The following is a 121896-nucleotide window of genomic DNA, read 5'->3' as shown; positions in this document are numbered from 1 at the left end:
GTTACAATCTCACTACATGAACTTTCCTTAAGGTCCAATCCTGGACAGCCTCGCTCTCCCTCTACTAGCTCTTCCAGCACCTAGTGCTCTGTAACGGGATGGAGAGCATCCATCCCTACTCGGGAATTTAAGAGGCAACCTGCCATAAGAACTACAACTCCCAGCATGCCTCGACAAGTCCTAGGATGGCCAGCTTCCGTTCCGGCCTCCCCCTAGCTTTCTGGGGCTTGTAGTCTCTGCGCGCGATTCACAGAGCCGCTTTCGCTCCCGGCGCGCCGTAGTTGCCGGACCCCTTATGGGGGGCTACGCTACGGAGGCGGCGTAAGGCCGGGTTTCTGGACTCCCGAGCGCGCTCTGCTAGGCTCCTCAGGCTGAGGCAGAGGAAACAGTTTCCAAAACGGCCGGACGAGCGGCATCTAGCCGTCTTGCGGCGCGGGGAGGGAGGCAGGCGGGCGGGCGGCCGGCAGGGGCGGCGCTGCTCTCTCCGGAGGCAGAAGTTGTGGCGCGGCGCCCAACCGCTGGTGGAGGGAGGCCCTGGACCGGGGCCGGGCCCGGCTGGGCTGGGGGGCCCGGGGCCGCGGGGCGTCCACAGGCGCCTCCGGACTGCGCGGGTGAGTGCGTTCCGGAGTCGGAGCTCTGAGGGCTTCAGCCGGGGCCTTCGCTGGCCGCCTCGGCTCCCCCGGGGGTCCCAACGCCGGGCCGCCGAGCCCAGCCTTGTCCGCCGCCGCCGCCGCGCGCCGGGGCCGGGCCGGGGAGGAGGGAGGGAGGAAAGGAGGGAGGGGATCCGCACCGCAGCCAGGCCCCTCCCCTCCGCACCCCCTCCCCGCCCCCGGCCCTCCCTCCGGCCGCCGGAGCTCCGGACCTGGGACCTGGAGGAAACGCGGGCTAAGTGAAACTGTTGCAGTCCCTGCCCCGGGCAACCCCGCCCGGCGCGAGCTCCGTCCAGCCCTCTGTCCATCCGTCTGTCCGTCTCGCCGCTCCCGGCGCTCCTGGGCATCCCGAAAAGTCGGCAGGAGGTAGTGCTAATTTATTTATGACCCGAGCCTGTTGTTACTGTTGCTGTCGTCTCGCTGAACTTGCCCGTCTCCTCGGGAGGGAGGGAGGGAGAGGAGAGGAAGGGAAGGAGAAGGATGCCCCGGAGCTGGCGGCGGGCAGCAGCTGGTCCCCGCAGCCCAGGGCGGGCAGGTGTGGGCTCCTGACTCAGCTTCGGGGATTTGGGTCCCTGAGGATGGAGCAGATGCTTCGGCGCCCATGCGGTGGGCAGAGCAGCCTTGGGGGAGAGCGGGGCAGGGGGCCAGCCCGGGGCTTCCAGGGCAGGGAGCCGGGGGCAGACATTTTTGATCTTGGGCCAGAACAAATGGCCTGAGGGAGGATTGCTGTGGCCTCGGACTGGATGTCACCTGGAAAGCTACAGGGGCTAGCCAGAAGGTGTTTCTCCTACTGGGTGCTCTCACCTCTTGCCTGTCCTTGGTTGTCCTTATTCTTCAAATACTGTTTTTATTTATTAATTTATTTCTTGAAGAAAGGGGGAGGGGAACCAGTCAGTCTAGATTTATAGTTCCCTAAGTCAACATAAAAGGAAGTATCAGCCTTCTTTCCACGTCCATAGCCTGTGACTCCAGGAACTGTTGGAGGCCCCACGGGCTGGGGGGCCCATCCTGTGTGGTGACTTCCAGTTCTTCCTCTTTTCTTATTTCCCAGTTTGTCTTTGCGGACGAAGGGCACCTTGCAGTGTTTCTGAAGAACTTAGTATTGATTAAAACAACATTTACCAGGGTCATGGGGGTAATGCCATAGCCCTTGGGCTTCACAGTTCTTCCGGGATAGCTGCATAAAGAGGCCATTCTAGTGGAGAAAGGCAGAGAATGAACTATCTTTGTTTTAGGAAGGGTAAATCGGGCCTGAGCCTAACTAGATCTGGAAATTCAGCTAGAGAAGTGAAGTCCATTGGTTTTTACTGTAAATGATGGGACTAAGTAAGTGATTTTAGGGACCCTAAAAATGAACTTTTGGTCTAGAATGGATTTCCCTAGAAATGTTTGGAGTTTGTGACTTGGATTAGTGAGGTTTTATGTAGGGATCTGTGCTAGGGCAGGGTGAGGAAAAGTATACTCTGATCTGGGTCACTGATCTCTATGAAATTGGGTCTCTACTCCGAATATTTCGTCTGTGGAACCTCAGAAGTAATTTATCTAGCTGCTTCCTCTGAGTGGTGGGGTAGAAAGAACCCTGGATTGGGAGTGTGAAGATTTGTGTTGCAAGTGCAGCTTCTGCTACTGACCCTCAGGGTGACTTTAAACGAGTCATTTGACCTCTTTAAGATTTAATTTTCTTATCTCTGAAAGGGGCCCTCCCAGGACCATAGAATTTTGGGTCTTTTGTTTTATTTTGTGTGTTTGTGTTTTGTTTTGTTTTTTTAAAGGAAAGTTTTATAAATCATGAAGTCCTGTGTAAATTTGAACTGCTATTATGATTGCTATTATCTTTACTTTGGCAAATATGGAGATTGCCCCTCTAATACCAACCAGTACCAGGGTATTAAGTCAGTTTAGCATGTGTGAAGGGAGTGGACGGGAGAGAAGGGAGTAGTCATATCTTTTTTCAGTTGTAAGTGACTCTTGGGGAGAGGATTGAGAACAATATTATTTTCTAGTGCCTTACAGAAAGAGTGAACCTACCATCCAGTAGAGGAGGTTAAGATGACTCCATAATGAACAGATGTCTGGTGGAAGCTGATCTTGCAGGGAATCAACTTAAATCAGGGCTTAGGGTCATGTGTGCCTTTGTGCTTCACTTGTCTAAAATTTATCCTCTTCTTTTCCTTCCAAGTCTGAGAATCCCCCAAGCTGCTTATCTTTCCAACCTTCTTATTGTTGAACAGACTGAATTGTATTATACTTGGTGTGTGACCTAGTGGAAAATGAGTTGTTTGAATCAGGACTTCTTCCATTCCTAGACTCAAGATTCAGTGGCTAGATGTTTTTATGCAAGGAGGCATGACCTCTATGTTCTTCAGCCTCTCTGTTAAGTAGAGATTTTAATACTTGCTTTTGCTCTTCAAAGACTGAGTTTTATAGATCAAAAGCCACCCATTTTACAGAAGAGCAGACAGAGGACTAGAGAGATAACATCTCTCTACAGTCGTTGCAGAATCATGTCTCAAGTCTCAGCCTAAAGATCTGTTCTACTATATCTTGCTGCTTTCTTATTAGGAATGGAGAGATGTTAGAAAGACAAATGAAAGTAATTTTAATTCACAGGGGAAAAAAGGTTCTTATATTAATGCAAGGTAGTAGTAATATTACTGACAGGTGCCTGTTAAACATCACACCCGTGATTTAATTCTCTTCTGACTTTGGTATGGCTTGGTATGCTCAGTGATATAATAGCAAGAATTGTATTTTATGCTCCTAAATTCCCAACCATAGCTACTACAGGCAGTTAGTGATTCTCAGCTGAGATCTGTTGAAGGAACAATCCACTTCTTGGTCCCTGTTTGGTCTAGTTATCTATTAAATCAGAGAGAATTATAATTTAGCAAATATGAATTATCCCTGAAAAATTTGTTTCTCTTCACTGTGGATACTTGGAATCTCAGGTGCTACTTTTTATACACATGATTACTTTGTATATATTTTATAATTATTTAATTAGATACATTGTGATGAAGTGAAAAGAGTAAAAGTTAGGAAATTAGGGAGAATTGAGATGGAATCTTTCCTCTGATGCTTTATAGTTTTGTGATCCTGGACAGTGTCAAAGTCGAACTAGATGATTCCCTTTCAGCTTTCAATCTGTGAACTCATGTTTTTTGGACATGTATGTTCCATTAGAATGGAAACTATGAGGGAAGTTGAGTTTTATCTTCATATTTACCACTGTCCAGTGCTACATGTGGAATGTTAAGTGCTTACTAAACCTTTGTAGAATTAACTTCACATTTGTGAAAGATGTGGGACTGGGAAAAGAGATTAGGTTAGGAATCATAAGACCCAGTTTCTAGTGCTACTCTTGTCATTAATTGTATAATGTTGAGCCAGTTGGGTCACCATTCAGGACTTGTATTTATTTCTTCACCTATCAAACAGGTCACTTCTAGCTTTAGTAATCTGTTAACTTCTCTGAATATATTATTCTGGATTATAGTAAATTATGGATAATTGATTTTGAAATGTTTTGGAATGCTAGCATTTTTATTCTTTAAGAGTGATTATCTCTCTTTTGGAACTCAGGGCAGATCTGGGCCAAGCAATAGTTCATTCTTTTTAGGATCATTTGTTGGCATGAGAGAAGTAAATAAGTAAAAGGTCCTGAGGGAAATAATGGAAAATGAATGCCTTTGTATCTCTTGGGTCAGGATAGATGTGTCTGAATTGACTTAGCTCTGTCCACCTTCTGTCCCTCCTACTTTATTGTGCAGCTTTTTCCAGGTTCCTTGTCTTAACCTGCTCTATTAATTGTAGTCTCAAAGTGAGTCAAGTAGGTAATGGGGAAGAACACAGATACATTGTGTTGCCCATTGGATATGTAGATATCAGCTTGTCCCTTTTTATTCCTTTTTAGGGAATTGCTGGGTGTTCCTTTTTATTCTTTGAATCAATCCATCAACCAAGTCCTAGACCTGGAGTTGGAAGGGCTTGGTTATGCATTCTACATACTGACTGTGACCCTTACACAAAACACTTGACCTTTCCAAAGCTCAATTAGCTTTTCTGTAAAATAAAGATATCTATTTCACAAGCTTGTTGTATGGATCATATGAAAAAGTACTTTTACAATATAAAAGTCAGGTGCTGCTGTTTTAGTGCTGGACATGGCACTCTAGGTGATTCACCTTTTTAGTCTATAATTGTTTTTTTGGGTTCTTCTGCTTGGTTTTGAGATGCCCCATGTATTAAATAGCATGCTGAATATGGAGAAGCAAGGTCAGACAGAGGAGCCCACTCCAGTGCAGGGTTTTTGCTTGTAGTATTTTGTTGTTCTTTGGCTTAAAAAATTTACAAGATAGTTTTTAGAATTCCCTGTGTTGTTTTCAAAGATGTAGACCTTTCCCAGGTATTAGGGTGTTGCTATTCCTCTGTTGCAATAATGGTGTGTTTGATAGAAGAGGAATCCTAATTTGAAATTGCTGAAGTAGCATATCCAGGAACCATATAGTCCTAATAACAAAGACATGCCCAAGAGAAGGGCTAAAGTTTGGGCCTATTAAAGGATAAATTTTAAATGTTAAGACTTCTTGCTGTCTTCTCAGCATGCTGACTGCTCTAGGGCTGTTATCTTCATCCCCTCTCTCAAGAACTTTGGACTCCACACCTGTGAGTCCTCCATACCCACAATCCTGTTAAGTGTATTTTCACCCTGGTAGGTGTATTTTTGTCAAAGCCTAGGCTTTCATGTTACTTTTGCCTGTGTCTTCATTATGGCTTCTCTCCAAGGTCATTTCCCCATTCTTCCCAACACTCCTCTTTGTTTTTGTCTATATCTAATTTTTATAGGATTGAATGAAGATTTGCAAACTCTCCTACTCTCTCTGTCACTATTAATTGTCTGATAATTTTATTCAGTTTGGTTTGGACTTCTTTAACTCCCCCCAGTAGTTGAGAGAACGCCATGACAGCTGCTTTCTACTGTCTTTCCCCAGGATCTAGGACTTTGATGTTGGTTGTTAGTAAGAAAGCCTGAAAGACATGTTTGAATGGGGACTGGAAGACATCACAAGGAAAACAGGTCGATAATGGTTGTTTTAAAGAGACACTGGTGTGTCCGCACCCAATTGAAGACAATCCTTGTAGGCTTCCTGATTTCTCTGACTTTATGACTCCCATAAAGTGGCTGAATGGTCAGTTGCTATAGGAACTTTTCCTTCTGTTTCTCTTGTTCTGCATTTCTCAAAAAAAATTTTAAGTTCCCCTCTTTATCTCACAATCCTCACCCCCATGTTTCTTGAGCTTTGAGTTAATTTTAAGATATTTATTTTTCTCTCGTGGTTTGAATGAAAAAGGTAATCAGGTTTTAAAACTTGATCTGGAGGAAGGGTGTGGGGAGGAGGTTTTAACTTTGGAACCAGTGGATCCAATCCAAGTTTGAGGCCTGGCTATTAAAAGTTCACTACATTATCATATCAAAGTAATGAAAAAGCACTGGACTTGAAACCTGGAGACATAGAACTTCATTTATCTTCTTTCTTTAAATTATGTGGCCCTTCCTGTATTAGACCTGGGCTGAGTCAGAAATCTCAAGTTCCATCTCCTATATCTTCCTCTAACTACTTGCTGTGGGTTCTAAGATTATAAGAGAATAAATTGTAGATGGGTCCTGTTTACCTTACAGATTTTTTTAGTCATTAACAATTCTAGAATAGAAAAGCAAAACTTCTGTCAGCTCCTCTGAGTTTTCATAACTTAGGACTAGGTTTCAAGTTTCATTTTTGAGTTTCTGAGAATGCTTTCCCTGCCATTGTACCTATTATATCAAAGAGACCTATTTCCTCTTTCTTCCCCCCACATAAATCCAGATGACTCAGTGAATGAATTGAGAAATCCTTGCCAACAGACATTGCCTGTGGGCTAACCATAACTAAGAGAAATCTCAGTCTCAAAGAAATACTTGGAGTAGAATTATTTTAGCACTGCAAAGAATAATAATTTTATTGGTATAGGTTCTCACTCCACCAACATAGGTCACAATCCCTCCTCACCTTCATACAAAATCTTAGTAAGTTGCTGTGGCCATAAAAATCATGATCACTCTTTTGCCAGCCTCTCCAAAAAAATCTGACTTGTTTTTAGAAAACAGATATACTCTTTCCATCTTGGTAGAATCTGCTGGCATAGCCTTTAGAGCTCAGGGTCACCTCTTACCTCTATGCCACAAAGCACCAGAGTGGACTTGAGTGGAGATTGAAGATGATTACAAGGTTGAAAATTGATTCTGAGAAGGTAAGTCTGGTTTCATTCACTCAAAAATTTGGGAGAAGTTTTGGTTTGAAGCATTACTTTAAAAGATATTGTGACAAATGGCACTTAAGTCTCATAATTTTTTGGGGTTTCAGTTTCCCCATCTGAAAAATGGGATTAAAGAGCACTGATCTGCCTCATGTTGTATTTGCAAGGAGACATTAATGATTGTAAAGTGCTAGGACAATAAAGAGAGATATAGAAGTGCCGCATAAGAATGGTGATTGTCTTGTAACTTGTGTTAGTCCAGCCACCAGCTCTGAACTTCAAGGTTTTGGATGTTTCTGTTCAGGTTTGTTAACATAAAATGCTAATTAGCAGTTTTTCAAAACCACAGCCAACAGATTTGATTCTTTCATTTTGATCTTAGGTAGCCAGTTTTCAGCAAAACTTCTAGACTTCATTCTTCCTAGGTCAGAAGTTGTCAGATGCTGTGATTTTCCTGACATTATAAATAATCCACTTTTTAAAAGCTTTTTATTTTCAAAACATATGCATGGATACTTTTTCAACATTTACTTGCAAAACCTTGTGTTCCACATGTCCTCCCCTTCCCGCATCCTCTCCCCTAGATGGCAAGTAATCCAATATATGTTAAAGATGTTTAAAATAAATGTTAAATCCAATATATGCATACATATTTATACAATTATCTTGCTGCACAAGAAAAATCAGATCAAAAAGAAAAAAATGAAAGAAAATGAAATTCAAGCAAACAACAAAAAGAATGAAAATATTATGTTGTGATCCAGAGTCAGTTTCTATAGTTCTCTCCCTGGGTTTAGATGGCTCTCTTCATCACAAGATCATTGGAATTGCCCTCAGTCATCTCATTGTTGAAAAGAGCCACATCTATCAGAATTGATCATCATATCAGTTTTGTATCTCTAATTATTCCTGTATGGATTTGTACCATCCTGCCTTAGAATTTGACCTCATTTGCTTAGAGTGAAAGGTGAGTGACATAAAATGAAATAGATTTGGGGTCTTTTTTTTCTTGTTAAAGAAGGAAATGGATCAGGAACATTGTAAGGAGCAATACATCCTCTTCCAAACTGAGAATGAAACCATTTATGCTTTTGTTTAATGTGATTTATCTCCTAAATAAAAGAAAAACCACGCTTATCCATGAAGTATCACTTATCATACTCAGCATTGTGACATGGGGAAAATCTTTGACTCCAACCAAGATAAAGTTATGTTTTATGACAATACCAACATCAGCAAACAGTTTTTCTTCCTTTATCTACAGCATGCAGTTAAGTTTTATTGATGCCCTTTGTCTTTTATATCAATTTCTAGATATTCTAAAACCACCACTAAGCACTCTTATAATAAAGAAAAAATTAAGCAAAAGCAACATTCTTGCTGCAAATGCCACCTTCACCCATAATCCCAGACTTTTCCAACAAAAGGGGAGAAGTATGTTTAGTCATTTACTAGGCAAGTTCAAGAATTCAGATACTTTTTATTGTTCTTTTTGTTTGCATAATTGTATCTGTTACTTTTCTGGTTCTGCCTACTCTGTATTAATTTATTTAGGATTTCCTTGGTTTTCAAAATTACTTGTATTTGTTATTTCTTATGGTTCTGTTGCATTTTTTAAAATGTTATAATTATTTGTCATTTGTTCTAGAAGAGATCCATGACATCAGGGAGGTGATGCCTTGAATTGGATTTAAGTGAGGGGAGGGTTGTGCAAAGTCACCAGCCTCGATTTCTCTTCTGAAGCCATGTAAGTCCAGTTTGGGGGGAGTTTTCACTTTAAAAAATGTAATCTTTATGGAAGTCCCTATCTTTGTTCCTTGTTGTCTTTCACCTGGAATTTATAGTGCAATCACAGCTGGCACAGTTCTCTTTCTCCTCATGGATTTTGTCCATCGATGCCTTACTTGATTCTTGGTGTTGGTATGTAGATGTTGTTAGAGGCAAATCAGGCCTGTTAGTATTTGTAGACTTTAGATATAGAGGTCATCTAGTCTAATCGACATCCAAATCATAAATCCTATTTACAAGGACTCTGACAAGTATTCACCTAGCCTCTGCTTGAAGATCTCAAAATTGATTTGGACCTGACTTCTAATGTTAGATAGAATTGAGTCGATTTGTTATCCACGGCCCATACCTCTTTTTTTTTTTTAATTATCAAGCTTTTTAAAAAATCTCCCTTCTGTCTTCCCTTCTTCAAATTCTCTCTTCCTCTCTAACCAAAAAGGAGGAAAAAAGGAACAAATGTGCATATTCAAGCAAAACATTCCCATATTAGCTATGTTATGACTCTACTTCCCTGTGGAAAGAGTGAAGGTAACTGCCTATTCCCTTGTCATTTATGTTAGATCTTAGAAACTCTTGCCAAGCCCGTTGTATTAATTCAGGATCTTGCCCTTGATCTTTTTGGTTTGGGACACTGAAAGAGTGCAAGTATAAAACTAAGGTAGTTTATTTGGTTCTTAAACAGGGGCAGCTGTGTTTTCTTGGAATGGTTAAGCCAAAGCTGCTGCTGTTCCGAACTACTTTTGTGTTCCCCTTGGCCTTCTAGTCCTCTCTGGTTGGCTGAGGACAGATTGAACTTCAAAAGACAAAGTCCCCAGGAGGGCATGTTCAGCTTTAGTTTTGCATATCTGACTGCTGCTCCTTCCTTTTCATTAGGCTCATTTACAATGCTACCCTCCCTAAAATGGGTATGAGTGAATTAAGTTTTTTTTTTTTTTTTTTTTTTTTTTTTTAAGCACATTTTGTATCAAATCTTTAGTTCTTTCTGAAAAAAGATCTTTTTATTCATTGTATTGGCTTGTTCCACTAGTTGAACACTCCCTCTTCTAGTGTCTCTGTACAGGCTATCCCTAGAGCCTAGAATACATATCCTTCTACAGCTTTTTCCCAGAGTCTCTCTCTTCCTCTAAAATACAGCATAGACTTCTCTATGAAGCCTTTTCTCATCCCACAATTTTACCAATTGTAAAATTGGTTAGGCCCACTCCAGCCTAACTTATATCTACTTTGAAAATATTTGTATTTGTTTACTTTATATTTATGTCTTTTATATACTTCCTATATGTATTTGTTAAATATCTCATTAGAATAGAAGCTTATTGTGAATAGATATTGTTTCATTCTTTATACTTATATACTCAGAACCTAGCACTGTGAGTGGTAGATAGTCCATGATTAATAAATTGCTGTTGATTAATACTTTAAAAAAATTATAGAAGGCTGATGAAAAAAGCTGAAGTTTATGCTTTGCAATTTTGTTCATTTAAATAGAATTGGAAGAATGTTCCCACAGGACTCTTTCTCCCTGATTTGAATCCTGTATTCCCTGCAGCATGGTTTTGCTGTCAGTGAAATTTACTTTAAAACATTCACTGACTTTTTAAGAATATACTTTTTAAGAATGATTAACCTGGGAGTTTAATGTGTTTCTGTCCAGAGTCATCCCTGTTTCTGGAATAGGTAGTTGCTTGCTAAGATGTTCCATGCCCTTTCCCTTAAATAGATATGGTATGCATTAGATAGGAAAAAATATTCCGTATGCCTTACTTACAGTATGTGTAATACACAAAAAATCAAAACCTTTGACACATAAAATTCAACATGATTGCTCACATTGCAAAATAATCTGTTTTGGTGGGTTTTTTAGTCAGCTCCTTAGTGCATTTAAAATGTTTTGGTTTCTAAAAATAGGAATTTCAGAGTGGTCCAGGTAGTATAAAAGCTGCTATTGCAACAATCTCTCAACCATTTTCCTTGCTTCTCACCTCTTTCTCCTATACTCTGTTTTGTTGATAGCAAATTAATCTTCTGATCTCCCTGTAGCCTTCTATATTAAGACCATAGCAATATCTGATATCCCAGGACCACTATGTTTGACTTTAACCTAGTTTTCTAATTTTATCTCATACCATTCACCTTCATTTACTTCATACTTCATCCAAACTGAATTGCTTATTGTTCTGAGGACACATACTATACTTTATTGTCTCTTGAATTTTTGTTTCTGCTACTGGACTCTTCATCTACTTCTATTGTAAATCCACCAATCCTTAAAGCATAGATAAAGTGATACTTCTTCAATGGAATCTCTCCTCATCCTCTCTACTAAAAAATTTTTTTTTTCTTTTTCCTCAGAACTATCATAGCACTTAGTACAAATATTATTTTCTGGTTTGTTTTTGTTTTTTTTTTCCCTAAAGTTATTTCTGTATGTCTCTTCATTTCCCTATTGGCAGCTCTTGAAAGCAGGCACTATGTTTTCTTTATCTGTCTCTCCTAATAACTGACAATGCTTTGTACTGGAAGTGTCATATTTGCCTACCATGTGACCCACAGTACTCCTCAGTGCTGGAAGAACCAATTATAATGTGATTGGGAAGTATTGAACAAAGTATTGAACAAAATTAATAGAAATACAATAAAATGGAGATAATGTTATATTTTTAAATTAAATCAAAATTAATATTTTAAAATTAATTTCAAAATTAAGATGGCCTGCAGGGATTCTTATGTACAGATTCGTGACCCTATTTCTATTGGAGTTTGGTTCCATTGCACTGCAGTTAATATGTTTATTGTTGAGTTGATAGAAATTACACCCTGATAATGGACATTAGAATTTTTTTTTTTTTTTGACATTAGAATTTAATAAAAACTTAAACATCAGCATCAAGCATCTTCTTAGACTGTTCTGCTATTGAGAGATTTTATTAGTTTATTCATAGACTCAGTACAGGCAGATAAATCAAAGGACTGGGATTCTCTTCCTTAATCTGCCATTGACTTTCTGGGTGGCTTTGGACTAAGACTTTATAACCTTTTGGTGCCTTGCTTTTTCCACTTGTAGCATGCAGCTCCTGGGGATGCAAGCCTTAGGCCTGACAAGGAAAGTAATGGGGTGGTAAAGAAGGGATTGTACTCGCACAGTCAACCAGCAGGAGAAAATAGAAGTAGGACCACAGGGGGTTACTTAAAACTTTGTTTCAAAGCACTTCTCAGTTAATGATTTCTTCCAGCACCCCTATGAAATAGGATACAAATAGGAGCTGGGGCTAGACTCTCTTGCATCAGCCCGCCCCTCTCTAACAACAGGCTCTCCCCTTTCCAACTCTTCCAACATCTCTCCTCTTCCCAGGAAGATGTGTGTTTTGAAGATGTGATTTGGATCCGAGGAACTAGGGCCAAATTGTCCCCAGGCTTCTTCCTTTTCAGAACTGCCTGTTGGCTGGGATTGGGTGGAGTAGGAATGCTTAAATAAGTAGGATTTCTGACCCTGGTTATATGTGATGTCTGTTGATAATAGGTAGAAAAATACTAAGGAGGCCTTCTAGGAGAGTATAAGATTATGAACTGGGTAAAATGTGACGAAATTGAACAAGACTCTGTGATTTGATCTCAGACAGAATCATGCATGTGTTAATTTGGCCAACATGGGAGAACATTTGCAGGATCCTTGGAGAAGGCCCGAATAAATCCTAAAATTCTGTCTGTTATGCAAGAGATGGCCTTCCTTCGGAGGCCAATTGAATTTAGGGCAGAGCTTGAGGGTCAGTCCATATGGTGATTAAAAGAAAAAAGTCTTATTTTAGAATTCTCTTGGCTTTCACACCGATAGTACATAATTCCTACTTCTAAAGCTCTTTCCTCAAAGCAACCCAAGAGAACTAGTATAAGTAATATTGTTCCTATTTTGCCTGTGAGGAAACTGAGGCTTAGAAAGGTCAAGTGATTTTTCCCAATACATACTTCATAAGTATTATAGTTGAAACTTTAACTCTTCCAGTTAACATACTAATTAATGCTTAACATCGTGCTGCCTTCCTACATAATCATAATAACTTATCGAATATATAATGTTGGGAAGTTTATAAACTATTATTAGGGCATTGGCTTACATCTTTTCCCATCACAGTCTGGGGGAAAAAAATCTGTTAAAGCATGCTGAGGGCACTGTGAAGTTGGCAGAGAGGGCTGGCATTTTTGGCCCTGGGGCATTTCAGTCTGGGGCTGAAAGGAGCAACTTTTTGAGGTTGAAGTGATTTGAGTGAGACACATTTTATCCTTCTGTAGCTTCTCTCTTTCTCCAGAGTGGGACTTTGTGTGGGATGGTGAAAGCCTCATTAGTATTCCTGAAGCCATTTGAAAACATAAATGTGATTACTAATTATTGTTGTTGTGACTTTGGCAGTGGGCTTGTTATTTTAATGATAAGATTTGCTTTTTTTGAGATCCTTGGAGAGAAGCAGTGTATAAATACAGTGTCATTGTTGTGGTTGTCATCCTCATTAACTCTTCCCTTTGAATTCTAGGTGGGCTAACAAAATAACAATAATAACTAGCATTTATATAGCATTTGAAGGTGTGCCAAATTCATTACATATATTAACTCTTTACCTCCCTGGGAGGTAGGTGCTGTTACTATTCCCATTTTACGGATGAGGAAAGTAAAGCTGACCGAGGTTAGTAAATATATGCAGCTGGATTTTAACTTAGGTCTTCCTGACTCCAGATTCAGTATTTTTTCTACCACTTCACTGACCTGCATCAATGAACTTGCTTAAAGCAGTAATTAAATATGGCTAGGTACTCACTAGTGCCTGATGTGCTTGGTAGATTCACTCTGCTCTCTCTGTATTTGTGAATTAGCTTAAAATCAAGAGCGCATTTATGCCTGTATATCTGAAGATGACCTGCTGATCACCTTTGGAAGAGCTTGTGCTTTAGATTGAATTTTTAGTACTATGGCTTTGTTATGTCACATCTCTAAGGAGCTAGAGCCCAGGATAATAAGAACAGAACTTGAGAATCATTGAATAGAATCATTTCTTTCAAAGCCACCTATATATAGTCAGCAACTTGGGCTCAGTTAGAGAAGAGTACTATGGTGCTAATGTTCTGTAGGGTAACAGGTTCAATTTCCATATTAGCCAGATAAGTTTATACTAAAAATTCTGTTCTGTGACTTCAGATTCTATAAATGTTACTGCCAAGAAATTCAAGAATGGATAGTAGCAGTTCTTAATAGCAATGTTAATAGTAATAACTAAATGGCAATAACAGTAATACCTGACATTTATATTGCTCTTTAAGGTTTGAAAAGTGCTATATGTATTCAATCTCATTTGATTAGGGAAGTTACTGTTTTGAGATTACATGGCTGTGCTGCCAAAGATTTTTGGAAAAGTTAATTGCCTTGATGTCACTGACAACCCTCTTGTGGTAAGAATAGTTGTGATGTATAGATATTTTAATAAAAGCAGCTTTTTACTGCCATCCTGCATCTTTTCGAAATAGTAGGTGGGTCTCAGTTTCAGTTCACCTAGAAGCTGTATACTTGATAATATCTCTTTTTTTTTCCATGAACAACTCCTCAGGTGGGTTACATTTCTACTTTCACGACAGATCATTTGATTATCTACAGGTACTGAGCTATCAATGAGTTCTCATGTTCATTCTAGATCCATTTTAATTAACATTTTGAACATTTGCCACAATGATGGTCCTACCTCTGTATTTACTTGAATCCAAATCTGGGCCACTAGTCCTATGAAAAACTAGGACAGTGGCTCTAGAATAAGGACATATAGAATAGCACTTCAGTGAAGCACCAGATTCTGTGGCAATAAAGAGACATTTCTATAACTTGAAAACTCATGATGCTATGTAAGTCATAGTTTGTGGTCAATAGTTGAATCTCTCCAAAGCAGCTAAAGCTGTTGATTTTGGCAGCACAGAAGGCTTGGCATTACAGTTTGAATGATGAAGCACAAACCTGAGTATTGATAGCCCTATAGGGAAGAGAAGAGCGTATGCTTTGGGTAAGATGTGTTGCGCAGTGGTCCTCAAGCCCAGGTTAGGTTAATGTCACTATTCTTGAAAATTCATTTCTGCCAAAGGAAACTTTCTCATGTGGGAATTGTGGTAATTGAATGAACCACACTGACTTCATCTTGTGACTCAATTCTGGATCTAGCACAGTTCCTTTTCTATTCAATTGTGGGTCCAGTCCAATTTCTTCCTTATGAGAAAATTGTATTCAATTATGGGAATTGCAAAAAAAAAAAAATAAATAAAAATTGCATTGTTTCAACTAGTCCTGTGTGGCTGGGAAATTGGACCACCTCAGCCTGTTGCTTAAAGATGTTTAACAAGGGACCTGGATTATGCTGACCAGAAAACCAATCAGATTTGAAGATTGCTGAAAAGTTTTCTCACAATTATATATATTAAACAACATATATATATATGTCTTATCTGAATACTGGCCCCATTTTGGTTAACTATGATTTTATTGTACTTTGGGTGGGATATAGACACTTGGAGAGAAATGGGACCTCTTTTTCTGATTTTAGGGAATTGTTCTTAATTGCCATCCTACTCTCAATTTGGAATGTTCCTAATTTTTCCTCCAATTAGAAATCATATGACCTAATCTTGTATCCTGATTTATATTCTGTTAATTGTTTTCTTTTAATGAATAAAAATCTGGCTTCCTCTTTTATTTGGGCTCCAGTGTCAAGCTGTGAGGACCAATACTCCTCACCCCTTTGTGAGGAGTACTGGTCTCAATTTTTTATGTAATTAACATACATTGCTTAATAATTGATATGTTCAGAAGCTCAAAACTTTGAGTCCTCAGTCATTTTAATCATCATCACATTTAGCTCTGCATTTGAGTGGTTGTTGGTCATCACTCTTTTATTTCTCTAAACTGGTGTGAAAGTCTGAAGATAGAAGTGGCTATATGCACATCAAAGCATTTCTTAACTCTATCTTTCAGGTAAGATTTTGTTCTTAATTGGGTTTCTTAGTTAAATAAAATTTCTTATGAAATAGCATTGAATAGTATTAAGGATCTTTTTGAGAGACATTGTGTGATATAAAGATAAGGCATAGTCCATTTCTCAAAAAGTAAGACATATACTCAGATAAATATCTCTAATTGTAATATAATTTGGCTTCTGGGGGAAATCCTCTGTATATTGGTCTTCAAAGACTATTAGTAACTATCTGACTGCTGAGAGTTGATGCTGCTGGATGATTAGAGCTGTGCCTTTGGAAGAGAATTCATATTGATGGACTTGGAGATAAAACTCTTGTTTGATGAAGTTACAATATAAATGTTTTGTTTTTCCATGTGTACTTCGTTTCATTTAATATTTGTATTCAGGCATGTGTACTCTCTGTGTGTGTATGTGTATGTGTTTAATGTCCCTTGTGTATTGATTCCCTTTCTAAAGTTCATTGAATATAGAAGTGACTCTGATTTCTCAAGATATACCAGCTGGGAGAAACCTTTGGGAAATCTTCCCAAAAGGCTTTGAATATGGGTCCAGCAGTGTACTGTGTTTATCAAGAGATTAGTCCAAAGAAGTTCAGAAAGACATATCAGCAGAACGTTGGCCAACCAATGATGCTTTTTTTTTTCTTCTCCCCAACAGTATTTCATGAAGATGCCAGACTAATAAAGTATAGAGAAGCACTATTCTGTATCAGTAGGGTGAAATGCTTGAAATAATGATTCCATTAAGTATCAAATTCTGTGTTAGGTTAGGGAACCCTCAGTACAATTGTATGTGTGATTCAAAACAGATTAGATTCTGGGATACCAATCTTTTTTAGGTTGAATCTCTTCTCAATTGTAATATTAAACTCTGAGTAAATAATGCTTATTTTGATTTTGAAGTAAGACATTTTCATGAATTAGTTGAGAGAGAGAGCAGAGGAGAGATTGTAAAAGAAGTTTAGCAGAATTAAGTATGAATTTCTGTACTAATTTGCACCAACACTTAGAAGGCATTAACAAACGCTTGTTGATTGGTTAATTGTAGAGTGGGCCGAAAAAGGTAGATTATTCTTTCAAGAGTTTGTACGACAAAACTTCTCACACATCACATCTCTTATGTTCCATAGGTAGGGACCATGAGATTTCATGGTAGAAGGTTACCAAATTTCTCTGATGTATATCATTGAGGCTACTTTGCATTTGCAATCAGCAAGCATTTGTCTTATTTAAAGCTCAGAATTGATATCCACTCAACTTATGACTTTTCTGCTCCCTTAGCTTAAAGTCCAGATTTCAGGCAGGTGTTTAGTTAAAGAGCTTTGAGCAGCTATCCTTTCTTAGGCAGCCATAAGTTCAAGTTCTCTTTTGGAACCCTTCAATACACAATATACACTGCGGTCCTCCTAATTTTGTTCCTCGTAGCTACTTTTCTGTCTAAAATATAGTTTTGAATCTGATCCTTAAACCCACTTGAGCTAGCTATCTGCCAAATACTGTGCTACCTGCACTTCAGCCATTATCCTTCCCATTAGACACTTGGATGCTGCTCCAGGAATCTGGAGCTAGATCAGAGTACCATGTTCCAGACATTTCTAAGTCATGCCATTACATGTGTACCTTCTTCACATACCCCCCATTAGAATGTAAGTTCCTTGAGGAGAGGGCCTGCCTTACTTGATTGTATTTATCTCCCCAATATTTAGCACATAGTAAACACTTACTTTGTTGTAATCACCACCACCACCATAAAGGAAGGTACAAGAAGCCTGAGTGGGGAGATTCCTTAGTAAAATTGCTGTCTTGTTTTTCTGGAGCTTTAGGAGAATTTCCTTGAGCTTCCATTTTGAAGAGACACTTCAAAACCTAATTCTGATTCGAGTCTTTTCTGAAATATGAGCAGGTTTGAAAGGGCTCTTGCCTCTGTACTCTGCAGTTGAATGATTGGGGTGGGGATAAGGTGGGGGAGTTTTATTGTTTTAAAATAGCAAATTTGTTTTTTGAGGGATTCTCAGGTTTATTGCTTGAGAATTGATCTAAACCCCTCAAAATCAATACCATGTCTTTTATTTCCACCTTAACAACTAATGTAGTATAGGGTGTATTGTACTAAGGTTTTTGCTTGATTAGCATGAAATTAGATGTGAAATGACAATTGACTTATCTCCTATAGTTTTCAGAAGATCAGAGTTTTATAAATTTTTGTTTCCAGTATTGGAAAAAGAAAAAAATATATATCTTTTTCTCTCTTCCTCTTCTCTTAGGAAGACTTTGAAGTTCTCTTCTTGATAATCTTTTTTTTTTTTTTTTTTTTTTTTTTTCCAAACTACTTACAAGTAGCTGTTCCATGGAAGAATAACGCAGGTGTCAACTATCCAACTGCAACCAGTTTAGAAAGAATGGGAGGATAGAGCTCATCTTTCACATGTGCTGGATATAAAAAACATATATGCTCCAGGAAGAAGATGAATAAAGCAAATTGAAAAAATTCATTGTGGAACTCAAATACCTGTATTTTTAACCTTCTTTGTCTCATGGACCTCTTTAGCAGTCTGATGAAATCTATGCATCCTATTTCAAAATGTTTTTAAATAAATTGTGAAGGAAATGCTAACTTTCAGCTCGAAGTTAATGAAAGTAGAGATGTATTTTTTCCATCCAAGTTAATGAACACCCTGAAATCTATTCATGGGTTTCCCCTCTTCTCATCCCAAATTAAGATTACCTACTTTAGATCATGTTTATTAGCTTGCCTATTGAATCTGGTTTTAGTCCTGCCACTAACTGCTTCCAAACCTGACAGCGCTTTTTGTCTTTGATGGTTCAACTCAGCTCTCTGTATCCTAGTTATTGATTCTAACTTATTGAATATGTATCTGAAACTTCTTGACTATGGCCTTTCCATAGTATCAAAACAGAAGTTTCAACTTATGAAATTGAAAATTCTTAACTTTAATTTATGGTAGGTCATAGGCACCTAGGAGTGAATTGGGAGTACTATCACTCTATACTCCCTTCTTTATCCGTTTTATTCATTCCTATGACTTCTATGTAGATAAGTTCCAAGTTTGAATTTCTATCCCTAGCCATTTTTCCTGAGGCAGTTGGAGTTAAGTGACTTGCCTAAGTAATCCAGTGCTCCCTGAATTCTCATACTTCTCATACCTCTCAGATGCACTTTAATTTGTATATATTTAACTTGTGTGTATTTTATCTCCTCTGTCTTATTGTAAGCTCTGTAAGAGTCTTTTCATCTTTGTAACCCCAGTACTTCTCATGGTATCTTAAACATAGTTGAATTGAATATATTGGTTATAATTAGGGTGTTACTTTATTTTAACTAGGGCAGAAGACTTTTTTTCCAATATGGTACTATAACATGAGAGGAGAAATTTGATAACAATTCATCAGAGGTGATTGGAATCTTGGATATGAAGATACTCATGCTATGACCCAACCGTGATAACATCTGAATCACACTGGTGGAAGGTATTCACTACCTGACCTGGCCTAAAGCAGGAAATGCTATAATGAATTACACCTTACTGGAACCTATCACCAAGAGGAATAAATTCTTTAACAGCAGAAAAGAAGAACCAAGGCTCTTATGTCATTCAAAACTTATGAAAATTACTTTTTTCATATAATAGATTAATCATTATTAAGTTATACTTATTTTGTCTAATACATAAGAATGATTATAATTAAATTATAATTTTTATTAATTTTCTGGATTGGACCGACTTGAAGTTGGAAGATTAGAGTTTCAGTCCTTATTCTGACATTTACTTACCTTATGTTGACTGTGGATGAGTCATTTAACTCTTCTGGTCTTCAGTTTATTAATATGTAATATGTACCTCAAAGTTTGTGAGGAAAGCATTTTGTAGAAATGTAAGGTGGATTATTATTATTATTAATGGAGCATTAGATGGAATGAAATGTTTGGTATCAGATTAGTTCCCCAAGTTTATCAATTTTCTGTGGCCCTTCCCACATAGAAGTGCTTTAATAATTAGTTGCTTAAATTTCTTTAGGGTACACTATATTTTTTATCCTGCTCAGTGCTTTTATACATCTATCTATCTATCTATCTATCTATCTATCTATAGATACATCAAATAGTAGATGCCCCATAACTATTTATTAAATGGTTGTAATGATACATTGGTGATCAGTGAACACATTCCAGTTCTGGTTTTCCTAGGATGTGGCCTCTGTGCTAATGAGGACTTTCTATTGTTTCTGACCTTTTTTTTTTTTTTTTCTATGGCTCCATGTTTAGTTTAAATATTGGTCAAGTTTTGGGTTGTGGTTTGTAGTTTACTTGCAGCAGTCCCTGAGTCATGCCTTCTCAGCTGGTCCAACTAGTTCATCAGTTGTTTCAGCTTTGATTTAGGAAATAGGATCATTCATAATTCAGATCATAGTATCTATAACTTCTAAGATGGACTTAGCACATTTTAACTTGTATTATTAGTATGTATTTTATCTCCCCTATCAGACTGTAAGATCTTTGAGGTCTTTTTTTTTTTTTTTTTTTTTTTTTTTTTTTTGTAATCCTGAAACTTATTATAATATCTCTCACATAGTTGAATTGAATATGCTGGTCATATTTAGGTGTTACCATATTTTAACTAGCTCAGAGGAGTTCCTTTCCAATGGAATACTGTAGAATGAGAAAAGAAATTGTATAACAATTCATCAAAGATGCTTGGCAACATAGATATAAAGATACTACTGTTATAACAGTGATAACATCTAAATCACACTAGTGGAAGGTCAAGGCTACAGATCCTGGTTCCATTTACCTTTGCAAAGAGAAAAATAAAACAAAACAAAACTTATCTGTGACTACAGAATACACTCTTCGATCCAGGCCAGCTGTCTGGGAAGAGGATGAAACTGTAGTACGCAATGCATCATCATTACTGAAAAAGGCCAGCTAAGAAGGAGCACTGAGCTGGGGGCCAAAAGACTATAGCTTCACTCTAGTGCTGAAACTAACTAGTAGAATGATCTTGAATAAGTCATTTCCCCTAATCTTGGCTTTGCTTTTCTCCTTTGCAAAATGAGAGAGTTGAATGCAGTGTTGGGAGAGTTGTGAAATGATCCAACCATTATGGAGAGCAATCTGGAATTATGCCCAAAGGGCTGTAAAACTGCATACTGTGCCACTACTGGGTCTGTATCCCAAGGAAATAATAAAGGAGGGAAAAGGACCCACATGTGCAAAAATGTTTGTAGCAGCTGTTCTTATGGTAGCAAAGAATTGGAAAATGAATAGATGACCATCAGTTGGGTAATGACTGAACAAATTGTGGTACATGAAGGTAATGGAATGTTATTGTTCTATGAAAAATGATGAACAAGCTGATTGTAGAAAGGCTTGGAAAGATTTACATGAACTGATGCTGAGTAAAACAGGCAGAACCAGGAATACATTGCACAATAACAGCAAGAATATGAGATGATCAACTATGAAAGACTTGGTTCTTTTGAGTGGTTCTGTGATCTAAAGCAATCCCAATAGATTTTTGGACAGAAAATTCCATCTGCATCCAGAAAAAAACAAACAAACAAAACAAACAAACAAACAAACAAAAAACCCCAAAACAACTGTGGAGATTGAATATAAATCAGCACATGCTGTATTCACTTCTTTTTTCTGTTTTTTTTTTTTTTCTCTCCTATGGTTTTTCCCTTTTGCTCTGATTTTTCTCTCCCAACATGATTCATAAAGCAAGATAAATAAACTTAAAAAAAAAACAATCAAACAAATAAGAAAGTTGAACTATTTCATCTCCTAGATTCCTCTCTCCTTTAATAGCCTGGGAGCTTAATCTAAATTTCAGTCCATTTTTGAGGCATAGAATTTTGAAATCCAGCTAGCCCATTTTTTGATCATGAGTTAGTAGTATCATCTTATAGAAAGTACAACACTTTCCTTTTTTACTTGCTTGTATGGAAAGGATTATATCTGTAGCCATATCTGTATAATTATCTTTTTCCTGACAGTTAATGACACGTCACAGGACAGAAAAAGATAGACATATTCTGAAAATGATAACGTTAATAAGTTAATATTTCTCACCTTCATCCTCTCAGCACTATCTGGGTCCAACATCTTCATAATCCTTTTCTAGAGTAACTCATCCTTATGTGCTTCAGAGACCTTTTTTCTCTGTCCCCTCTTCTACATACTGTATTGAACAACGGTATGTTTAACATACATTAAGTTAACTTTGTGATCCAAGAAAGCCAGGCTCACAACAGCTGAAGAGATGTTGTTCAACATGGACTCACTCCTAATGTAGCTTAGTCAGCTCTACTAGGAAACCTAGTGTGATGCCAACCTTGAAGCAAGTTGAGCAGAATCCACAACTGGACAACAGGTAGCCAGCATGTATTTACTGTGGTCATATTTCACCATTTAGTAAGCTGGCTCAGAAAAAGCATTGCTGGTCTTTGCTTAAGTCAGCTGCTCAGGGTCACTTTCTCAGCAGAAAAAAATTGGGGCTTCTGTCACCAGAAGAAAGAGAATCTGGGGATATGATCTGGGATTGGTCTGGAATTCTGTCAAATTAAAATTCAGGACACAAAATTTTGAGGCAAGCAGTCATGGAAGACAAAATTTGATTAAAGTGGCTCAGGTTAGTGTAGATTAGGTGTTTAATATCTAGGTAGCCTGATTGTCTACCATGAAGGCACAATCAGTGCTTCAAGTTAGTGTGCATGATCAGAATGAGTGGTTGTAGGGCTCAACTCTTGCTGTGGAAACCTAAGTAAATGAAAAATGTTAGCTTTCACTTCTCCCCATGATCAAGGAACACATAGCAGATAGCTGAAACAGAACCAGTCCTACTTTGAAAACTCTGGAAAACAGAAGCCTTGAAGACTTATGCACAAATTAATTAGCATCTGAATCCTCTCCAGAACCAGGCCAATAGGGGAGAGACTTCAGGTATAGTCATGAACAGAATTTTTCCTTGTTGGTGATCAGCTGCTGTAGGTTCCAGTATGAATTTCATCAATGATATTTTATTCTATTTCTGCAAATATTTCTCTGGGGCCCTGTTGACTAGAATCTGTTTCACTGACGATGGTGAAGGAATCATCTCTTTCAATGGTCTTGTAACCTGGATATCTCACTATTAGACTGGATGTCATTTTTCTAGTAATACAGCTTTTATCAGCTCTCACCAATTTGGGCAGAGGCCAGCCTATGTATAGAGATAATCTCATGCTTGGTCTTTGTCAGGTGAGCAGCAGGGCTGCTGGAATAAGAAAAAATGGAAGGGAAGACACAGGTTTCTCACTGACCAACTCTTTTTTTTTTTTTTTTTTTTTAATTTATTTTTTTTATAACATTATCCCTTGTATTCATTTTTCCAGATTTTCCCCTCCCTCCCTCTACTCCCTCCCCTAGATGACAAGTAATCCCATACATACATTTTACATGTGTTACAATATAACCTAGATACAATATATGTGTGTAAATACCATTTTCTTGTTGCACATTAAGTATTAGATTCCGAAGGTATAAGTAACCTGGGTAGATAGACAGTAGTGCTAACAATTTACATTCACTTCCCAGTGTTCCTTCTCTGGGTGTAGTTATTTCTGTCCATCATTGATCAACTGGAAGTGAGTTGGATCTTCTTTATGTTGAAGATATACACTTCCATCAGAATACCTCTTCATACAGCATTGAAGTGTACAGCGATCTTCTGGTTCTGTTCATTTCACTCAGCATCAGTTGATGTAAGTCTCTCCAAGCCTCTCTGTATTCCTCCTGCTGGTCATTTCTTACAGAGCAATAATATTCCATAACCTTCATATACCATAATTTACCCAACCATTCTCCAATTGATGGGTATCCATTCAGCTTCCAGTTTCTAGCTACAACAAAAAGAGCTGCCACAAACATTTTGGCACATACAGGTCCCTTTCCCCTCCTCAGTATTTCTTTGGGATATAAGCCCAATAGCAGCACTGCTGGATCAAAGGGTATGCACAGTTTGATAACTTTTTGGGCATAGTTCCAAATTGCTCTCAGAATGGCCAGATTCTTTCACAACTCCACCAACAATGTATCAGTGTCCCAGTTTTCCCACAGCCCCTCCAACATTTCACTGACCAACTCTTGTGTGGGGTCTCAAGAAGAAAAGTTAGTGAGAGCCATATTTTTCTCTCTCTTCCTCTCTAACCCTCTCCTCTTTATTTCTTTCTCCATATTTATACACATACAATATTAGAAAAACTATTAGCATAATCGACTATATCAATAACCAAATTAGCAAAAACCATATGATCATCTCAGTAGATGCAGAAAAAGCATTTGATGAAATCCAACATCCATTCCTACTAAAAACACTTGAGAGTATAGGAATAAATGGACTATTCCTTAAAATAAATCAGGAACATATATTTAAAACCGTCAATATATACAATCACACACCATTTAGAAACCTTTAAATGTTGCTTATGTTACATTTGTGTGTGGGGTGAGGGGTGTATGAGGGAAGGGGGTGGTATTGGCCTAGACTTGGGTTTTATTAATACAGGAAATTCCTATAAAAAGAGACTCCCTTTACTTGATGCTGATTAGTAAGTATGTTGCAGTGGGCATAGAGAAGCTAAATGATTTGCCCAGAATCACACAGCCATCATATGTCAGAGGTGGTACCTGAATCCATCTTTACTATGGTTGATCACTCTACCAGTTACTATAACTGACTTATATGTTTCCATATTTTACTCAAGTATATATATTCTAAATGCAAATGAGCAGTAATAGTTTTTCATATGGTACTGTATAATAGGGTTTTGTGAAGGTCCCATGCAATTGATATGAGTTTCAGTTACTGGAGAATAACATAAAGGCATACTATTCAGCTGTCTCTACAATGTTGAATTTGAACATTAGAAACATAGGTGAAAGTTTATGGTGATTAGACATTGTTGGTTGGCATATTGGTTTTTTTTTTTCTCCTTTTCTGTGACAGCTAATATGATACTTACATCTTCCTAATGAGGCACATAACACCAACCCACACTTGTTTTTGTTAGCACTTTATACAATATTCATATGATGTAAGGCAACATTAGAAATACCCACACCCTTATGTATTAATATTCTCTCCTAATAACCCAAGTGATTGCTGGATTATGGAAGTGTTAGTCTTTTAGTTCAGATGTAGTTGGCACTAGTAAACTCATCTGGCCAAATCATGAAGCCTTTTTATTCACCACAAAGAAGCAGCTTCAATATTGTTATTCTTATATTCTTTCATGGTTCTGTGTAACGTTCCGTTGCATTTGAGCAACAGAAACTGCCGATCGCTCTCTGGGAGGAGATCTGCTGTCTCAACTTAATCTCCCGGCCAGACTCTCCTGCCTCCAGAGAGCAGCCCCAACTCTGGACCAGAGTAGACTCCTCCAAAAGATGGGATTGCTGGACTTGTGAATCCACAGGACGTCTTCTCCTTGATCCAATCCAGAACTCACTTTCCAGACTCTTAACTTCTTCTTTTATCCTCCCAGAGAACGGGCGTGGAATAACTCAGGAGCTTGTAGGAGAAATACTTCAACCAATGAACTTGTTCCTCTTAAGCATGTAAGCTCCTCCCCAGAAGTTCAAAGGAGTAAAACTCCCAGTAAAGACCGGAACTAGAGAATTGTTAAGTACTGACTTAGCACTTAGTAAGAACCTAACAGTTCTGGGAACATTGATTTGTGTGAATTTGCAAAATACATCATTTTCTCTTTAGCTTTCTTGAGGAATAATCTATTAGTTTCATTCCAAACGTGACATTTTGTATGATTGTTGGAATCATCCTTACATTGGGTTGTAAAGATTATAGAATTGGTGGAGAACTGTAATAGCAAGCCAAGGTTTCACTTTCAAGCTCTTTGTTGGTCTTTTGGGAAGAGATCACCTTAATTGGCCTTTATGCTTACTGGACATCCTTCTTGTTCATGAATTGATTTGAATGGTGACTGCAGAGAAGTGCTCAGTTTTTTCTGCTTTGAGCTTCTGTTGAGGATTTCAGACTGTCAACCAGACATATGAACTTGGTCGTAACATCGAGAAAGAAATTGTTCATACAGGAAATCAATAGTTCATAATTAAAAGGTTAATGATTTAACATCAATTTGGTATTTTTTTAAGAGGTAGGGAAATCATTTTGTACATACTTTGATCCTTAACTTCATTGCTTTTTTTCCTGACATGTATTGGAATGCTAATTTTTCCCTTTGATCCTGGTTTTTGAACACCTAATCCAAGGATTAAAAACAACTACAACAACAACACAACAAAACAAACAAACAAAAAAAACCCCACAAATGCAAAAACTTTTTTCTTCCTCCCTTCTCTAGTGACAGGTAGTGTCATTTTATTTCTGTTTGTTATATCCCCAAGATTTGCAAACAAGGTGTTTACTACTATGGATAGTATGTTGGTGGGGAATATGTTAGACTTTGTGGACACTTTCAGAGAGGATGTTCATGCAGTGATTTCTCTAGCCCTAAGGTTAGAGTTTTGTTGTTAAAGGCATCTAGGAGAGTGAGTGTTTGGAATGAAGAGTGCCTCATTTTCCTTCAGACAATGATTTCCTTAGCAGTCTCCTCTAAGAAACTAGAAAGAAAATAGGAAGTGAGTATGGTTCAGTTCTAAATAGGCAGTGTGTGGCTCATGAAGTTTCCAGTCTTCCACTATTTCTAGAACTCTTAAGTCTTAAATGTCTTTTTGATGGAATATGTGTGACCATAAAATCTTCTCATATGCATTTATCAGTATTTTTTTTCTTCCTCAGAGCCCTTCTTTGCTTAGCCTAGCAACCTTTACCTCTGATCTGTTTGCTGAGAAGGGAACTGGTAGAGCAAATCTATGTGTTTCTTATGGTTCTAGCTGTAGAATTATGCAAACTAAGTTCCTCTTTTGGAGGTGATAGTTCGAACGAATTATGAAAAGGGTTGATGAGAAAGATCAAGACCTCTCTTTGGAGGCAGAATCTTCTTACAACATGAAAACCCTTCCATGAAAGGACTGTGGGGCATCACAGTGGAGCTTCCTTAATTTTGTTATATCTCGTTTGTTGGCCTAGACTCTCCTTATCTCTTAGAGATAGTGAATATCTATCTGAATATAGGTCTCTTTTCCAGGTGAAATAATGAAGTGTCCATAGTAGGGAGCTTTACTGCTTGATTTCTGCTGTCACCACAAACCGGATTTTTGAGATGACAGTTGTGTTGGTGTGTATTTTTTTTTTAACTTTTCAAGGAAAGACCTTTAGAAGCATCTCTAATTGAATTTTTTTTCCCTCCAGTGTTTTTCTGAGTAGAACATCTCCCTCCTCTGCTTTCTTAGCTAGAAATTTCTTTCCCATATCTCTCCTCTGAGTTCTGGTATAAGGTATTTGGTTTAAAAGCCTGTAGCCTCAGAGAAAGCTTAGCTGGTATGGGGCCACTTAAACCATTTCTCCTCTGGGAAGTGGATTTAGGAAGATTAAATATCAGTGTTATTCACAATAATAATAATAGCCCAGATGTCTAAAAAGCTTTACAAAGCACTTTTCTCACAGAAGCCCTGTGAGGAAGATAGTTCAAGTCCTAGCATTTCTACTTTATATATGAAGCAACTGAATCTCAGAGAGATTAAATGACTTATGCATAGTCCTAAAGCCCATGAGAGAGAAAAGGTTGCTGCTCTTTTTCCTCCACCAGGTTCAGGGGAAAAGCTTTTTGTTGCCCTGGTTTCCTGGAGACGTGGGCTGTGGAGGTGGAAGGGACTTAAGGACCTGGTGAAAAGACTACAAGTATCTATTGAAGTCTGCCAGAGGGGAGAGAACATTCCCCTACCTAAGACACCCTTTTTGCTTCCCACTCCCCTCCTCCCACTGAAAAAAAAAAAAAAAACTGGTCTAAGGTTCAATTTTTTTTTTTCTCTAAGGAGGAAGAGAGAGAGAAAGAAGTGGCAAATCACTAGGTGCTTGAAAGTGGGGGAGGGAATAAAATTAATTTCTTATTTGGAAAATAACATTTCAGAAGCAATTAATGAGAACCCGTGAAAACCAGTCATTATTGTGTTCAGAAATAAAAAGAGAAAGGAGCTCTCCATGTTGGTTTGTTGGGTTTTTTTCCCCCCATTCATCTCTTCTTCTTTCAAGCTCTCCTAGAGCCTTCTTCCTGCTGCCTCCAGCCAGAGATCCTGCCAAGCTGGGGCATTTTACTGTTCACCATTTATGTGGTGATTTGTTGGAGGAGGTAGAATGGAAACTGGGAACATGCCCACCCCAAACCCTGAATCTTGCCTCTCACTCTTTCTTTCCCACTCCATTGCTGCTCTAAGAAAGCTTTTCTGCTCAGAGATTTCTGCATCCTCTCTTGTTAAACATAGCAGTGCTGTTTGTCTCTGTTGAGAGCAACCCTCAGGTTCATATAGGGAGGGATATGGGTGAGGGAAGAAAAGCTTCCTGATCTGGGAGTTGTATAAACTAGTGAATGTGAGGTGCTTCGGCACAAACACTACCTTGGTTTTGCTTTGTGAGAGGCAGATTCAGATGATGAGATGTTCTCTCTGATTCAGAAAGAGTATTTTAACGCTTTATTCTCCAGTAGCCTTGGGCTTAGGGAATAATTATAAATTCTGTGTGATCACCAGTTTGTGGAACAATTTTAACTCATTTATTTGTAAATTTGAATAGCTTCCTTCTCGAAATAGATCGATCTCATTCATTCAGTAAACATTTATTAAGCATCTATCATGTCCAGTGTTTGATGCTGGGAAAAGGAAGGTTACCAAGAAAAATAAAGCTATTTTGACATTAGGAACATACAATTTGTCAGTTTGATAGAAGAGTCTTGTTGCAAGATTTAGACTGATCAGAGATAAGTTATACTGACCAGAGAGCTGTTTCTGTTTTACAGAACAATTGCTAGTGTGAAACTAAATCTCTCCCAATAGTAACTCCGGCTTAGCTTGGGTTATCCTGTATCTATTTATAGCTTTCTTTCCACACCCAGCACTACCACAAGCAGAATTTTGTTCCTAAGCAGTCTTAAAGCAGGCCTCCTGGCCAAAGTCTTTTTTTTTTGGCTGGAGTGATTGACTTTTTTTGTTTTCTTTCCCTTAGGCTGACTTTGTAAAGCCTAATGATGTAGAAAGTGAAGGAATAGGTGAATAGCAGGTATAGGAAAGAGCAAAGGAAGAGGAGGGTCCAAGAGGAGATCACAGCAATGTGTTTGCCAGCAGTGTCCTAAATGAATCAACTTGACTTTCACATTTATTCAGGAGATTTTTATCCCAGGGGAGCCCTTCTCTTGTTCTTCAGCTCTGCAATGTGATTCTTGTAATATAATACTACTAAATAGAGTGCCTGGAGCTCAAAGTATAGCAATAATCTTATATTACTAATTTTCAGTCCAATTTGACAAACATTTATTAAATTCTGATAAAGCGTATATGCTCAAAAATAAAACAAGGCAGCCATTCTCAAGGAGTTGACAGTCTATTACAAGAGAAATAAGACATATCTGTGTATAGCTGCAATACAAATTAGAATGTGGTAAGGAAAAAAGGGAAAATTCAGGCAAAATATTAGGAGAGATCACTCCTAACTACAGGGGTGAAGAAAGGAAGTTACTTGGGTTAGTCCTTGGAGAAAAGAAAGGATTTCTGGGGGATTGGGGGAGGGGAGATGTGAAATGGAGGAGATCCATTTTTAGGTCTAGGTTATGGTATTAACAAAGGCACAGAGATGGGCAGAGGGCAGGAAAAGGAATGACTGCTAGTTCAGTTTAGAATACAGAATACATCCAAAGGTAAAGCTAAGACTGTTAGAGTGTGGCAGTAAGATCAAGGCTCATTTTTTTTGCTTGCTTTTTCCCTCCCATTTTGATCAACAAAACCAGGAGGGATTTTTGAAATCATCTACCTCAAACTTTTTTCTTTTCTTTTCTTTCTTTTTTTTTCTACCCCCCCCCCCCTTTTTTGCTGAGGCATTTGGGATTGAGTGTCTTGCCCAGGGGCCACACAGCCCGGATGTATTAAGTGACTGAGGCCAGATATGAACTCAGGTCCTCCTGACTTCAGGGCTGGTGCACCACTACACCAACTAGCAACCCCAAACTTTTTATTTTTCAGGCAGAAAACTGAGGCACAGGGAGGCTAAGAAAAAGTCACAAGGTAGTCACAAGTAGAAGAGTTTGTATTCAAATTCAGGTCATCAGCTTCCAAATCTAATGTGTCCTAGCTTTTTTTTTTTTTTTTCTCCCTGCCCTGAGGCAGTTGGGGTTAAGTGACTTACTTGCCCAGGGGTCACATAGCCTGGAAATGTTAAGTATCTGAGGCTAGATTTGAACTCCAGTCCTTCTGACTTTGGGGCTGGTACTCTATCCATTGTGCCATCTAGCTGCCCCTCCTCCAAGCTTTCTTTCCCTCCCATCTCAATTATTTTCATTTTCAAGAGAGAAACATCAAAGTACCAGATAGGATGTTACTTTCCAAAAATTATGTAGTTATGAGAACTACTGGTTTTTCTCACTTGGGGACAGCTGTGTTGCCAGAAATTCAACTTCTTTCTACTGTTGGAAATGGCAGCTGATGTGGTGCTCTTTTAGAAGAGAAGGATATGGTCTTTTTAAAATTAAAAAAAAAATTTTTAACACACATTGCTTTATGAATCATGTTGGGAGAAAAAAAATCAGAGCAACAGGGAAAAACTATGGGAGAGATAAAAAAAACAAAAGAAGTGAACATAGCATGTATTGATTTACATTCAGTCTCATTAGTTCTTTTTTTCTGGATGCAGGTGGCATTTTCTGTCCAAGTTCTGTTGGGATTGCTTTTTGATTACTAAAACATTGATCACTGAGAAGAACCAAGTCTTTCTAAATTAATCATTGCACATTCTTACTATTAATGTGTACAATGTATTCTTGGTTCTGCTTGTTTCACTGAGTATTAGTTCATGTAAATTTTTCCAGGCCTTTCTAAAATCAGCTTGTTCATCATTTTTCATAGAACAATAATATTTCATTACCTTCATGTACCACACAACTTGTTCAATCATTCCCCAATTGATGGGCATCTGCTCATTTTCCAGTTCTTTGCTACCATAAGAAAAACTGTTACAAACATTTTGGCACATGTGGGTCCTTTCCCTCCTTATGATTTCCTTGAGAAACAGACACAGTACTGGCATTGCTGTGTCAAAGGGCATGTACAGTTTGATAGCCCTTTGGGCATAGTTCCAGATTGCTCTCCAGAATAGTTGGATCATTTCACAACTCCACCAACAGTGCACTAACAAAGAAAATAAGCAATTTTCCCACATCCTCTCCACCATTTATCATTATCTTTTTCTGTCATTTTAGCCAACCTGAGAGGTGTGAGATGGTACTTCAGAGTTGTCTTAATTTGCATATCTCTAATCAATAGTGATTTTTTTTCCCACTGAGCTGGGGTTAAGTGACTTGCCCAGGGTCACACACTTAGGAAGTGTTAAGTGTCTGAGACCACATTTGAACTCAGGTCCTCCTGAATTCAGGGCTGGTGCTCTATCCACTGTGCCACCTAGCTGCCCCTTATTCAGTAGTGATTTAAAGCATTTTTTCAAATAACTAAAATGACTTTAATTTCATCATCTGAAAAATGTCTGTTCATATTCTTTGATCATTAGGGCACTTTTCTTACTCATCTGTCCTTTCTTCATTTAGAATTTTTACCCCACAGGTATGTATGTGCTGTTTGTTAGTGTATGTTTTCAAAGAGGAAAGGACCATCTGTTTTCGATCTAGAGCAAATCAGAGTAGTGTCCTTTGTCACTTTTCAGAATTGAGCAGTTTCAGCTGAGAAATTTAAAGCATTTGCAAATTTGTATCCTCTGCTTAAGTCTGATATCTTTAAATTTATCTGGTTTTGATTTTGTTTCTATCCCTTACTTCCATGTAAGTAAATTTGCCCCACTCATTAGTCCTACATGAGCTGGAAATCACCAAACTTGATGTCTCCAGGACCTTGAGGCACCAAGACTACTAAAAGTTAGGTTAATTTGGGCTACATGAATGTTGTTAAAATTGTAAGAAGAAATTTGTTTACTGAAATAAATGATAGCTCCTAAAGGATTTTCAGCTCCAAGTTTTATTTTTAAGTTATTGGCCATTATAAGATGAATATACTGTCTATCTGATAGCATGATGCTCTAAAAAGAGATGATAAGAGAAGAAAGTCAATGGCCCATTATACTTGGGTGTAAGACTTTCTATTGAGTCAATTAATTTTGAAGGAATAATAAATCTCCTTATTCAATATCTAGTTCTAGCATATGCACTTTAGAGTTACTAATTAGGGAGGAGAACTCTAGGCACAAGAATTTGTTTCCCAGTTGTTTGAGAAGTTGAGGTCACTATTGTCTGTGAACCAACCTTACCTGCATACCTTGGCTATAAGCACTTTATTGGGAAGTAGGTTGGGAAGAAAAAGGCACAAGTCCTGGGTCTGATTCTTTGTTCTGATAATTTATTAACTTTGTGGGTCACCTACTTCTTTAGACCTCAGTTTCTTTAGCTCTAAAGTGGTGATAGTAAGTCATTGTCAGGAAAGTGCTTTGTAAATTGTAATGCACTCTATAAATGGGAATTGTCACATTAATAATAATATCAGTAATGACTGCCTCTCATGCCATAGACAAAAAAAAAAAAAAATGGACTCTGATGCCCTTCACAGTTTTACTTGTTCCCTTAGAACTCAAGCACTACATTTTTCAGGGTCTTTGGCTCTTTGATTGCATTAAATAGCATCTATATAAAGGTCTTCCTGAAGCATGATGGGCAGTTTGATAAGTTCAGCTGTGCTAGTTCCCCCCTCTTCTTTCTCCTTTTTAGATCAATTTTATGTTCTCTTGATCCTTTATTCTGTCATAAATCTAAATATGATCCTTTTTTTTCCAATCAGAAAAAAAAGTTGATTCATTTATTCAGACTCTTTGTATTTACCTATTTAGGAAGTCTGATGTGTGGCAGTATTAGAAAGATAGTAAGAAAGGACACTATTGTAGTTCTTTTAAGGTTTTCAAAATGCTTTACCTAGAACATTCATGTTCTAGAAATAGACAAGAACCTTTGAGTTCAATTTTCTAATTTTATAGATGAGAAAAGTGAGTCCTAGAAAGGGAAAGTGACTTAAAATAATCTGAATTAAAATCTTCTAAAACTAATACACTTGCCACTGTACCATACTGTCTTTATTACATATACTGTATTATCTGACTTGGTTCTCAAAACTACTCTTTGGAAAGGCAACATAAAACTAGCATCAATCAGTCAGGAAAGCCTAGATTCAAACCTTGCCTCTGATCCATGCTGGCTGTGTGACCTGGACAGGTCACCACCTCTCAGTGCTCTAGACAACACTTTTAAGATTGAGTTGCAAACCCATTGATTATCTACATTGGTATAGTGAATTTATTCACTCATTCTACAAAGATGAAATCATAAACATGTCATAGGTCTCTCTTTCTCTCACACATACACACACACACACACACACACACACACACACACCCCAAAACTTCCTTGTGAGGTAGGTACTATAAATATTTTTCCCCTTATTTTACAGATGCACAAATTCAAGCTTAGTGAGCTTAAGTTAACACTTGCTTGTCTGTTGTCTGTCATGTAACTGGTAAGTATCAGAGGATTAAAACCCCAGTCTTCACATTCCAAATCCTGGAATTGTACTATCTCACCATAAAACAGAGGATTGGGTCATATGTTTTTATGGGAGAGAATAGAGTGAGAGAATGGAGAAATTAGTGTTCTTGTCATTTTGACTCTCCCTGGAGATGAAGGATGTATCTTCAGTGAGTTGGAAGCATTGTGTCAAATGACAGGTTGAGTTTGTTTGGAAAAATTTACATATTTCATGAATTACTCAGTTTGTCTTGGGCTGATCTTGTAGTCGAACTTTCTTTGGATCCTGCTACTTGCCTAGTTTCAGTATTTAATATCCCACTCTTGCTGTAGAGCCAGCTGCTATTGGGTTTGAAATGGTTCTGGTTTTGAACTGAGTTATAAGAGATAAGAGTTAATTTAGTAAAGAGGGGAAAAAATGTGTGTATGTACACATATATGTATACCCTGATACCCATATGCATTCATGTATAAACATGTATATACATATTCATACACATATGAATATGTATATATGATACATATATATGATGTACCAAGTAAATATTGAAATGATAATCTCCTTACACTGGACCTTCTGCCTATATTATTGCTAGTGTTAGTCATAAGAACTAGTAGCATGGGGGCTTATTACCCTGGGATATAACTTATTGGCTGTTCAGGACTCCTATGTCCACCCTTCTAGTCACATGCTTTTTTATCTTCACTATTTCAAATCTTAAAACTTTGACTTATCTAGTCACTTTTAGATCCTTAGTATGCAAGCAAGGTCCCTTCAAAGAATTCTTCATGAAGCTTCAGAAAACTTCATTCGTTTAAATCATACTTTGTTTCTTTTCTCTTTTTTCTTCTTTATTTTTCTTTTTTTCTTTTCTTTTCTTTTTTTTTTTTTTTTTTTAACTTTAATCAGAATCGACCTCCCTTTCTCCAGTGTTGGGAACTTTCTGCCTGCCCATGCCTCCAATCCTCACCCTTTCCACCCGACTACACACGCCTGGACCTAATCTGGGATAATTCTTGGCTGGGCCCAGGTTGGGGGTAACATGGGGAGCTCAGCTTCCTCGCTGGCTGCAGAGACGGAATCAGACCATGGCTTCACTAGCCCATCCTATCCGGGGCACCCGGCTACAAGCTGGTATAGAAGTAGCCACAGTGGTCCTGTGTGGGAAAGTGCCCTAATAACACGGCAGCATCAGCACTTACATCCCAGGGCACGAAGGTAAGAAAGTAGGGGAAGGAAGTTTATGGCATACCTCTCAACTAGCCCTGGCCCCAAGACATTGGGACAGCAGGAATGGAACCAGCTTCAACCCTGGGGGGAGGAGGATCTGTTCCAAAAAAGAAGACCACAAAAAAAGATAGACCAAGAGAAATCTCTCAGAACAAACTGCTCACAAAGGAAGTTTTTGAATTTTCCTTTGTGCCTCTTTTTCTTCCTTGTCATCAAAGTATCTATAGATAAATAGTATTTCTGTTTCTTGAGAGCTATATGTATTGACTTATTTTCAGGCACCAAGATAATTGATGCATAGTTTTCCATTGTTATCACCATCTTGCCCAAAGGAAGTTGGGGAACTCCCTAAGAAACATTCATGCTATTTTTTTCCCTGGCTATTTTCTTAGGATTTTCCCACCAGAGATGCCTTTCAAGTCTTACCTTCCATTAACTTACTGACTATTTTAAGCCTTTCCTGCTTCCCTCTTTCCCCAATCATGTCATTTGGGAAAGCTGGTTCCTAGAGATTGTTTAGTCCTCCATGTCATCCCTAGCTAGTTGAGAGGTATGTTGAAGACATCTGAATATGCTGGCCCTTGCTGATGAGGCTGCCATGGTTGTGCTCACCATCTGTGGGGCATCGAATAAATGCCTGCCTTTTTATAGCTGTGTAGTTCGAGAGAGAAGACTGGTTCTACTTAGATCTTTGAATAGTGGGAATGCTTTTTAGAAATAGCAGCTTGCTTTCTCCAGTGTTTGGGCACTGCTGTGGCCTTATGTTGAGACTGCTTACTGTTACTGTGTGAGCATTCTGGCTGAACGTGTCTTGTTGATGTAGTTGTTTTGCTTTTTCTCTCAGCTGCCGACATCATTGCATGCTAGATTTCTTCAAGAGTTAACTGTTTAGACATGCTCAAATCTATCTCTGCCTTGTTTCCATGAAGAAATATTTTATTTAAAGATTTTAACCAGTGATGGTTCTACATCTCAACATTCTCTTTCAATTGGTAACTTATGCCATTCATTCTCATCTTTTTACTTCTTTGTAAGGATAACTGGATTTATGCTCTTCTAGATTCTTAGGTTTTATTTAAACCTTGGGAAGGAGCACAAACTATTTGCCCTCATTCCATTGGAAATGTCCTGTAACTGAGGGCTGTGCCCCACAAACCAGTCCTGGGATCAAGTAAGAATTGCCTGAGTGAATATCCCCTGGAATCAATCAGTAAACATTTATTAAGAATCTGCTTTGTGATAGGCACTGTTCTAGGTGCTAGGGAAGCAAAGATGAATAAAGCGGACCTTATCCTCAAGGATCTATTTAATAGTTTATAGGGAGAGAAAATACAAACAAATATTTAAAAAATATATAAATACACATAATTGGGAAATGGGCTGCTAGCAACTGAAGGGATCTCAAAAGACTTAAGTTAGTATTTGAGCTGAGCTTGAATAACTATTCAAGAGAAGCAGAGGAGAAGAAGAAATGCATCAGGACCTTAGAGCAATGCTTCTACTTAGAGACCACCTAAGCTAGACTGTGCTAAAAAAGAAGAGTGATGTTGATTGGGGCTTCTTAGAATTTCTGAAAAGGGCTCACTTTTACTTCTTTGAAATCAGAGTTCTGGGTAGAGCTAAACCAAGAGTTTTTCTAGAAGTTCCCTCCTGTAATCAGGAGAAGATAAGATACTACTGGATTGTACGCTGTTTTAGAACTCCAGAGAAATATAAGGCTTTTTGTTGAAGAGTACATTATTTTTGGCTATTATCTTATCAGCATTGAACCCCAGTGCATCAGAATTGGTCCTGTGGTCCCACTGCAGACATTGAAAATCTTAGACAAGTGAAGGGAAGAAACAGAACAAATAGCCCTTGAGTTTCTTATCCTCTGTTTAGCCTTCTGAGCTTCATTGCTAATATCTGACTTCCCTTTGAAGCAAAGGATAGAGAGTGACTTTTAGAAGCATCTGCAGTGCATGTCATCTTTTTAGCTTATCTAACAAAGAACTTGCTGTTCCCAGATGAAACAATGAAGAATGAAGTTTCAGCTAAACCTATGCTCTGTATTTGGAAATAAGTGGTTGTGTGTATCTTTCTTTCTTTCTTTTTTTTTTTTTTTTTTTAGTTAATAGAAAGAAAAATGTTCAGTCCTGTTGATTCTTGTTAGCTTGGCCCTGCATCCTGCTGGTCCCTGGGGCCCATTGAACAGGAAGGAAGTAGTCTAAGGTACAGTCAATTTGAGACTGCTGCAGTGTTCAGGGATTGATTTGGCTTTTCCTGCTGTTTTCCTGTCTGTGTACCCAGCCCCCAAGATAACATTCCTGCTGATCTTTCAAATGATTCTCTAACAAATTAAACTTTTTAGCCTGCTTTTCAAGACCCTTGACATTCTGAACCTAATCTAATTTTCTTCATCTACTATTCTTTTTCACTTACTATATGATGTAACCAAGCAAAACTATATAGGATTTTATTTTTATCTGCTTTTTGATCTCTTTGCTCTTACCTGTATCATTTCCTCTCTCTCCTGTATTGTAATTTTGTCTTATTCTGCAAAGTCCTTATCAGATACTAAGTCCTCCATGAGACTTTCTCTGATGCTTTCCTAATTGGAAGTAATCTCTCTTGCCTTTAAACTATTTTCTTGTGTACCTGCTACAATTTTTACTCACTTGTCTTACAGTCTGCTCAAAGAATCCGAGTTTAAAACCTGGGTCTGCTGTTTAGGTATGATTCTGGTGAACTCCTTAACTTTTTTGGACTTTGGTGTCAAACAAAGGCTGGCTGAGCACTTGTTGGGTCTGATGTAGAGGACTAGAATGGTTTCTTAGGTGCCCTCCATTGCTAAAATTCTATGATTCTCCTTCATCCCTGTCTCCTTCAAAACATCTTACTTGCAAAATAGAAGCTAGGTAAATGTTAAATGTTGAATGAATGAATGAGTCCTCAATTAGCAGCACTGTATCTTATTGGAATACACGGGAGCCACCTGACAGTGGCTGCTGGAGATCCAACCCAGAATGGATCTCCTCTTGTGAGAGGATGATACAAGGAGACTGAGAGGCAATTGCTGTCCTCTGACCTCTCTGACTGAGAGGCCGTTGCATTGTCTGACCTCTCTCCTCTTCCCTCTGCCTCCAAGTTATCTCATTCCCAATCTGCAACACCTGTGTCAGCAAAGGCTGCCCTGCAACTCCATCAGATGCTATGATCCACAGCTGTGGAGGCTCTCGGAGAATTGACCTGTTCCTTAACAGTATCCTAGGCTGAGCAAGGTCCCCCAAGCAGGATGATGACAAAGACAACACATTTGTCAGTTTCTTTACAATAATCCCATGAGGCAAAGTAGTATAAGTATTATTAACCCCATTTTTAGATTAGAAAACCTTGAAAGGTAGTGGCTTGCCTTTAATCACAAAACTGTCTGAAATATGATTCATTCAATATGTTATGTCATATTGTCCCAGGTTAAAGGCTAAATTGAGTCAGAGTGAAGGAATAGGAAATACCCTTTTAATTTAGATAAACATCTGCTCATATATTCATTGAGACATTATTGGATATTGATAAAGATAATCTTAAAAAGAACCTGCTCTTGCCACTGAAAAAAATGTAAGGTTCAGGACTTCCTCTGGACATAGGAAAGGAAAGATTAGATGGAATCTAGTCACCTTTTCTGTGTGGAACTGAAAGTCAAGATGGCATATTACATTTAGTGTAGTTGTTCTTGTAATCAAAAGACTGGAGGTCAAATCTCACTCCAGACAATTAACTCTAATGTAATCATAGGCAAGTCATTTAAACCTCTGAGAACCTCAATGACCTTACTTGTAAAAATAGGGATATAATAGTACTTATACTCACATGCAAGACAAGCTTTTTAAGGTTAGAGACTTGTGCTTTTTGTCTTTTTATCCTCATAATTTTTGAATTTTTAAATAACTGAACTTTTCCTTTGAAGTTATTGTGAGGAAAACATTTTTTTAAAAAATTCTTAAAGTGCTATATAAATATGTTATAATTAATGGATATAGGGAATTGTTTCTGCTTCAGGCATCTCACAGTAGTCCTAAAGTATTCATTCAGAGACTAGACTAGACTGTAGCATAGCTGCAGGATACAGGAGTGGGGGGGGGGGGTCTGGAAGGGAAAGCGCTCATCTCTTGCTTTAGAGCTAATCTTGGATTTGAGGAATAACCCAGATTAAGATAGAGAGCATAGAAGGGGTAATCTAGGATTTTCATTTCATTTGAAGGGTCAGGTTTAGGTCAGAAAATATATATATATATATCAGAACTGAGATGGATTTTCAGTTCGGGGCATTCAATTAACTGACTTTTCACTAGTAAACTTTTTTTATTTGTGGTTTGTTTTGTTAAATTATAATTTAAATTTCTAAACTTACAGATTCATCTTTAATTCCTGAAAGCATTTATTCAGTACCTGAAATATATATATATATATATATATGTATATACACACATACATATATATGTATGTATTTTATGTGGGTGATATATATATGTATATATATATATATACATACATACATAGATGTGATCTATATATATTTAACAGTAAACAAAACAAGCATATGTTTGTTACATGTGGTGTGGAGAAGCTATCAGTGCTAAAGTGCCACAATAAAATAGTACAACCATTGTGTCCTTTGTAAAATTTAAAAGCTTTTAATACTAAGGTGCCATAGTAAATGTGTGACCTCCTAACATTGAAAAGATCTTGTTCATGGAGTCATATTAAGGTGGGTAGTTTTATGTCTGGGCTGATAAACTCTTTCTCTCTCTGTCTCTCTCCCTTTCTCTCTTCTCTTCTCTTCTCTTCTCTTCTCTTCTCTTCTCTTCTCTTCTCTTCTCTTCTCTTCTCTTCTCTTCTCTTCTCTTCTCTTCTCTTGTCTTCTCTTGTCTTCTCTTCTCTTCTCTTCTCTTCTCTTCTCTTCTCTTCTCTTCTCTTGTCTTCTCTTCTCTTCTCTTCTCTTCTCTTCTCTTCTCTTCTCTTCTCTTCTCTTCTCTTCTCTTCTCTTCTCTTCTCTTCTCTTCTCTTCTCTTCTCTTCTCTTCTCTTCTCTTCTCTTCTCTCTCCTTTCCCATTTTTCTGTCTCTGTCTTTTTCTCTTTTTCTATAGGACAGAAGATATTGGGGAACTCTGGAAAAGTATACTTGAAGCAAAGATACAGCAGGGTGTTTACTCATTGTGATTGATGAGATAATGGTTCTCTAGTTCACATATACTTAGTACTTAGTGTGATGTAATGGTTCTACAGTTGACACATGCTCAGGGTGTTATAGCCATGTAATTGTGGCAATATACAGTATATGAGGGCTGAGAGGACTCGAAATAAGCAGACTTGAGAGTGAGAGAGAGAGTGTGTGTGTGTGTGTGTGTGTGTGTGTGTGTGTGTGTGTGTGTGCTCAAGCTCAGACTCCATATTCTATCCCTGACCAGCCTCATGGTGACTCTCCTGCTAAGACCAAGACCTGTCCAGAGATCCTCCTGAAAGCTAACCTGGACATTATATTTTTCCACCTTCCCTCCACAGGCTTCGCATCTCTGATTTACTTCTCATATCTCTGACTTAAATCTAGGTGTCACTCAGGCCAGTGACAGTTCACCAAGCAGCCCCGCCAGATTGCTGTTCTCTTAGAGGCCATGATAGTACCCATTTTGGTTTTCCAGAGATTCATTTAACCTTATTTAGCACAGCTCATATAGCCTTATAAAATATCTGAATTAGGGCATTTCTGGTCAGTCAGCTGATGGAACTCCAAGTGGTGGGCCCTGACCAATGAATCAGGGAATGAGAGAGGCAAATGCCCAGAGGGAAGTCTACCCCTGACTAAATTGAATTTGTGAACATCAAAAGCACTGAAGTAATAAAAGCATGAGACCCACTTAGTTTATCTATCCAGTATAACTTCCCTGCTTGTCAACAGGTTAAAAATGGATTTCCTAAAAGGATCTGAGCACTCCTTAGATTCTTTTATAGGGCATACCACCTAGATTCTCCTTCAGGTTACTTCTTTGATTTTGAAAAATGGCACTGAGAGAGTCACCTTGCCCCTTAAGAAGAAGCCTCTGTTTGGGGGAACTCTTCTTTTGGTTAGGACTTCATAAGAAGCTAGCCTATCCATCTCTTTTCCTTTGGTGATGAAAACTGACATGAACATTAATTTTAGCCCTAACTCTGGACCTCTCTTCTCTCATTTCCTCGCCTGCCACAATAATAAAGCTTTTCCAGGCTTCAAGCTGGAGTTCTCTGCTGCCAGGAATCAGAACATAAAATAGGAAGAAAACACATGTTTCTTGATGCTTGAGAGAGACTGAAGATTTGGATTTTAAGCCAGATAAAGAAAGATTTGTGGAAAAAGTAGAAAGGAACTTTCAGGGCCTCGTTGGCTATGAAGGAGCCTCCTTTAGAACATGGCTTGATGGCACCTTCTCTCTGCAGTGCTTTTGTTACATACTGGATTAGTAGAGTGATTCAGGCTCAATCATGTTCCAAGTCCTCATTTTATTGGAAAACGAATTGGAAGCATCATCCTACCTCTTATACATTTGTGAAGATGGAATTATCATAGGAGCGTAGGTCATTTAACCAGTGGAGCCAAGAGAGATTATAAACAAAGCAGAACTGAACAGTCCATCAGCATTTTCTCTTTCACCTGAGGTAAGCAACAGGCTTTTAGTTTGTGTTCCTTGCATCCTGACAACTTAATGTCAATGTAAATGATAGTGTAAGTGGCCTTGGGGGGAGGAGGGCAGGAAGGTTTTATCCCCTTTGGTTCAAAGTGCCCTAGGCATGTGTCATGTGAAATAGAACTAGGTTTGAGTGGAATATAGGAAAGATAAGTAGGTGGAAATGTTTGTGTATTATTAGATGGAATCCATTTGAGGAGTTACACTGCAAACAGTGGCCCATTTCCCCCCCTCATTTTCTCTTGCAAAATATTTTTTTAGCAGCATGACATATTTCTTTTTTAACCCCAGCAAAATAGACAGTAGTATAGTCCATGTCCCTCTTGCTCTTCCTTGTGAAGAAGGCTCTAGAGCCAAGATGTAGTTCTCCTACAGAGAACAGAAAGAGTCTGTTTTTTTTGGTGCCATTTGGGAGACTTTCCACCTCCTGTGATTTCAGGTCTTCTGACCTTTCCCCTTATTTTGGCTTGACTTAGTCCATTTTGCTGAGTTTTGCTGGCCACACCCCTGTAACCTGCCTGTCACTTTTGGCCCTGACCAACTCAACAGATGCCATTTTTTGCTTCTTTGTCTTCAGTTGTGGTACTATCTCCATTATTTTCTCCTTATTCAGATGTTGAGAGACACACAAATGGACTGGGAAAAATATGGAAGAGAGCCAGTTGGGAGTCACAGAACCAGAGATTGGGATCATCCTCATCCCAGAGACTCATTGCCCCAAGATTAAGTTTTCAGTTGATGTCCATTGTTGCAGGAACAATAAAAGTTCTCCATCACTGGAGATTTTCAAGCAGAAGTTGGTTGTTTGTCAACAATGTTGTAGATCAGATTCATGTTTTAGGTAAGACCTGGACTTAGGTGACTTGTGAATTCTTAGAACAAAGATGCCTCAACTCTGGCCCTACTTATAAACTGCTTCTCTTTTTGTTTCAGCTGGGCCGGTCATTTTATTCTCCCCATTTGTAAAACGGAGTTAGAAGTATGGCTCTTTCCTTTGTAGACATAATATGAAAAAAAGAAACTATAGTACATTTTGCAGAAAATAATGGAAATGCTTATTAGCAGCCTTGGTAATAGTGCAACAAAATAGCAAGTGATGTGGGTTAGAAGGAGTGGTTCTGGGTAAGGAATATTGAATGATGGGATGCGGTGACTCATAAGCAAGGGTTATCATTAACTCTCTTAAAGCCTTTTCCCATCTCCACTTAATTATGGCAATAAACCATATGTCTATGTTATTTAAATAAAATAAATAAAACTAAAGGAGCTTCCTTACAGCGCCTGGGATTTCACTCACCATAAAAAAATAAGTGATAAAAGCATGCTTGTGTAATGTAGGGGGAGGTGAAGGAGACAAGGGGTAGGTTTGCCCCTCTAGCTTGGGTCCAAAGTAAGCTTAGATGTTGCTACCCACCTCATCAAGTAGAAGTCTACTTAAAAGCTGTGGACTTGCTCAGAGAGGGGAAGGCTTTTTGGCAAATACTTTTTGAAAATATCCCATCATGGCAGGTGGCACATATCCCAAACCTGCAAGCATAGTCTGTAGGGAGATAATCTGTAATAGATTCACATAGCATAATATATAGGAGAGAATAGAGGGAGTAACAGCTTATAAGGGGCAGGTGATTGGTCAGATCCAGACTACCTGGCTGGTGTTCAGGCCCTAAGATCTTGTCAAATCTAATGAGAGTAAAACCTAATTGAGCCTAGCATTGGTTGAGGATGAGGGGAGAAAGACATTTTGAACATAAATATAATTCCGTTATGTCCAAAACCCTCTGATTTAGCACTGGCACTACCAAGTGATCTGGAAATATTGCTTTTTCCCAAACTCATGTTTGAAGAACTTAGGAATATTAAGAGTCCATGCATATTGTGTTAATATGTTCCCTCCTCTTCCAGAAAGTCATTGATTGGCTTTCTTATTTTCTAGCCTTTTTCATGAAGTTATTGAGATAGGTGTGGTACTTTTCCCTGCAATTCGTGGCATCCTGGGAAAGCTGATCAGCATAAGCAGGTAGATCCTGATGCCTCTCTAGCAGGCACTATCCCTCAATATTTATCAAGTACCCACTGCTTGCAAGAGTTGGTGGGGAATGGGACTGGGGAAGAAATCCTTCTGGGGACTTCAGATTTAAATAGATTCATGACCTTGAACAGACTACTTGGAATGAAACTAACCAGTACTGTTAAAGATGAGAAAAGAACTAGGAGAAGATGGAGGAGGATAAATAGATAAATTACAGAAAGCAAGGAATTGGAACATGTATAAGGGTAAAGAAAGGGGGATCAAGAGAATCTGTTATAAGGTGGGGGAGGGTTGGGGAGGGAATTCTGTTATTTTTCTCCAACTTCCTGATCCACCTGCTTTATTTCCATTATATTTTGGGTAGTCCTGTGGAGTATAATGATAGTGTAAGTGGCCTTTCCTTTTGGCCACTCTTTCTTTCACCAAACCTGTGGTGAGTGAGTTAGAGGTAATTAACAGGATTTTAGAAATTTATTTGCTTGAATATCTTTTTGCTAATCCTGGAGTATGGATCTGGAGGCTTTAGTTTCTTTGAGATTCCTTACACAATGTTGTTTGTAGTCTGATACACTCTCCATTAAATTTCAATATTTTTAGTCCTTCCCTATTTTTCTGCCTCCTTTGTGAGACAAATTAGAAAAGGTGAAAAAACTTCTTTGAGAATGGTCATGTGTAAATACATACTCTCTGTTCTATTCTTTCTTGATTCTTTTTTCCAGAGCTTCATTATCTGCTCTTCTGCTTCTTTTCTACAGTAATTGCAGTATGAACAGAGCTCTTTGGTTTATTGATGCTTCCATAAAGGCAGGAATTGGGGCTTGAGCCTATTACAGCCTCAGCTGCACACTCCAGCTGAGTACAGCCTAAGTGCATACTCCTGACCATTCTCTTCCCCATCAAGGGCTCACTCATTATGCTCCATCATAACCCTAATCTGACCAAGTTTCATTGCTTTTGCCACACAGAGAGTTCCATGAATTTCTTAGTCTTGAATTTGCCTTACTCCTTTTCCTGGCCTTAATGTCCATTCTGTTTGCTTATTCCTCCTGCTCTGGTCTCCTCTCCACTTGGTTGTTTTCTCCTGATCCCAATGGCCCCTGGTGGTTTTGGTTGTTAGTTACTGGTCAAGGGGAAGTGTGTGGTTCTGAACAGGTCATCTACTCTCTGAAGGTCTCAGTTTTTTCCTCTGTACAATTAGAGGGTTGATGTAGATAATAATGTCAGATTTCTATAGTTTTAAAATTTAAAATCCACTTTTTTAGTCCAGTATGTCTGGCATGTATTAATGAACTATGTGCCAAATAATGTGGGTCAACACTGGGGATAAAGAGACGAAGTTAAAAACAATTCTCACAATAACCTGTGATGTTTGTTATAGCAGGAAACTGAGTCTCAGAGATTAATGTGGTCACACAACAAGGAATGTTTGGGGACAGGACTAAATCGAATTCTCTATGACTCAAAGGCCTCTACTACACTGTCCTACTTTTCTAATTCATAGAGTCTCTTCTCTCTTCCTACTTTCATATCCATAGGTCTGATATAACTACTTGTTTCCTTTCCCTCTACCATGTCCCGAGCTCCCTTTCCTTTTAGCTCTGAGTACTGTTATAGAAATTCAGGGGTAGTGGAAAGATTTAAATGAACTGATGCAAAGTGAAGTGAACAGAATCAGGTAAATACTATCTGCAGTAAGAGCAATATTGTATGACAGTCAACTGTGAATATCTTAGTTATTCCTAATTATACAGTAATCCAAAACAATTCCAAAGAACTTATGAAAAAAAAAATACTATCCATCTCTAGAGAAATAACTGAGGTAGTCTGAAAGCAGATTGAAGAATGTTCTGTTTTGTTTTTTAACTATTGTTCTTTTTGTGGGGTGGTTTGTATTTTCTTTCATAACATGATTAATATATAAATAAGTTTTGCATGATTGCACATATATAATCTATATCAAATTACTGTCTCAGGGTGGGGTAAAAGGAAAGGAGGAAGGACAGAATTTGGAACTTAAATTTTTTTAAAAAGTGAATGTTAATATTTAACCTGCCATCTGGGGGGGAGGGAGGAGGGGAAAAATTAGAACAAAAGGTTTAGCAATTGTCAATGTTGTAAAATTACCCATGCACATATCTGGTAAATAAAAACTATTTCAAAGTATTTCCCAAAAAAAGTGAATGTTAAAATTGTTTTCCACACATGATTGGAAAAAAATAAAATATTTTTAAAATTCATAATTTAGTGGTATGAACATAAAACATGGAGTGAGTTGGCATGCATTCAGATCTTGTGCCATTACTTTTTTTTTTTTTTTTTGCCGAGGCAATTGGGGTTAAGTGATTTCTTGCCCAGGGTCACACAGTCAGGAAGTGTTAAGTGTCTGAGGTCAGATTTGAACTCGGGTCCTCTTGATTTCAGGGCTGGTGCTCTATCCACTGCGCCACCTAGCTGCCCCAGCTAAATCATGGGGTAGCTAAGTTGTATAGTGTAGAGATTTGGACTTGGAGCCAGGAAGACATGGTTTGAATCCTGCTTGTGTCTATGAATCAGGACAAGTCACAAGAACCCTGCAAATCCAGTTTCTTCATGTGTAAAACAGCTACTTGATAGTGTTGTAAGGATCAAATGAGATAAAGAATGCTTTGCACACCTTAAGACATTGTATAAATTTAGTAGTAGTTTTTTATTATCATCGTCATCATCATCATAGCATACAAGCCATTTCACTGCTCCAAGCTTTAGTTTCCTCATCTGTAAAATGGAAATGATTCTTGTACAACTTACTGATATCACCAGGACTATTGTGAGGGCAGTGATATGAAGCATTATGGCAAACTGGAGAGAGCTGTGGTCTTGAAGCAAGATTGGCAATTCAGTCCTATCTCCAGTCCTCTTTCTTGTACCATCTGACAGAATGATTCAGATGAAAGCATTTTTTCTTCAATAGTATTTTGTTATTTCAAGTTATTAAAGATAGTTTTCATTTTTGTAAGATTTTGTGTTCCAAATATTTTTTTCTTGCTATCATTACATTCCTCTCCACTTAAGGACAGCAGGAAACTTTTGATATAGGTTATATATGAACAATTATTTTAAACATATTTCCATAGGAGTCATGTTGTGAAAGAAAAATCAGAACAATAGGGAGAAAACTACGAGAAAGAAAAAACAAACAAATGCAAAGTGAAAATAGTTTGCTTCAATCCTCATTTACTTTCCATAGTTCTCTCTTTAGTTGCAGATGGCATTTTCCATCCCAAGTCTCTTGGCATTGTGTTGGATCACTGCATTAAAAAGAAGAGCTAAGTCATAATCTTGCTGTTACTGTGTACCATGTTCTTCCGATTCTGTCACTTCACTATGCATCTAAGTCTTTCTAGGCTTTTCTGTAATTAGCCCGATTAATGAAAGCATTTTGGAAATTGTGAACATGTTCCAGGCACCCATAAAGAGAGGTCGAATTGGTCCTTGAAGAAGGTATTTGTTGGAGAGATGAACCAGCATGTTCTTTAATCATAAGACTTTGGGGAACTGAATTACTATTCTTTCTTGGATTAATTCAAATTAATATGTATGAAAGTATTTTGGAAACTAAAGGACTTTTAAAAGTACAGGATATTAAAGGGATTAAGGAATAAGGAAAGGGAACAGAGTAGCCAAAGACACAGTTATGAAATATCTCAGGGAAGTGAAGAGATGGGACCAACTTACATAAAGCCAGATTTTACCAATTTGGGTGCTTGCCTTCTGCAGCTGCTGATTATGGAAATCCATGGGCTTAGGGTTGACCTACTCACTAGGAAGAAAATTGTCACAGATTGTTGAGGCCAGAAAACAGCATAATAAAACTCAGTGGGCAGAATGTGTTTCTCAGGTGATGAGCAGAGGCTCAGAGACACCTGTGTCTACTAATACTGTGCTATGCTACCTACTTCTGGATCCAGGTCAAGTTATAGAAGTCTTTGGCACTTCATTTTTTTGGCAGAAAATTTCAGAAGCTTGAGATTTCTTTCACCCACATCTAATGCCTATGGTTCAAAACAACAGTTTAATGACTTTGTTTCTCCTTGGGGCAAGGAGATGGCATGCGATTTGTTTTTGTTTGTTTTTTAAACTAGGGTGGAACGAGCAATATACACGGTGAAGATGGGAATTGTAAGGCCAAGAGAAATGAGAAGAGACGGCTTATTAGATCTGTCATCATTATTAGATCCTGTCCACAGCACTTACAAAAGCCTCAGACTCCTCACTCTTAGGACTTGGAACTGAATGTTACCAACTCCCAAGCAACTGAGGGAAAAGCAAATGTTTTCTTCCTAGATTTTCTGATTTAAGCTTTCTCTGTCCTTTTCCACTTCTGCACCTCTGCACATGCTATATCCTCCATGCTTGGAATGGTCTTCCCCAACATCTTTCTGCCTATTAAAATCCATTCCTTCCTTTCACCACCACTTCAAGTGCTATCTCTCCCACAATATCTTCCCTGATACAAGCTTTCACCTACCCCTACTTCCTCTATTGCATGTAATAAGTTATTCTGATTCACCTTGTATTTATTTCTGTTCATGTCCCATCCACTTATTAGGTTGTAAGCTCCTTGAGGGTGTCTTATTACTCTTTATTATCCTCATTACCTATTGCACAGTGCATTGAACACAGGCACTTAATAAAATGTTTATCAAATTGAGGTATTAGCTAACTTTGCCATTTAGCTAGTCTTTGTTTTGCAAGGAGTTACAGACCAGTTTTCTTTTGAAGTGTATTTCTGTGTCCTGAAAAACCTCATGACTCACAACTGATTTTTTTTTTGTAGTGTCAGTATATATGAATGTACCATTTCAGAGCATTTGCATCAAAAATTCTGTAAACGTATTCGCTGACTCCTCTGTAATGTTGATATGTATGTTGTCCAGGTTCCTGACACAGCATTTTCATTGCCAGACTTCTGTAGCTTCGTTTTCTAGTCTGACCTCAAAAGTAGACCTGCGAATACTTCAAGGAATTTCATTTCTCAATGCTCTAGCCAATTGTCTCCAAAGTCCCTCCAGCACCCACATTTTATCAGAGAGATAAAATGAGAATTTATAGGATTTGAAGCAAATTCATTATGTAAAATAGCAGGAGATGTAAGTTGGCAAACAATAATGTGATGTTTTTGAAAATTTAGAAGAGTTGATTTGATAGTAACTTAGTTCTATAGAACTTCCTTGTACTACTTTGTTTGGGATAACTAACTCTCTCAGACTTACAATTGTTGTGGTCTGGTCTTTTTCTTTTCCTTATGTGTCATTCATAATCACCTGGGACCTCTGATTGAAAAATTTAGCTATAAAGCTTCTAGAATACTTTATTTCATCTATTCCATTGATGTGAAATGGTGTGATTAAACCAGAGAGCTTTCTAAGGTAAAAACAAACAACTTATTTATTGATAATCTTAGTAATTGCTGCAAAAAGTTTTATATTGGCTATCTCATCTGCACACATGTGCCATCTATGCCTATCTTTATTTGGATAGATGACTTCTTAAGTCTTTGTGATTTGGTGAGAAGGAAGTTTCCTTTTGTTCAAAACCAGCTTCATTGACCGTATTTTCCTATTCTCCTATTGTCAAACTTGATTTCTTAGACTTTTTTTTTCATTCTTAATTTTCCTGTCTTGTACCATTTTAATTTATTTTTAAATGTTTTTGTTGATAAATTATTTCTTACATCTTCATAATTATGCTAGTTTCTCTTTTCCTTTCATCCCTAGCAAACCATCTCATATAACAAATAATATTTTTTAAAAAGGAAAAAAAGTTCAACACAACTGACCAATATAGTGAAAAGTCCTGAAAATATGTGCACTGTATAAGACCTGTCCTCCCCATCTCATATTTCTTCTTTTAAATATTGTTTCATCTTTATGATTTTGTTCATATTGTTTTTTCAAATGAATCTCATTATTTTATGAAGTTCTGTAAAGTATCCCCTTGATAATTTAATTGATATAACATTAAAAGAAAAAATTATCGTAGTAGTCTTGTCATGGCCTAGTCATAAGCATTTAATATTTCTCCTGCTATTTAAGTTGTACTTTATTTTTTTTAACAGCACTTTGTAATTGAACATATACAAGTCTTTTGTGTGCTTTGGTAGATTGATCCCTAGATATTTTATGCATTTTGTAGTTCATAGGAATGAAATTTACCTTTCTACTATTTCTTCTTATGTTTTTGTTTTTATTATATAGAAATGCAATTCATTGTTGAGTTATGAAATAATTTGCAACTTTATTGAAGCTATTTAGTTTTCTCAATTGAGGGTAGCAAATAAACATTTATATAACACTATGTGCCTCTAACTGCTAAGCATTTTTTATGTATGTGATCTCATTTGATATTCATGACAACACTGAGAGATAGGTATTGTTATTATGCCCATATTATAATTGAGGAAAACAGAGAATTAAGTGACTTGCTTGGGGTCAAATAACAAACAAGTATCTAAGGCCAGATTTGAACTCTGGTCTTCCTCACTCCACATCCAGCATTCTATCCATTGCTCTACCTCACTGCATCAGTGACATTATTTTGCTCATTCCTTTGGGATTTACCAACTATGTCATCATACCATCAGCAAACAGGGATAGTCCTATCTCATCTTTACTTATCTTTCTATTTTTAATCTTTCTTGTTTTATTGCTGCTGTTTGCATTTCTAAAACTATATTAAATATAGCAAGCAGAGTAGACATTCTTGTTTGATTCCTGTATTTATTATTAAAGGTTCTAATATGTCTTCATTGCATATGATGCTTGTTTTGGGTTTTAAATAGATGCTTTTTATGTTATGCCTATATTTTTAAAGATTTTTTTGCATAAAAGAGTGCTATGTTTTGTCAGAGGTTTTTTTTTATAATCTATTATTATAATGTGGATTGGAATTTTTTTTGTTTTTAATATGATTATGTTAATGGGTTTCTTAATGTTGAACTTCATTTCTTATATAAATCCCACTTGATCATAATGAATAATTTCTTGGATAAATTGACTTGGATAAGTCAAATATGAAAATGTTTTTGCATGACAACACATGTATAACCTATATCAAATTGCTTGCCTTTTCAGTGAGAGGGGAGGAAGCAGAGAGAGTTCAGAACTCAGAATTTTAAAAAATCAAATGTTAAAAATTAATTTCATGTGTAGTTTGGGGAAAATAAAATGTTAAGCAAAAAGAAAAAAAATAAATTTTTGAGTCAATATTCATTAATTATATTGATCTATTCTTTTTCTTCTGTTTTTTCTTATCTTGATTTAAGTATTAAGACTGTATTTATCTCAAGTTTGATAGAATTCTCCTTTGGACCAGAAGCTTTTCATTTAGTAGTTCCTTTACAGCTAGATTTCTTTTTCTAAGATTTGGTTAAGATCTCTATTTGGGTCTCTTCATATTTTGAGTATTTTATAATTTTTAAGGTAGTCCTTTATTTCTTTTGTGTTCTCAATTTTGGTAGCATATAATTGTATACGGTTTTACATGTTTATTTTTATTCTAGCTTTGTTGAGATTTTACCTTATTCATTTACTGTTTCATTGATTTAATTTTTTGCCCTTTTAAAAAATCTGAGATTAGCTAATGGTAATTTTTTAATATGACCCTATTCCCTTATTTTCCCCTCATCCCCATACCCCTTCTCTTGTTTGTAACTCTTTTCTCTCTCTCTCTTTTTTTGTTTCTTAAGTCCTTTTTAGTTTGTACTTAATTCTTCCCTTTGTTTCCCTCAAGTAGATTTCCTTTTTTTCTCTTTCCCTTCAATTTTTGTTCAGTAGGGTGTGTGTGTGTGTGTGTAAAATTTTTTGCATCCCTTTCCAAAAAAGACTTCTCTCATTTCATTATCCATCCTCTCTGTCTATTCCCAACCCTCATTCTCTGGTTCATGATCCCTATAATCATCTGATCCCTCTCTCTTCTCCATATTCTTGATGAAATCAAAATTTGCAGAGCTCTCTATTCTGGGTTTTCCCCTTTGAAGTTTCTGTCATTGCCTTGTAGAGCATGTCCCTTGGATTGTCCTGTTCATTGTTCTTCATTCTCAAAACTAAACCAAACTCACATGCCCCACTTCCATCCCTGATTATACAGCACATCATTGATTTATACCTATAAACTTGACTCTATTTTTTTCCCATTTGCCTCAAAATCTCCCTGGGTCTGGTGCCCTTCCACTGCCCCAGGTATCACTTGTTCCCAGGAATTCCAACTCCTCCTCTTCCAAGAAAGGACCAGTTGTCTTTTCAAGCACCAAATTTCCCAGACAACACCTAGCACATGATCTTTCTTCTATGTTTGTAGGAACATTGTTCAGTACAGTCCCCTCCTACCACTGAGTCGAATCCTTCTTCCTTTTCCTTCCCCCCTCCCCCCACTCCTTTCTAATCTTTCTATTTTCCTCTTGTACAGGCTCTTCTTTTCTTCAGAGACAATAGGATTCACCTTCTCATTGGTAGCCTTTGATTTGACCTGGGCACATCATACACACTTCCCTCTAATTCTCTATCTCCTTCCCTTTTCATACACCTTCCCATTTTATAATGTTATCCTACAAAAAAAAAAAAAAAAAAAAATTATTTTAGTGTAGGCAGGATATCACCAGATTCTATCCATAATATATGGAATGTTTCTTCAATATTACCTGTACCTGACTTCTATTTTCTTAATATTCTTTGCTGTTACACTCTTTGTTGCTGACTTTAGGTGCTGCATTCATTTACTTCACCTACAATTCTGTTGTTTGGGATATTCAAAAAGCAAATTACCTCTTCAGTTTTAGTTTTCTTTGTTAAAAAAAATTTCAAACACATTTTTGTTATTCATTTATGGTCTGCTATTTGTGCAGTAGATGTCATTGGGCTTTATCCTGACCTCCACAAGTCTTTGGAATACATTATTCCATTTCCTTCTGTATTTCCTGGTAGGAATAAAATAATCTTATATTATTCAAATGTTTTTTCTCGTATTTGGAGGTCTTCCTACTGATCACTTGCAGAATTTATTTCTTAATTGAATTGTTAAATTTATTTTACTATGTGTCTTAGAGTTTGCAATCTTAGATTTTGGTTTCCTTTTTTTTTCCTAGAGGTGATCTTTGAATTCTTTCGATTAGTATTATTTCATTTTCCATATTTGAAAGCTCTGAGGAGTTCATGTGTGTGTGTATCTGTCTGTTTGCATTATAGTATTTGGGTTTTTTGACTTGTATTCTTCAGGGACACCTATAATTTTTATTTTAGCTCTACATACCCTCTCTTTGAGGTCAGTATGTTTTGATGGAATATAGGACATAATTTCTTTTAATGTTACTGTTTTTTGCTTCTCTTCTAATTTATTCTTCAGTTCTATACATTTGCATTTTTAATCAATTATATTCTCTCTTTGTTTCTTTGGAGAGACTTAAGATTGCAGACTCAAGTTTTTGTTTTATGCCAATTATTTTTGCTATGCAAGCCATACATTCTACTTTCATAATTCTCATTTTTCTTTTGAACTTCTCAGGAACAGTGTGTTACGGTTCTGTGTTCTCCTCAAATTTCACAAGGACTTCCATCTCATCAAGTGTTGAATCATTTTCCTTAATTTGGAAGTATTTATTCTTGACATGCTTGAACTCATATTAGATCTGGAGGCAATATTTTCTTTGACTATGGATGTTTTTCTGTATTGATTAAAACAGTTCAAGATCTTTGAGTTTATTTCTTTTTTAAGCCTTTTGGTAATTTTCAGTCTTATTTTCTCTTATTTTTTTCCTTTTGCTCACTTTCTAACTCCTTTCTCTGTGATGGTGGGTTCCCTAGAGAATGGATCCAGAAGGTCTCAGTCTCTTCCAGCACCTCAGTTTTTTTCTCATATGACGTCAGATAGGGTGGAAAGGGGCACAAAATTGGACCCATTGGTTTTGCTCATTTCATTCAGTATCAGTCCATGTAAGTCTCTGACTTCTCTGAAATCATTCTCCTGATCATTTCTTACAGAATAAAAATATTCCATAACATTCATATACTATAACTTGAGTTATTCTCCAACTAATGGGCATCTACTCAGTTTCCAGTTTATTGCCACTACAAAAAGGGCTGCCACAAACATTTTTTGCACATGTGGGTCCTTTAAAATCTCTTTAGGATACAAGCCCAGTAGAAACACAGTTTGATAGCCCTTGGGTATAGTTCCATATTGCCCTCCAGAATGGCTGAATCAGCTCACAACTCAACCAACAATGTATTAATGTCTAAATTTTCCCACATCCCCTCTTACATTCATTATTATTTTTCCTATCATCTTAGCCAATCTGAGAGGTGTGTAGTGATACCTCAGAGTTGTCTTAATTTGCATTTTTCTGTTCAGTAGTGATTTAGAGCACCTTTTCATATGACTAGAAATGGTTTTAATTTCTTCATCTAAAAATTATCTTTATATCCTTTGATCATTTATCAGTTGGACAATAGCTTGAATTCTTATAAATTTGAGTCAGTTCTCTATATATTTTAGAAATTGAAGCCTTTATCACAACCCTTAAATGTAAATTCCCCCCCCCCAATTTGTTGCTTCCCTTCTAATCTTGACTGCATTGGTTTTGTTTGTACAAAAACTTTTTAAATTAATATAATCAAAGTTATCCAGTTCTTCTTTGGCCACAAATTCCTTCCTTCTCCACAGATCTGAGAAGTAAACTATTCTTTGTTCTTCTAATTTGCTTATAATATCACTCTTTATATCTCAGTCATGAACCCATTTCAACCTCATCTTGGTATATGGTGTTATGTGTGGATCAGTGACTAGTTTCTGCCATACCAATTTCCAGTTTTCCCATCAGTTTTTGTCAATGAGTTCTTATCCCAGAAACCAGGGTCTTTGGGTTTGTCAAACACCACATTGCTATAGTTATTGCCTATTTTGTCTTGTGAAACTAAACTGTTCCACTGATCAACTACTTTGTTTCTTAGCCAGTACCAAATGATTTTGATGACCACTGTTTTATAATATAGTTTTAGATTTAGTTCAGCGAGGCCACCTTCATTTGCTTTTTTTTTTCATTAGTTCCCTTGATATTTTTGATCTTTTGTTCTTCCAGATGAACTTTGTTATTACTTTTTCTAGATCTAAAATAAATTCCTTGGGAATGAGATTGGTATGGCACTGAATAAGTAGATTGATTTGGGTAATATTGTCATTTTTATTATGTTAGCTCAGCCTACCCATGAGCACTTAATATTTTTCTAGTTGATTAGATTTGACTTTATTTGTGTGGAAAATGTTTTGCAATTGTGTTCAAATAGTTCCTGATTTTGCCTTGGCCGTTAGGCTCCCAAATATTTTATATTATCTATAGTTATTTTAAATGGAATTTCTCTTTGTATCTCTTGCTGCTGGACTTTGTTGGTAATATATAAAAATGCTGATGTGGATTTAATTTGTATCCTGCAGCTTTGCTAAAGTTGTGAATTGTTTCTAGTAGTATTTTAGTGGATTCTTTAAGCATACCATCATATCATCTGTAAAGAATGATAATTTGGTTTCCTCATTACTTGTTTTAATTCCTTTAATCTCTTTTTCTTCTCTTATTGTCAAAGCTAATATTTCTAATACAATATTGAATAGTAATGGTGATAGTGGGCAGCGATTGTTTCACCCCTGCTCTTATTGGAAATAGTTCTGGTTTGTCCCTTTACATATGGTGCTTGCTGATGTTTTTAAATAGATGCTACTGATCATTTTAAGGAAAACTCCATTTATTCTTATACTCTCTAGTGTTTTTAATAGTGTTATTATAGTTTATTAATAAAAATTAATAGTTATTTAATAGTTTAATAGTGTTGAATTTTGTCAAAATGTTTTTTCTGCATTTATTGAGATAATTACATGATTTCTATAAGTTTGGTTATTTATATATTTATATATGTGTGTGTATATATATATATATATATATATATATATATAGTTAATTATGTTAATAATTTTCCTAATATTGAACCAGGAGGGCATCTATTTTTAACCTTTTTTTGGATTCTGGGTAACCCAGACCAAGGAGACAGCTGAAATTTCTTTGTTTTTGGCATATAGTTTCTGTTTTAGAGGATTTGAGAAGTCATGGGCATCAGAAAAAAATGTGTCATCCACCATTTTGTTGGTCACATGAATCTCTTCCTCCACCTCCCACACCACTTGAGAAAACTGTGCCCATCTTCTGGTACTTGAACACAGCCACAAATTATTAGCATTCTGAAATCCCATTTCACATTCAGATTCTTACAGTAGATGAGTAAACACACTATGCCTTGAACTCAACTAACAACATCCTGGGAATGGACTTTATTATGGTGTTGATTGCCAAGAACTAATGAATAGGTTCCCAGGCTTCCCATGCTTTCAGAGGTTTTGTGGGCATCATTCTCTAATTTATCCTGCATTGACTTGCACACAGTGGGTCCTGTAGCATTAGTGAATGTAAGTTCATAACTTAATAGTGAATTTAATATTGCATGGTTTTGGAGGAAGGCTACTTTGGACACCTACTTCATATTCCCATATCCCCATAATCAGCATTCCCTGTCTTCACATTGTTTTCACATGACAGATTTGTGTGCCTTTTAAGATATTTACCAATACTGTCCAGTTCATTTTCCCAACACATTTAAGAGTCTCAGCCCAACACCCATTACTATTAAAAAATGATCAGTAGCATCTATTTAAAACTATCAGCAAACACCATATGTAAAGGGACAAACCAGATCAGGGGTGATTTAATATGATTAGGGGTATTTTAAATTAAGTTTGATTAATACTTATTGAGTGCCCTTGGGGCATATAGCATATTATAATACTAGGTGGTAGAAAAGGAAACCCAATTTTAATTCTAGGCTAAAGAAGGGAAGGTCATTATAGGAAAATCTAATTTTCCTTTAATAGAGAATCCAATGTTGTAGATGAATTTTTTTTGTCTTAAGAGGTCTTGTTAAGTGTTTAAGTCTTCCACCAGGAATCAGAATAAGACTGCCTATGCCATAGACTTAGGGATTTATCCATGTGTAAGCTGTCCTAGGTAAAGGGTCTTTGAATACTAATTGCTTTTTTATTTTATTTTTTGTCTATAATTTTATGGGCATTTATGAAATTCATCCAGGTAAAGCCTATAGAGAATTATTTACATAGACCAGATGTGTTTCTAGTTCAGCCAGATTAATAACAATGTTATTTCTTTAGACATGGTCCAAGAGTAAATTGTTGCTAATCAAAATAGAACATTATAGTAATACATCACTAGAGGCTTTTGCTACAAAATAATAAGAAGCTATAAAGATATAATCCTTCTTGTTAGGATAATTTGGTGGTGAGGAAGTAGAACACCTTGAATATAGATAACCAAAGCCAGATATTGCCTATTTCCCATGAGCCAAAGCTATCTCTTTCCTGTTGAAGAGTTCAGAAGGACTATGGATTTGTACAGTTGGGGTGAACTTATCTTGCTATGTAATTTAGTGTCAGAAAATATATGTCTTTTTGAATCTTTCTGCTGAAGATTATTTCCTAATTTTTAAGCCTTGCTGAGTGTTTCTCTTCTAAAGATTAATTCCTGATTTTTTTTTTTCCTTTTCTCTGTTTTCTCTTTTCTTTTTTACTTACTTACTGAGTCCAAAGCCATGTTTCAGAAACATATAGCAGAGAAGAGAGTGACTCAGAACCAAAGCACAGGGAATGCCAAGACCCCATCCATAACTTTACCAATCAGAAACATCCTGGAGCCACAGCCTAGAAAGAGATTTGCAAACCTGCCTTTCAGCTCTCTGAGTCCTGAAGTTTGAGCCGGGGAAAATTTATCACAGCTGTCCACTTCATTCTGGCTCCATACATAGTTCTGTTTCTCTTCATTCTAGGTTTTCCCCATCCTCCCTCTGGGGTAATGGTGGTTACACTGAGTGAGGCCCAGTAATGGTTTTGCAGAGCCTGTGTGCAGAACCTGAGGAGCCATGGGAGAGACCTAGACCCCAGAGTGATTGCTCTTCCTGTTGTATCTTGGGATTCAGCAAAAAAGGGATTATCACAGAGGTTTGGTCTGGAGCTCTGGGAAATAATAGTGTTGTTTGAAGGAAAAACAAATGACAGATTTTTTTTATTTTTTTTTTAAAAGAAACAAGTTTTCTTTCTTTGTGAACCAGAAGGATTTGTCTGGATGTATCATGTTAGACAATTCAGTCTCCATACCTTTTAAGATGAACAATTGATTTTTCCACCAGAGAGAGTGACTACAACAGATTTAAAGGATGTTTTGAGGTATGGAAGGCCTTTTTCTCCCCTTTCTCCTCTTCTCCTTATCCTCTTACCTGAATTTTACCATAGAAAATAACACAGAGAATAATTTAGCAAAATTTGCCTTTCTCTAGACAAATAACCATTTTGATATTAAAGGTAGGAAGGAATCCCTTGATTTTGGATCCCCCTTCCCCCCCTGCAGTTCTTTCATGGTTTACCCTTTTTCACTCAGATTATAAATCTAACATCCCATGAGAATCTATCATGTTCCAAGGCTGCTTTGGCAAAGAGTGTATTTGACCAACTGGTTTCCTTATAAATTGTCCTTATCTGTAAAGAAGTTATACAGTGGAAAGCTCCAATCCCAGGAGATAACTTTGTTCTTAGGTCCTTGTAGGTGAAGCTGGCATAAGTAAAGAAAAGCATATTCCTTGCTTAAAAGAGAAAAATTAATTCTACTATTTTTTGTCTCTGAAATAAAAAAAAGCAAAATTTGCAGGAGTTGGACTAAAGGACACATGCTCCTGACTTTACCTATAGCTCCTCTTTTCATCCAGGCACTTAGGACCCTCTGGAGACAACCTATAGGTCTTAATTAAATATAATGGTGTGTTTGTAATGAGTCTCTGTTATTAATACAGCAATACAGCTGGACTTAATATTGTTTTCTTTTCCCTTGGGAAGTGAAACCAGGTCTGCCCCCCTGTTGTTTTGCTCCTGGCACTACCTCATCCTGTCCCCTCCCACTGAGGCTAGTCTGTCCTGATTGAATCAAGGGGCATTTACAGGTGTTAATTTGATCTCTACTTTGTACTATTTTTTTCTCTCCTCCCCCACCTCTTACTTTTGTTAGATTTTCTTGATGTTTGACAAGGCCCTTGGGTTAGGTGGTATTTGTGTTGAAATCTTGTTATTTCCTAACATTAGTCACTTTTTTAGTCAAAATACAGTTGCTTTCTGAAACCTCTGTGGATTCTAAGCCAAAATGACCAAGACAACTGTCAGCCAGAGATCCAGGAATAGCTAAAAAAGAAGATGGGCTTAGTTAGGTTGTGTTGCTTGTTATAACATCATGATATTATTTCATTTGCTCTTGAACATGGACCTCATTGAGGCTCTGTCTTTCCTTATTTACTCAAAAACTTATCTGATTACAGAATACTTATACTAGCTTGGATCTCCCATGACCTCTAGATCACAAGGAAAAAATATAGTCTCAGGGAAATTTAATCTTAATTTCCCAGAAAATTCATTGTAGCTCCCATGTCTTATTGGATCAGTACACAGAGAAGTCCTGTTCCTTGTTTTCTCCTGCTTTCCAAGTGATTTTTGTAACCACGTACTTAGGGACTGAACAAGCAGTAGTCTCATTTAAAGAAAGGGGATCATTTAAGCTTTGGACACCTTTTGGAGTTATAGTGAAGCCATTATAAACAACTTCAGAGATTCTACCCCCAAACCTGCAGTATGTTCCTTCTGCCTTCTCATCTTTCTCACTGCTCCAAAACCAGGATATCTTCATAGTCTCTTGGACACAACTTCAAAGACCTTATGGAATCAAGAAAGTATTGGCAAATTAGACTGGTTCTCTGGGCCCTGGACACTAGTTGACTTATGAGGTCAAAATATAGCATTCACCCCAGTGCCTCCTTTCAAACTGAAGCCCTATAAGTGTGAAGGGACTGTGGCTTCATAGAGTGGCAGCCAGATAGGAAGATACAAATTCTAATACTGATTTCCTATGAGACCTTGGGAAAATGAGGCTAATAATCCTTATATTTCTTGCAGAAGGGTTGTACTCCAGTGACTCTTTGATCTCCTTCTCAGTGTGCATTTGCTTCACTGGTTCAGATTGCTGCTCATTTACACTCCTGTCATGGAATTCTTGTCCTGTATGGTTTTATAGATTCTGTGGTGAGGAACCACCTAATGTATTAGAGGCCTTTCTTTACACCTTTTTCATTTTGAGGATATCAGTGGAACCTTTGGGCTAGGTATCAGTACTCTTTCACTTATATCTCATGATTAGTTCAACTTCTTTACTAATTGCATGTTTCTTAGATGTGAAGGGACCTCAAAATCAAGAAGACCCAGATTTAAGGCCATTTATGACATGATTTCTATAACTTGAAACAAATCATTCAGCCTCTCAGTAACTGCTAGGCTATTCTATTAAGGTTATGGACTGCAAAACAATTGCCCCGGCTACATGGTATAGGAAGTTTCTTCCTTAGATGCACTGCACCAATGAAAGTATAGATCTGAGAAGGAAAATCCCTTATTTCACTTGTGGACTGTAAGTAATCACTGAAAATACTCTATAGCATAATATTTTACACATATACACATAATTATTATTAAGTACTATGTAATTTCCTAAATGCTGGCGTACTCTCTGCTGTTCACTTCATTTATTATCTATCTACTGCCCAACTATAAATTGACGTCTTGATTCAACAAGCTGACCACCCATAGGTAGCCAATAGGCATTTTACAAACATTTAGTTGGTTCTGTATGGATTATTAGGTAATCTTTTATTTCATCATGGGAACCTTTTCATGTTCTGGAACTCAGGGCCATTAGAACAATATTATTTACAAACAAAATCTAAAAGTCATCATCCTATTCCTTTTTGGATCTTTGTAAGACATCATTCATGATGGAAGTAAACACCTTTAGTAAATATTCATATCTATGCCTTCTTTGTGTTAAAGAGAGTTCCTGAACAGAGTAATCTTTCTCTCTGTCCTGTACTAGTAAAGGTGCTCCAGAAACCTTGAGAGGGAATGAGCTTTCTTGTGAGACTGAATAACTGTTTTTCAAGAATGTAGTAGAGAGCACATGTTCTACTTTTCTAAGGTCTTTTCCAGATTCATCCTGCTAAGTACTGCTAGATAATGGCCAGGCAAGTCTGGCTTCCCTCTCAGGAATTATCTTTTTACTTTTCAATAGATCTAATATCTCTTAGGATTCCTGCTTCATCATGTATCTCTGTCATCTCCCTTGCAACCATCCCTTGACTGTAGGTAGGAGAAGTGAAGAGTAGAAGAATCATTTCTAAACTTTTAATAGTAATAATTCTTTCATCTTACTAGTTCATCAGAGCTCATTCACCATTAGCTTAGAATTGTGATTTAGGTTAGAGTTTTTGCCATAGACTCTGTGTGTCTGTGTGTGTATAATTTATTAGGTAAGTGGCCAATATTTCAAGTAAAGAGGCACATAAAAAGCCAGCATCTAAAGTAATCACAATAATAACACTGGTCACTGGCCAGGGGATTTTCTTTACTTTGAATATTTGTGTCAGATGCCAAGAAATAAAGGAAATTCTTTGATTCCCCAAACCCAGAAGTACTGAAGTGAGTATGCTCCCTAAGCAGCAGGTTTGTGTTCTTGGAGAGATCAAAAGTAGTGAGTTTTGTTTTCCCTCATTCTGTCCCAAAGAAGAGGGAGACTAATCAGTTTTTCCAAATTTTCCCAGTTGAGAAGCATTCTTGAAATATATATAGGCTTAGTAAATGGGTTCATATAAGGAACTGAGTCTTAAAGCATTTTCATTTTATATTTCCATAAGAAGTAAACCCTCATTTATTTCTCTCCATCTCTCCCTAAAAGAAATGTCTCTTACTGAAGAATTAAAAATTCATTTTATCATTCCCATCCATTAAGCTCCTGTTCCATTGCTTCATCATAGTATAAAAGCAATCATGGGTTCTTGACAGCTGTGCCAGTAGAATACTCATTCTGGAAAAGCTTTGGGTGTAAATGGGAAGCAGACAGATGTGTCTGTCAGTTGAGGACTAGTCTAAGTTCATTCCCAAAAGTATCAGTGAGATGATAAGACTTTTCTGCCATAACATTATCATACAAGTTATCAAAGACCATATACAGCATTGTAGATTACTTATAATCTGTACACATTTACACAATACCCACAATAATGAAATTCTGGATCCCTAAATTACTATAATTTCTTCTCTGTGATAAGAGTCAGAATGTAACCATACAAATTCCATTGTGTCCCCTTCCCAAGTTTTAGAAAGAGAACATGATACAACTGTAGTAAACGTCTGAGTCTCTTTGTTATGATGTAACCAGTACTTATACCACATTGAACAGTTCTCTCTTTGTCCAAATAATCATACCACTGGTTCCCATCAAGTCTTCTCCCCACTTCTAACCAGTTATTTGTGGTCTAATGGGATCCAATTTATAAGTTGAACACTCCACTTAGTGGAAGGTGGTTTGAAGTCTATCTGCCCTATAATGTGCCACATTTGCAAGTGATCCTATATATATATATTTTTTTTGCTGTGTACTCCCTGTCTTCAGATTCATGTTCCCTATTTTGTAAATATGAATACTTTAGAATTTACCTTTTAAAGTTGTCCATGACCTTTGACCACAGAGTGTCAGAATTAAAGGGACTTGCTCATTTTACAGATGAGAAAACTGAGTCACAGAGAGGAGAAAGGCGATCCTAGTGCTTTGGGGACAGTGCAGTAACAGTTGGGCTCTGTTGTCTTGGCTCAGCAACAATATTAACTTACTACTAAGTAAAGGGAGGCCTCCAGGAGGTCATTATTGCTATTGTTTTATTATTGTTTATAGTTAAACATTTATTGACCATCAATAGTCAGATAAGTGCTGTGTAGAATGTAGAATCAGGCACAGCCCCTGCCCAGAAGAGCTTTCACAGGATATAACATTGACAAGGACCTCAGAATTCATCCAGCCCCCAATATTCTCATTTTGTGAATGGAAAGTGAGACCCATAGACATTAAATAACTTGCCCAATGTCATACAGGCAAAAAGTTGAGTAAGGATTCAAATCCACATGCTCTGACTCCACAGCCAGTGTTCTTTTCTAACTCTGCCATGCCAGCGGGAAAATCTAGGGAAGGAAAAGAAGGAGATAGGCTGAACAGGGGGCATCAGGAGGACTCAAGAAAGGCAGTGTGATTTGATGCAAAGAGTACCAAATGTGGACTTAGAAGATCTAGGTTTGAGTTCCTGCTTCACCACTTTTTGTATGCTCTCCAATTAATTATTTCATCTTACTGAGTCTTAGCTTCTTTATTTATAAAATAGGAGAAATACTTTCACTTTTCCTACTTTGTTGATTTGTTCTGAGGAAATCAGTTTTATAAGCTTATTGACATTATCTTTGTAACTCTGGGATTGGATGTGATATTGTAGCATTATCATCATCCAGCTCACACAGACACAAACCTTGAAGCCATCACTGGGGCCGGGGGTTTGAATAAGAAAGAGTTGGGGAAAAGTCGTTAGAAATATCTTGGTCTCTGTGAAGCATCAAACTAGAACATAGGTGTAGGAATGGGAGCAGATTGACCTGAGTTTCTCCTCAGAATGGCAGCTGGGGCACACCTATCTCTTCCTCTGACCCTGCTTTTAGCTCTTTTTTTTCTTTGATGTTTCTTTTATGTTCCCCCACTTTGAGTTTCTCTAATTATATTCCCTCTTTCATATCTTCTCCTTCTTTTACCTATTCCTACCCAAACTCACCTTCTCTTTATCTCTTCGATGCACTTTGGCCTGTGAGTTAGCTACAGTACCTTCCTTTTCCTATCTCTGTCATCTCTAGAAAAACATCCTTGGATCCACAGTGAGGTGGGTAGGGTGAAGGAGAGTGCTGAGAAAAAGAACAAATGGCTGCACCTTGTTGAGGCTGTTGGGTCCGGTGGATTGTGGAAATATTCAGCCTCTGGTAGCTTTAGGGTTTCACTTCCAAAGAGTAGAAGAATCAGAGATTTAGAACTGGAAGGGACCATAGAAGTCCCTTCATTTCATAGAAGTCTCCTTCATTTTATAGGTGAGAAAACTGAGGTACAAAGGCAGAGAGTTTATGACTTGCTTAATTCATACAGTTTGTATGAGCCTGAGGTGGGGGAAAGTGGGCAGCTGAATTGGTTCTTAGTAGAATCAAGCAATTTAATCATGAAGTTGGAAGGGACTTTAGAAATTGTTTAGTTAGTAGTCTCCTTCCTCCTTCCCTTATGTGATTGTTCATCTTTCCAGTAATCCTTATAACATGCTAAGTACTTAATAAATGCTTGCAATTTAATTGATTCTTGAAAACCTCCAATGACCAGGAAATCATAGTCTTAGTGAAACAGATTGTTCTGCTTTTGGACAGCTCTGATGGTTAGAATATTTTTTCTTATGTTGACCTGTCTCTCCCCTGGCCACCCCCAAACTTCACTTCAGTCTCCTCAAAAAACAACAACAAAACCCTTTACTTGTTGATCTTTACTTGTTGAGTTTCCTTCTGGTACTAAGCAGCACAAGGGCAGACAGTCCTCCAGCCTGTAATCTCTTCATCTTATTGATCCTTTTCTTCCTGCTGATGTTAATCAGATGTCCTCAATTTTCCTATCCCTAAAGTGTGAACTGAATTGGAGACTGCCCCAGAACAGCCCGGACACATATGGACTCACATCCCCTCAGAATCTTGGGATTGGAGGCTAGCAGTAGGTTGGGGACCCAAACCTTCCCATCTCCACCATTCACCTATGCGTTGGAAATGATACCTGTTCCTTCTTTTGCAGCCACACCCACTCGCCTGGTTCTATGGCCGCAGTCCGGGAATGGTCCTGTACTCGGTGCACTTTCCTGAACCCTGCAGGCCAGCGCCAGTGTTCCATCTGTGAGGCCCCCCGACAGAAGCCTGACCTAAACCACATACTGAGGCTCAGTGTGGAAGAGCAGAAGTGGCCCTGTGCCCGCTGTACCTTCAGAAACTTCCCAGGCAAAGGGGCCTGTGAGGTGTGCGGCTTTGCCCCAGACCCTCTGCCAGGAACGTCCCCGCTCCCCATCATCAATGGGGTCCTCCCCAAGCCCCCTACAATCTCAGTGGAGCCCAGAGGAAGCTGCAAAGAGGAAGTAGTGCTGAAGGTGGAAGCTGGGGAGTCAGGAGGAAAAAGCCCCGAGGAAGTAGAGCCGGAGGGTGGCTGGGCCTGCCAGCGATGTACCCTCCACAATACCCCAGTCGCCAATTCCTGCTCTGCCTGTGGAGGCCCACGAAAGCTCTCGCTGCCCAAGATCCCCCCCGAGGCGCTAGTGGTCCCTGAGATCATTACTCCTGCAGGCTTCCACGTTGCCCCTTCCCCTCCACAACCCGGCCTGCCCACAGATCTCTCTGAGGCGGACTCCATCTTAGCGAATCAAGATCCAGCTGCTACTGAGCAAGAACTCCCCAAAATGCCATCATTCAGCCCATTTTCTCCAACCCTGCAGAACAACCCTGTCCCCAGAAGCCGCAGGGAGGTGCCTCCCCAGCTACAACCACCGGTGCCTGAGGCTTCCCAGCCCACAACCACGCCCGGGCCCAAAGGGTCCCCTCAGGGGCAGGTCCGAGCACCCCCCACCACCCGCTTCCAAGAAATCCTGGCTAGTAAGCGCCTGAGTGTGCTGGAGGAGGAGGCCGAAGCCAGCCCGCCTCTGTGGAGGTGCCTCTCCTGCTCCCTGCACAATCCCACAGGCAACTCCAAGTGTGACAACTGTGGTGTCCCCCAGGGCAGTGACGTCATCGACCTGACAGGGGACACTGTCCGCTTTACTCCCGCCAGCCCCTCTAGTCCTGATTTCACCACCTGGTCGTGTGCCAGATGTACCCTTAAGAACCCCACTGTGGCTCAGAAGTGCAAAGTCTGTGGCTCCTCCAAGCTGCATGGCTTCCAGGAGCACAGCGGTGGAGCCTCCACAGGGGAGCCCACCGCCCACTGCCCAGACTGTGGCACTGACAAGGCGGGGGACTGCTGCTGCGGCCGGGCCCCCTCTGCCCGGAAGGCCGCCCGGCTCTTCCCCGCCCAGCCCCTGCCGCCCCCTGAGTGGGCCTGCCCAGCCTGCACCCTGCTCAATGAGGCAAAGACCAAAAACTGTGCCGCCTGCCACACCCCGCAGGGCTGCGTGGCCCAGCGCAAGGGCGCCAAGCCCCTAACACGCAGGGAGAGCATGCACGTGGAGAAGCGCCGCCAGACCGATGAGGGTGAGGCAAAGGCCCTCTGGGAGAATATCGTCTCCTTCTGCCGGGAGGCAAGTATGGGGCAGCCTGTGGGCTGGCAGGGGAGGGCAGTGTCCTGCTGGGGCCTTCCTCTTTCCTCTATCTGATGCTTAGCTTTCTCTTGCTTTTCCCCACCTTATTCTTCCCTCGATTTTCCCACTTCTAAGCCTCTGCCTCCCCTTCTTTCCTCTTCTCTCTGTCTTCTTGAACTCTGGGATCTGGTGCTGTCAGATGGGGCTTTGCCTTTGTCCTTTCACCACATTGTAGTTTCACTAAGTGCCCACCTTTGGCTCAGGGCTTTGACCAAGTCAAAGAGAAACACCTGAGGTCTCCCGCTGGGTCGGGGGCAGCTTTCCAAAAGGCAAGGCAGTTCCACCTTTCAAGGACAAGCCCTTGTGTCATTCATAACAGGTCAAGGTAGCATGTCTACTTTTTGTCTGGACTGAATGTCCACTGTTGATTTCCATGTATGAAAAGCAAGCTTTTCCCATTCAGGTGCCCACAACTCACAGCAGTCTTGTAATATATTCCTGTCACCCCTGGGAATAATGGGGGAAAGCTAATTTAGTCCCCTAATCTTCCCAATCTCTAGTCACATGGAATCAGAAAGAATCATGAGATCAGAGGAAATTTAGAATGGAGCAGCCTCCAGGTCATTTTAGCTAGTGAACCCTCAGCTTTGGGGGAGAGGGTCTTTAAATATTCCCCAATATCAGCCCTTGGAACAATGACCAAGCCTTGCCAATCATTTATTTTCCATTCCTGCAGCTACAGCAGTTATTTGACTGCAATGTCTGCATTGGATTCGGCCCTCCCCCTCCTGGTCACCCACTGCCACCTCTTCTTACAGGGATGAGTCTAAAAGAACAGAAGCAGCTGTCAGCAACGCACATGCTCAGAATCTCTCCCCACACCCTGACTCACATTTCCATGGAAACAAAACCAAAAGGGAGTAGAAGGGAGATGCAGAATATGTTTTTCATGAAGTCCAGTGACTGATTTTTCATGAGCCTGACTGCTTAATTTCCACTGGGCTTAACCCAGCTATATCTCCTTCAGCCCTGAGTATGTCAGCTGAAACTCAGTGTAATGACTAGTCTACTCTGAGTGAAGTCCATTGTGGATCCCTAAGGGCTCTCCCTGACTGCCAGAGTCCCAGGGGAGTGAGGTTTAACAGGAACCTCCAGTGACGAAGCCTACTCTGCTCCTGTGACTGGCCTCCTTGAATGTTTGGCAGGCTCAGTTTTGCTCCTCTGCAGCCTAGATATCATTCCCTAAAAACCTGATCGTGACAGGGATTAGGTCATGTATGGCTTGCTTCAGAGAGAATTGTGGGATTTAACATCAGTAACTGTTGGACTCAGAATGAGCCACTCAGCCCAGTTATTCTGTCCTTACCATCACTCAAACAAATAAATGTGCTTAATGATTTAATTGCAGATTAGTCATATTGCTACCCTGTTTGTAAGCCAAAATCATTGCCAAGGAAAAGAGCTTTGAGGAATCAGGATGAAGTGTCAGGCACAGCCTAGAAGGGAGAGCGTGGGCACCTAGTATGACTGAAGGGCTTTGGACAAGGTAAAAACTAGTCAAGAAACCCAGCAGGAAAGCAATTAGAGTCCTCTCAGTTTGCCTTTGACTTTGTTCTTCTGCTAAGAAGGAAGTCTGGGGAAATAACTTGCTCTTGGGTATTCTTAGGCATTTGTAGCATGCTGACCTAAAACAAGGCCTGGAATGGGTTCAGCTTTGACAAAAGAGAGGTTTTGTTTTTGTTTTGTTTTGTTTTTTAATTTATTTATTTTTAATTCATATTGCTTTATGAATCATGTTGGGGAAAAATAGAACAAAAGGAAAAAACCATAGGAGAGGGGAAAAAAAGTATTTTTGTTTTGTTTTAAAACTGTTTTGGAGAAAAGAGGAAAATCAAAGTAAGTCTGTAGTTCAATTGTTTCATTGAACTACAAATGAGGGTGACACTGTGATACTAGAAAAAAAGGCAGATTTGGCTCAGCTCTCACTTTGCTTATATATTCTTTGCCAAGGACAACAATCTTTTGACTGGAAAGATTAAAGCAAAGATGGCTAATAGGAAATTGATCCCAAAATTAGTATAAATTAAAGCCGAAAAGAATTATATCCCATTGGATTAAAAAAAAAAACACCAAAAACTGGAGGATGTGATTGCTGACCTTTAGCCCCAATTTTTAAAAGATGATGAGGAGCTACTACAAGACTGAAGGAGAAAGGTAAATGATATTCCATTTAAAAAAAAAAAAAAGAGGAGGGAAGAACAAACTTTAAGTTATTGAAGCTGACTACAATTCCTAACAAAAATTCTAGTATATTTTATTAAGGGAATGGTTAGTGAACTCATGGGAAAGGAAATGGTGCTGAATAAGTCACCCTAACTTCATCCAGAACAGATCACATGCCAAATATCTCCTGTTCTTTTTTTTTTTTTAAACAAGATTACTACATCAGACTTTAGCAAAGAAATTGTTTTTGTTTTTATTTTACTTTAGTATTTTATTTTTGTCCTCAGTTACATGTAAAAATAATTTTTGACATTTGTTTTTAAAATTTTGAGTTCCAGATTCTTTTTCTTCCACCAGAATTTAGGCAATTCAATATAGGTTATAAATGTGTAATCGTGCAAAACATCTCCATAACAGTCATGATGTGAAAGAAAACACAGACCAAAAAAATGAAGAAAAAAAAAAGCCCAACTCTCAAGAAAAATTTTTTAATCTGCATTGAGACTCTCTTAGTTCCTTCTCTGAATTTCTAAATGGACTGTTTAGCAACTTTTTTTAGCATTTTTCTGGATAGCATTATGAAGTGCCTTAGGGATTTATGGTTCATCCCTGAAGATGAAAATATATCACTGATATGTTTATAAAATTTATAGAATAACACAAAGCTGGAAAGGAAAGCTATTTTATATTGGGTGGAATCAGAATCCAAACGATTTATATAGTAGAACATTGGAGTGAATCTAATAGAATAAAAGCAAGATGAAGATGGGAAAAGTGTTTGACTTGGAGGAGTCAAGAAGACTGAGCTTTAAATCTTGCCTCAGATATTTACCTGTGTGACCTTAGTCAAGTTCCTGACTTTGAATTACTCGCTTAGTTTCCTTTTTTATAAAATGAATATAAAAGTAATAGCACCTCTCACAGGAGTTGTTGTGACAATCAAATAAAATATACAAATTTCTTTGTGTACCTTAAAGCACTATTAAATATCACTACTTAATAGCAAACAAAGTCTTACACAGGTTAAAAAAAAAAAAACGAAAACTTCACAAAATGGAAAGGTTTGATTAGAAAACAGTCCATTTAGAAAATCTGAGTTAGTCAGCATGTGATAAAACTTCCCAAAAAAGTGAATGCAATCTTAGACTGCATTGAGGAGAAGTGATCACTAGAGAGATGATAGTTCTGCTATCTACCTCTCTGATCAAACTATATCTAGAGTGTTTTGCTAAGTTCTGTGTACTCTTGTCTGAGAAAGGATGTTGACAACCTGGAGATTTTCCAGACCATGATGATAAGCGGCCTTGAGAACTCTTCCATATGAGAGTCTACTGAAGGAGCTGAGGAAAAGAGAAGACTTAGCTAGAATAGCTCTCTTCAAGGCAGCTAGGTGGTACAGTGGATAGAGCACCAGCCCTGAAGTCAGGAGGACCTGAATTCAAATCTGGTCTCAGACACTTAACATTTCCTAGCTGTGTGACCCTGGGCAAGTCACTTAACCCCAACTGCCTCACTCAGGGGGGGAAAAAAAAAGAATAGCTCTCTTCAAGTATTGGAAGGAAGAACTGTGATACATAAAAGGTATTAAATGTGTGGTCTCAGTAGGCAGAATTAGGATCATTAATTAGAAGATGCTAAGAGACAAATTTAGGCTTAATATGAAGTAAACTTTTCCAACAATTAAACCTGTTATAAAAATGGGCTGTTTTGGAAAGTTGTGGATTCCCCCTCATTGGAGGTCTTCAAACAAAGATCAGATGATCACTTATGATATATTTATACAGAAGATTCAGGTTTAGACAAAGGTTGAACTAGACTGCCTACTGAGTCCTTTCTGACTTTGAAATCATATTTCTTTAGAGTACCCTATCTGAGATCCTCTACTTTTTAGAAGAAAATGGTTGGTAAGTTTTGCTTGAAAGTGTGGGGAAGCCAGAACTCATTAAGTTACAGAATATTAATGACCCAAGTAAGGCAAGGTCTCTTGGACTGTGAGATTCATCAGTCAGCCATAATGTTAGGCATGTAAAGGGCCAATCATCTATGGAATGTTTTTTCCTATCCTCCAAAGAACTTACTGAAAGAACTTAAGGCCAACAAAATAAGTGACTCCCCAATGTCATTCAGAAAGCCAGTGACAGAAAAGTTGGCTCTAAATGTGGTTCCCTCTCCACTCCACGGCAGGAGGGCTGCTCTCCAGGATCCTACAGCTTCCAGAGAAGATCCAAATGAGTAAAGAGCCTCAGGGTCTGGTTACCCAATATAGCAGCTCCTGTAGGGGAGAAGGAGTGAAGAGACTTGTTTTTATTTATGATCTTAGGCTATATGAAATAAAATAGAAAATGTAATAGGTAATAGGTAATAGGTAGGTATTAGGTAATAGGAAAAAAATGTTTTTAAATCTTATCTATGTAGTGGCACCTGATCTGTGCTTTGAAAAGAAGGTAGAAATTTTTAAGAGGAAAGAGGAAAGGAAGGAGTACATTTGAGACAAAGGGTTCCACTTCTGCAAAGGGAATGGAGGCAAAAAACAGACTCTTGTGTAAATTAGGGAATACCTAGCAGACCTGTTTGACTGGAATGGAGAGTTGATTATTAATGATGATGATGGTGGTAGCTGACATTTTTCATGCTTACTATATGCCAGGCATTGTGCTGAGTGCTTTACAATTATAATCTCTTTTGACACATCAACCCTTGGAGCTAGGTGCTGTTATTTTTCCCATTTTACAAATAAGGCAAATGGGTTGAAGTGACTTGTCCATAATCACACAACTCATTAGTTTCTTTTTCATTTTTTGTTTTTTGGGTTTTTTTGCTTCTTTTTTTCCCCACATATGTATTTTTTTAATATATATTAACTTTTTAAATACACATTTCTTTATGAATCATATTGAGAGAGAAAAATCAGAACAAAAGGGAAAACCATGGCAGAAGGAAAAGAAAAAAAGTGGGTACAGCATGGGTATAGCCCTAAGTTACTGAGGCCAGATTTGAATTTTGATCTCCTGACTCCAGGTCCAACACACTTATCTACTGCACCTTATAGCTGTTCCATAAAGAGGAATCATATGGCTTAAGACTGAAATTGGTAGTTGGCTACCAGATTATAGAGGGCTTTAAATGCCAGGCTAAGAAAAGTGCATTATGTGCTAGAGAGAATAAGGAATCATTAAATATTTTTGTGCAGGGAAAATGATACGATCGTGTTTATGATTCAGGAGTATTGATTTGGCAGCTGTGCGGAGGATTAAGTGGAGAAAGACAAGATCAGATGCAAGGTCAGTAAGTAGACTAATACAATAGTCCAAACAAGTAGTCCAAGCAAAAGGTAATGAGGATGTGTACCCCAGTGAAGATAATGAAGGAGGAATATATGTGAGAAATGTCATGGACATGATTATTAAGACTTGGCAACTGCGTGGATATGGGTTGTGAGATTGAAGGGAATCAGATAATTCCAAGATTAGAATGAATCAAGTTTAGTTTTAGACTAGCTGAATTTGAGATCCTTTGTGATATTCAGATGGAAATGTCTAACAGGTAATGGAGGACTGGAGTTCAGGAGTGAAACTAGGGTAAATAAATGAATATATAATTTGGGGAGTCAATCATCTATCTGCATGAAAGTGATTGTTGAATCATGAGAGCCAATGAGGTCACTAAGAAAGAGGATATATATAGAGAAGAAAACCTAGGAAAGAAAAGGAAAGCCTTGGGAGGCTTGGGAGGGGGAACATGGATGATTCAACAAAAAAGACTGGAAGAGAAGCAGTCAGACAGGTAGGTGAAACAAGACACAACAGGTGTGACAAAAGCCCAGAGAAGAGGTACTACTCAGGAGGAAGATATAGTCAGCAATGTCAAGGGCTGCAGAAAGTTCAAGAAGGAGGAGGACCAAGATTTGTCATTGGATTTCACATGTAAGAGAACATTGTTAACCTTGAAGAAAATTGTTTCAATTGAGTGATGGGATTGGAAACTAAATTGCATACTATTCAGATAATAGGCAGTCCAGGGGGCAAGTCTGTGTTAAACAATTTCCTTTATACCTCTTCTATGGATGATCAAGGGTTTGACCAGGTAAAGCACCTGGATAGGTTCCACCAAGATTGGGAGCAGATATTTGGTATCTGAAAAGAGCTTCCTAGATATCCTGACAACAAAGAGTAGCAAAGAGCACTAGCATTGCTGAATTACAGAACCTGAGTTCCAATCCTATTCTGCTACTTACTCTATTATCGCTGCCCCTTGTAACATAAAACAAACCAATTTACTTTTCTGGGCCTCCTTTTCCTAGTGTCTAAATTGTGGAGGGTTGAACTAGATAGTTTCTAAAATTTCATGTAGCTCTTGAGGTGAATGAAAACCCAGGAGACACAGTTTCTGGGTAATTAATAATTAATTTATTAATTAGACTATCTGGTAAGCAATAAATTAATGCTCACCATTTGTCTCAGTAACCAAAGACAAAACCATAGAGATCATTAAATGCTTAAATACCTTTAGAAAAAGAGGTGGCCTGGCAAGTGAAAATCAACCATGACTGGTGAACAATTAATGAGAGGATAGGCTAAAAATAGAGAATATGATTTGATCATGAGATTCAGCTGCCTCCAAAAATCTGGACAAAGGAATCCATTTCTACCCAGACCACTCTGGTGAGTTTTTTCCTTCATAAACTGGATCACCCTGAATTCCTATGGAGGAGAACAATGACCTGGGCTTATTTTAGGGCAAAAATTTACCTTATATTAAATTCTGTTTACCCTCTAAAACAGATTTAAGGACTTCTAGTTGGGAGGGGTCCCACCCTCGATTTGGGAATTTGGGTAATCTCATCTGTCAGCAATGTCCTTCAAAGATTTATTAACTGGCTTCGTGAGGTTATTCCCTGAATGAAAAAATAGAAGGGAAAAGTCTTAATCCTAATTTAGTTACTTATATAATAGAAATTAATATTTTTTTCTCTAGATCCCATTAACAGTCTTGAAGTTGAGAGGGGTCACACAGGTTCATTCAGTTTTGAAACAATATTATGAGGAGAACTTGGAAAATCTCAAATTTACACAAAAAGATATGAGTTCCATTTAAAGTGGGGAGATTGATTGTTTTTATTCTTACTTATCATTTAATTCACCAAGCTCTAAAGCTCCATATTCCAGTGGTCAGTGTTCTTCTGATAAATTAATCTTTGTGCCTCACCTTTTTTTTTTTAAACTTACAAAATATAGCTAGTGATACAAAAGAGAATTGTAAGGAATTAAAAATAATAAAAGGGCTAAAAAAAGCACTTTGCAGTTACTGAGTGCTCTAGATGTGCTGAAAAGTAACTATCTTCATGTTCAAGAGGCGCTTTTGCAGAAGTGGCCACAAGAGCCTGCATGAAGGATTCCTTTGCAGGTGGGGAAGAATTTCCTGCCAATATTTGGTCCACATGTGACAAACCCAGGCAAACCCAAGGAGTTTCAGCAGCATGGCTCCCTTGAGATTTCTTTCCCTTGGAAGAACTCTCTTGTGAAACTGAATACTCCACCCTTGTTCACTCCCAGAATCCTGACAGGAAACTGCACATTCATCATCCCACTTCCCGGGAGCCCAAGAGTGACTCATGTTTCATAGTCTTTTTTACTAAGTAACGTGAAACCTTCTGAGGGAAGGTGACTGGCCCTGGAAGAGATTGTGACAGTGGTTGAAAAGGAACACAGGTATCCCAACTCTGAGACCCATTAACTTAAACCCTGGGGTCACTCCCCCACCTAGCTAGTTTCTCCTGGCAGGCTGTATGACCTGACTATTAAGAGGTTCATGATCAGCTACCACAAGCTAGAAAGATGGGTCATAATCCACCCTCTCCAGGGTTATTATTTGTGTGGTTGGTCTCCAGTACTACCACATATGTTCTCTTCTCCTCAGGGACTTGAGCACAACTCAGGGACCCCTAAGAACCCCCATCTGTACTCTCCAGCAAGATCTATCCCAGTCTCCCATGTTACCTTGCCTTGACTCAGAAGATGGTATGGTCTGGCTTCAGAGCAGTAATTAAAAAGTTCCATCTTCATTATTTATTTATTTGTTTGTTTGTTTAAATTATTTATTTATTTATTTTGGTGAAGTGTTTGGGGTTAAGTGACTGTGTAATGACAGCTAGTAAGTGTAAAGTGTCTGAAGTCAGATTTAAACTTGGGGCACTCTATCCATTGCCACTCTATCTAGTTGCCCTATTAAATTCTAATGACTCCCAATTGACTCTAGGATCAAATATTATTTCATATGTATGCCATCCTTTTATTATTTCTATTTTTAAAGTTTTATTATGTACATAATCACTAGAACAGTAATGCATATCTATAATTTGCAAATAAGTAAATATGCACATTGGGAGTTTATACTAAAAAAATTTATTGATAGAAGTATACAGTCAACACGTTTGGAAACCACTGCCCCAAATCATTGGCTAAACTTCTCTTGTTCTAGTCCCTTTTTTGTATCAAATAGTTGTCCTTCATTCTCTGTGAAGACTGCAGCATGCCAGGATGGCTGTCACAGAACAAGCTCTCATTTAGAATAATCTGGGATCATGTTCCATTTAAATGTTTCTGATTTCTAATGACCAGTGTTTTCTCAGTCACTATGTGTGAGAGGGCAGGAGTTGACCTTCAGGATGAACAGATCTGTGGTTTTACTGTGTTGAGGTGCTTTGGTTTTGTTTGTTTGCTTCCCCAGGAAGAGGGGATGCTGTTAATAATACTTTTGGGGTTAAAAGCATCCACTAGTCTACCACTAGTTCTTCCCTTCCTGGGTTATAGCAGATGTCTGGCAGCACTTAGCTTATATAACTTGAAGAAATATTGTCTAGTCCTGATGGTTGAAACCATTCATATTATGGCCCATTTTTATTTCTCTGCCCCAATTTTATCCCTAACCTAATACAATTTTAAAGTCTCTGGGTCAGGAGGATCTTCATTTCCACTGCAGTAAGCACTATGCTTCACACACATGGTAGGCACCGAATAAATGTTAATGACTGATTACTTTGTAAAGAAAAATCCAGTAATGAGTCTTTCTTGATGGCACTATTCTTAAGGATACTTAAGAACTTTGGTGCATTAGTCATTTGGGGCCTTCCAGAGTTGAGGGCTTTTTTAGAATCCAACAACAAGATCCAGGAGACCCCAGCATGAGAGACAATGTACCTGACACTGACCCTTAAAACTAAAACTGAAAAAATGAAAACAGTCCCTCTAGTCCACTTGGTATAAGAGACATTTTCTTTCCAGTCCCCAAAGAAGCTATAAAGGCTTCTTTAGAAGAGTTATTGTTACTAAAGTTCAAAGGAACCTTGGGGTCATTTAAAACAACTCCCTTATTTTATAGATCAAAAACTTGAAGTCTAAAGAGGCTTGGGAATTATTTGGCAGGAGCGGGTGCTTGTATGTTGTGTGCTCACATGTACACACTCACTTGGATTGTATGTGTCACTGTTTGAAATGAGAAATTCTTCAGTTCCTGTAGACCCTAAAGGGAGTGTGGAGAGAGGGAGGGGGAGAGAGGAAGAGGGAGATTTCCTTGTAGTATTAAAAAAAAAAAAAATGATGAAAACAGATTAAAAGTTTTCCTTTTCATTGCCAAGTTCTTCCTAGTGGGTTGGCAATCAGAGACAGCGAGACTTAAGAAAAATCAAGCAATGTAACTCTCCCCTAAATCAGACTAAATCTACTTTCCAGACTGTGATTTCTTTAGCTGTAAATTGACCTCATATGCAGACTAAGGGCAAGCGGAATGTATAAGTATCTCCAATGGAAATTTTAATGGCTAGCATTTGTTAATACCTAACATTTATATAGTTCTTTAAGATTTACAAATTACTAATTGTCTCATTTTTTTTTCTCACTACAACCCTGGGAAGTAGGTGCTGTTATTAATCCTTATTTATAGCTGAGGAAACTGAGGCACAAACAGGTTAAGTGACTTGCTTACCCAGAGCTACAAGTCCCTTAAGAAAAGTTGTCCATTCATCTTTGGAATGTCAACCCAGCTGACTGGTGCAAAATGTGAGCTACCCTTTCAGCCAATAGTATTTCATGGCTGACTTTGGATACTAGCCCACATTTTATCTTCATATTCTATTTAACCATCCAGAAATGATCCAGGATACTCCATCTATAAGTATGTGAGGTTACATTTGAACTCAGATCTTCTTGACTGCAGGCCCAGTACTCTATCATTGCACTACTAGTTGCCTATATTTTGATGTATTCTATTCTCCCAGTAGAATATAAGTTCCTTGAGGGCTGAAACCATTTTGTTTTTGTCTCTATCCCTAGGATCTAACTTAGTGCCCCTGCACATAATAAGCATGTAATAAGTTGCTAAATTGACTTGAAAGGGATCATCTTCTCCATATGATGTATACTTTAACAATTGGCAATATTTGGCCTGATAAAGAGATTTAAGCAATATATGAGGGAATGAAAAAGCATTTATTAGGCACTAACTATATCCTAGCCAGGGCAGCTAGGTGATACACAAAAACTAAACAACAACAAAATGTCTTAGCTATTAGGCTAAGTGGTGGGGGATACAAGACATATTTTAAAAAACAAAAACAAAAAAAAATCCCCATATTCAAGGAACTCATGTCCTAATAAGGGAAGACAACATATATGGAGGAGCAGTGGACAGGGAAGGGAGTTTTAATCTTTGATAGTCAAAGAGTTTCTTTTTTTGTTATATGATAGAGCAATAATAATCCATAGTTAATATATTTAATTATTGTTCCCAGAGCAAACAGTAGGAAGGATGGGAAGTGGCTAGATGGAAAATATATGCTAGTAGGCAGATAGTGGAATATCCTGGGTCAGTTCTGGATGGGATGAATAGGATTTGAAGATAAAATGTGATCTAGTATCCAAAGCCAGGCATAAGATAATATTGGCTGAAAGGGCTAGCTCACATTTTTCACCAATCAGCTGGGTTGACACTCCAGAAGTGAATGGACCACTTCTCTAGGGACTAGGGACATGGACTTTGGAGAATCAAGGTATTGTGTCCAGGACCACATGGTAGATGCTGACTCAGAGAGATTCAGAATGGTGTCCTGAGTACATGAGTGAATGAAGTACATAGTCCCTTTCTTCAAATACCTGAAAAGTTAATGTAATAGTCCTTGTGTTTATCACACTTTATGGATTACAATTCAGTTTAACAAGACAGGAAAAACGAGGGAGAAAAATAAATGTTAATTGAAAAAAATTATTAAGTGCTTCTATTGAATATGCATTCCTATATGTCAAGGCACTATACTCTGCAGTGGGTTTATAGAACAAACAATAATTTTTGCCTTCAGGGAATTTCCCTTTTCTCATAAGTAAATGTGAAGGGGTCTGAGAAGGACAAGGTCACTAATCAGTTGGAAAAACCCAGAGGCCAAGAGGTAGCCACCTGATCTGATCTTTGAAGGAAGTGAGGGATTCCAGAGGAGAAGTGAGTAAGAAGAGAATTCTGGGAATAGAGACAGACCTGCAAAGTGGTTTACATGTTTGATAGCTTTTTTCAGAAGGATAAGACTTGGCTCTGCTTTCCCCTGAAGGATAGAATCAGAGCCAAAGTTAAAAGTTTTCTGACTGCTATCAGCAAGAACTTGGAGAGATGTCAAAAAATAGAATGTCCTGCCTCAGGGGAATAGTTAAGTTCCTCCTCTGGAGAGATTTAAACAGAAGCTAGATGACTACTTTCAGGGTCATTGTGGAAAGGCTTTCTCATTTGATTAAGATGACCTCTCGTTTCATCTTAAAGTTTTTAAGATTTAATGATTTTAACTAAGTTGTGGAATGTATCTAGATTTTTAGGCAAACTTTTTTCTTGTCTGAGGATACAAGAGGATAGGCTTAAATTGTAGCTATGTAGGGATTAGGTTTAAACTTCAGAAACATTGCGATGAAGAAACAGACACCAGAATATATTCCTAAGGAAAACTGATATTTCCATGAAATAAATGTTCAAGACTGGCAGCTTGCTTGAGAGGACATTTTGCTTTAAGTTTAAGGTATAGACTAGATCTCAGTTTCTTAAACTATGAGTTCTGACCCCATATGGGGGTCTTAGAATTGAATGTGGGGGTCACAAAATTATGATTTATTATCAGTAAAGCTTTGCTTTGTATCCTTCTTTTATATCCATATGCCCAGAGTCATGTAAAAATTTATTGGGTGAAAAGGGGTCACAAGTAGAAAAAGTTTTAAGAATCCCCAGCTAGCCGATTTCCAAGTCTGCATTTTACTTTATCCCCTTCCCCATTCCAGGCCCTCAGCTGCTTTGACAATGTTTTTGGCACTGAAGATCGAAGAGGCAGGTTAAAACAAGGGAAGGATGAGTTCCGATCTTGTTGTCCAAGGCAAGCAAAGCCTCTTTAAGCCCAGAATCTTCTCCTTTTCTCTGCCTCTCCCAGTAAAGCAGTCACCATCCCTGCTGCAGCTTTTCTCCCGTCTGGATGAGGGAAGGCTCAGTAAAGCTAGGAGTGTTATTCTAACTTTGTGAATCAGCTTTCACCAGGGTGCAGCCAACCCCTGTCATTTCAGAAAGCTCTCTTTGAAGAACATCAGGCAGCAAAGGGAAGAATGTCCCCACAGGCAGGGTTGGGAGCTGCTGGAGCCAAAGACCAAAGGAAAGTATGTAAGTCCCTTTGCAAATCTATACAAAACAAAAATGATTTTCATCTCTTTTAAGTATGGCCTTGTTAGCAAGCCAGTGATATGAAGAGGTCTTTCTGGGGATTTTCAATCTGTGATCCTTACCCCTGAGTTCTTTGAGCTAGAAGCCTCCTTGGAAGCCAGAATATTAGGGGACAAATGGGTAGAATGGAGTGAGGTCCAGGGACTCCTTCTTCCTTGTCAGTATAAAGCAGCTTGTTGCCGGAATCCCCTAGTTCAACAATTGTTAACTCCTCTAGTAGGCTATTAGCTGTGACTGCTTTTGCCAGTGTTAAGGCTTTTGGTCAACTCAGAGGAAATTAAACTATTTCTATAGTGATAGCTTTGGAAATTTTCATTTGTATTTCATCTAGAAATATTATCTTCTTTTCTCTCCCTGCCATTTGATATCTGGCTTTCATTTTTGTGTTGATCACCCCTTAAGTCACACATTTGCAGCTACAAAAATAATTCATCTTCATCTGACCACTTGTGTCCAAACTCTAAATTTCTGTCTTATGAAATCGTGGCATGAAAGAAAGGTGCCCTTGGATCCAAGAACTCAGGGTTCCAGTCATGACTAGCAGCCTCTGGCTGTGTGAGCCAAACAAATCATTCAATCTCTTAAAGTCCTTTTAAGAATATATTTTGTAGAGAAGTTGCTGAAATCACAGGAATCACATTCTTTTTTTTTTTTTTTTTTTAATTTTTTATTATATATATATTTTTTATAATATTATCCCTTGTATTCATTTTTCCAAATTATCCCCCCCTCCATCTATTCCCTCCCCCCAATGACAGGCAATCCCATACATTTTACATGTGTTACAATATAGTCTAGGTACAATACATGTGTGTGAATATCATTTTCTTGTTGCACAATAAACATTAGAATCCGAAGGTACATGCAACCTGGGCAGACAGATATTAGTGCTAACAATTTACATTCACTTCCCAGTGTTTCTTCTCTGGGTGTAGCTACCTCTGTCCATCATTGATCAACTGGAAGTGAGTTGGATCTTCTTTATGTTGAAGATTTCCACTTCCATCAGAATACATCCTCATACAGTATTGTTGTTGAAGTGTACAGTGATCTTCTGGTTCTGCTCATTTCACTCAGCATCAGTTGATTTAAGTCTCTCCAGGCCTCTCTCTATTCCTCCTGCTGGTCATTTCTTACAGAGCAATAATATTACAGGAATCACATTCTGCCCTCATCCCCCCATACTTCCCTTTCTGACTTTCATTCTTTTACTCAGGACTCCCAATTGGTCCTGTGGTTTTGAGGAGAGAAGTTGGGAGATGGAAAGGGAGGCAGACTTTATGGAGCTAAAAATTGACAAAATTTGGAATTAGTTGGATATGGGTGGTAAGGATAGAGAATTGGAGATGACGTTGAGTTTGAAAATCTGGAGGAAGAGGATTTCACTAGATATGGAGGAATAGAGGGGAAAGCATGGGGGTGGAAGAGAAGGCAGGAAATGAGTTTAGTTTTAGACATATTGAATGATTATGGACTCTTGAAGATATCCATCAGGCTTTTGGTAATGTAGGACTAAAGTTTAAGATATGCTGTGGTCATATAGATAGATAGATACATCCACATACATATATATGCACACACATATATACATAAATCTGGCAGTCACTTGAATAGAGATGATGGTTGAACCCAAAGTGCTAATGAGATCACTATTAGAAAAATGTAGAAAGTCTTGGGACAGAATCTGAAGATACATGCATAGTTAGTGGGTTGGAATATTGATGATGATCCAGCAAGAGAATGAAAAGGGTGTTCAGATCGAAGAAGAACAAAAAAAGAGCAGTGTCATTTAAAAAAAAAAAAAAAAAAAAAAGGAAGAGGAGAGTATCCAGGGGAAGGAGGTAGTCAGCAGTATCAGATGCTTTAGGAAGGTCAAGAAGGATGAGGACTGAGAAGAGGTTATTGAATTTGGATATTAGGCAATTAAAGGATCGTTTTTAATGTTGGAGTTTCAATGAAACATGCCATTTCAGTTGCATGGTGTAGAAAGACAGATTGCAAAGAGTTGAGAAGCTTGTGTAAGGTATAAAAGTGAAGATTTTGAGTGTAGGCAGTTGTTTCAGAATGTTTTCTCCCAACTTCTTACATTGTCTAAAGAAGGAGAGGTCTTTAGGACGGTAGCTTAAAGAAGACAGTAAGAACAAGTGAATTTTTTTAAATTTATTTTTTAAGGATAAAGGAGATAAGTGTTAGCAGCAAAGAAGAAGCCAGTAAATAAGGAGAGGCTGGAAATTAAAAAGAAGGCAAATGATTGATTGAAATGGTCCATTTGTGAGCTTGTTAGCTCAAGGAAGGGCAGCAAGATTAGAGGAGCAAAGGCCTAAGTGGAAGAGTTGGTATTTGCAAAGAAAAAGGTCACTTTTTCTTCTGAACTTAGAGCAAAGAAGGAAAGAGTGAGAGTTGTTGTAGAAGTGGTTTGAAGTATAGAGTTAAGGGGAAAAGTGGGCTTTAGGTGGATGATCTCAATATTTACAGGGAAATATAAGGCCTGCAGGAGAGAAAACAGTTTAGATAGATTGAGAGAAAAGAATATCAAGAACAAATATTGAGTAGCATAACATATCAAAGTCTTTTCCTACCAATATTCCTTCTATAAAATGAAGATGTGACTCCTTCATGTAAGGAAAATTACAGTTTAGGTCAAAACCTGCTGGAATGCCTCCAAGATTACTGTGTACCTGAGAGAAGAACTTAACAAGTATTAAAATACTTGCTTCCTGAGTGCCACTACTAACTTATATATAACTTCAGGCAAATCATTTAACATTTCTTCATTTTAATTCCCCATTTGAAAAGCAGAAATAATATTTGCAGTATTGTGGTATTTAAATTGAATTTTGGCTATGTCACTGCTATGGAAAGTATAAACACAAACGATTATTGTTTTGAACCATCCTATAGCCATTTTTTGTTTCAAACTTTTTATTGAGTGCTTACCAGGTGGTAAGTGCTGGCAGTCTCAGCACCCATCAGCTCTGCACTAGAAAATCTGCTTCCTCTCTGTCCTACCTTCACCCTGCCCTCCAGTATCCTAGGGCACTATTCATGGTGCTTTTTGGCAGGAACTGCTTTGTTTCCCAGTGCATGACAACCTACTGTTAGGTCTGGCTTGGGATTCTGGTGTCCAGTACTGCTGGCCCCTTAATGTAGTTTTGTTTGGGTTGCTTTTTTTCTTCTCAGAACAAAGTGAACTTTGTGGATGACAGCTTCCCCCCTGGTCCAGAATCTGTGGGCTTCCCTGAAGGAGACAGTGTCCAGCAGCGGGTAAAGCAATGGTTACGACCTCATGAAATCAACTGTAGCATTTTCAAGGACCAGACAGTCAGTTGGTCAGTGTTCCGGACACCCCGGCCCTCTGACATCCTTCAGGGACTCCTAGGGAACTGCTGGTAAGGGGTCACATTCCCAGATGGTCTTTGACATTGGAGAGGGATACTGATTATTATACATTCCCTTCCCATCACTCAAGGCTAAACAGATCTTTCTTGCTATATTAGCTTCAAGGTTTGCCAGAGTTTGTGGTCCTGAGAAATGACAGATAAAGTGTTAAAGAAGCCAGGCAATTAAGCTAGCTTTTGCTGGGCAGCTGGATCTCTCATGCTGGCAGTGATCTTCCTTCTAGCCCTCCAGAGTGAGAGATCCACTTCCTCTACATTACAATGAAGAAGATTAAATGACACTTGCCAATAATTTGACTCCTACCCAGCTCACCCAACAGCACACTCCTGTTGGGAAGAGTCAGCTTTCTGATCTCTTGGTCTTGAAGTAAGGTGGAATAAAGAACATATGGGAGACCTATTCTTTTGGGACCTTGAGCGAGTTATTTGACCACTCTTAAGACTTGGTTTCCCCCTCTATAAATGAGGAGAATTAGATGATCTTCAACGTCCCTTCTGCTTCTGACATGTTATGATTCTAAGCTAGGAGCTGGAGGCGACCTGTCAGCTTTTCACCCCCTGCAGACTTGTTTGAAAAAGATCCACAGACACTGCCTGGGCTGGAATGACTGTGACTCTGGAGGCTGTGTGTGCTTCCACAGCCTCTGGGTTCAGTAGGCCCCTGAGTTCCTAATCCAGAGGAAAGGGTTCTTAACCTGTGGTCTACCAACCTAAAGGGTCTGTGGATAAATAGATTTCAGAGGGGTCTCTGAATTTGGAGGGGTAGCCATTATGTCTTTATTTTCACTAACTTCTAACCAAAATGTAGTGCTTCCTTCAATTAAGAAATCTTTTTTAAAAACTTATTCTGAGTAGAGATCCTCCATGAGTTTCACCAAACAACCAAAGGTGTTCAGAACACAGGGGATGCTGTGGTTTGATCTGAAGAGTCCCTTGCCATCTTCCCCATTACCCCCCAGAAGCTTAGGCACTGGACAGGATCTGCTCCTTTGGAGGTGGAAGAACTGGTTCCGGGTGGGGAGGTGAAATGTGCCCAAGGTTGACATAGTCAGGGTTCTGCATCTATTCTGAGGGACAAGGGAGTGGACCGGACAGGCTCAGGGGCGATCTAGTTTGAGCCATCCCCTTTTGACAGGTTTCTCAGTGCCCTGGCAGTGTTGGCTGAGCGTCCAGAGCTGGTGGAGCGGGTGATGATCACTCGTACTCTCTGTCCAGAAGGAGCATACCAGGTTCGGCTGTGCAAGGATGGCACATGGACCACAGTGCTGGTTGATGACATGCTGCCCTGTGACGAGTGTGGGTACCTTCTCTTCTCTCAGGTCAGTACTTCCTTCCCCGCTCCTGCCAGGCTGGGCAGAGTGGGCTTCAGAGGTCAAAATATACTAGGCAGCAGAAAGCTCTTAGGGCTACCTAGAGGGGCCATCCTGCACCGGGCAAGAGCAACAGAAAGAGCAGGTGAACATGACAGACAGCAGCGCCCATGGCTGCCCACTGGGGATGGATTCTTTGGAGTCAAGGGAACTTGGCGGATGGAGGGGGAGCCAACACTTTGGCCCTGGTATGCCATTGAAGTGCCATCATACTCATCTTTCCATTCAGGCCCAACGGAAACAGCTGTGGGTTGCTCTCATGGAGAAGGCTCTGGCCAAGCTGCATGGCTCGTACTTTGCCCTCCAGGCTGGGCGGGCCATCGAAGGCCTGGCCACACTCACTGGTGCCCCCTGCGAGAGTCTGATGCTGCAGGTCAGCTCCACTAACCCCCGAGAGGAGCCCATTGACACTGACCTCATCTGGGCCAAAATGCTGAGTTCTAAGGAGGCTGGGTAAGAGGAGGTGGGAGGGGCTGCTTCTTGGCAGTCAAGAGAGTTGGGAGGAAAGGGGGCTCAGGAGGAAGTAGACCCTCCCTGTCTGAGGAGCTAGAGTGACTACTCAAGATCTAGAAATCCGGATGTGGCAGGCATTTTGTGAGCCTTAGCAAGATGATCCTTGGACCTCATTTTTTGTGTTTGTTTTGTTTTAAGGAGTTATTTTGCTTTATTTAGTGTTCTTGACTCATCAATAGCTACAGTTTCCAAGTACAGTGAAGAAACAGATCATGGGCAAGTTTCAGAAAGAGCCAGTAGTACATATGCAGGAGGCAGAATGAGGGCTTCCCTAGCTGGAGGATCATTCTCTTACTTGAGTGTGGACTTGGCAAAAACCCTTAGCCTGGAGATAGGAAGAAGGGGGAGAATTGGTATTGCTTTAAATTCTTGGGGTGTCCTCCACTAGCCAGAGGTCAGATCCTCACTGGAGACTGTGGGACTGGTGCTTTACCAGGGCAGCAGGAAGGACACAGGCCGATGTTCAGAATGTGTTGGACCAACAGCATACAGTGGCCTTCTTCTGCCATTCAAGTCTTCTCTTCCAAGGAGTAGTGGGGATTTTAGGGCTTTATACTCACTTCAGGCTGTTGAAATCTCAAGATAAAATGCAGAAAATTCCCATATGCTGAGTTTGCAAAAAGGGAAGAGCAGTCAAACATTCCCCTAACAAGAAGGGGGCTGCCTTTGAGCAGCCATCTACCTATTTTAGTGGCACCTGGTTACTGTCTAATTTGGCAAGGTGTTGAGACACTTGGACTGGACTTAGTTCTTCTTCCTCCTGGCAATGTGAAGGGAATTACTACTTCTATCCCTCAGGACCTCAATTCTACTGTCTGCAAAGTATTGAGGGAGGGCAACATTCTTTGGCTCCTTGGGGGGGGGGAATGGTGCAGTCTTTCCTACTGCCTAGAAAAGACTTGGAAACTGGACTTGTGATCCTCCTTATAATGTTTCCTATGTGAGTCAAAACAAATTATACAATTTCTTCAGCATTTAACTTTCTTTCACTATAAAATAAGGAGAAACTGGCTTTAGTTGAAGTATTGAAGTCCTTCAGTGACAAGATGTTTGTACCAGTCCACAGAGAGCTAGGGAGAATAGTCTAGTAAGGCACATTCTACTTGAGTACCATCACTACTGCCATTTCCCACTTTCTTGCTTTATGCCTTTCCCAAACAGGCTTGAATTTACTTATATAACGCTGGGAAATGTCCTGGGCACAAAAGTTGCTTCATAGTTACAATATGACTAGTGCTAACTTTTGGACTGGGGAGAAGTGGCTTGAACAATAATTACGTTCTGGGAATCCATCTGGATCCCTCTAGTTGTCTCAGAGTTGGAACCTGTATGCGAGGATTCCTAAGCATTCTTCTCCGAGTCTGGAGGTTGGCATTCTCCATTCTGGAAACTCTTTGGAAGTTAGTAGTGAATCTTAGAAAACTTTTATCTGAGGGAGTTGGGAAAATGCCAGCTATTATCATGCCCAACTTGTCTTCTATAAGTTAGAGGAATGTGTATTAAATATCTAGATTACATTTTAGAACTTGTGCCCTAATAAGTGCCATCCCATAGACCTCAGAGTACTGTCTCAGTAGTATGATTACTAGACAAATAGCTTCGTCTTGTGGAACAGTACTACATCAGAAAGTCTTCTGAGGGTTGGGGAAAGGTGGAGCAACTCCCACTGTGAGGATGAGAGAGCACTTGGTCCAAGGGCCTGCAGTCTCACCTATTCCCCAAAAGGCTCATTCTCAACTGCCCGTCCTGGCAGAATCTGGCACTGCCCCATCAGCATGGGCTGTGCTGTGTGTGTCCCTGCTTATAGGTTCCTTATGGGTGCTTCTTGCGGAGGGGGTAACATGAAGGTAGATGATGCAGCCTACGAGAGTATGGGCCTCCGCCCCCGCCACGCCTACTCCATTCTGGATGTCCGAGATGTGCAGGGCTTCAGGTGAGCACCTCAAGGGACCTTCACCCTGCCTCACGATAAAAGAAATGGCCCAAAAAAGCCATGGGCTTAAGCCTGCAGAGCTTTTGGAATCCTGAAGGTACCTGAATTCTGTCACCAAGGAGCAGGGAGGGGAAGGGGAGCTCCCTGCCCAGACTGTCCTGAAGGCTAGAGGGTACACATGTTCTCTCTGAAAGGCTATTAGCTTGTCTCCAGAGCCCAGGACTTTAATGACTGATGACAGCTTCTCGAGGCCTGCTGCCAGGCAGGGAGTGTTGGTGGGTCGCAGTCCAGCACTCCTCATCTGTCACACTCTGTCCACTGCCAGGCTCCTCCGACTCCGGAACCCTTGGGGACGATTCTCCTGGAACGGCAGCTGGTCAGATGAGTGGCCTCACTGGCCTGGACACCTGCGTCATGACCTGATGCCCCATGGCAGCAGCGAGGGGGTCTTCTGGATGGAGTACAGCGACTTCATGAGGTAATCGAGTGGCTGGGATGGAGGAAACTCATGTGAGACTAGGTGACACTAGGGTACTGAGGAGCTGGGGAGTTGTTACCTTGAGAATGGCAAAGAAAATCCCCATTTCTCGGGTATCACCCAGGATTTGGGGGCAGGAAGGGGCCAGGACCATGCCCTCCAGCATTTCATAGCATACTGGTGCTGAAAGAAATGTTGGGCGGCTGAGAGCGAGGCTTCCCTCTGGGGGGGCTAGTAAACCATCATCAGTGCCGCAGGAAGGACCTGGCAAGCCATGGCAGCCACTCTGTTTGTGGGCACAAGCCGGGCCTTGCAGGGGTAGGGCAGAAGAGAGGGTCGCAGCTCTGTGTGGAAGGCCGGCTGTTTGCTAGCCACGACTGTCTCCTATGACTGAACAGTGCTGTTAAAGGGGGCGAGACCCTGGATCCATTGCGGCCAGGAAGGAGATTGCAGGTGGATATTTCCACCTGGTGTGAGTTCAGACTCAGTCAGCCATGGGCTCGAAGAATGGGGGAGAGCCACAATCCCAGTGTGGGATAAGAGGGGAGCAACATTTAAACTGTTTCTCCATCCGTCCAAGCGAGGAGTTCTGTTTTCCTCAGGGTAGGAAAACATGGGCCTCTGAACTGCAGGCCACCAGATGGGCAAGTCTAGTTATGGCATTAAGGGCACCTGGCAGAAACCTCCCTCTGCCCATCCCCCATGAGGCTTCTATATGGGCTCCTTGCACCACCTGGTGGTGAATGGAAGCATCTGCAAAGGCAAGAAAGCCCCAGATTTGTTGGGCACCTGTTCTCCACAGGAGTCGAGGCTTGGAGCTGCTGGGGTAGAGAGCAGATGGGAATACAGCATAGCCCTTGTCTTCTTGCAGCTTGCAATCTAGTGGGAGACAGAGATTTCCCATTTCACTATCTAATGCTTAGTACAGCCTATGTCTCCAGACTTATTTCATGTTGTTCTTGTCCACATCCTCTCCGTTCTAGCCAAAGTATTCCACTTGCCTTTTCTTGAACCCTTAACAATCCATCTCTAGCCCCCTTGCCTCTTTCTCCACCTTTTTTGATCCCTTAATCCACTTAAAGGATTAACTCCTGAGACTCTTCCCCCTCCCCATTTCCTACTTAAGTGTTATTATGTATTCCTCCCTATTATCTTGCATTTACTTATCTATTTGCTGGGTACAGGCCCCTAAAATTATGATGAGCATAAGCTCCTTAAGGGCAAGAGCTGATTTTCATTTTTGTCTGGAGAGCTCCAGCATCTAGCATGGTGTCTGTACTTAATAAGTACTTATGAACCGGATTGAGAAAGCTTTGTAGGTCTACCAGTGCCCAGCCGGTGAGGGGCTTTGAGGAAGACAGGAGGGAGGAAAGGGATGAGATCCTTCTATGAGAAAGCTAAGAACCTATTTGGGGAGTGGAAGCAAAAGCACAGAAACAGAAATTAGCCTGGAATATTCAAGGAACAGGGTAGAATATGGCAGGAGTGGGGTGGGGTAGAGAAACAAAGAGGGAAAAAGAGGAGAGAGGGGAAGAGACAGACAGACTGAGAGGAAAGGAGGGAGGGAGAAAGAAAAGGAAAAAGGGAGAAGAGAAAGAAAATATAGGTTTGCTGGAGTAGGGAGTCTGAAAGAAAAAAATTTGCATCTGGAATCACAAGACTTGGGGGGATTTGAATTTTACTTTTGCCATTCCCTAAATGATTTCTTTTTCAGGTGTGAGTTGGATTGTATGGTCACCCAGGTTCCTACAACTCTAAAATTCTGGGGAGAAAATTCTTATTCTTTGACTAGCAAGTTCCTTAACTTCCTTGTGCCTCAGGTTCCTCATCTGTAGAATCAAGGTTGTACTTCCCAACTCACAGGACTAAGGAAGAAAAAGTGCTTTATAAATCTTAAAACACTATATAAATGTGAGTTAAAATAGTTATGTAAAGCTAGGTTTTCAAAGGTCTTGAAAGCTAGGCTGAGGACTTTGCATATAGAAAGCCACAGAATGCTTAAGTCAAATAAATAAGTAAGTCAATGAGTGAAAAAGTATTGTGTTTACTGTAACATGCCCTCCTGGCAGTTACAATTACTATTCTGTCCTAGGCCCAACAGAGTACCTTTGACCACTGACCTTTGCAGTGTCAACTCTCCCCGGCTCGCCTCCTCTGAGGCCTTCAAAGGTCTCTGACCACGATTTCTTGAATCTATAGTTTAATAACCGGTAGCACGCTAAAAGCCTTTATTATATCTACTCACATAATGCCCTGACTTGTCAGCTCCCTAGTGAACACCTGGTCTGAAGATCCATGTGTTCACCACCAGACTTCTTACCTCTCTCAGCTATCCATCAGCTTGGCTTGGCCACCCCAGGCTAGGGAGCCAGGTTAAAGAGAGCGACTGGCTTATAAAGCCTGTGAGGTCACACACACAGCCAACCAACGGGAGAGAGCCGTCACCCATTACGAAGCTATCTCAATATGGACAGGATCCCACCCACAGGGCAGTCCTATATCCACAGAGATTACTTCTGGGCCACTCAATCTTCTGTTGCGCTGTGCCCGCCCATTTAAAGGGCCCTTACAATTCCCTTCTCTTGTTTTGCGGGAACTGCACATCTCATCAAGCTAAACTTTTAGCACCAGCTATAGTTCTCTTGATCCATGAGATGACAGAGTGTTATGCCCAAGGAGGTACAAAGGAGCAGATCAGTAAACAGAAGTATGACAATGAGCACTGGGCTCAACAGTGGCCAAGTGTCCAACCCATTCATTAAAGTCATACTTAAGCAGATAATAAGCCAAAGAGGTTGGATGCCAATGAGATAGGATGTCAACACTGAGGTGGGAAGTCAACAAGATAAAACATCACAATTCTAGTTAACAATTAAATATCAGTGAGGTAGGTTGTCACAATTCTAGTTACATTTATCACAATTCTAGACCAATTCTAGTTTCTCACAGTTCTCACTTTTCACAATTCTAGAGCAATTCTAGCTTATCACAGGTGCACATAAACAAAGTCGTGTCCAGTAATATTGTCTCAATAACAATGGCAGGTGGGTGTGTTAGTTTTTCACCCACTAATTTAAAAGCATAGTCCTTCAATAGAAAGCATAGAGCAAAGCCTCTCCCCGGGCCACTATATGGCAAGTAGCCATGGGAGGAGCAAGCAGGCCCATTGTCCATTCTCAGTCTTTATATTGCATATCACCCAAGACAGTCCATTTCAGCTGCTACACTGGAACTGTCTGCTTTCTCTGGTGTCACGGTCAGGAGGGACATTGCTGTCATCAGCATCTAGAGGACTGCTGACATCTGGCTGGTCCCTCTGGACTGTTGTCTGGTCCTTCTCTTGGATCCCCAGGAGACAAATGTCTCTGGTGGGGATCACCTCCTCTGCTGCTAGATCTGCACCTAGGAAGGAATGTACCTGGGGCCCCAAACCCTGGCCCAGCTTGGGCCTTTCCAAATGCCATCCAAGCCTTTCCACATCATTGTGGAAAGAAAGTTCTTTTCAAAAAGATGAACAAAAGTCAGACAGTCTGTCACTTAGCTGCATTTTCTGTGTGTGCCAGAAGTGCATTGCTAAGGTAAAACTGAAATAATTTTAAAAAATAAAACCAAAATAACTTAGTAATGTAAAATCAAAATACTTTAAAGATGTAAAATAAAAATTTAAAAATTGCAAGCAATCACATATATGTATTGCCACATCTTGTGTATATCCCAAAATTCCCTTCTCTTGTTTAGAGAAGATCTCGGTGATATCGTCTATCCAGTAATGACTTGGCTAGTAGGGTTATAAGAAATGCCAATGGAATGGACAAAATCAAATTTAATGCAAACACATCTAAAAGCAAAATATTCATAAGCCAATCCATAACCTGTCTTAAATGCATGTGATATTTCTACAATGGAAAAATGATTGATCACATGTCTAGCTACTTCTCCAGATTGGAATGAATCCATAATGTCCATTGGTCTTAAAACATTAAATTTCAAACCATAAGGGTTTTGTCCTATAAGGAGCATAGAAGAGTGAAAAGAAAGATAAGCTGTGTGTGCAGATGGATGCCAACGAGCCGTATTCGCCTTGTCTATCGGAGAGAGGCAGAGCAGACCCTTGAAACAAAGGAGAAGACCCAAGAAACATCGGGTTGTTCCATTGCTGACTGTGCCCACCACTGAAAGAACCTGGCAGTTAAGGTGTTTGACTCATGATCATCAAAAATTGTTGGACTTGAAAATCCTCAGAAATCATTGGATTCTCTGAGATGTGATAAGACCGTTACAGGACTTGAAAACCCTCAGGAATCATTGGATTCTCTAAGGCATCATAAGACTATTGTAGGACTGAAAGCCCTCAGGAATCATTGGGTTCTCTGAGGCATCATAAGACTGTTGAGGGACTTCAAAACCTGTAGGAATCATTGGATTCCCTAACACTTGAAGCAATGGACAATAGATTGGTTTTGGACTATCTCTTGGTTGCTGAAAAAGGCATATGTGTGACTGATGTTTGCACACCCTCCTTCTCTAGGACTTCTGGAAATCTTTTATAAAACCGTATTGATTTATATTGTTTGTTATATCACTACTTGCATGTACAATTTCTGTTTGTTACACCACATCGAGTCTGCATCCATCTGACTGTGGGGAGAATCATCACTAATAGCCTCTGCGTTATTGCTATGTGCTTGTGTAATAACTCCCATGCTGATGGGTTTGTGCATACTTGTCTCTAATAAGGCCCTTCAACCCAGAAACCCGCTAGCAATCCCCACTTCCCTTTGGTGCTTTTTATCTCCCTTCCTGAGATGTCAGGGAGGGCGTGATTATCTCCTTTTTATTGCTTTTATCTCCCCTCCTGAGAAGTCAGGGGGGACGTGATCACCTCCTTTTTGGGGTTCTCACCTTCCTGAAAAGTCAGGGATGGCGTGACCACCTGTGGTCTAAAACAAAAGAAAGGGGGAGATGTAAAGGGCTAGAACTGAGCAAATGCATTTGGATAATGGAGCACGTGAGACTAATTGCCGATTGGAAGGTTCCCTATTAACTTGTTTGAAGGTTGGCCCTCCCCAGCTGTTCTGTGCTGACTTGATTGGTGGGACAAAGAGGGGGAAGTGACATGTGTGGGAGGAGTAGGAGGAGGAAGAGGAAGAGGAAATTGAGACGCTGACGCTCAGATCAGTCTCTCGTGGCATTTGAGGGAGGAAGGTGTGTGTGAGATTGCTAGACCTAACCCTCTGACCTTGACCATAAAAGATCAAGAATAAAGACGTTTAGTGATCCTGACTCTGGCTGATTTCTGGGAAGACAGAGTTCCAGCATTAAGAGTTGACACTGCAAAGGTCAGTGGTCAAAGATACTCTGTTGGACCTAGGACAGACTAGTAATTGTAACTGCCAGGAGTGCATATTACAAATGGCGCCCAACGTGGGATACCAAAATGCTGGAACTCTGTCTTCCCAGAAATCAGCCAGAGTCAGGATCACTAAACGTCTTTATTCTTGATCTTTTATGGTCAAGGTCGGGGTTAGGTCTAACAATCTCACACACACCTTCCTCCCTCAAACGCCACGAGAGACTGACCTTAGCATCAGCGTCTCAATTTCCTCTTCCTCTTCCTCCTCCTACTCCTCCCACACACGTCACTTCCCCCTCTTTGTCCCACCAATCAAGTCAGCACAGAACAGCTGGGGAGGGCCAACCTTCAAACAAGTTAATAGGGAACCTTCCAATCAGCAATTAGTCTCACATGCTCCATTATCCAAATGCATTTGCTCAGTTCTAGCCCTTTACAGTTTACCATACACAAAACATTGTGATATGGTCTGGGAGTACAAACACAAAAATTAGTCCTAGCTCTCAAGAACTTACTTTCTTGGGGTTTGGGGTTTTTGGGGAGATAAGGCAGTTGGGATTAAGTGACTTGCTCAGGGTCATGCAGCTAGTAAGTACTGAGTGTTTGAGGCCACATTGAAGCAAGTTCCTCCTGGCTTCAGGACCAGAGCTTTGTGTACCCTACCATTGAGCTGCCCCAAGAACTTTATTTTCTAAAAGGAAGAGATGTACATAAATGAAACTGCTATGCAAGGAGGGATTTTTTGATTTAGAAAGTCATAAGAATGCCTTTTGGAACCTTTGAGGAATAAATTGACATACTCTTTTTAGTAGAAAGAGTAGTATTGATTTGATTGCTTATAGAACTAGAGGGGATGAGAAAGGAGGAACTGAAGATATGTATGAGAAATTAAATTGACGATGTGTGCAAGATTGATTGAAGGTCTGTTCACTTGGTAGGAGGCTGTTATTGAATGGTGTGAAGTGGTAGAGGTTTAGATTAGCTGAGTACTAGGTAGAAGGGAGTAGCAAGGGCAGTTTTAAGATCTCAGTATTATGGAGGCTCCCGCTTCCCAGGGAATGAAGGGTCTCTGTGGTTGGCATTGCCACAACCTCTAGGTTGCCCTCTCTCTTCAGATTCTCTGAAGAGCCTGAGCTGAGTTTCCAAAGATGGGGAGCCTGGAACCCAGAGAAGTGAGCTGTAGCCATCATCCCCATGGAGGAAGGGCCAAGGATCTTTGTGGTTTTACTGTCAAGGCTCATCCAGTGAGTTGTATGGTCAACAGATTAGCCCCCAGATGATTTTACCTTCTCCTAATCTCACCCTTCTTTCTGCAGGTACTTTGATTCTGTTGATATTTGCAAGATCCACTCAGACTGGCATGAAGTGCGAGTGCAGGGTGCCTTCCCCAATAAAGCAAGCGGGCCCATCATGGTGACCTCCCTGACTGTGCTAGAACGAGCCACCCTGGAGTTTGCTCTCTTCCAGGAGGGGAGCAGGTAGGTGCCAAGCCAGGGAGTGAGGGAGAAGCTTAAGGGTTGCCTTGCTCTGGGGTAAGTCTGTACTCCTGCTTTGTTAACTCTACTCAGCCCCCCAGGGCTCAAGAGCAAGCTGAGATATAGGAAGATGGGAAAGATCTTGGGTACCTTTGATTTGACTTTTGCATGAGAGATTGGGAGGTAAGAGTTAGAATATCTAGGAAGATTTCTGGATAGGAAACAGTATTGAGAGTAGGCACAGAGTAGGATGAGCTCTGCTCTGGGCTCCTGTACCATACCTAGATACTGCTACGACACAGTGAGTCCTGTTTGTTTGGTAAGGCACTCTGGGTGGGTTTTCCTACAAGATTCCTTCCTCAGTATGGGTAGCATCATTACACCCATCTCTACATTATGATTTTTGGGTCTACTTTGGTTTGTCTTTCCCTAAGCCCCTAGTACGGCACTCCTCCTAGGAGAGATGGGCTTTAAAGTCCTAACCAAAGCCTCCCCTCCCTACCCCATTGCAGACGGTCAGACACTGTTGACAGCCATCTCCTGGACCTTTGTATCATGGTGTTCCGAGCAACCTTCAGCAGCGGGAATAAGCTAAGTCTGGGCCGGCTCTTGGCCCACAGCAAACGGGCAGTGAAGAAGTTTGTGAACTGTGACGTGATGCTGGAGCCAGGGGAGTATGCAGTTGTGTGCTGTGCCTTCAACCACTGGAGCCCTGCCTTGACAGCTCAGGGTAAGGATGGCCTGGGCCCGCTCAGGCACTCAGCAGCCAGGGAGGGGGCATGGGCGAGAGAACAGAGGGAGTGATGAGAATTTATCAGTGACTGGGTGACCATGATCAAATATCACTCATCTGTGACTCTGTGTCCTCTTGTGAAATGAAATACTTGGACCAGTCAGTCCCTTCCAGTTTGAAAATTCTGTAATTTTTTTTTTTTTTTTTTTGAGGAGGTCCACCTGGTTTTGAATCTAGCTATGCTTCTCATCAGCTTTATGTCGTTGAGAAGTCATATCCTCCTGAGTTTGCAAAATAAAAACAGTAATATTTTCACTACCTTTCTTGCTCTATAAACCACAAAATGCTACGGAAATTACATGAGCCAAATTCCTGATGATGTCATGAGCATCTCTCAAGCATCGGGCCCTATGCTGAATGCTGTGGGAGGATCCAAGGTGTCAAAAACCCTTTGTATTCTGTTGGTCAGAGCAGGAAATATAACGTGTGTGAAAATATCCACTGGTCCTAATAACAGGATTTTGAAACCATTCTCGTATTTTTCTGCCTGGAAGTTTCTAGTGATCAAAGCCAGGGACACAGAGTAAGACCTTAGTATATACAGATTTCATTAAGGAAGTGGAGGTGACTTCCAGGGGCCTTTCTGGACCTTACTCTGTAGAGGAAGTGGTTGAGATTAGGAGTTCCAGCTTTGTCTGAGGGGCTGCTTGATAAAGGGTCCAAGAAAGGTGAGTGCTTAACCTCTGCAGCTCAAGGTCCCAGCTGGACAGACCAAGGTGAAAAGAAATCCTTTGGGAGAACCTGCACTCTCACTTTCTTTGTAGACACTTCTCCCTTCGCTCCCCTTATATTCCAGCAAAGTGGGTGGCCTTCTCGTCCCCTTAGGGAACGGGGTGTGGGGACCTTGTCCATGAGAACAGGATACACCCCTCAGCAGCGGGGAACTTGTGCAGGGGATGGAGAGGCTGCACTGTCCACCTTCACTCAGGCTCTCCCCTCACTGCTTTGCCCCTGCCCAGTTTCCAGCCCGACAGGAGGAGTAGGGCGCAGTGCCCCCGAACCTCCTGGACACATATTGGCTATCTACAGCTCGAGACAGGTCATGGTGGAGCAGATTGAGGCCCAGCCCACCACTCTGGCCGACGCCATCATCCTCCTGACGGAGAACAAGGGCGAGAGGCACGAGGTAGGGAGAGGGCAGAGCTCTGGGGCTGCCAACTGGGGGGGAGGGGGGGCCTCGGAGGCACCCTGGGAGGAGCACTGGTGAGCAGATAGGCCTAGCCCCTTCTGTGGGCCTCGGGTTACTTATCTGCAGGGTCAGGAGGGAGGCTGGCTGACGGTCCCTGTAGGCCTGCTCTGCCTGCATGTGGATCTTCGGAAGGCCAGGAGAGGGCACTGGCTGAGCAGCCGTGGTCCTGGGAGCCGCCTGTCCAACCTCCCTGTGCCCATCAGCCTCCTATGAAGGAGGAGAGAAGGGCTGTGTGGGCCCCCTCTCCCCCCTTTCCCTTCAGAAAGATGCTCCTCCACCCTTTGTTGGGGGCGGGGGCGGGGTAGGGAGGAGAGGACTTAGTGACTTGGTTCCCCTTTGCCCTAGGGCCGGGAGGGCATGACCTGCTACTACCTGACACATGGCTGGGCTGGCCTGATTGTGGTCGTAGAGAACCGACACCCCAAGTCCTATCTGCATGTGCAATGTGACTGTACCGACAGCTTCAATGTAGTCTCCACCCGAGGCAGCCTCAAGACCCAGGACAGTGTCCCGCCCCTGCACAGGTGAGGCCCTGCTTGCTGCCAGCCCCCCTTCCCTGGGCATGTGCCCAGGCCGCAAGGGGGTCCCAGCCGGCTGTGGGCGGGGTGGGGCAGGTGCCTCCTCCCCTCTGCCCGACTCCATCACCGGTCCTTCTCCAGGCAGGTGCTGGTGATCCTGTCCCAGCTGGAGGGCAACGCCGGCTTCTCCATCACACACCGCCTGGCTCACCGGAAGGCCGCCCAGGCCTTCCTCAACGACTGGATGTCCACCAAAGGGACTCACAACCCCCTGCTCACGCCCGAGGTGGCTGGGCTCCATGGTCCCCGGCCCCTATGACCCATGCCCTGCCCTGGCAGGGGCAGCTCCCTCTCCGCCCACCCGGCCTCTCCTCGCTTCCCGCCTCCTCGGTTCATTTGGGTTCCCGGCCTCTTCTGTCCCTCATGGCAGTCGAGCTCACCTCGTCCTGCCTTCTTTTCCCATCCTCTCACATGCAGCCTCCCCTTCCTCTTCTTAATCACTCTAAGGGTTCTTCTGGAGTCTCTGCCTTGGAGCCAGCACACCTGAAGTGAAGCCCCAGGCCCTGGGTCTTTGTCTCCCACTTCTGCCCTAGGGTGGATTGGGAGAAACCCAATTAAGTGGGCCTGGGGCTCCCATCACTTCCCCTCCCCCTAGTTGCATGCACTTTATGAGGGAGACTCCGAGGATGTAGGGGGCAGGGACTTACAATGCTTGAACCTTAGAAATCTCAGGATCCCCATCCAAGGGACATAGCCCTGTAGCCTGAAGTGGCCACTTCCCACCTCCTAATTCTGACATCCTCCTGCGCTGGAGGGGAGAATGGTGTGGTGGCCGGCCCCAGAGGCGTGACGTCTGGGTGAACCCTCCTGGTCCAGGATCCAGCCATGGCATCAGCTTCAGCAAAACAAAATACCTCTCAAGAAGACACTGCTTGTCTCCACTGTGGCCAGTCCCTGGGAAGCTGCTAAGAGAGCTAGCTGGGTGCAGAAAAGAGGGTGTGAGGGCTGGGGATCGAGAGAGGGCTGGAGGCGAGCTTCCTCTGAACCCCTCTTTTTAGATTCTTCTATCTTGGGAATTTTGGGGGTCCTTCCCCTTGAAAATATTAGCCAGGATTTCAAACCACAAAACCAAAATACTCATGGGGGCAGGATCAGAGGCATTTGTGTTGATGGAAGGAAGGCTTTCAATGGAGGCACCTGGCTCAGAGCTTTCAGGTCCAAGTTCACCTCTTCCTTCCCCTTCCCTGGTTCATCTCCTTTCAGGGATATAGCAGCCATCTCCCTCTTCCCACTTCCCCACCTCATCCAGGTCATAGGGACTTACTCCCCCAGTCTGAGGGGCTAAGGTCCTGAAGGACCCTGGTTTTTCATGTGCTCTGGGAGGAGGGTTTGTCCACAGCTGAGCAGGAAGACAGAAACTAGGCCCGAAACTGTGTTTTGAACTTTTTAATAAAACGGAGATGGGAATGAAAATGGGGAGTCCCAAGGCCTGGATTTCAGCAGAAGGCCCTCTCTCACCTCTCCTCCCAACCCAATCCCTCCCATCCCCCCCCCAATGATTCTATGCAACTCCTGGAGAGAGCAGTGCTAGGATAGAAGCCATGCCCTTAGGGCAGAGACGGGGCCTCCCTTCTGCTCCCATCTTCCCTGGGGTGGGAAGAGGCTGTAGTGGCAGGGAATTTCACTTTGGCCCCTTTTTGGTAGTGATAACTCTTCTTTGTCCAGCTTGGCCTAGGATGGGGGTGAAGAGGAATGTCCATAGGGTCCCCAAGTGGCCATGCTGCCCATTGCCGATCGTTTGTTTTTTAATGGAATTCCTTCTCAAACCTTTAAGCAAACCCTTCTGCCTTGGGAGCCCGGACTGTTAGGGCTGACAAGTTTGTTCTGACCTTCTGGGGAAGGAGGTGAGTTAGAGGGGGAAGAGACCATGTTCCCTTCTCTGGCCCCAGAGGCTCTTGATTTGTTCAGTGTGGCCCTGGAACTTGGCTGCATCAGTGAGTTGCAGCCTATCCCAGTCTTTGCCTCCAGCCCCAAGGCTGCAGCCTCTAGTGCCAGGCCTGTTCAGAAAAATCTGCCATCCCAGAGTATCAGGGCCATCATTTTCTTAACCCCCATTCTGGTTCCTGGAGGATTTGGGGGGCCCTAGAAACCCATCTTCCTTTTGGAAATACAAAACAGGGCCACCAGTCCCATGAGATTAAACTTTTATATGAAGTGAAACTGGCACTTGTGAAAACTAGGATTTCCCCTCCCTCCACGACTCCATAGGTGCTAAGTTTTTTAATCCAGGGCCCTCTCTGGGTGTTGTACCCCAGCAGCAGGGGCAAGGGAAAGTCCAGTTTGAGTCATTGTTCCCACTTGGCTCTGGCTCCGACTGAGACCAGCCAGCCTGGCGTCCTGTTGAGCAGGGGCCTGATTTAGTGCCAGGCTCAACAAAGACTTCAGAATAATTCAGGTTTCAGAAAAGTACTAAATAGAAGCATGTCACAGTTTAGCATAGCTCCTAGCTTCACGCATTTGGATATCCCCCAGGTCAAATCCCATCTTCACCACCTAGCCGTTCCCAGCAACCAATCCCAGTGCCAGGTGGGTAGCCTAGTACATACATTAATCTTGTCCTCAGCATCCATTTTGCAGAGGGTATTTTGCTATCATTAGGTTACCAAAATCCTCTCATATACTCAAGCCCCAGCTCTTTTTTCGGAAGCCCAGGGTGAAAATCCAGCCTCTGGGGTGGGGATGGGGATAGAGTCTCAGACTCGGGGCCCAAGTGGCTGGTAGTGCCCCAGCGATTGCTTTCCCTACCACCCTCCCTATTCCTGTCCCCCCTTCAATATACCCTTTCCCCCTCCCTCACATTCCCTGTGCTCCCAGAGTGGGGTGCAGCAATGGGATGTTCGATTCTTTTTGTGTCTGTTTTGTAAATGTCTGAGCCCGGGCTCCCTGCAGGAGGGAAAATTGGGAAGGAGGTTCACTAATCTGGGTACTCCTGCCCCTGGCCCTCCCGCAGGACCCCACCTCTGCACTGCCTCATCAGACCTGCTGCCCCACTCCCCTGGCAGCGGGGAGCCAAGCTCATCCAACCCTTTGTTTCTGTGGTTACCCTTTTTTAAGAAAAAAAAAAATCTGTCAAAAAATACCCAAAACACTATACTCTGCCCTTCCTTTTCTCCTTTTTATTTCCTTTTATTCTCTCTTGAGCTGTGAATATTTTTAACCCTGTAAATACTGTCCAGCTCTTATGAAACATAGACTATTTTGTCAATTGTAAATCAGAACTGTAATCCCTGTATGATACGAATTCTCCATGGGTGGTTTTCAGACTCAGGCTCCAATGGACCAAATAAAAAGTTTTGTTTTTTAATGAACCCCTGGGGTCGCTCTTCTCTTCACCCCCACTCCAACTCAAGGTTTGCTCCGGGCACTAACTCTGGACAGAACAGCCTGTGTGGTGAGAAGGAAGAGTTAAGACTGGCCAGGCCATCTCCTGCTTGGAGCTCTCCTGGAGCTCATTTCTGCCTGGGACATCTCCAGTCCCTCAGAGAAAGCTCCCTGAGGCAGCCCCCCTGCTGGGAGATGGGCCTGACCTGGAAGCAGCCGCCTGGGTCTGGGTGCCACCTGTGATTCCTAGCCTGGGCTTTCTCACTGAGGGTGCTTCCAGGTTCCTGCGCACTTTATAGTGTATGTCAGACGCTGCGATCCCCAGAGCACCCCATAAACGTCAGTGGTGATCACCATCATCGGCCTGGCCTGGTGGAAGCTCCAGCTATGGAGAGGGGCCCTCCGCACCTGGGGCCTTCTGACCCACCTTGGGCCCGCTCCAGGACCTAACGCCTCGGGGACCTGGGCCGGTCACCTGCGTGCCTCGGTCTCCCCTTCTGTAAGAGGAACTGAGGACCCAGAAGATGGCCAGGGTGCCTCCAGGTCTAACCGAGGCTGGGCCTCACCAGTTGGGCACCTTGGTTTTTTCCTCCATTTAATGGGAATACTTACTAATGCTTGCACTGCCTGCCTCGGGGGATCTTCAGGAGCACCCAGCAGGAGTTGCTACTGCACCCAAGGGCAGAGGGCCCTGAGCTCCCCGGTAACTGTTCTCAGCTGGGCTCCCCACAGCAGAGCCCCGCTGAGCTGAGGCAAAGCGGCAAGTACCGGCGACCAGAGCCCCAGGAAGGCAGGCCGAGACCGAGGGGCCCGTGGGAGGTCTCTTCCTCCCTGGAAGCTGTGGAGCCAGCACCAAAGGGGGGAGCCCCAGGACCCTCACAGATAAGGGGACCCTGCCTTCTTCCTAGCAGGGAGAGAGAGTTGAGAGAAGGGCCCCCCACCTTCCCTGGCTGCACAGGACAGTTAGTGCCCTTGCACAACAAAGGCTGTCCCAAAGATCTGTGCCGGCTTTAGTTACCGGCAGACCAGGAAAGCGGGAGTTGGGCTGGGGGGGGGGGGGGGGGGACAGTGCCGAGGGAAGGAGTCAGAAGGCGGGCCTTGGCCTGCCCCTTGACTGGCCTGGGGCAGGACCTCAGGAGACCGGCAAAAGGAGACAGAAGGAGGAAATTTCTGTCTTTCTCACAGCAACTTGTAATAGATTTTTCCAGGCAAAACATCTTTGCATTCAGGAGGCCCTGTCTAAAGCTATCAGAGTCACCCAGGAAGGAACAGATGGAGGGGTGGGGGGAGAAAAGTTTTCCTCTTCATCCCCACCCCCTTCCCCAGCCTTGTCCCCCTCCGTCCCACTTTCCTTGGGAACTCGATATTGCTTCTCTAATGGAAGAAAGAAGGTGCCGGATTCCCCTGCTTCTCTCCCCCTGGCCCCCCGCCCTCGGCTAATGGGGTGATACCACAAACGGGGTAGCTCCACGACGGGCGCTGCTCAGGCCCCCTTCCCCCTTCTGAGTGGGTCCTGGAGGGGCTGGGCCGTCCCCATGCAGGGGCTGCTCCCCAGGAAAGTCTCGTTTCCTTGGACGCCCTGCCCCCAAACCTCAGGGGGAGGCAGATGGGACTGGCGAGAGTCACCCGCACCTGGCCACCCTTCTCCACGTGTCCTGCGATTAAAGCGCATTCCTGGGCGGCTTCAGCTGGTGGAACCTTCTCCGGCTCTTCCCTACACACTCATGGGCCGGGGTCACGTGCCCAGGCCGGAAAGCCACACTCCCTCAGGGAGGTGTTTGCATTGGTCTGAGAGCTCCCTTCATTAGCCCCCCAAAAAAGTGGGGGTTTTCAAGGGAAAATGTTGAAAAATTATCCTTGCATATGTTTTGAAAATAAAAAAATTTAAAAATGTGGGGGCTTAAGGCTTAGGATGGGGAAAGCGACCGTTGGACAGCTCCATTAGAGATATTCTTATTCTTAGACATCCTGGATTCCCCAGACCCATCTCTCAGGACCTCCCCCTCCCCCAACTCGAACCATCGTCCCCCAGCACGGCCTGCTCAGAGACTTCTGCCTGTGGCACTAAGGTCTCCTTGCCTGGCAGTCCTGTCCGCAGGGGCAGGGGGACAAATAGGATGGCTAATGAGAGGGGCGAGGGGTCCGAGCTCCCAATTCAGAACTGAGGAGGCGAGGGCAGGGCCCGGTCGCCAAGGGCGAGGTCCTAGGTCCCTGGGGAATGGAGATGCGCTATGCCGGGCGTTGGGGCAAGCTGGCCAGCCGGGGAGGGAAGTTAAAGGGTGGGAGGCTGTAGAGAGGTGCGGGGCTCTAAGGAAAGCAGCTGGGTTGGGGAAGTCGGGCAGAGCAAGGTGCCAGGAAGAGGAAAGGTAACCCGGGGGGTGGGGGTAGGAAGTGGGGGTCAGGAAGGGGGGGCTGAAGGCCAGTGGGCTCCTCTGCAGCTGCTCAGCGGGTGGCACCGTGGAGCCTGTCACGGGCTGGGCTATCGAATCTGAAAGCAATTAAAGCCATCAGCAGTGTTCGCTCCGGGCTGGCTCCAGGCAGCGGGGGACCTGCCATAACATATCAGGCCCTGTCTGCTCCCCTCCCGAGGACCCAGGCGCAGCCACACGCCCCGAGTTTCCTCCCTCCCCCGGCCCAGGCTTGCAGGGCCACCTGGACTTCTCCCGCCCCGGCTCCCTGCTCTCCTCCTGACACCTGGCACCCACATCCCCGAGTGAGCAAGCGGGAAGTCCCCGGGGACACCGGGCCGGAGCCGATCTCCCCGGCCTTCAGGCTCTGGGGGGCCTCTCACCCCTCAGTTCCCAGGGTGCCTCGGGCTTATTCTCTGCCCACGTGTTTCCCCCCGGGGAGCCACTAAGCCCGTTTGCACAGTCTGCCCTATGAGTCCCATAAACCTCTGGCCCTACCTGATTTCCCCTTTATTTTCCATCCTCCCAGATTCCCCGGTTCAGGTTTGTCCGGCCTGTTCTGAGCCCGCCGTCCCCAGGTCCTTGCATGGAGACCACCCATTAAAGAAAATGACCCGGCATTCTGATGGGCCAACCCCAGGGCCTCGGCAAGCTTGACCAACTCTCAGCTGGGCCACTGGAGGCTCTTGGCCATTCCCAGGGAGGGCTCTCCGGGGAAGCTGGTCATCCCCGGCAAGGGGTCTCACTCAGTCACCCAGAGTTTTAGTGTCCTCCCCCACGGCCCCTCTTCCCCTCTGCTCGGCCCTTCTGTCTACTCTGGGGTGCCCCGCCGGGTGTACCTCCTGACTCAGCCTTTGTCAAACCTCCCTGGCTCATTCAAGCAACTCCTCTGCTTCTGGGCAGACAGCTCCGTCCCATGTGTGATGAGGGCAGTGAATCAGCCCATCTCGGCCCCTCGGTTCAAAGTCCTGTCTTCCTGCAGCCACAGAAAGAAGTAAGCTAGAGGCTAAGAAATGGAAGCTCAGATGGGAGGCCCAGCAGACGAGACACAAGGGTGGGCCACGTGACCGCCTCCCCTTTATGAAGCCCCCATCCCTCCAATACCTTCCCTCTGGACCCTGAGGGCCACCCCAGCCCATCCTCAGGACATCCCGGCTCTTCCAGGTGTGTGCCTTCCTTCCTGCCAGCCGGCCGGCTGTCTGCTTAGCCCTTGGGGGGGCTGGGGGAGCCCAGCACTGCGGAAACATTAAGACACAGTCAAGAAACCCCTGTACTCTTGGGGACACTTGCACAAGTGACAGTCAATCACATTTAGTTCTAATTCTGTGGAGAAACAGCACAGAAATTCAGGAAAGAGGCTCCAGTAGTAAGAAAGTTTCCCATGTTTAATTGTTTCAGTCATGTCTTCCTCTCTGTAACCCCATTTGAAGTTTTCTTGCTAGACATACTGGAGAGGTTTGTCATTTCCCATTTTACAGAGGAGGAAACTGAGGCAAATAGAATTAAGTGCCTTGCCCAGGATCACACCACTCGTAAGTGTCTGAGGCTGGATTTGAACTCAGAGAAATGATTGTTTCTGTGCACTAAGGCACCCCCTAACCACCACACGCAAACCTTAACATACTATATAAATAAGAGTTGCTTGTATTATGAATAGCTGGGATTTATATAGTGCTTTAAAGGCTGCTGAGTGCTTTATAAATATTATCTTATCCTCAGCAACCCTGGAGGTAGTTGCTATTATTGTCCCCATTTAACAGATGAGGAGACTGAGGCAAAAAATTAAGTGACTTGATCAAGCTCACACCACTAGTTAAGTGTCTAAGGCCAGATTTGAAGTCAGGCACTGCTTATATACCTCCGATTGGAAAACAAGGAATTTGGATTTTGTCGAAAGGAGCTGAATTTTGGTTTGATGTACGTTAGAGCTAAGGGTTGGCTAGATGACACGGTGGATAGAGTACCAGTCAGTTCAAATCCAACCTCTGACACTTAACACTGCCTAGCTGTGTGACCCTGAATAAGTCACTTAACCCCAATTGCCTCAGCAAAAAATTTTTTAATTAATTAAACGGAGCTAACCAATGAATAAATTGGATTTCAAAATTTCCCCCAAAAAATGGAAATCAAAATCTTGTTTTTAAAACGTCTTAAATTAATAAAAAAAAAAAAAAATTTTAAAGAAAAATAAATGGATGACCTTGTGAGATGGTGAGCTAGTTCTTTCGCTGTGCTTAGGGTGGAAGGCTGAGCTAGATATCCCCTCAAAGTTTCCTTCCAATTCAATCTCTGATTCTTTGAGATAGGATTTGAATGTGGAATTTGGAGGGGCAGAAAGGAGGGGGTGAGCCCTTCCAGACTAAGGAAACTGCATGTGCAAAGACACGGAGTCTGGAACGAATATGGCTTTTGAAAAGAACAAGCCATGTTGGTCTCCTTGGATTGCTCAGCTCTTGCTAGGAGGAGGCACCACTATAGTAATAGCTGCCATTTTAATAGTTCCTTTAAGTTTACAAACATACATAATTTCATTAGGTCAGATTTATTTTCATAGAGGGAAGCAATATTGACTACAAAAAAGAGACACACCGGAGGCTGCAAGCAGTGAGTGGCAAATAAAAACACATTATGCAGTACCAAGATCTGGAGAAAGTCTGCTGCTCCTCTGAAGGGGAAAAGTCCAGGACCAGATAGGGGCGTCTTGTTCTAGATGCTTCTTAAACTATGGGTGGGACCCCACATGGGGTCTCATAACTGAATGAAGGGATCACGAAATTATGACTTATTATAGTAAATGTTTGATTCTGTAGCTGTGTAGCCAGGGTCACATAAAAATTTCTCAGGCAAAAAGGGGGTGTGAGTGGAAAAAGCTAAAGCCCTGCTCTGCGCTACTGTGGAATGAGGTTTGCACAGTTGCTCTCTTCTGGGATATCCTCATTGCATAAAAGCACCAGCATTGGTTCCTGCATCTCTCCCCCAGAGAATATCCCACAAGATAGCCCAAATGGGGCCAGTGAAGGAGCAGCAGAGGGATGGTGCCTTTGTGGGGAGGACTAGTGATGTAGCACAGAAGTGGGGACTGGAGGAAGGGTTGGAACCAGCGACCAAACCAAGTCCGTGGCCCTTCTCTCAAATGATGAATCATGGACTGTGCAGTTGGGGGGGTGGACGATGGGTGTGGGAAGAAGTCTAGGAAGCTCTTACATGAGGCTTTGTGAAGATTGGCTTGTGCTTCTCACCAGGACTCCTGGGTCTGTCTTCACTCCATAGAACAGAGCATTTCCAAAAGCTCTGGAGTGATGTCCTCTCAGGGAGCCAGGATGGCTCAGGTATTTATAGAAGGAATAAGATCCTGCTTTCAATGAGTCTCCTTGGTTTTCCACCTCTGAGGTCATGGGGGTCAATGATCTAGGAAACAAGAAATTTCTGTCCTGGAAGCTTCAGGCCTAGAAAAACCAGACATGAGGTAAGATGAAGGAAGAGAGAGGGAGTTGAGAGGAAATAGGGAAGCAGTGGACAACTTAATGGACAAAGGAAAGACTAAGCCAGAAAAAACAATTTTTCTGCACTACAATAAATAGTGCGACTCAGAAGGACTGTACAAGTCCCAGTAGAAAATACGTTTCTTGATTGTCTCTGGATTTGAATGTGAGTCCTTTTTAGGGGCTCCTAGGGGAGCATTTCCTTGATTATTTACGGGCTTAGGTAAGAGTCCTTTTTCATGTGATGGGAGCCCTTCTCCACCTTGGAATACGTGTGATCACCATTCGTGGTGACTACTTTGGTGGAAGCTGGCGCTGGACCCCTCTCACCTGAGTCATGCAAAGCTCAGGAATTTGCAATGAGAGGTGATGAAGAATACTTTAATTGGCTCCTGAGCCAGAGCATTTAAAAATTCAGGGGATCTTTTAAAAGAGGAGACCATTTCCACCCTTGGGGATTTCTAGGCTGTTGTCTTCAGGTGACAAGATGATACACCAGCCCTTCCTTGTCTGCCCCAACATGATGGCAATCCTACCGGCATGACAGCTAGTGTTGGGGACACTTAACGACATGAGTGTGTGCAGGACCTGGCTCTTTCTATATCTTTTTTGTGTCAGTGAGCACCTGACCTTGTGAGCTTTAAAGGGTCTGGATTATAACAGTTGTATCATCTCTAATGTGGGGTCAGGGATAGCAAGGTCTACCCAAGTAGCCACAGCTGACAGTGAGGGAAGGAGCCGCCAGAAATAAGAATTGTCAATTTTGCCACTTTGCTGTCAGGATGCTGCCAGAAGATTGCAGAGCCGGGGTGAAATGTAAAATGTCTACTTTTAAATCGTTCCACATCTTCAGGAGGCTTATCTCCCAGCAGACTGTAACCCCAATTCTAAGTTTCTGAATCCTTTTTAAATTCTTTCTCTTAAGTTGTGTTGTGATGTTGTAGATTTAGCGTTATGTTCTATATAGGAAAAAGCCTCCTGTCCTCTCAATTCATATTCTATACAAAGTACCACCTTTCCTACTTCCTCTTTCCAATATTTGAGCCAAACAAAACAAACAACAAAAAAAAAACCACCAAAACTGATGCGTTCTGGCAGAGTAGTGAAGAGGTTTCCCTGGGGCATTATCATGAGGGAATCCAGTCCAAGGAGCCACACTTTTTAGTTTAATGTTAATTTTTTTTCTCCCTCACTTTCTTTAGACAATCATCATGAAAATAATAAATCAATCCCAAATATGTCAGTGATATCTGCCAGTTTCTGAGACGTAAAGCTCACACTGAAGATCAGCTCTCAGAAGTTGATTCAGGGCAGCTCCACTATAATATACCCCTGGCATGAGACAGATATTAAAGTTTTCAGGGTCTTCCTGAGTGGTCACATGATTCAGAGAGATTCCTATTTAAGGCACAGCCAACTCCATACCCAGGTTCTCTGATCAGAAGGAATTTACAAACACCCAAGTTTTATATCCAGAGTACTTAGAGACAGTCCCAGCTCTCCGTGTCTGTGGACAGATCACTTAATTTTTTTCCCCCCAGGGAGTTTGTCCCAGAACAATGGGAAACTCTCAAGAATGAAATCCCAAGTTATAAACAGAAATGACTGATTTCAATGAGAAGGAAAATAATTGCTTAAAGAGACCAATATGGCTTAAAATATATGATGGAATGGAATGCACCTAGGAGAGCACCTAAAAATATGTCTCTCTCTGGAGTCTTGCACATTTAATCAAGCAGGATTCAAGCTGAAAAGGAGGGAGAAGTAAGAAAAGTGTACATGTAGACCTAACAAAACTGGTACCATACAGAGAGTAGCAGATACAGTATAACAGGGAAAATAAAAATAGGGAGGAACAGGGAGGTTAATGAACATAGAAAGAGATGAGGTAGCATTATAGAACAAGAATACCAAAAAAACAATTTTTTTAAGGTGATAGAGTATCCAAATACTTTAATCCAGAAATCTCACTGCTACACATATAGTCCTAGACAGTTCAAAATATTGGTACTTTTTGTATTAACAAAAACTAGAAACAAAGTATATTCCTATTGACTGGGGACTAACTTCTCATTTGTGGTATACAAATGTACTGAAATATAACTATGATACAAGAAATTCCAAACATAAAAAATTTAGAGAAGCATGGGAAGATTACATGAATTGATGAAGGATAAAGTATATAAAACTAGAAAAACAATATACACAATAACTACATTTATAAAGAAAGAACAAAAAACAGTAACTGGATACTAATATACTTTTTTTTCCCTTCAATGCTGAGGTAGGGGAACATGAATGTTGAACATTGCCTGTGGTATTTAGACTTAGTTGATGTGTTAATTTTGCTGAACTGCCTTTCTTTCTTTTTTTTTTCCTCCTTTCTTAAGCTTTATTGTAAGGGATGGCTTATGAGAAGGTGAAGGGAGAAATATATTTAGAAATGAAGATGATGAAAAAACAAATGACATCAATAAAAAGGAGATTTTAAAAATAAAATTATATATTGACAATAACTAACATTCATCTGGTATTTCAAAATCTGAAAGCTCGTTTTTTATAATTTCCTTTCTCCTTTTTCTTTCTCTTTTGTAAATAAGAATTACATCATTTTATCTTCATAATAATCCTGGGGGAAAAATGCTTTTGTTATTTTCATTTTATACAGATGGGGAAACTGGAGGAAACAGAGACAAAGTGATTTGCCCAGGGTCGTATAGCTAGTAAATGTCTTAGTTTAAATCCTAAGGTCCTCTTGACTCAAGGTTCAATGGTCTAGTTACTGGACCACCTAATTGACTCTACATTCATAAAGATAAATCCAGGAACTTGGGAGAGAGGGAGAAACAAGAAGACTAATAGAGACAGACTAATAGAAATAAAAATAATATTGCTTGCCTCCCTGTTTCTCCCTATTTCTATTCTTCCTATATTGTATCTGCTACTCTCTGTGTGGTACTAATCTTAGTAGGTCTACATGTGCAGTTTTCTTACTTCTCCCTCCTTTTCAGCTTGAATCCTGTTTGATTCAATGTGCAACACTCCAGCCAGACATATTTTTAAGTGCTCTCAATAGGGACATTCCATGCCTGGCCAAGAGTCCATCATATATTGTTCTGAGCAGAAGAAAGAATTAAATGAAGTATTTTTAAAAACAGATCACAAATCTGATAGAGAATAATGATGTTGTAGTGACAGGGACACTTCAACTAGCTAGAAGTTCAATGATTTGCCTTCATGATAATTTCATCCTTTAAAGGATGGAGAAAACAACAAGGAAGATGGCTATTCTGGACTTATTTCTAATCAACAAGGAGAAGCTAGTTCCCAAAGTAAAAATGATAGGTACTTTAAAGGCAAATGACCACTCTATCCCAGAGTTTGTGATAGAAAAAGAGTAGATAAACCTGGTAAAATCTGATGTGATCCTAATTAGGTATTCAGAATTTAAGGGGAGCAGATTTCAAAGGGCTTAGAAGTGTGTGCTGAAGCCAGCTCTAACTGGCTTGCTAGAGCTCATTGTTAATTTTCAGCTTAAGCCTTTACATCTTAAAAATCTCTATAGATCAAGGCTTGATTTATTGTTTTGTTCATTGTCTAAATTTAAGAGAAAATTTATAATGCAGATTAAACTTAAAAGTGTATGTGCATATATTCCTTTTCTCCAGAGCCTGATTGTTAAACATTTACCAGTACAAACCTTCTATTGCTCTGTAAACTTTGTTCAAGGTCATCAAGAAAGTAGTAGAATGATCGGAGAATGAAATCATTATCAAAACGGAGACCTGATGACCAAAGGATAAGAAAAAATTATAATAGTTACATGAATAACAATTGGCCTTGATATAGTGCTTTAAGGTTTGCCAAGTGCTTTGTATCCATTAAGTCACTTGACCCTGATAACAATCCTCTCCGCATCTGAAATATGATGAGAGATCATCAAGACAAAAGAAAGTTGCTGAAGCTAGATCTTATTGTTGTTGCTATTGTTACAAATAACTCAGCAGAGCTGGTTTTATCTTATATCCAGAGGGAGCAAGAAAATTCACTTGATAGGTTCACTGGTCAACTCATATTACAACGATCATAGTGAATATCTGGGAAAAGACCATTGTGAATATAATTCCAATAGAATATAAGCTCCTTATTGTTTTTGTGGTTTTTTTTGTTTTGTTTTGTTTCTCTTCCCAGATTATTTTTACCTTGTGAATACAATCCTTCCTTTGCAATATTAACAACAACAAAATTCAGTTCTGCACATATATATTGTACCTAGGATATGCTATAAGATATTTAATATGTATGGGAATGCCTGCCATCCAGGGGAGGGGGTGGAAGGAAGGAGGGGAAAAACTCGGAACAGAAGGGAGTACAAGGGATAATGTTGTAAAAAAAAATTATCTATGCATATGTACTGCCAAAGAAAATGTTATAATTATAAAAATTAATTTAAGAAATATATTTCACAAATAAAAAAAAAAAAAAGAATATAAGCTCCTTGAGATCAGAGACCATTTCATTTTTGTCTTTGTATCAGAGACCTAACATATAATAAGTGCTTAGAATGTTTGTTCCCGGATTGAATTAATTAACAGTTGCAACCTATTCACCAAAGTCTATTGCAGAGAATAAAGGGAAAGAAGAATTCAGTAAAATCCTTTACCATATACCATATATTTGGCAACTCTAAGGAATAGATGGGCATAGGAAAAGACAGCTATATAGATACACACATATATTCATACACATATGTGTGTGTTTGTATATATACATAGATATGAAATGAGACTACAAGTGTTTCATACTATTAGAAACTTCACTCATATATCAAGAATACTTTCTTAAAAAAAGAAGTCATGACTTTACATTAAAACATGCATGACTCCACATGTATAACCCATGTAAAATGTCTTGCTTCCTCAGTGGAGAAAAGAAAGGAAAGAATTTGGAACTCAAAATTTGAAAAAAAAAATCTCAAATCTGTTTTCTTTTCATTTAATTGGGGGAGGGAATAAAATATAATAAAGGAGTCAAAAGGCGCTAGACATGATGACCATTGAATAACCTTCAAAAACCCAAAATTGATTCTATTTTAATAGAAGATGACTAGATACTGTTTTCTGAATGAACTGTGAGGTGTATATTCAGAGCTTGTTAGATAAAAAACAAAAATCAATACCCAATTAGAACAAAGAATAAAATGAGATGACAGAGAGTACCATTAAGGCAACTCCCAGTTGACCTTTTTAAACATGATATTGATGCTGAAAAATGGGTACTAGATAAGAGAAAAGTTATCAATATGGACTACCACAATTTTCTGAGGAAGTTTAACCAATGTAAATCAATCAATACTATAAAAATCTCTAAATAGTCTAGAAACAGCTTTATCCAGCAGATATTTGGTTTCCCTGCCAAATGGAGAGAGATGGCAAGCAAGTACAACAGCAATTTAGAATAGAAACTTGTTTATGGAGGAGGATAGTGGAAAGTTTTCACCAGCATTGTAAATAAAACAGCAGGAACAGATAGAAGGAAGAACAAATTTGCAGAAAAAGACCCAATTAAACCAGAGCATCCTGAAAGCATTTAAGGATGAAACTGGAAGAAGGACAAAAAAAAAAAAAAAAAAAAAAAACAGAAAGAAAATAGAAACAATCTGTCAAGATTATTATAACAAACTATTCTCTCCATCAGTGACAGCAGAGCCGTCATATTTGGACTCTTCATCTCAGTCCCTAGTGTGCCATGTGAGGAAGCAGAGATGACACTAATGAAAACAAAGATAGAAAGTCAGTCAGTCAACAAACTTTGGTTAATAAGCACTTACTATGTGCCAGATGCTATCCTAAGGGCTGAGGATAGGGGAGGGTGGGAAACCATTGCTTTCTAGGAGCTTACATTCTAACAAGAGAGACAACATGTGAATCCCTAAGTAAATTCAAGGTACATACAAGAGTAGATGGAGAGTTATCTGAGAGGGGAAGACACTGGCAACTGGGGAGATCAGGAAAGGTCTTCTGCTAAAGAGGAGATTTTAATTGAATCTTGAAGAAAGTCAAAGAAACTAAATATTATTGAGGGGAGTAGAGCCTTCCTAACATGATTAAGAGCCAAAAGAATACACAGGCTATACTGAACTATCTATTCATGGAGTTCTATTTTGAACAGGAGAGAATTTTGAGGCATCTCAAAGTCTACTAAAGCTTAAGGAAAATACCAGATGCTGTTACTTTCCCCAAAAGGGCAATTGAGAAAACATCAGTAATTAACAACTTATATACTTACTTCCCCATCTCCACAAAATCTTTATGAAAATAGTCCCTATGTCTATTGAAGATGTTCCTGACACAGGTCACTTTGGCAGCTATGTGAAGGATGTTTTAGGGAGAACAATTAGGATGCAAATACAATAGCTCAAATAAGAAATGATGAGGGTATGAACTAGGGTGATGGTGATATGAGAGGAAAAATGGGCACATATGAAGAAATGGAGCTAAGAACAACAAGAATTGGAAACCATTGACTACGTGGGGTGAGAGTGCAGGATTGTCAAGGATGACGCTGAGGTTGCAGACCTGGCTGATAGGAAGAACAGAGAAGAAAAGAATTTGAGGGGAAAGACAATGATATGTTTTCTGGGCATTCTGAGTTTGAGATGCCTATGGAAATCCAGTTTAAAATGTTCAATGCAAAGTCAGACAATCAGTCAGCAAACATTTCTTAACTATGTGTCAGGCACTGAGCTAAATTTTGGAGATGCAAAGAAAGGCAAAACAAACAAAAAATAAATCAAAAAGAGAAAACAAAAGACAGTCCTGGCCCTTGAGGAGCTCAATAGAGAATACATTTGTTTGTACAAAGCACGGTATATACAGGCTAGATAGGAAATCAATAGAGGGAAGGGACTAGAATTAAAAGAGACTGGGAAAGTTTTCCTGTAGAAGGTGAGATTTTTAGCTAGAATTTGAAAGAAGGCAGGAGGCAGAATTGAGAAGCAATATTCTATGCATGAGGGTTAGGCAGGGAAACTGCCTAGAATTGGAAGATGTAGCTGTCTTGTTCAGGGTAGATGGAAGAAGCCAATGTCATTGCATCAGAAATTACATAGAACAGGAGAAGGGGAATATATAAGAAGACTGGAAAGGGTGGGGTAGGTTACACAGGGCTGTGGATGCCAAGCAGAGACTTTCATATTTGTTCCATTTGGGTGAGAGGGAACCCCATACTGAGTTGGAGGATGGCACAGTCAGGCTTGTGCTCTAGAAAAATCAGTCTGTCAGCTGAATGGAGGATGGACTGGAGCAGGGAGACAGATCTGGCGGACCAACTAGCAGGCTATTGCAGAAGTCCAAGCATGAGGTGATGAAATCTTTACCAGGGTGGTGACAGCATCAGAGGCAAAAAGGGAGCATGTTTAAGAGTCGTTCCAAGGCGAAATCAATAGACCTCGGCATCCTTTGGCTATGGGGAGTGAGAGGAAATGAGGAGTCAAGGGTCACACAGCTGGAGAACCAGGAACCTCATGGTTCCCTCAACAGTGATAGGAGAGTTTGAAACAAAGGAGGGTTTGTGGGGGAAGATTTTGTGCTTGGTTTTGGACACATCTAGATTGAGAGGTCTACTGGAAATCAGGTTTTTGATGTCTCATAGATAGCTGGTATCCAGATAATTAGGAGATACCATGTTTTCCAAAGCTAAGACCCAACAAGCAGGCTGTGCCCTGAGCTTAGTATAACAGCAATCTTTTGCCCTCTCCTCCCTCTGATAAAATCACATAATTATTGGATTGTTTTGACCTGCATCAGGTATTCTCTAAACTCAGTCAAGCACTGGAGGCAAGTGCCCATATTCTGGTCATAAAGCCCTGCTATAAATCAAAGTTGTTTCACTGTTGCTGTTACCCCCTCAATGTCAGGGCCACAGCTCACTGTAGCCATCGGTTTAAGTACTGAGCTCTCCCCACACTCCCTCCCATCCCTTATTAGGGACAGTGCCCCAGCATATGTGTCCTTGTGCAAGCTATTTCCCTCATTTTGAAATTACACTCCTATTTGATTCTTGATTCCCCTGTCTCTGGCCTGTTCTCTTTGGCTCCAGTCATCCCCAGGTAAGAGGCCAGCCTGGTCTGGTTGACTTTGGAAATGTGAGAGTAGAGGTCAGCAGAGAAGTTAAGGCTGGATAATTAGATTTGAGGATCATTAGCATAGTGGTGTGAGTGAAGCTCAGGAGGGAGACTAGGGATGGATATATGAGCCATCAACATAGAGGTGATCATTGAACTCAAGGGAATTGATTAGATCATTTAGTGACACAGTAGAGAAGGGGAAAAAAAAGACCCTGGACAGAACCTTGGAGATTTAGTGAAAAAAATCTAGCAAAAGATATTAAGGAGTTGTCAGGAAGTTGGGAAAGCCCAGAAAGAGAACAATGCCATAAAATCCAAAGAGGAGAAAATATCCAGGAGGAAAAGGTAATTAACAGGATCAAATGTTACTGAGAAGTCCAGAAGAATAAGGATTGGAAAAAAGCCATTAGATTTAACAATTAAGAGATCATTTGTAACTTTAGTTTCAACGGAATAAGCCTAGGCACTCCAAATGCATCAGATTCAGGAGTGATTGGATAGGGGAGAAAGTTATTAAATTTATTTGAAGAGAGGGAAGATATATATGATGACAGCTAGTGGGCATTGGAGACTCCGGCACAATTTTTTTAAGGATGGTGAAGACTTGGGCATGGTCTGTAGGCAGCTGGGATGGAACGGGTATAGGTTAAAAATTAAAGAGCGAATGGGGATGATTGTGAGGGGAATCTGCTGGAGGAGAAATGGCAGCAACGAGATGATAGACCCAATGAAGTTATTAGTGGGGCAGGAGGATGCTATAGACCTAGCTTAGATGCTGTGATTTCAACACTGCATTTGACAAAGTCTCTCGTTATCCACAAGTGGATAACATGGAGCTAGGGGCTAGATGCTAGTACAGTTATCTGCCCTTGGACATCATTAAATGACCAAACCCAAAGAATTGTCCTTAATGGGTTATTGTCAACTTGGTCTATAGTGCAATTTCTCAGGAACCAATCTCTGGTATTGTTTTTCAAAAGTAAATTTTTGTTGATAACTTGTATTTCCCATTGGATTATACCTTCCTGCCCCTTCCAGAGAGCCATTTCTTATAACAAAATATATATATATATATATATATATATATATAAAGGAAGGGGGAAAACAGTTTAGCAAACTAGTCAATGTATCAAAACTGTCTGACAGTGTTCCACACTTCTAATCTCTCCCTTCTGCAATGAACATGAAGTGATTTCTTACCTATGACATCTCTTTTTTGGAGTTAAGCTTCGTCATGATAATGTCACATTCAGTTTTGATTATTTTGTTATTCTTTCCATTTATTGATAATATATTATAAATTGATGGTATTTTGTCATTATGCTGATATCATTGTTATAGTTCCATCAGTCTATATGACTTCTCATGCTTCTCATCATGTTTGCTTCTTACCACATAATGATATTCCATTACATTCATGTGCCATAACTTATTTAGCCATTTCCCTAATTGACAAACATCTGTTTTGTCTCTATTACAAAAAATACTGCTATAAATATTTTGGTGTTTGTGGAGCCTTTCTTTTTGTCATTGACTTTGGAGTCAATCTGGAGACATTTGCCTAGCAGTGGACTGAGGCAAAAGGTATGAACATTTTAGCTACTTCTTTTATATCTCTCGATTATTTCACAGGATAATTGAACCAATTTTTAGCTCCACAACAGTACTCTCTTTCCACAGACCCTTCAACATTAACTATTCTCATTTTTTGTCATCATTGCCAATTTGCTGATAGGAAATCAAACCTAGGAATTGTTTTGATTTGGATTTCTCTAATTATTTGTCCTTTGTCTCAGAGGTGTCAAACTCAGATGGAAGGTTGGTAAAACTTCCTAGAAACATATCAAATAAAACTAGGAAATTTTTAACAAAAGAAATAAAATACATCGCAACATAGGTAATGTCAATTTGTCGTTTTCTCAGTCAATATGGAGTAGGGTGGGAGTAAGGGTGGGAAGTAGGGATCCATTTCCATTTGAGTTTGATACTGCTATTTTGGAACATTCTTTCATACAATTGTTAATGATGAGTAGTTCTTTTGAGAACTGTTTGTTTATATCCTCATCTACTTGGATTCCTGGGGATTACATAATGTGGTAAGTGACTTGGATAAAGGAATAAATGGCACACATAAATTTTGCAAATTTCACAGGGCTTGGAGAGAAAACTAACCCTTTAGATAACATTTAAATACCAAAAGATCTCAAGAGGTGAACCAGGTCCTTCTAACTCAGAACCTGTGGATTTTCTGAGTATCAGGTCCATCTATAAAATGAAGGTAATGTTTGCCTCATACAATTTTTTTCTTTTTTTTCCCCAGTGATGGTGGGTGAGCAAGGGAGAAAGAAAATCAATTTTTGTTGATTGAAAATAAAAATTTAATTTAAGAAAGAAAATTATATACGTAGATTTTCAGTAGTAGTACAAGAAGAGAAAAAAGAAGAAGAAAGAACAATTTGCAAAGAAATAGCATTTGATTGTTGCAAAGTACTTTCATTTCAAAATAATTACATTTTTTAACCATGGGAGTAGATGAGATCATGTCAAGAAAGTGAGGGGGGAGAGAGAGAAAGAAAAAGAGGAAGAGGAGAAACCAAAGAAAGATAAGAAAGAAAAAGAGGGAAAAGGAAAGAGATGAGTAAGAGAAATAAGGGAGGAGAGAGAGAAGTGAAAGAGAAAGAAAGAAAAAAGAATGAATGAGATAAAGAGAGAGAAAGAGACAGAATGACAGAGAGCAAAGTGGGGGGAGGGGAAGGGGGAAAGAGAGAGCACTGAAGTTTGGGAAGGAGCCAAGATCATGCAAGAACAGAAAGAAGACAGGAGCTGTCCAAAAGATATGAAAAAAAAAACAAAAAAACAGAAGAGCAGTGATACAAAAGTTGAATGAAAAGAATGTCATATAGAAGGGGATGATTAACAATGTCAAATAATGAAAAGTCAAGGAAAATTAGATTTAGAAAAGAACCTATGGATTTGGTGAATAAATATTTCAGAGGATTTTAGGTCTAAAAGACCTTAAAAATCAGAGTGCCACAAGAAAACAAGAGTTCAAATCCAACTTTACCTACTGTGTGGCCTGTGGAGACTAAGCTATGTGACCTGGAGCAAGGTCCTTAACTAATATCTGCTTCAGTTTCCTCACCTGTAAAATGGGAAGAAGAATAACATCTCCCTCCATCAGTTGTTGCACTCAAAAGAGATAACACATAGAAAGTACTTTTTTTTTTGTATTTAAAACTTTTTTTCAAATAGCATTTTATTTTGCAAATTCATGTAGATCGTTTTTAACATTCATTTTTGTAAAACTTTATGTTCCAAATTTTTCTGGATCCCTCCCTAATCTCCCCCCTCCCCAAGTCAACAATTAACTCGATAAAAGTTAAATATGTGCAATTTTTTTCATTATTTTTTTTGCAAATGAAAATCCCCTCTCCCTCATATATTTTTCCATTATGCTACTTGAGAAAGCAAACAAAACCTCTGTTGCAAACATGTACAGACAAACAAAAGAAAATTCCTATATTGTCAGTGTCCAATTTTTTTTTTCCAATCTGTACCTTATGTCTGAACTCAAAAGAAGAAACTACTTTGAGGTCTTGTGAAGGGGTCTGTGGGAGACAACCTACAGACAACTATAGAGAACCAAGATAAGTACAAGATAAATTGGAGATGATCATAGAGGAAAGTTGCCAGCATTAAGGAGGAGTGGGAAAGACTTTGTGAAGAAAGTTGGATTTTAGCTAAGACATGAAAGAAGCCAGAAGGTAGAGATGAAGAAGGAGAGAATTCCCAGAATGGAGGACCGCCAGGGAAAATGCATGAAGTCAGGAGTGTCTTGGAGTATCTAATAAAATGAGTTAGAGAGATGTGGGGGGAGGGGAGAGAGAGAGGCAAAGGTAAAAGAAGACTGAACAAGCAGGAAGTAGACCAGGCTATGAAGGGCTTTAAAAGCCAAATATAGAATCTTATATTTAATCCTACAGGTAATAGGGAACCAGTCACTAGAGTTTACTGGATGAAGGATGGGGAGTAGGAAAAGATATGGCTAAATTTGTGCATACTGAAGATCCCTTTGATAGCTGGGTGGAGGGTAGGCTAGAGTGGGGAGAGCCTTGGGCCAAGAGACCAACCAGAAGCACTGGACTGCAATAATTCAAAGATGAAACCCACAGAGGTTGTGGAGGTATCCAAAAGAAGGGGGTGTAGACAAGAGATGTGGAAAAATAGAATCGACAGAATTTGGCACAGTTTGGATATAAGTAGGGAGAGAGAGTGAGGAGTTGAAGATGGCACCTACATTTCAAGTCTGGGTGATTGGAAGGAAAAGGGGACACTTTTAAGGAAAAAGATCATGAGTTCAGTTTTAGACAAATTTAAGACATCATGGGTTCAAGATGTCCAGTAGGCAATTAGAGATGCAAGATTGGAAGTCAGAAAAGAACTAAGGGCTAGATAAATAGATCTAAGAATTATCTGCATAGAAGTCATTATTGATGAAATGGAAGTTGATGAAATCACCAGTGTAGGGAGAGGATAGAACAGGAAAGAAGAGGAGAGGAGAGAAGAGAGGAGGAGAGGGAGAGGAAGGGAGAGAGGAGGCGAGGGAAGAAGAGGGAAGAGGAGATAAGAAGAGGAGAGGAGAAAAGGGAGGAGAGGGAAAGGCCCAAGACAGAGTCTTGAAGGGAGGGGAGAGAAGAGGAGGGAGAGAAGGGGAGGAAGAGGAAGAGAGGAAGGAGAGGGAGAGAGAGGAAAACAGAGAAGAGAGGCTTGAGGGGATACTTAGGATTAGCAGCCATGACCTGAATGAAGATCTGGAACTCTTGGTCTGCCCACCTGTCAAAGAGAGCCTATATGTTATAGTTCTGAGAGCCTCTGACTGGGGAAGGACAGAAGCAGAAGAGAGATAAGAGGGGGAAAAGAAAAGAAGATGGAAAACAAGCTAAGAGTCCCTCAGGGACCATCATCATACCACTACCTCATCTCCTGTCTATCTATTGATAATGGTGATGATAATAATAACTGACATATGTATATACATAGATACACATATGTGTATACATATTTTTGTTGTTTAGTCATTTCAGTCATGACTGACTCTTTGGGACCCTATTTAGGACAGGGGGTAGGGGTGAAAGATCTTGCTTTCTTAACAAGATACTGGAGTAGTTTGCTGTTTCCTTCTCCAGTTCGTTTTACAGATGAGGAAACTGAGGCAAATAGGATTAAGTGCTCACTGGGCACATTTGAATTCATGTAGATGAATCTTCCTGATTTCAAAGTTTGTGCTCTATCCACACCACCTAGCTTGCACACACAACACACACACACACACGTGTGTGTGTGTGCGTGCGTATATAAACATGTATGTGCATATATATGTTTGTATAAACATATATGTGAGTGGTCACACATGCACACATAAATGCATGTCATGCTCTAAGGTTTACCAACATCATCTCATTTGATCTCACAATGATCAATGAACATTTATTATTTTAATAGTATTTTATTTTTCCAAATGCATGGAAAAATAATTTTTAATATTCACCATTGCAAACCCTGTCTTCCAAAATTTTTTTCCTCCTTCTCTTCCCTTTCCTTCCCCCTCCCTAGGAAAGCAAGCAATCTAATGTAGATTAAACATGTGCAGTTCTTCTAAACATATTTCCATATTCATCATGCTGTGTAAGAAAAATTAGATCAAAAAGGGAAAAATATGAGAAAGAAAAAAACAAGCAAACACAACAAAAAGATGAAAATACTAATTGAGCATTTATTATTAATAATAATAGCTAACATTTCTACATTGCTTTGAGGTTTGCCAAAGCACTTTACATATGTTTCCTTATTCTACTCTCACAATAGACAGGTGTTGGTTATTAACTGCATTCTATAGATAAGGAACTTGAGGCTGAGAAATTAAGTGACTTGTCCAGGGTCACACAATTAGTGAGCAGCTGAGTCAGGATTCAAAGTCAGGTCTTCTTGACTCTGAATCCAATGCTCTATTCACTGAACCATCTAGTTGCCACAATGCTTGTGCCAGGCACTGAGCTAAGAGGTAGGGATTCAAAGATAAAAATGAAATAAAGATTCAAAGATAAAAATGAAAAAAGATAAAGATGAAATAATTTCTGCCCTTAAGGAGAGTACATTCTCAGAATCCTGTGTGAGAGGAAGGAAGGAAAGAAGGGAGGAAGGAAGGAAGAAAGGAAGGAAGAAAGGAAGGAAGGAAGAAAGGAAGGAAGGAAGGAAGGAAGGAAGGAAGGAAGGAAGGAAGGAAGGAAGGAAGGAAGGAAGGAAGGAAGGAAGGAAGGAAGGAAGGAAGGAAGGAAGGAAGGAAGGAAGGAGGAAGGAAAGGAGAGATGAAGGGAGGGAAGAAAGAGGGAGGAAGGAGAGTAAGAAGAAAAATGGAGAGCATATCACTGTTTTGTTATTTTGGAATTTTACCTAATTGAGGACTGTGATACTGTCATCACCTTCTCTCCTAAACATTCTCCTGAATTTTTCTCTTCATTTTTTTCTCTATTTTGTCCCTTCCTTTTTCTCTTTTTTCCCTCTCACCTTCCTCCCCTCAAACTAACCATCACCACCTTTCCATTGTTTCCTTCTTCCCCTCCCAAAGGTTTTCTTTTGGATCTCAGCTTTTTCTCCATTTCTCAGCTTCTTCTTTGTCTCTCTGTCTTCCTTTCTGTTTCTACACCTCTACATTTCCTCATCTCCATTCTTATCACTTCTTATCTTTCTCCTTGTTATTTTCTAACTCTTCCCATGTCATTGTTTTACCCTCTCCCCACTGCTCTCCTCTAACTGACTCTTCATCTCTCTCCCTGTCTCCCTATCTCTTCTCACAATTTCATGTGTGTGTGTGTGTGTGTCTCTCTCTCTCTGCCTCTTTGTCTCACTGTCCATGTGTCTGTCTATGTATCTTTTTATCTCTCTGTCTTTCTTTCTCTCTCTTTGTCTGCTTCTGTTCCCCCCTCAGTGTGTGTGTGTGTGAGGGGGGTCTGTCTGTCTCTATCTCTCTCTCTCTCCACCTCTTCCTCTCTTCTTTTAATCTGCTTCCCTTATTGTTTCCTCATCTTCCCTTCCTTAATTCTTGGGAATCTTTTTTTTAAAAATCACATCTTGTCCCTATATTTCTCCTTTTCTCTTTCTCTCCCTCATCTCTTTATCTCTTTCCCTGTTTTCTTTTTCCTATCTAATCCTCATCTCTTTCCCTACCTTTCTCTTTCCCACATTTCTTGCCATGTTTCTCTCTCCCCATTTTGCAGTCTTTATTTTCTCCTCCATCTTTCTCCTTCCCCATCTCTTTGTCTCCCCCATGACTCCATCTCTCTTCCCACCTCTTTCTCGCCTTTCTCATCTATTTCTCTTCTCTTTTTGCTTTTCTCTCCTCTGGATTTCTCTCAAATTCCCCATTTCTCTCACTCCCCCAACTTTCAGTGCCCCATCTTTTTCTCTCCATTTTTGTCTTTAATGGTTTTCTCTCTTCTTATCCCTCTCTCCATTTCCCCTCATCTCTCTCTCATTTACCAATCTCTTTTCCCCACTATCTCTCTCCCCATTTTTCTTCAACTATCTCTTTCACTTACCCCATCTCTCTCCTATCTTTCTCCACATTTCCCCTCTCAAATCTCAACCTCATCTTCCCCCCCTTTATTTCTCTCCCCATCCTTTTCTCTCTTCCTCCATCTCTCTCTCTTCCCTAACAGCCTTCCTCCCCCACATTTCCCCTTGCTCACTGTCACTAGGTCTCTTCCCTGTCTCCGCCTTTCTTCCCCACACAGTGACACACCAGTTGGGCGGCCTGGTTGCTGAATGTTTTCTCCAGGCGCAGTTTCTGTGTTTTCACTTGTGAAATATTTCTGTCAGAACCAGTTAATGTACAAATTAGCCGCGGTGGCCTCCCTTACAGCTCTGGGCTCGCTAATTTGACAGGGGCGGTGTGTCTGGGTAGCAAACTCTTGACAGGCAAATAGCCGGTTGGTCATCGGCTCTTACCAGTCCGGCCCCAGGTTAGAAGCACTGGAGGCTGCCGAGGGGCTGGAGGGGCACTCTCCGGTCTCCTAGTCCAGCCAGGACAATTAAGGAACCTGCCCTGGGGGTGGGGGTTAAGGGAGAATTCTAGGTATGAGGGACTTTAGGAGGATGGGGAAACCTGCCATCTCCAGGTCAGCAAGGATTGACCTTTGAGAGACTCCAGCCTGAAATGTCACATCCCCCTCCTCACTATAACACATTTTCCCCCTTCCTAGCCATCCTTCCAGGATGAGAACAGAAGGAAATGGGTGACTGACAGGGATCCTCCAAGAGGGTCAGAGAAAGGAGATAGCAATGGAAGACAGAAGCAGAGGTAGCCCTGTCACAGTCCAAACTAGGCGGTCATTTTGCTAATGGCCATAGAGAGGTGGCATCTGCTTTTACAAATGGGGAAACTGAGGCTTTAAGGAATCCAGATAGCTGTGTCTGTTTATGCAGCTTTTGCTTTCTTCCCCAGAGACACTACAGAGTCCTAGCTTTTATTGGAGTTTGGGAAAAAGTTTGGGGCAGAGAGGGGATTTTGGGAAAGGTTGAGGGAATAAGGGGAGGGAAAATTTGGAGAGAATGAAGTTTGGAAGTCTTGATGAGGGTATATCTAGCAGAATCTGGGGCTACAGAGCATTTGGGGGATCAGAAGTAAGGAAAGTTTGAGATGGTCTAAAATGAGAGAAAGTGTGAGGCTCCTGAGGGAAAATTAGGAAGTGGGAGGTAGGTTGAGGAGGCTTGAGGGGCAGTTGGGAGATC

The 121896-nt window shown here is 40.4% G+C and overlaps 1 protein-coding gene across 4 annotated transcripts; it reads left to right on the top strand.

Annotated features, from left to right (window-relative positions):
- Window positions 1–244: 244 nt before the first annotated feature.
- On the top strand, window positions 245–99078 carry CAPN15 (calpain 15). Of its 4 annotated transcripts, XM_074279803.1 has the most exons (14): window positions 245–1016; window positions 6819–6938; window positions 8593–8691; window positions 64248–65733; window positions 81871–82079; window positions 83224–83407; window positions 83688–83911; window positions 85779–85904; window positions 86230–86382; window positions 93052–93213; window positions 93723–93940; window positions 94963–95129; window positions 95538–95716; window positions 95852–99078. In XM_074279803.1, exons 4-14 carry the CDS (start codon window positions 64270–64272, stop codon window positions 96027–96029), a joined length of 3264 nt encoding a protein of 1087 aa, XP_074135904.1. In that variant the 5' UTR covers window positions 245–1016; window positions 6819–6938; window positions 8593–8691; window positions 64248–64269; the 3' UTR covers window positions 96030–99078. The 4 variants fall into 4 exon arrangements, with proteins under 4 accessions (XP_074135904.1, XP_074135905.1, XP_074135902.1 ...); XM_074279804.1 differs by lacking the exon at window positions 6819–6938 and having other exon boundaries at window positions 8596–8691; XM_074279801.1 differs by lacking the exon at window positions 6819–6938.
- The last annotated feature ends 22818 nt before the right edge of the window (window positions 99079–121896 follow it).

Source organism: Sminthopsis crassicaudata, chromosome 1, assembly GCF_048593235.1.
Source record: "Sminthopsis crassicaudata isolate SCR6 chromosome 1, ASM4859323v1, whole genome shotgun sequence".
NCBI lineage: Eukaryota > Metazoa > Chordata > Mammalia > Dasyuromorphia > Dasyuridae > Sminthopsis > Sminthopsis crassicaudata.
This window is presented reverse-complemented; position numbering and strand designations above follow the sequence as displayed.

What these genes read in the sequence shown, in the direction of transcription:
- CAPN15 (XM_074279802.1), top strand. Translation starts at nt 64,270, where the DNA reads ATGGCCGCAGTCCGGGAATGGTCCTGTACTCGGTGCACTTTCCTGAAC. An exon ending in TCGTCTCCTTCTGCCGGGAG is followed by an intron (nt 65,734 to 81,870) that starts GCAAGTATGGGG and finishes TTTTCTTCTCAG; the next exon opens with AACAAAGTGAACTTTGTGGA. An exon ending in CCCTGCCTTGACAGCTCAGG is followed by an intron (nt 93,941 to 94,962) that starts GTAAGGATGGCC and finishes GCCCCTGCCCAG; the next exon opens with TTTCCAGCCCGACAGGAGGA.